General features: G+C 30.5%; 9 protein-coding genes, 1 long non-coding RNA gene and 1 other non-coding gene across 13 annotated transcripts; 7 read left to right on the forward strand and 4 right to left on the reverse strand.

The window, feature by feature from the left end:
• Window positions 1-1,008: 1,008 nt before the first annotated feature.
• On the reverse strand, window positions 1,009-1,080 carry Trnad-guc (transfer RNA aspartic acid (anticodon GUC)). Its single transcript has one exon. It is a non-coding gene; the product is annotated as a tRNA-Asp (tRNA).
• A 6,144-nt stretch (window positions 1,081-7,224) lies between these two features.
• On the forward strand, window positions 7,225-18,023 carry LOC130447505 (putative inorganic phosphate cotransporter). 2 transcript variants are annotated; one of them, XM_056784367.1, is made up of 8 exons: window positions 7,225-7,319; window positions 8,962-9,071; window positions 9,280-9,598; window positions 10,376-10,593; window positions 12,502-12,651; window positions 16,244-16,376; window positions 16,584-16,840; window positions 17,847-18,023. In XM_056784367.1, exons 1-8 carry the CDS (start codon window positions 7,271-7,273, stop codon window positions 17,982-17,984), a joined length of 1,374 nt encoding a protein of 457 aa, XP_056640345.1. In that variant the 5' UTR covers window positions 7,225-7,270; the 3' UTR covers window positions 17,985-18,023. The 2 variants fall into 2 exon arrangements, with proteins under 2 accessions (XP_056640345.1, XP_056640353.1); XM_056784375.1 differs by having other exon boundaries at window positions 7,250-7,319; window positions 9,280-9,544.
• Window positions 18,024-19,475: 1,452 nt separating this feature from the next.
• LOC130447479 (uncharacterized) lies at window positions 19,476-38,100 on the reverse strand. The gene is made up of 15 exons (XM_056784320.1): window positions 37,701-38,100; window positions 37,557-37,641; window positions 37,418-37,494; window positions 36,656-36,804; window positions 35,542-35,729; window positions 34,509-34,630; window positions 34,156-34,382; window positions 33,665-34,040; window positions 32,725-32,870; window positions 31,165-31,268; window positions 29,401-29,620; window positions 27,710-27,925; window positions 25,300-25,508; window positions 22,808-22,994; window positions 19,476-22,741 (listed from the first exon to the last, which is right to left on the reverse strand). The coding sequence occupies exons 1-15, from the start codon at window positions 37,771-37,773 to the stop codon at window positions 19,553-19,555; spliced, it is 5,568 nt and encodes a 1,855-aa protein (XP_056640298.1). The 5' UTR covers window positions 37,774-38,100; the 3' UTR covers window positions 19,476-19,552.
• Window positions 38,101-38,153: 53 nt separating this feature from the next.
• On the forward strand, window positions 38,154-74,486 carry LOC130447518 (uncharacterized). Of its 2 annotated transcripts, none has more exons than XM_056784387.1 (10): window positions 38,154-38,490; window positions 43,066-43,218; window positions 66,285-66,632; window positions 67,101-67,373; window positions 68,636-69,043; window positions 69,837-70,059; window positions 70,117-70,176; window positions 70,338-70,394; window positions 70,635-70,804; window positions 72,954-74,486. In XM_056784387.1, exons 1-10 carry the CDS (start codon window positions 38,350-38,352, stop codon window positions 73,098-73,100), a joined length of 1,980 nt encoding a protein of 659 aa, XP_056640365.1. In that variant the 5' UTR covers window positions 38,154-38,349; the 3' UTR covers window positions 73,101-74,486. The 2 variants fall into 2 exon arrangements, with proteins under 2 accessions (XP_056640365.1, XP_056640373.1); XM_056784395.1 differs by having other exon boundaries at window positions 72,960-74,486.
• On the reverse strand, window positions 45,869-65,637 carry LOC130447533 (leucine-rich repeat-containing protein 70). The gene is made up of 7 exons (XM_056784408.1): window positions 65,570-65,637; window positions 63,759-64,095; window positions 61,592-61,815; window positions 60,898-61,096; window positions 56,901-57,067; window positions 52,210-52,443; window positions 45,869-50,239 (listed from the first exon to the last, which is right to left on the reverse strand). The coding sequence occupies exons 1-7, from the start codon at window positions 65,582-65,584 to the stop codon at window positions 50,036-50,038; spliced, it is 1,380 nt and encodes a 459-aa protein (XP_056640386.1). The 5' UTR covers window positions 65,585-65,637; the 3' UTR covers window positions 45,869-50,035.
• Window positions 74,487-74,649: 163 nt separating the features above from the next.
• On the forward strand, window positions 74,650-81,058 carry LOC130452489 (uncharacterized). Its single transcript, XR_008910973.1, has 2 exons — window positions 74,650-79,693; window positions 79,760-81,058. It is a non-coding gene; the product is annotated as an uncharacterized LOC130452489 (long non-coding RNA).
• Window positions 80,926-83,910, reverse strand: LOC130452488 (putative ATP synthase subunit f, mitochondrial). The gene is made up of 4 exons (XM_056791794.1): window positions 83,725-83,910; window positions 83,454-83,552; window positions 82,737-82,853; window positions 80,926-82,660 (listed from the first exon to the last, which is right to left on the reverse strand). The coding sequence occupies exons 1-4, from the start codon at window positions 83,801-83,803 to the stop codon at window positions 82,632-82,634; spliced, it is 324 nt and encodes a 107-aa protein (XP_056647772.1). The 5' UTR covers window positions 83,804-83,910; the 3' UTR covers window positions 80,926-82,631.
• Window positions 83,911-84,017: 107 nt separating this feature from the next.
• LOC130452487 (uncharacterized) lies at window positions 84,018-87,240 on the forward strand. The gene is made up of 3 exons (XM_056791793.1): window positions 84,018-84,139; window positions 84,976-85,158; window positions 85,218-87,240. The coding sequence occupies exons 2-3, from the start codon at window positions 85,063-85,065 to the stop codon at window positions 86,358-86,360; spliced, it is 1,239 nt and encodes a 412-aa protein (XP_056647771.1). The 5' UTR covers window positions 84,018-84,139; window positions 84,976-85,062; the 3' UTR covers window positions 86,361-87,240.
• A 2,036-nt stretch (window positions 87,241-89,276) lies between these two features.
• Window positions 89,277-96,340, forward strand: LOC130452490 (DCN1-like protein 3). Its single transcript, XM_056791796.1, has 4 exons — window positions 89,277-89,581; window positions 90,035-90,168; window positions 91,091-91,354; window positions 92,312-96,340. Exons 2-4 carry the CDS (start codon window positions 90,090-90,092, stop codon window positions 92,887-92,889), a joined length of 921 nt encoding a protein of 306 aa, XP_056647774.1. The 5' UTR covers window positions 89,277-89,581; window positions 90,035-90,089; the 3' UTR covers window positions 92,890-96,340.
• A 5,054-nt stretch (window positions 96,341-101,394) lies between these two features.
• Window positions 101,395-104,206, forward strand: LOC130447148 (deoxynucleotidyltransferase terminal-interacting protein 1). The gene is made up of 5 exons (XM_056783828.1): window positions 101,395-101,662; window positions 101,721-101,927; window positions 102,009-102,224; window positions 103,175-103,452; window positions 103,517-104,206. The coding sequence occupies exons 1-5, from the start codon at window positions 101,606-101,608 to the stop codon at window positions 104,010-104,012; spliced, it is 1,254 nt and encodes a 417-aa protein (XP_056639806.1). The 5' UTR covers window positions 101,395-101,605; the 3' UTR covers window positions 104,013-104,206.
• Window positions 104,207-109,257: 5,051 nt separating this feature from the next.
• LOC130444444 (putative uncharacterized protein DDB_G0282133) lies at window positions 109,258-111,403 on the forward strand. The gene is made up of 2 exons (XM_056779571.1): window positions 109,258-110,803; window positions 110,882-111,403. Exons 1-2 carry the CDS (start codon window positions 109,321-109,323, stop codon window positions 111,193-111,195), a joined length of 1,797 nt encoding a protein of 598 aa, XP_056635549.1. The 5' UTR covers window positions 109,258-109,320; the 3' UTR covers window positions 111,196-111,403.
• Window positions 111,404-116,605: the final 5,202 nt, after the last annotated feature.

A 116,605-nucleotide genomic window follows, 5' to 3' on the forward strand; every position in this document is an offset into this window, starting at 1 on the left:
TTCATGATACCCAGTTTTATATGTTATAATAAAAGGATAATTTTTACACGAGGTACTAAAGAATTCTGGACTATATTTTTCTTTCCAGGCTCCATATCTCCTCTCAAGGACCAAAGACAGGAAAATATAGTGTAACCACTTTGTTGAGTTTTAAATGGACACAAATTTGCCACTTATGGTTATTGGTTATTGTATTTTGTTTTGTTCAAGACTAATTAAATGTTAGAATATTATTTCTTTAACTTTATACTATGGGCCATAGTGCAGTTTATTTCCATTATGTAATAAAATACATTTTAAACTACGTTTTGAACTGCTAGTGAATAAATGCTGGTCGTTTGGTTTCTATTGCTCCATGGCCATTTTTATCAACAAGTTTTTCAAAACTGAACAAAAGATAATATAGTTATCTTCAAAAAAATAACGCTGCAATTCTTCATCTCTTTTTAGTAAACTTTTCTGTTTTAGTCATGATGTTAACAATTCTGAAGCTAGAAAGATTTAAATCTCTTACAAGATCATCTAACTCATTTTGGGAAAAGCATTTTGGATCATTTGACATACCTTCAAAATCATCATTATTTTATGATGAACTCGGTCTTTATGTCTTGTTCTATGGGCTGAAATATATTTTAGCCACTAATAGTCAGATGAGCGCTGCACTGGACGTTTAATACAACTAGTACTACTGCTTGTTGCTCCAATATTAGTATTTAAACCGTTTTAAATGTTTCCCTACAAAAATAAAAATCTTCAAGATGGCTCCGTTGTTATCGCAAAATTTTTGTTGTTTCAAATTTAATGAAATTTCTTTTACTACTTATCCATAATCTTATATAATCCACACACGATTTATAAACACTACTGGGAACCAAATATTTATCAAAGTTTATCCAGAGTATCCCAAAATACTCAAACTTTCTAACTCTTATGTGATCATTTCAAAAACGTGGATTCAATTATTTTCAGAAAAATATTTTTGATTTTTATTAACTGAAAAAAAATTTCCTCCCCGGCGGGGAATCGAACCCCGGTCTCCCGCGTGACAGGCGGGGATACTGACCACTATACTACCGAGGAATATACTAAGATACTTTCAAAAGTATTATGGCTGATGTAGCAAACAATATTTAATATACTAAATATTTATAAAATAATTTTACGAATCATATGAGTATAATTTGTTTTTATGATAAATAAATGTGTCATCGTATTTTATCATAAATCGAGGGAATTTCATTTGGTGATGTCTTAGAATGGAAATTTCCGTGCATCACGTTTCGCTATGACTCTAGGTTGCGCAGCAAATATTGATTTCAGTTCTTTTGGAGCTGGACACACATCACTCAACATCCTTTGGATGTTTTTGGTATGAAATTTTGAAGGCAAATTAAAAATAGAAAAATTTTTTAATAAATCAAAAAAGTAGTTGCTTGCGTAGAGATGGTATCCAATATCTATGATCATCCAATGTCCATATTTGAAAGCCTATCGGATAGTTATGATTATGTTTGTAGGTTTGGTGTCTAAATCATTTAACTCGAACTAGTAGAAGTCTAGATACTTCTAAGTTAAAAAGATAGACCACCGTGTCTCCGTAGGAAATCACTTTTCAATCCCGATTAGATTTGTTCGAGAATTCTGATATAACTGCAAATTTTTGAAAAATCGTAAGCATAGAATTTGCGGCAAAATTTCAGAATAGTTTCTTTGGGTGGCCAAACATGAAAACACAAAAATTTGGACCGCTGCGATTGAAGGAGTGGATGTTATGGTTATGGTAACTTAAATAATTTTTTTTCTTTTATATATTGCAAGACGAATATCCCTATTCGTTATTTTTTCTGAACTAGGGAACAAGTGACAACAAGGGATTGCTCCCCGGTTATAGTTCCAGATCTAATTTCGAAATAGTTTTATGCTCTACACCTTTTATAATATATGCGTGAAGGAAATGAAATTCAAAAGAGGAAAAACTGTTTTGTCTCTTTTTTCAGTTTCCTCCTGAGTTTAAATTCATTCATCAAGTGACTACTGAGTAGGAACAGTAAAGTCAAAAAATTTATGCGTTGTTGAAAGTCGTTTGTGTATTTTCAAAATCTTTATTATGAGTATAATTATTATTTTAAAAAAAAATGACGGATATTTCTTAAGTTGATTAAATTTCAAGGAACATCATTCAAGTGATTAGATTTTGAATAATATAATCGATCCGATGAAGTATAGTGATAATAGATTTATCTCTTTTATTATGATATGTAATGGACACAAAAAAAGTATAAAACGAATTTTAATAAGACTACAAATACTTCTACGAATGTAGAAGGAGTTTTTGGTTTCAGTGTACTACAAGGTCTGGCTATTAAATAACGAGACTAGTTACGAAAAAGGGTATTATAAAAATATATTCTACATTCGAATGCTCTCCTTCAATATATTCCTCGCCATACACCTTTCCATGTGTTTTTTCCATTGATCGAAGCAGTGGTGGAAGTCTTCTTTGGTCAGCGCCTTTAGTAGCTCTGCCGTTTTTTGCTTTACCGCTTCCATTGACTCAAATCTGGTCTCTTTCAAAGCAGATCTTTTCGGATGCTCATTCGACGATCTGCACGCAAAATTTGGTCGATTTTGGTCACTGTTTCCGGAGTTGCAACAGTCACAGGGCGACTTGTACGCTGGTCATCTTCAGTGCTCTCTCGGCCCTCACTAAAGTGCTTACACCAGTCAAAACACGCGCACGAGATAGAGAATTGTCCGACAATTGTCCCCATAGGCCTCTTGCAGCAATTTGTAGCACTCAGTCGGAGTTTTTTTCAATTTAACGAGAAATTTGAGATTAATACGTTACTCTCGTTGTTCGTCACACATGGTTTTTGGCACGAGAAAAAAACAAGCTCGTTTTAAACCACTACGGCACAAATATTAAAATAGTGATGGAAACATGGACGAATAATAAAAGATGGACCTAGCATCATAACACACAATATGCGGAGAACGATGAAGCCAACTTAGGGACAGATTGTTTATGTTGTCCCGCACACATGACATTATTCGTACATAGGCGTAGCCTGCGAAGTGTATAAAATTAAATTTAAAAAAATAATTTAAACACATGAATGCAATATAGTTAGTTTGAACGAAAATTAAATATTTCGATATGTATTAAGGTAGTTTTAGAAATAATATCCTAGATTAAATGTACACGTAAAGTATCAATGCTAACAATATCTATTTTCTCATGGCAAATGGATAATATTGGATGTCTGACAATAATTTAATTTAAAATGAAAAGTAACAAATATTTGTAGGCCATTGTAATATGGAATAACAATGAACAAAATTGAAATACAAAGTTAGAAAGCAAACGTTACTGGTTTTTGAAGAAAACAGTTTTTTTTAGGTGTTGACGAATTCATGGAATTTTTTCTATTTTTTTATTCGTTTTGTAATGAATTCGCACCTTAAAGTACTTTTTTAAGATAAGCTTAATCAACTTAATTCCGTGATTTTCTATGGGATCTTCATCATATAGATGATCATTAAATTCATTTAAAATGGTACTAGGCAAGTTAGCTAGTGTTTCCGAAATTAAAATCAATTCCAAATTCTTTATATTTTGTTGAAAATATTGGTGGTTTTGTTGAAAAATCGAAAATATTTTTCTGCACACTGACATTCCTTAATTACTAAATATGAAGCATTTATTAAATGGAGAAACTATTTTTGCACTTGCAATGTAGATAAAAGTTTCTCTGATTCTAACAAGGATAAGCAGTGTTTGCAATTAATAATTTGTCTTAAATATTTTACAACAAATCCTGCAATATAACTAACTACATCTAAAACATAATCGGTCAAATTCCATGATTCCGAGTTTAAATACTGAAATTGTTCAATATTATTGTATTCTTACTAGGTCCTTGGCTACTACAATTCAATATGCCAGTAGAATCCAATCTAATAATATTCCCTGAATCTCCTGCTTTTACTTCTTGGTGAATTAGAAGTCTCTTAAAGGTATTTTCAAATTGACGTGCAGTAGGATTATTGTTGAATACACCTCTACTTCTAATAGCACCAAAAAACAGCTCCAAGTGGTCTTGTGAAAATTTATAAGTAAAGCAAATATTTAAAATATTTTGAACATTGGAATACGCAATATGAATTAACAACATTTTCCAAACAGACAATAGATACTTTTCAAATGTTGAATCAAAACACTGCCAAGAAGTGCCCGGTTTAATATCCAAATTTAACATAGCTTTTTGCTTGAGAACAATATTTTTTGAAAATAAGATAATTTTGTTATTAATTACTTAAATTAATACCTTTTACTGGAAGATATCTCATCAACTGTACTGTTATCTGATTGAAAGTATGGTAAAGGTATTACATTCTTTTTCAAAAAAATCTTCTAAGGATTTCCTTTCCATTGAAAATCGTCTGCTTTGAAATGAGAGCAACAAATATAAGCTTCTTTGGGTAAATCTTTTTCCTGTATTTTCAATACAGCTAGCCACTTTTGTCTTTGCTCTACATTCGTACGAAATCTACAATTTTATATTGTAAAAAGTTAATCGATTCATTAACAAATAAGGTTGAGTTACACTTTTTTACAAACAAAACACGATTTACCCATTGTCTTAGCACTAATATATCACTTAAACAATACCTAAGCACTCAAATATATTTCACTTCAACAAATCTACTCAAAATTCTTTCTCAATATTTAGTAAACAAAGGCAGCCATTTTACCGCAAACGAAACATGGTAGGTCCATTCTTTTTATTTATTCGTCCAAGGACGGTAACGTGTTTTGGGAAATGCCTAAATACCCAACGCATTACTCGTTTTTTACCCCACCAGTCTAGAGCGCCCTCAAGGCACGCATTCTCGTTATTTAATAGCCAGACCTCGTATCTGAAAAGTTTGGTAAATGCGCTGGTTAATAGTTGTTATTGTGACAGTTATTTCTTTCTTGTCTGGAAACATTTCCTAAGAATGCCTTTTTATTGTTATTAGATTAGTTTGTTATTAGAATATCCAGGAAATCGAAAGTTCTGGAAAATGATAATATTATATAAAGAGTATCTAGCAGGGGAGTTAGTTAGCAATTTGATGTCGTAGTAGATACATCGGGATAGTGAAAAGTAAACCAAACGATGTATTTAAATAAATGACAGTATAAGTTGTAAATAGTTTAGTGACAAGTGTTTAGTATAGAATGTGAGAGTTATTAATATTATAAACAAATATTATGTATAAATAGAAATATCTAGTAAAAAGCATGGATTTATGGAAATATTAAAAGTGGTACTGGAAAGTGATGGCCTTGACCCGGAAAATTTTGTATTCAAAAACGAGGCTTCCACCTTAACCCGGCCGATTTCTGCCATAGCTGAGAAGATTTCGACAATGAACAGCGATACGACATTTCTAATAAAATGAACGAGAATATTCTGACCATAAAGGCCGATATTTATAGTATGAAAAACTTTTACTAATATGAATGAGAAGATTTCGACCATGGAGGCCGATGTTTTTGGTATGGAGAACGATATTTCTTTCGATATTTTATCATTGGAAATTGACGCTGCCGCTGATGTCGAAAATAAAATTTCATCTCTAAAATGGATCTCGAGAATATAATGAATAAGGTAAGTAGGTTCAATCACTTAGTCATTAGTTTTAATAATGATCAGCATTAATTTAAGAACTGTACAGGAAAAGATGATATATACTTCATATAAATTCATTGAACAGACCCACGACAAACATTCATGAATAAATGAATGTTTACAAATACGTACTGATACTGATTATTTTTTACAAATACATATTTGAATAGTGGTCACTGACAGGATTAACAATATAAAATATTCCATATTAAACTTTTACTTATGCTCTTCCAGTAATTTTTTTTACAATTATTTTAGTTACTTTCTTAACGTGTGAAGATACCAGAATGGCATTTATCCAATAAAAAAAAAGAAAATTACATATTCGTAAATAAAATTTTTCATTTAATTAATAAAATTGCTAAATTATCACAGGGGTGCCAAACATTCGTACAAGAGATCAGAGGGAAGCTCTTTGGGTTGTTTTATTGGAGGAAATAAAGACAATTTCATGCGGAAATGTCTTATTTTGATTCCGAAAAAATTTTTAGGTGGTGTTTATAATGTAGCACTCGTTCACTGTGTGAGTAATATTTTCAAATCGATCAAACAAAATCTTGGCTTTTGTCGTGTTATGAGTAGTCGAGTGAGTATGCGCGGGGGCATGTATAGCTGCGCCTCTATTATTCTCTGTCGTTTGTCATATCACACTGAATTTATCGGTTCTCGTCCAATTACAGCTATCTTTTGCTTTGCTTTTATAAAATTTCTAATGTAAATTATACTGGCCGCATGATCGGATTTTTACAATTTTATACTACATTCACAAGAGTCCACAAACACAATGTGTTTCGTTTGACTTCTGTGAGCTTGTCGCCGATTCCGGCTACTATCGTTTTTTGACACGTACCTGATACGATTCCTATAGATTTTTAACATCCACCATCTTCTCTGCCGAGCTTTTCGCTTCATTTGTCCACATCTTCTATGTATGCCTGCACAATTTATATGTACGAACACATCTACTAATCTGTAAATAGCATCCAAGCGCTTGTAAAAATTTGTTGATTGTAGAGGTTTGCCAAGCTTTGGTAAACATGTAAATTTAGCGTTTAAAAATACGTCAAGTATAAGCCGACCAATCAATGTTCAATTGAAAAAAGAAAAAAATGGCATGAAATATAGTCAAATGGAGTGCAGCTAAGTACAATATTGCTGAGATAATTCAATGTTTAATACACTATTTTACACTCAAATGATAAATTAATTGATGTAAGCAACATAATTTTATGGATATTTTCCATTTGGAATCACAAAAATGTTATTCAATGTTTCTACTATATTTATTCTAAAGCTCCCTAAATACAGATTAATATTTCGAAAGATAAATGCGTTTATTTAAAACCTGATAATGTCAAAATGAAAATAAGGCCTTATTCGAATCTCTTAAGTAAATCAGTGGATTAACAGAGACTCCCTACCCACAGTGTTATTGTATTGATAAATAATTTATTAAACATATTATTTCTCCGCCATTGGATGAAATCACTTCACTTTCATTATCTAACTTAACATAATTATCTGAAGTTCATACTTCGACCTAACTAGTAGATTTTTGATTGAGTACTTATTCGAAAGTGATTACCAAAAAAATGGAAACTGAAGACTTTCCTAAGCAAATGCAATCTTTTCCGAAGCCAGGTAAACTTAGCAATCATTTCCTGTTATAGAAGTTTCACTATTACTTGAATCAGTAAAAAAATAAAGTTAAATAAAAAAAAAATAACAAAGGATTCTGCTGTCTCCAGCGGCGTCACGGTCTTAAAATATTGTGTTATATAATAATAGAATTTTAGATGGATAGATAGTTATAGAAATCATTCTTTTGTGAGTCAGGATATTAAAACAGTATTAAGAATTGAACATTTGTTGTAATACATTTACAATCGAATTATTGGAGCATAATTTTACAACTTATATATCTCTGCTAAAGTTTAAAAAATATAATCAAGTTTAAGGATCTAAGGTTTGAAGGACACTATTAGTAACTGACATGTTGACTAAGAGATTCGTTAAATATATTAAGGACCACTTGTTAAAAAATTTCACTGGTTTCAAAGAGGTTCGATTTACCTATATCATTTCTTCATTATATCCCTCACATTTTTATTCTGAAACTACTTTTTGAGATATTGCTATAGTCCATTTTATTGTCCACCCATAAAAATGATAATTTCACTCGGATTTCTTTTAATGCTTTCAACCGCGTTCTCAGGTTGTTACCAAACTTACTTTAATCATTTCATTCAACGTTCTGGAGACTATGCATTTTCTGTCTCTCTTTCACAGTGAAAAGTCTATTTCTTCCACGAAAAACGGAAAATTCTGGTCTATTACAATATATAGTTTCAAACTCTATCTTTTCCCAGTTATTTCTTAACCCTCATAGTTCATCACCAATTCAAACTTCCAAAGTAACTTTCATCTCTTGAAGAAGTAGACTTCTGTTGTTGATAGGTATCATTTTACCTTACCGACTTAGTATACAAACTTTATTGATTAGATTAGATTAGGTTTCCTGTTTTTCCTTTCGGTGTCTATGGCTTGTTCGTAGAATATGCATCACTAGCTTAATATCGTTGTCGTTTTTGAGGATCTCATGAAGTTTCTCAGACTTCTTAGCTAATATGGTTATGAATCTTCAGCTCAGCTTCAACTCTTTGTTAATGTGACATATTTTGAACCCACAGAAAAGCTCTGGTCCAAAATGTGGAGGTCGCTGCTCCTTTTTGACAAGGCTCCTCATTGCCTGGTAGCCACATTAGAATTTCTTTGTTTCGCTTAGCTACTTGTTTTTTTTTACTTTTTCACGCTACCTTGAACATGCACTCAATAGCTTCCAGAGCCTTCAAGACCGCTTGGCGATGGAATGTGTAACAACTCTATCTGAAAAATGCCCAATCCTCTTTGAGCTATGTTCGAACCATTTGTACTCGTATACCAAATAGACTCATTTGGAACTTGCGGAAGATCTTTATTGATCCTTGATTACAACGATGGGATGTCTGTGTCCATCAAGCTACGCATTTAGTCCGTTGGCAAGGCTTACTAGCTTCATCTATTCTAGAATTATTGGAGAAATTAAAAATCACAGTAGAAAAGAAGCATATCGAACATAATAATACTGAGGATGAAAAATAAATTGATAATATACGGAAACGAATGACTGCTTCAATTTTATACAAAATATTTGGATCAGACTGACAAGAGGGTTGATGAATCGAAAATAATAAGAAAAAACAGAAATTTAGACAACTCACTTAGATATTTCTCTTATTTTCAGCTAGTTTTTTTGGTATTAGGCATCTTCAATATGTTTTAATGTTTACTGGGGCCATAGTAGTCTACGGAATGCGGACTGTTCTGATAGTGGCAATTGTAGCTATGATAGAGGTATTTATGCAAAAATAATAATAATAAAAAGAGATTTCGTGTTCTTTATTTGTTATATAAAAATATACAACCTTCATTTGAATGATTAAGGGTTAATTATGTAGAAGGTATCAAATTGTAAGTGTATGGATATAATTCTAAAAGATATTATTGAATTAATTAAATGAAAATTAATAGGAATTTTTACTTTTTAAATTGTAATTTTTAGACGTATCCGGACTGGAAACCCCAAAAGAACATAATATTATCTTCATTTTCATGGGGTCATGTTTGGTTTCAAATAGGATCAGGTCAACTAGCCAAGAACTATGGACCCAAATATTTTCTTACAGCTGCCATAGCAATTTCTGCAACTTGTATATTAGTTATTCCTTGGTTCTCGTCAGAGTTTGGATATAAAAGTATAATAGCTATAAGAGCTTTAGAAGGAGCTTGTCATGGAGTTTTATTTCCTTCTGTTCATAATCTACTGAGTAAGTGGGCTCCGATTTCGGAGAGAGCGCAGTGGGGAAGTTTTGTATATGCAGGTGATAGTTTCATTTCTATTTCGATTATAAACTCTCTAATTAACAATTTAAAAATTAATTATGTAAATATTTACCAATGCTTTGGAACTTTTTTAACCTATATGTTAGTCAGTCTATTAGTGACCCATTACTTGAAAAAAACAATCAGGTTCAGTTAGAAAGTAACGACGCTTTAATTTTAGCAAAAAACAAGTACAAACCTAACGACTAAAATTCTATTTTTCTACGTAGTGCCCAAACAAATTGGAGCTCTTAAAGCTTTGAAACCCCTTGGTAAGGCATATTCGTTGCTTCTCGCCGATACCAAAGCACTGAGTTGCAAGTCAATGTCCAGAAATATAGTTGCTTTCATTTGATTACATTTACGCTGTTTATAAGCAATCTTGCACAAAATTTGTGGCACTCTAATTTTTATTTGACGGTCTTAAACAACATTCTCTGCGGAAAAGTGAGGTTAGAAATCAATCAATCAATGCTCGATTATTTACTGTTCCCTTCATTGTTTACATTGTTTGACAATTTTTAAACTGAATGGAACATTTTCTGGCGGAACTTTCGTTCATTTAATTACTTTTATTGGTTCTAGTTTCTTTTTAATAAAAACCATAGTATACTCTGATTAGTCCTCATATGCTTTAGGTGAAATATATACAGTATACACCTGATAATTTCAAAAAGATAAAATTTATCATAAATTAGCAATTCCATGAGAAATTTGAAAAATTCACTTTAGTGGACATTTTTGAATGTTGAATTCAATATTTTAACTATTTCCAGGTCAGGTTTTGGGAAATTGCTTAGCGATGCCAATAACTGGTTTTATTTCCGACTCAAAAGCAGGATGGCCCGTGGCGTTTTATTTTTATGGATTTTGTGGGTTACTATGGACTTTCTTGTGGTTTATTTTCGGATCCAACAGTCCCGATGTGGATACTAGAATCTCAGAAGCCGAGAAAATGTGGCTTAAATCTCAAACAATTGAGAAAAAAGTTGAGGTGGGTACGATTACAAGTCTTCGATATAACATATCATGAATCATAAATTACTGCTTGTAGTAATTCCGTCACAAGATAACATAAATGCTCAAAATGTCTTTTTTGTGTATCACAATATTTTTTTTCACAACATAAGCTAACGTTTTGTTACCTCCAAATAAGGGTTTGAATGTATTTTATGCAGCTTCAGAGGTCCTTCTCTATCAACTACTATCAATTATTTATTTAAATCTGCAACTCAAAAAAAAGGTCAAAACAGAAAATTTTTCGACTATTTTCTGGTAAGCTTTCGACAATTTGCTGGTAAGATGGTAAGCCCTCAAGATACGATCTCAATCAATATTTTACCGTTAAATAACTACACTTAACACCTGACAAAATGTATTACATAGTGAAAAAATAATACAGAACTAATTTCCAGAAGATATAATTCAAAAGTACAAATAATGATTATAACAAATTTAGTTAGAACATACATACAACATTCCTACGGTAGTTCTAACCATACGCTGTTTAGCTAATCAGCACATCAGCTGGATGTTTTGAAATGTTGTATAAACAAAAATGAATAAAGATCAATCTGCAATGGCAGTTTTTCTGGCAACGTAGTGGTACTTTTTGTTAACCTCGTGAAAAATAGATAGAAATATTTTCGATAGAAACACAACCAATTTAAAAAATAAGTGGGAATATTTAAATATTTGCTCTAGGAGGAATAACTTTTTTTTCTCGGCGCGTTGACAATATTGCGTTGACAATATGAAGTACATTCATAAAATTTAAAAATGTATTTACATGTACCGACTTTGATCTTGATCTTATACTGAGACTTGTGCGGTGCTACGTTTGGTCAGTGCTTCTTTACGGGATGGACCCTTAAGGTAAAAAAACATCAACATATTAGAGGCATTCGAAATGTGGGTATATCGTAGAATCCTGAAGATACCATGGACTGCCAAAGTGAGGAATGTCGGTAAATGCCATCTATAAAACGTGAAAAACTCGATCACTCTAGTTTAAACTGATGTTTGAGGTTTAAACTTCACTTATAAAATTGGGCCCTAGGGGTAAAAATAATTTCTATTGTTCAAAAAACCATAGACAAATGTAAAAACCGTCAGCTGGTCGTATTTACAGACTGATCTATCGGAAATATCCAGGCAGAATGATAATTAATTTTATAGAAAAATCGCACATGGCTAGCTTCGTTTTTATTCGTACTACCAGAAAATTTCTATTAAATTATTTAAACCCCTCAAAAAAGTATACTTCTGAAAGAATGATGTAGGCTTTTGATTAAATCAACCCGTAAATAGCTTCATTTGAATTTGTACCAGCTAATAATGGCTGGCTAATTTTCTATCTACATACCTCTATAAACTAAGAAAAATTTATTTTTAAAGGCGGATCATCTGCTCCAATAGTCGTATATTCTGCGTATGTATGGTAAAAATTCGTGATTCTAGCACAAAATTAATTCAATTTGAAAAAAAAATCCCACATGATTCGCTTTATTTTCATTTGTACTCCCTTTAAATTATCATTGACTAATTGTACCCTCAGGTAAAGTGGAGGAAACATAAACGTAACGTGCATTCAAAAAAATTATAATCCAGAAAAAATTGGGTTATAATAAATCATTATGCTACCAGAGTCTTTTTGATCAAAGGTAGAAAAGATAATATAATATGATTACGACACTACGAACTCGATCAGTTTTCGAACATTGAGATTATGAGTTAATTTGATCATAGTTTCCGAATAGTCCTTAAATGAAGTTTACAATTTCTGTCTTTTTTGGCGGAAATCATGAGCTGTCTCTTCAGTGACCGGCAGCATAAAAATGTTTTCCTTGTGACTACTTTCGTTGAAAAATATATATGTTTACAATTATATTTTATTTTACAGAGACCTCCAACTCCTTGGAAATCTATTTTTACTTCTGTACCTTTTATCGCTGTAATAATAACTCATTGTGGACAAAATTGGGGATTTTGGACACTATTAACAGAAATTCCAAGTTTCATGAAATCAGTTATGGGCTACAGCATTGCTAAAGTGAGTTAATTTTTCGTTATTTTCCTATCCCTCCAACCGCATATTATTAGTATATAAGGTAGGTATTATCTATAAGGAACAAGGTTGAATAGCTAACTTATTTGAATTTGGTGCCTTTGAACGACAGTATGCCCAATAAAATGAGTGAGCAGTAAAATTTTGTAACAAGATACCACGCAAATTCAAAATCTATATTTTATAACTTCTGATCTGATGATGTGGAAGAAAAGACGGGCAGTAAGGATCTACAAAACAACACTGAATTTATTGTTTGTTGGTACTCTTGGCGTATTTCCTTGGAAAATTAGAACTTTATTTGTATAAATTATGTGTATGGTAAAACCACATCTACGTGATTATGTTGCGAGAAATTGTATACTTGTATGAAACGCTTTTTGCAAAACCTGACAACCTACCATGCGTAATGTACGTACTTTAGGCACACTTCTTTAAAGTACGTAAAACTTCACTTTACGTACTAGTGTTAGTGTATAAGAATCCCATGAGGGAGGTCCCAGATTCAAGTCGCACTCATTACAATTTTCTCTTTCTACTTATATAGTCATAATTTTTAGGTGGTAATTATATAAATTTAATAAAACTAATTCGGTTTGTTAATTTGTTCTAATATTGATTAAAATCAAAATATTAATAAACAATATAATATATTTACAAGGAAAATTACCATGAAACTTCTGTATTTTGATAAAATTCTTGCTAGTAAAAAACATATTGTATGCAATTCGTGTGTAAAGACCTTTACATACTAGTTAAATAAATAACTATTAACTACAGAAAAATTAACACTGAAATCGCGCGGAAGAAATCAGTGTGGACGTGAAATTGAGATTCAGGATCTTCCTCACGTGGATCATCTTCTAATGATTAATGTTTAATTGTTGAAAATGATGAACACAACTCACCATAAAAAGCCTCCATTCTGTTTTTAATTTGTGTTCTACAGTCAAAAATTTTTTAAAAGCGCCAAACTCAATTTGAGAAATTTTTCAAAACAACTCAGGTACCGCACTATGTAGCTCTACTTGTTGCGAAATTATTTATAAATTTCATTTTTTAAGATTAGTGAGTGGGACTAAGATACCACAATGATTAAAATTCACATTTTTAACTCTAATTTATATGTTGTACTCCAATGTGGCATCACACACCGACTTATCCTATACAGGTGGTCCGTTGCAAAAAATTCGGGATTGAGTAGATGACGTGAAAATTATGCTGTGACATAAAAAATTTTCTCATACGACCGACCGTTTCTGAATTGCGAAATCAGAACGTATATTTAAGCATATTTTCAAAAATATATATTCGAACATCATGAATTTTTAATGGAAGATGTAGTATGTTTGATGGAATAAATAATTCTACACCACTGAAGGTCAGGGGTGCCTCTTGCCCAATGGTTAATAATCCGTAACTTTTACCTATACAATCTAACGATTTTTTAACAAAAAGGTACTAGTGCTCAACTCGATAACATTTATGGTTAAGGAGATATATTTTTAGATCGTAGTACATGTCAAGGAAACCGTTCGACATAAAGAGACGTTCTGAAGAAAATTATCATAAATTGCAATTATTCATTGAAAATACTTACTTAGGAGGTATTGAAACACAATCAAATATTTCTAATTGAGCTGCATACTGTCAAATATTATGTTACTTACATAAGTAAAAAATTGAAATGTAGAAAAATTTTGTTGGTTAGCCTTTAAATTATCAAATAAAACCAAAAAAAATATAATAAATATTCTATTGATCAATTCGTTCCTTGTATTTAACGGTATTGCATATCACAATCTTTTAAGATACCCCCAAAAGAATGAATCCATTGTATTTAATTCAGAGAAACGCGGTGGCGATGCAAATGGACCTCACCGACCAATCCACCTATTAAGAAAAATTTTTTTAAGATGATTTTTTACATCATTCACTAAGTGAGGAGGGGCTCCATCGTGCATGTCTCTGCGAATATTTGGAGGTATATTATTATTTTTTGTTAAGCAGCAGGCTAACCAACTAAATTCTTATACATTCCCATTGTTTCCTTATATAAATAACACGATGTTCAACTATACGCAATTCATTTTGAAATGTTTAAGTTTTATCGAATCGAGTAACACAACTAAAGGATGGACCCATTTTTAAAAATTCGTATTTATTAAAGTACAAATGCTAAATGAATAATTGTTATATCAATGAAAAAGGGAAGTTTCATCGTTTTCTTTATGTATTAAAAGTGTAGGCAGGCGGTGATGGTTCCAGAAGCGGCCACTAGAGTTCTCGCGTCAATAAGACGCCAGTCACTGCCAGTTGTGAGTGAGATGGCGACTGTGGAGCACAAGTTGTTATGTGTTATTGAGTTCGCAAGAAGTGAGTCGCAAATTTTAGGGCAGCGGGCATTTCGTACTGAATTTGGTATTAAACCACCAACCAGAAAAAGCATTACTCGTTGGTTTAATAAATTTAAAGAGATTGGAAGTGTGTGTAAAGGACAAAAACGTGCCGACCGCGTGTGTGAGAAGTTGATGTCAGATGGATAGAAGACAGTTTTGTTCGCAGCCCAAGTAAGTCTACCAATAGAGCTAGTAGAGAACTTGGAATACCCCAAACAAATGTATGGAAAGTTCTGAGATGGCGTTTGCTGTACAAGCCCTACCGTTTAGAACTCGTGCAGGCTCTCAACCCTAATGACAAAGAGAAGCGTCTCGAATTTTGCGGTAATGTACTAGAAATGATGGAGGATGACACATTTGTACAGCGTATCATTTTTAGTGATGAAGCAACTTTCGACCTCAGTGGAAATGTCAACAGACACAATGTTCGCATATGGGGTTTGCAAAATCCACATACAACATTGCAAAACGAAGTTGACTCACCAAAGATAAACGTGTTCTGTGCCTTATCACGTACAAAGGTTTATGGACGATTTTTTTGTGGAAAGAACTGTAACTGGAATAACGTACCTAGACATGTTGGAACAATGGCTATTCCCCCAAATTATGGAAGATTCTCAGGACTTCATTTTTCAACAGGATGGAGCTCCACCCCATTGGCACCTCGATGTACGAACGCTGGATTGATCGCAGGGGAAATGAAGACCTAGCTTTCCACTTCTGGCCACCGAGATCTCCTGATCTCACCCCATGTGACTATTTCTTATGGGGTTATGTTAAGCAAACTGTTTTCGTTGCGCCTCTACCAACAACTCTGATTGATCTGAGATACACTTGCTGGTGTGTGGGATGAGTTTGGCTACCGCGTAGATGTTTGCCGTGCAGCAGCTGGAGGCCACATTGAACACTTGTAATAAATTAAAAAAAACTTTGAAATTTCCTCTTTTCATTGGTATTAATTATTCATGTAGCATTTGTACTTTAACAAATACGAATTTTTAAAAAATGGGTCATTTAGAATAATTCTGTATATTGAATTTATTGTTTGATATTTTCCACTGATTGCTTATTGTATTGTTTAAATAGTTTGGAATTAACAATGAAAATATCTTTCTTGGTGTATTATCATTACAAATAAAGTTTACTTATAATGCTTATCGACGAATATCTTGTTTTAGGGCAGTATATTATCGGCTCTTCCTTATTTTATAATGTGGATAATGAATCTTATGATGAGCCCAATTGCCGATTTTATTATAGCTAGAGGCTTTGTTACATTAATCACCAGTAGAAAAATCTTTAATTCCATAGGTATGTAGTTATAATACAACACCAGATCACCTCTAATTTTGCTTCAGTCTTGTCTCTCTAGGAATTCTTCAAATTTCGGAAGTGACACTTATTTCATGTGTTTTGGTTTAAGGTTACTAGGGTAGCATTTTTTGATAATAATTGACATTTCTTCCTGATATCACCGTACAAATTTAAAACCACTTGTAGTAAATATATATTTTTCAGGATTCTTCATACCAGCACTGGCTTTGATATCAATTTCGTTAATCGATAGTGATAACAAAGTACTAATAGAAACAATTCTGATTATCACGGTAGCATTCAATGCGGGGCATTATTGCGGATTCAATATCAATCATATAGATCTGTCGCCAGTGTTTGCAGGAACTCTTATAGGTATAACTAACACAATTTCTGCAATTTTTACCATTATGGCACCTCTAGCAGTTGATGCTGTCAAATCAATATCAGGATATGAAGAGGTATGTACATATTTAACAATCATGAATCAGAAAAAATAAAAAAATTACTTATTAATATTTTTAAAAGGATTTGAAAAAAATATCTTTCCATTTTACATTTTTCTTATTTTTTACCTATAGTTTTTCATTATTTTATTAAGATCCGATGATTGGGTATGGCACCAAAAACTATTCCAACTATACAGATAGTATCCCAGGCATGAAAACGACGTTTTTATTCTTAATGTGCCTTTTTTTATATGGGGATTATCATAGTGGAAGCTTCACGACCTTCTAGCGTTGAAGAAACACTTGAAAAAGACGCGTTTCACAGCCGACGAAAGCTGAAAGATGAGGTTTTAAATTATTACGACTCAGGCATAAACATGGTACATAGTATGTAAAAAAGCATTGATCTAAACGGCGATTGTGCCGAAAACTAGAGGGGGGTCTAAATTTTTCAAACATATATTAATGCCAATAAGTACCTAGTTAATACAATGAGAGTTCTAGAGCAGAAGGACAGTAGCTATCGAGTTATTGGTCTCATCCAGTGAAGAAGTGGTAAAGCTTCTGGAGACTATCACAAAAAGTTGTGTCGTCACAGAAAAATGGTATAATAATCTCTCAACCAATTTATTTTAAAAAAATATCTTCTACATTATTCGGTCATGATACGCCATTTTTCTGTGACAACACAACTTTTTGTGATAGTCTCCAGAAGCTTTACCACTTCTTCACAGGATGAGACCAATAACTCAATAGCTACTATCCATCTGTTCTAGAACTCTCATTGTATTAACTACTCCAATAAACATGTTTTTCATTGTGAAAATTCGTTATTTTATGGACAAACCTCGTACATTAGTATGTAAAAAATCTGTTCCCAATATTATTGGAATAATAATCTTATAGTTGATTTTATATAGAAATGACAAATTTTAATTAATGAGTGTTTTTTTTCTTTAATCTATTCTTTTTACAACATACTCAATGGTAGAGTGAGTTTGATTTTTTTTCGTTTCAGACGGACAAAGAGCTATGGAACATCATATTTTGGATATCTGCAGGATTTTACACTGCTGCTGGATGCGTATTTATTTTCTTTGGTTCTGGTGAAATACAACCTTGGAATAATGTTAATACAGATAATAGCGTACCATAAATTTGATGCAAATAAAAATTGATAAAAGTTTTCAAGTCATTTATAGTATGATATGAGCATAAAAAATATTTGATTACACTTTTGAGTAATAAATGAAGGTATTAGTAAAATCAAAATATATTTCTATGCAATAGGTCAAATAATACAACAGAGAATCGGATATAAGTAACTTGGAATTGATATAATCAGTTATGGAGAGGTAGAACACAAGGTAAGAAGATAAGTAGCAAGAGCAAATAAGCTCGGGATAGTTTGGCGGAAGAAAGACACGATATTACAAAGCAACGATCAGACTTTCAATGGGCCTATACATAAGAAGCAAGGCCAAAGTAACAAAAGCTAAACAGCTCTTGGAAACCGGAATATTACACCGATAAAGAAAACACCAGACAATCATTTCATATAGATAACATTAACGAATTGGTTTCAACATGTAAAAAACAAAGGAACCAACATATAAGTATTATATATAACAGATGATAGATTGCTGTTGGAAGACAGAGAAGAGGTCGATCACGATGATATCGAAAAAGGAACATGCGTTAGACCTATTGTGGAAGAAAGAAGAAGAGTTGCGATTATATAACGAATATTTTTTAAATTCAAATAATCAATATTAAAATTACTGATAAAATTATTATAATAAATATTCGTTGTACTACCATTTAGGGATTTGTAGGGTTGGCCACGATTGGATGCATAATGTTAGTTTCGCGTTTTTTCAATATTTCTCTTCAGTAAATTACAAATTGATCGGAAACCTGGTTATTGAACTGAACTGATTGAAACCTTTTAAAAAGAAAGATTCTACAACGAAAATTTAAGTCTGGTAAATTATGGCGCTGTATATATAATAACTTTGAAATCTCATATAATAAAAAACACATTTTATTCTATTTCTATTCTATGTAAAAGTGTTATGAGGGTTACGGCTTAATAATTTTATTCCGGAACTATGATTTCATATAAAGAAACAGACTTGTTTTTGTATTCTTCATTTAGATCAATAATTACTAAGATTGGAGAGACACTGTCGGTTCTAAGTACTCTAATTCTTGTGCAGTCCCCTTGACCACCTAGAACTTTGAGAGCTCTGGATTTAAATCAACACTGATGTATATCATGATTTCCTCTCTTATTTCAAAGTACCGATAGTCTGGATAAATGACCTATATTGAATCTGTAATAAATAGCATCATATGCCCTGTGTACAGCCCATTAGTTTTAGTTGCACTAATTCCCCCGCCCAGTTTGAAGGGACTCTCTCATCTATAAAGATTTTAGCCTGTCTGCATCCATACCTTGGAGTAAGAGTTTGCAAGTGAAGGTTCGGAATCAGATTTGATTTCGGTGGTCTGAGCGTAATAATGTGGTTATTATCTTATGCAAGGTGAGAGCGTTCACTGTGGTTTCTTCTTTTACTCATTTTACCCTTCTAAGTCCTGATGCCGACCCAAGAAATATCAAACTTTATTGGAAATAATGAAAAGATTTAGAGAATGAGAACCTAAAAATATATTACAATTAAAAATAGAAAAGAAAAATTGTATTTTATTAAACAATTAAATTTATAAATTAAAATCTTCATCTTTTAATTGGTTATTACCAAAAATGTTGAAATTCAAAGTTTTTTCTTCGCGCTTCGAAGTATGGTGGTTCGAAATGTTCAAATATTTATTCATGACAGCATCAATGGTGCTCTTGTTCTGTTTATAATAGCCGTTGGGTGTAAGAGATATGTTAGTATTATTTTGATCATGTAATTGAGTAGAATTTTCAATATAATAATCAAATACATTTTCGTTGGCATTTTTATCAAATGAAAAGGTAAGTTCTTCCGCTTGTTTTGGTGCGTCGAAAGGAAAATTTTGAAAATTAGTTTCTTTAGAATTAATAAATTGTTCGAAAGTTTTAGCGTTCCTGTCACTAAATATCGTCATATTAAAATTGTCGTTCGAACACGTTCCAGTCATTGAATTTTGACTTTTTCTACGTTCACTTGACGAAATTACTTCAAAACCACGCGCTGTTTTTCTCAATGTAGCCAAATGGGTAGCGTTCTGAATCTGCTTCACGGAAGGACGATTAAATTTATCTTCGAAATATTTGGTGAGATCAAATTCGCTTTCCAATAATTTCCTGTCTTGTTCCGCAAATTCTTCTTTTATTTTTTTCGCTGAAAGCTTTCTTAGTGGGAGAAATCTACTGGAGGTAGTACGTCTTACAGTACGTTTACTGTTTTTGTTACATGTATCAACTGAATCACTGATTTTATCACTTGTTATCATTTCTTCATTTTTTATAGAGTTTGAATCGCTATTTGTATAGACTATATCAAGGTTACGGTTTTTTGAAGCGATCGAAACACTCGTTTCTAAAGACACATTCAAATTCTCTTTATCGTTAGAATATGTCGATCTCTTCTTTTTAACAATTCTCTTGAAAATTGGTACAATTTTTGTAGAAGACTTGCTGTACGTTAAATTTGTTTCGTGTTCCAAATTGCTGCTACAATTCAAGTTGGTTTCTATTAAATTATCAATTCTTTTGTTGGTTAAATTCTGTTTACTTTCATCCCCCTCGGCACTAGTTTCTGTTGCTTGATCCAAATTCCTTTTACGGGACGCACTTGATATATTTGACGATGGATAAGGGCTCGGGTATAACTGATTTGTTTTATTTTTGCTTTCTGTACTTGTACTTTCATCCTCTACTTGATCAAGGTTTCGATATTTACTTGCAGCTAATATATCCATTGAAGAATTATCTGGTATTGGAGTTGAATCGTGGCCATTTGCATTCAATAACGAACTTTCTTTTATTTGCTTCTCTGGATGTTTGCTACTTGGAATAACTCTCTTGAAAACAGTATGCCTTACGATTCGTTTAATCTTTTTATCTCTTAAATCAGTTACTTTGTAGTTATTATTTCCAGCGTTAGGATTACCCGATTTGATATTTGTGTTTAGACCAGTTTGCTTTTGTTTCCTAAAAATTGGTACAATTTTTGTAGAAGAGGTAATTTCAGACTGCAAATCTGTTTCTTCATCTTGTGAAGCAATATTTATCGATTCGTCTATTTTCCCGCCGGGTGAATTACTTTTTACGGACATGCTGGATTCACATGGATCATTTTCCTTAATAATTTCAGTTGCTTGATCAAAATTGCTTTTTGGAGATTTGCTCGTTATATTTGATGAAGATTTGTTCTCTCCTGGATACTGATTAAAGTACAAATCGTTAGTTTTACTTTTGTTTTCTAATTTTGCAGTTCCATTGTTTCTATACTCAGGGGCAATTGATAAAGCTATGGAAGAATCATTGAGTATGGGATTGGGGGGATCGGTACTTGCCGCATCTACTATTACATATTTTGTTTCCTCGATTGCGTTGTCATTATCATTATAATTATCATTCAATGCCTTACCAGTGGGAATTGGTGAGTTTATTATATTTTGGACACATTCAGTAACTATTTCTTTGTTAGTTGATTCATTTTTTATGGAATGACAAAGAGACGGGACTTTTTTCTTTCTAGAAAATAAAGGAAGTTTATTCTTACAGTCGATACGTTTGATATTCAATTTTTTTTTTATTTTATTTCTATTTTTTACTGTAGAAAGTAGTTTGGCTTCCTCATTAGCAGCAACTGCACTGCCGTTATTTTTCGTGTTATTGACAACAGAAGTAGATGGAGATAAATTTATACAATTCACATCTTTTAGTCCACCTTCCTTAATTTCTTCATCGGGTATTGTTTTAGTCTCGTCATTTACAATATTTTCATCATTATCAGGAATCAATAGTGATAAGTCTTTGTTACTTTCTTCAACAGTGGTCATGATCCCTGCAATATTGTTGAATGATGAGATATTTTTCTGTGAATTATCAAAACTTTTCGCAATGAAATTTCCATTAACATCATCTGTATTAATATTTTCAATTGATTCATTTTTTTTCTGGATAAGAATATTAGATATAACATTTATTTTATTTGTTTTCGAATTTTCTTTCATGTCTTCACCAGTTCCGTCGTCGTCGAAAGAAGAAGTGTTGTTGAGTCCATCGTTAATGTTGACTATGACGGGTGACATATAATATTTGTAACTGTTTCTTGTAGCCATGACATTATAAGGTGACTCGGATTGTTTGTTGCGGTAATTTAAATTCTCGGTCGGATGTGGTAGTTCAAAATCTTTCTCGAATTCGTCACATATAGATTGGTACTCTTCTGGCGATACAATAGACGATAAGTACGTCGTATTTTGAGAACTACTCATATTTTTTTTCTCATCGATTTCGTTGATGGTAACTACAGGATGAAGAAGTTTTATAAAATCTGAATTTTCAGAATGTTGTCTAGAATTAGAACCATTGTAACATTGAAATTCATTGCGAGGGGAAAAACCAAAAATGTCTGTTTCAGGAAAATTATGGAAGTTGTCAGGGTAAAGCGTATTATCAGGCAAGGGAGTTAATATCTCTTTTATTGCTTGTTCTTCTTGTAAAATGTCTAGTGTACTGTTTATCTGTTCATATTCTTCATTATTCAAAATTTTTTCTTCGGAATCAGTTCGATTGTTTGAGTCATGTACGCTCACATAATAATTTAATTCCTTCAAATCCGCTTGGTATTGAACTAGAAGTTGATTTAATCTCGTTTGCGTCAATAATCCTAATCTTTTCAGATGTTTCAAATCACTTTCCAATTGATACTTTTTAATAAACTTCGGATCCAAAGATGAAAATAAAAATTCCTGGAATGAAGAAAATAAATTACTTTTAGTTTTTCATTAATTATTTTGAAGCAATAGTTTACTTACTCGTTGTTGTTTTTCTAAATTGTCAAGACATCTGTCAATATTTTCCACGATGGAATCAGGCCATAAATTCCGCACAAGATACACCCCGTAACGTGGAACTGACGTTATACCTGGTATTAAATTATACCTGTAATCTAATTGAAATGTTTTCGGGTCATTTCCAATGGGAACTGTCTCCATTTGCCACCTAAATACGAAAACAACATATTAATAACTTTGTAGGGCATTTATCAATTTTCTTCCAATTTCATTAACTAATTTCAAAAACCTTGACAAATGTTTTATTTTAGCAACTCTATACTATGCGAAAATAGAAACAGATGAAGACTTAATAATAAAAAAATAAATCTGAGTAAAACGTGTCAGACAGGCTGACACCATTTCGCCTAAGCTTCCAACTTTGGAAAGTGTGTTCAAAAACCAGCTTGAGTTGGTACTGGATTCAAAATAATGGAATCAAAAACTGCAAGAATGTGCAGGAAGGAAAAATGGTTTCATTAAATAATCTTCGATGATGCCAAGCCAAACATTGATCCAACAGGAGTGTTGGAACCGTGCTACAAATGTTGTGGATTTACATCTGCCCAAATTACGAACATTCATAATGCCATGTCTTGTAAACAGAACATTGACAGCAAATGTTGAACACGTTGAACGCGATATGGTGCAATTATCTTTTAGAATATTCCAAACAGTTCTGTTACTATCATTTACTTTATCATCAATTTTTCTGACACTCGTTGGTGAATAATTTGAAGAATCTGGTTTTTCAATAGTGGAGTTCTCACATTATTGGGTAGTCGAATAACATTCTTTAATTTGACACATGTCCAGTCCCTTGTAAACGAATATGTATCTTAGTAAACGCATCAGAACATGTGGAACGATTAAGTGGATAACGCTGGGCATACATACATACATCTAGCGTTTAAAGCGTTACAATTTGCTAACCATATAAAAGTGCATGTTAGCCATTTCTGTATTAGTAAACGCAGGCATTGTTGTTGTAACTTAACACAAAAAATCCGTAAGATAAAAATTTCTTATTCGCTTTTTGCGTTAGTTCTTAGGTTTGCCACAGTATTTGACAATATTATTTCAAAGACCACTAGGAAATGTTCTTTCCTATTACTTCCAGAAGTGTCACCAGAAAAAAATTAATTTCACTTACAGTCAGAGCTCATTCAACACCCTGTATCGCATTAACGACAATGCTTATCACACATGTTTATAAGAATTTTTTGTCTTAAAATAGAGTGATGAAGCGCACATTACAATATTTTAGATTACTTAGGAAATACCCTGTATATTTTTTCCTAAACATAAAACTGAGTTTCATGTTCATAAAATAATTCCTATTAAATTACCACTGAATTATTGCGATCGAGAAATTATGGAAATAATAAAAAAACATGGCAAAACAATCAAGAGTACTACTTAAAGAAGGGACTATACTGAACACTGAAGCACTCAAAAGAACCAAACCAAACTAGCTAAATATAGAAAAATTATCTCCAGACAGAAAAATAAGTATAAGAAGATTTATGGATAGATGATATTATCGCCGCATCTGGAAAACAATGGATGGAGCTGGAAGAGGTCTATACCTAGCACTGGATGAAGAAAAAATCACTTATATTAACTGCTTCCCATTTAGATCAAAACTCAAATTATTCTCAATTGCATTATCTCAGTTCAAAACACTTTCCTTTTCAGTCTCACAAATGAGACCCAACTGAGTTTTTACCAGCAATCTGCATAAGCTTGAGACCTTGAGCTTTAGTGGTTTTTTGAGCTCAGATTGAGAGTGAGGTTAAGGACATCACGTTGTCATCGTTGGTATCAAAATAAGAATAGGAAGAATTATGTATAGATGATATTATCACCGTATCTGGAAAACAATGTATGGAGCTGGAAGAGGTCTATACCTAGCACTGGATGAAGAAAAAATCACTTATATTAACTGCTTCCCATTTAGATCAAAACTCAGATTATTCTCAATTGCCATAACTCAGTTCAATGCACTTTTCTTTTCACAAGTGAGACCTAACTGAGCTTTTACCAGCAATCTGGACAAGCTTGAGACCTTGCGATTTAGTGGTTTTTTGAAGTCAGATTGAAAATGAGGTTAAGGACATCACAGAATAGGAAGAATTATGGATAGATGGATTATGGAGCTAGCAGAGGTCTATACCTAACACTGGATGAAGAAAAAATCATTTATATTGAAAGTGAGGTTGAGGACATTACGTTGTCCCATCTTGTCATCAAAATAACAAGTAAGTAATAAATGATTGTGAATGATTATGTTGTTCCTTTCGCTGGGAGTAACAGTTAGATTACCAATGGTAATGGTGAATTTTATGTGATTATTGAGAATATTAATCCACATTACGCGTTCCTTTCATTCACTGAGTGTCTCAGTTCACTAAATTGAAAATGGAAAGCGGCTATTTTGTTTAATTACGCATAGTTCCAATATTTATACTCACGTTTTAATGTTTGGATACATCAGGTGTAATTTGGAGAGAGTCATGAAATGAGTCGTTATATAGGTATAGGATGAAAAGCAAGATAAATGTTCCAGAGTTGCAACAGCCAAAGATATTCCTTCCTCTACTGAAGTAGATCGTCCCAGTTCGTCAATTATAATTAGAGAGTCATCGGTCATTGATGACATTATATATTTCATCTCTTTCATCTATAAATATTTAGATTTTTATTTACGGAAAGTACCGGGGTATAGTAAATTCCTACTTTTCCAGCGACGTTCGAGGAGTCGAAGTATTCCTCGTACTACGCTTGGTGAATTTATATCATTTTCAGAAATGTAGTAACAATAAAGTCCCATAAGCTTCACGTTGAGACCAATTACAATTGTAAATTACGATATGCATCACAAATTCGAAATATACTTAATTCTCACAACAAAACAGTATATGGTACCGATGTAGACAGTGAAGATACTGATTTCAGTTGATCACCCTCGAATATTCGAGACGCAGGTAACACGTAGATAATAAGAGTCAGCTGAATATTTGTTATTGAATTTATTAAAAACATTCTAAAAACTTATTCGTTCTAAGTCCACGTCACTGACTATCGGTGAAGGTTAATTTTCAATCTATTGTCAATAGAAAAAACCCTAAACTCGTATTGATTCGGGGTGATTGTACAACTTGAATACTAAGTATTTTACTAACGTCGAAATTAAAAGCAGATTGTGGAAATAATATCCCTCGCAATATAATTCAAGTTAAAAACACATTCCGCGTCTTCTTCTTTATACTTATTCACCTGCTCCGTAGAGTTGATTAGGCCATCTAAGAAAACCGCTGATCTACGTCAAACTTTAGACCGTGGGATAAACAATTGATTTTCTCATATGTACCTGTGTTATTTTTTCTTATTTTTCGTTCCATTAATGAGAGATGTTTTGTATTGTTTCAAGAGGACTCCATAGATACATTTTATTTCAGTGAAACTAAAACAGCTGAAACCGAATATTTTTGCACACAATTTAGGACATTTATACTAATTTATTGCTCAAGAAGTTTTGCTTTTACATTAATTTCCACTGTTGCGTTCTCAAGTTTCTCAAACATAAGTAGGTTTGATGTGACAAGCCAGTGGCAGCTGAAAGGTACTAAGACACACTTAAACTTTAGGTGTAATTTGTAATGTATCTTCGGACTAACCAATGATGGTTAAATTGAAACTACTTTGGAATAAACTATTTATTAAACAATAAAATAATTAATTAAACTTGGTTCCATTAATCCGACGACCATACTCGACGAATGCCAGACTGTTGAAGACCTCATATCTACTTTTAAATATTAAAATCTTATTGTACCAAAGGCTATAAATAATTATATGTATGGTCGTTAGAGTCACATTGATATAAAATAAAGTACGTAATTTGATACGTTAGTGGAACTAGTGTCTAATGAACACTTTGACTCAATTAACTATTATGTGAGTCCCCGTTAGGATCGTGTACCATAAATCTTAATGAAAACAATAATCGTTAAGTTAGGTAGATTAATTTATGAATCTTCACAGTCACATTAATATAAGACAAAAATTTGGTAATCCCAGGCGATACATAAATGGAGAGTAAAATAAGGAACACTTTGTATCGCTCAATCAAATGATTAACAGATCCTAATGGTTCCCATCAGGCGGTGAGTCGATTTACACACAAAAGGTTGTATCTCTGTCTGGGTTGTATTTGTGGAATGTTTTTGAAATTAAATAATTTTAAATAGGAAATTATTATGTCAAAGCAGAATTCACCCCTTTTCGTTAGATGCAAAGAGCTTTAGTCAGAATAATACTCATGTTCCATAAGTTTCTACCAGAATTTCGTATCATATTATGTTTACTACTTATCTACACGCATAGTGGAAAAAAACAATGCCACTTTCCGGGAGGAAATTGTGCACTTCTTTTCGTAGTAAATCTTTAAGAGGCAATTTCGAAATAAAACTGGAAATAATAAGGTTTAAAATCGATAAAATAAATTTACAAACCACAAAAACATACGACAAAAGCATTTGTTTACCCCACGGCGGCATGCGCATCAGCTGATTTTGACAATTCGTTAGATTGCTCAATACTGAAATGAGATTACTTTGGTTGGTCGGTTAGATATTCTTCTTTCCCCTGTTAGTGGACCTTTATATATAATTATGCAGCTCTCGAATATTCTAGAGCTGTTCTGATTATAATATGCGAGAATTGGATGGGATATAAAAGGAGGAAAGTTTAGAGACGGAAGAAAGAAATGTTTCAACGTTTGAATTTTCAAATGAGTGTGAGAAAATCTTAATTCCTTCTTAAATAAACATACCTACAATAAATCAATGAGATATGAAAAAAAAGTCAATTAAAACTTACTTCCAACACAAATGAAGATGCGTTATATTCCATGTTGTCTTCCAAGTAAATTCTAGCGAACATTCGATTGGCCGGCTTAAAAATTGCTGATTCCGCTGGAATGTAACATCCTAATTGTGCCATAATTTGTAGAAGCATAATTTGTCGTATGAAAATACTTTTCCCTGATCCGTTAGGACCATTTATAATGTGAACATTGTACTCATTGGAACAAAACTAAGAAAAAAATTACATAATTTTGAGTTTTCCATTGGTATGAGATTTTTTTTATTTTATCTATATTGATTTGGCGGGAGCCTAAAATCAATATTGAAAATTGATTTATGTTTTAATTAATACACGTTTTCTTGTGTTTCAGTGTTTATTTTATACCTATGATGTCACGCAATATGGTAGCCTTACTGAAATGTTTAAGCTACCTACAAATTTTTCGAATTTTCAATAATTTTTTGCTCAAAGAATAAAAAAATATACAATAAAAGTTGTATATAAATTATCCAAAACTATTTTGTTCTCAAGCCATGGAAGTACCCTATTTACAAAATAATAAATTTCGTAACGTTCTTTGTTATATTTTATTTCATATTTTCGTCTTTTTCAAGGCAAAAGAAAATTGAAGACTTTTTTTAGTAATGTTTGTTCATAAAAAGTCCTATTTTTTTACCAAATATGAAATTTAGAAACGATGTCGAGACTAACAGGAGACTTTTTTTATTTAATAAAACCGAGACTTTCTCTACAATTCATACACTCGTATAATAGATCAAATGTTCAAAAAATTAAGAATATTTTTCTTTTTACCATCAGGATTTGATTTCTTTCACACCCACTTATGAATGTAAATGAACAAAACTTAAAAAAAATAGATAATTACAAGTTTCTATTGGTTTGAGATTTTTTTTTATTTCGTCTACATTAATTTGGCTGCAGCCTATAATCAAAAGTTAATATTGGAAATTAAAGATTGTCTTGATACACGTTTTCTTATATGTATCTCCTTTTTGCAAAAAGATTTAGCGATACCGAGACCAGATACAATCATAACATACTTGTTCTCATAGTCTACTTTTCCTCCATATCAATTTACGAAATAATAGATCTCGTAACGATCTGTGTTATATTTTATTCCATATTTTGTCTTTTTAAAAAATTTTCAAATCAAGATAAAAAAAATATTTTTTTAATAATGTTCATAAAAAGTCTTATTTTTTGACCAAATGTGAAATTTAGAAAATTGGTATAACCAATAATATACATCATATACAATTATGAACGTAAATTTTCTACACTATTTTCTATGCTATTAAATAAAATACAAAAAGTTATTGAACTATGGGTAAATTTTAATAATTACTCAACATCAAACTAATATTATATAATTAATGGAATTTTCAATTAATTTATTTTCTTTAATTGTTTTGTTAGCAAAAAGTTGGATTTTTTGGAACCGTTGATGATATTCACACTGAACACACTGTTTAAACTACCACTACATCAACACTCACAATTACACTGGGTGACGTTTGTTTCGATAACCAAGTTATCATCTTCAGAGATTGAAGGTAAATTGTTTACCTTTAGTATCTGTTGGTGTAGTAGTAGTGTAAACAGTCTGTTCATTATGGTTTGTATGTTTATCAAAAGAATTCTTTTCCCATAGTATCTTACTGATGAAAAAGAAATAAACTCACAATAGAATTTGCTATCGGCTTCGATCGTAACAGGAAATTGAGTAAAGGGTGTTGTCCAAACTTTATTTCGGTGTATTCTCCAAATTTCGGTCGCACATAATTGTTTTCCAAGCTGGTTTGTGCTAGTGACTGATACACATCTAACTGAGCAATTTCTTCGTAAAGTGTGTGAAACAAGTATATGTGCTTTTTTAATTTAACCAGCACACCATGAACAATTCTATGAAAAAACACAACTTTATTATTTGATAATAAAAAAAGGGATTAAATATAATCATCACCAAAAAAAATTCGATACCCTACAAACAAATTACACCAAGTAGTTTTCCATGCATACATAATTAACTTGTTCCTCCTCTTTTCCTGTTCTCTTGTGGGATCCACTCCATTATTTTTTTGCAATCTTTCCCTCCTCAACCGAACAATAATTTAAACGCTCTTTAAAAAATGTTCAAACATCCTACGACGTTTTCTAATGCCTAATTACCAATCTTTCCTGTCGTTTCAGTTCTTATCGTTCAGATTTCGTACACTCATTATTGCATGCATCCATAATAATCTCTCTGTTCTCCTGTGCACGTGCCCGTATCAAATCAACTGCTTTTCCTCAATATATTCTATAATCGTTCCTTTCAGGTTCATTCGCTCTTTTATTGTATCGTTTCTGATTCGATTTAACCCTGATGTTCTATTTGCTCTTCTTAGAGCTTCCATGTCTGTGGATTCTATTTTTTTAGTGGCTTTTCTATCCTATAAGTTTTTGATCCATATATCAATGTACCCTAATCCTAATCATTGCATTGTATCTTCAATTTTCGTTGGTTTCCTATTTCAGTATTCCATTGAGTGATTCAGTTATTGTTGCTCTGTTTACTTTAGATTTGATTTCTGTCATTTGTCCCATTTTTGTCAAAAACAACTCCTATTTATTTATAGTTCTCATATCTCGTTATAATTTCGTTGTTAGTTGTATATTAATTGTATCCTCTCCTATGCAAATTCTTATAGTTCAGTAACATCTGATGTTGTTTCATTGTCTATTATTAAAATATAGGCGCTTTTTTACATATTCGAAAAATTGAAAAAACATTTTTTCTTTAAAGCTAACAAAGTGGCAGCCTTACTGAAATGTTTAAAAATTTTCAAATTTTTTCTCTACAAATATTGATGAAAGGATTAAAAATATATATTATAAAAATTATATATAAAGTATCCAAAACTATTTTTTTTTCTAAAAACCATGCAAGTACCCTATTCCCAATAATGTTTTTTTAAATGCAAATGCTTTTACAAACGTAAGAGATAAAATTTTACACAAAAATCACAAATACTTGTGTATCATATAACATCCTCTAGTTTCTAGTTTTTTAGAATGAAATTTATTAAAACAAGTTTGATTAAATCAAGGTTTCAGCTTTTTATAAAAGTATATTTCTGTCACAATATAAATTTTCAATAAAAGTTGATATCTAAGCTGAAATTTTCGAAACCTTTAGTAATATTCATATTGAGCACACTTTATCTTTGGTCTCTGAAGACGAAACGTATTTCAGACAGTGTTGGTGTAGTATTAGCAGTAGCCATTGTATCCAGTATAAAGGTAGATAGTTTTCACCAACCTTAATTCACATATAATTTACAAAAATAATTTGTAAATAATCACTGGAATGGTCTTTGGAAAAACTATGGCAATAAAAATATTTTTTGTCAAATTTTCCTATAAATTATTGACCCAAAGTTACATATAAACTGAAATTCACTTACACGTTGCTAATTTTTAGTATATCCATCATAATATCGTCAAGACGTGTAGACATATTTATTAGTTCAGGAGTTTTCATTGTAAAATAAGTAGAACATCGATTAATCTAAAAAAAAAATATGACAATAATTGTTTGTGGTAACGCTCTTATAAAATATTTTCTTTTGCAATTGTTCTGTTTACCAATACACCTGTAGAATACAAGTGTAAATATTAACATGTACAGGTACCAAAATAAATATATGGGGATACTGCAGAAGAATCATTTGTTATCAAAACCCGACTAATTAAAATATATTATATTTAGAAACTGTGATTTAATATAACATTATGCAAAAGTTTTATGCTACCAAGATGGCTTTGTACATCAAGTGGGGATACTTTTTAAGAGATTTGTAGCTAAATAAATCTTAACCCAAGATTTTCAATTTTAAAAAATGTATTCCATACCTCTAACAGAATAATTTCCAATTATAAAGCAAGTAAAAACTAGTTATTTTCACTGTGCATGAGAATCATTTGATTGCAATTATGAATCTAGAAGTAATAAATATTAAGAAATTCAATTTTACAATTTATTTCTAAATGTGCAAATTACATTATTAGGAAAATGAACTCAAGATCTTTTCTTTGATGCACTATGCAACCTTATTTGAGGTTACGAAGTGCACGAAGACTTAAAATTTCTAGTTTTTCTCATTTATCACATTCTTCCATAATATTTAATAACAACCGACTACGTCTCATTGTTTTCCTGAGAAGAAACAATACTTATTGTACTAACTTCTCCTCAGGCCGAAATACGATTTAAACTCTCGGAATTCGTTTTTCAAAGTTGAAATGTTCTCATCCATATTTGCCCAAATATCATTTTTCGTATTTGAAATATCGTTCTTCATTTTAGAAATTGATGAGATTAAAGTGGAAGACTCGTCTTTGGATAGATAAGTTTCTGGATCAAATCTGTCACTTACCACCACTGTGAGTTTTTCTATTAATTCGCTCTTCTTACCGGACGGTTCCAATTATAATTACTCACTTACCACTATCACTTAACTAACTTAAATAATTTATTTAAATTCTTCGATTACTTTGCTAATTTGTTCTGTTCACTACGAATATTTATTATAAACTGAAACTGCGCTACAGAAACTTATTTATATACCACAAATAGAATTTTACAAAATTCTATAACATAAAAAAGCAAAACAAATAAATAAATAGACCTTTCTAGAAATGAGTCAAAAGAAACAATGTAAATAAACCGCTCGCTACAAAAAATTATACATAAACAAAAACATCAAACGAATTCCGGGAATTTCACAGGTTGCCGCCTTCGCCGAATTTCATAATACCTGGACAGGGCCGGCTTACTGACCCATTTCGCGAACTTGTTCATAACAATATCTCAACTGTATTAACTAATTAAGAAAAGATAATACTTTCGTTAGATATTCAGATCTCAAAAATCGTAATGTAAATCATACTTATTAACATCTATAGGCGCCAGATTTTGTCTAAATTGACAACATATTCACCCACGATGATGAAGCCAAACTCACCTCAATAAATTCGTCAGGCAAATCACTTTTTTTGATAGACTTCCTTTGGGATTTAGGTATATTCAAAATTATATGATATCCTTTCTTTTGATTATTTCCTGATGTTAGTGGAAGGTTATATTTTTCTGCTAATTCTTCTATATATTCTATAAAAAATATTTCTTCAATATGAGCATACTGAATAATAAAAACTCTTAAAATCGTTCTAGAACTTAAGTAAACTTTAACTTTGTTCGATTTATGAGATTATTAGAGATAACTATTCAAATACTGATTTATCCAGGAAATTCAAGAAGAAATAAAACTTTGTTCAATTTATTCTTGATATAGTAGTCTACAACAGAAGGATTACGATCTCTGACAAAAGATTTTAATTCCAATATAAATGCCTGATAAGGCTGCTGCTTAGTATTCCATAGTCCAGCTCAAAGTAACACAAGTCAACTCAATTTATTCCAGAGTAATTCGAGACTAATCCAGTCTAGTGTAGAAAAACTCGAATCAAACTAGCCTAGTTCAGAGTGATGCAGACTAATCCAATCTAGTCCACAGTAGTGCAGACTAGTCCTGTCCTGAGTGATGCAGACTAATAAATCTAGTCCACAGTAGTGCGGACTAACCAAAGTCCAGAATAATGCAGATTAATCTAGTGTAACCTAGAAAAACTCAAATCAAACTAGCTAGTTCAGAGTGATGAAGACTAATCCAATCTAGTCCACAGAAGTGATGCACATTAATCCGATTTAGTTCACAGTAGTAGGAACTTATTCTGTCCAGTCCAGAGAGAGACCCAAATCAATTGAGTTGAGTGCCCAGTAGTAAAGCAGACTAATCCAGTTCAGAGTAAGTTAAATTTGATCCAGTAAAACAATTGTTTATGCCGTGTTGTATAACAAATGGTTTTGATAAATCAATCATGATAAAACTTGATAATAAATACCTTTCATATCATTCAACCTTTCGGCAAATATTTTTCTCACTACATCCAATAGCCCGTTAACACCTGGCTTAATAGCAAAGCATCTGCTGTGCATGATGTTGTGTCCTTTAGTTGGTTGTACACAATCGCTTATGACTTCTCTGACTAAACTTTTGATTTCTCCAAAAGAAGGATCTCCTAAAGTGGCCCTAAGTTTCATGAAAAAAGATTGTTTGAAGCCAGATAGGATTTCTTCCAGAGGACATATCAAGTCGATAATGGGATTTAAAGTGATGATATAATTTAACTGACGAATTGAACATTTTTGGGGATTGTCAGGAATTAGTGTTGCCAAGTTGAGCAATGCGTTAATGTTGGTGAATTTTTGTAGCATGGCCTGGAAAAATAGTTTTTTAATTATAAATAAATCATAACAGTGTTTTCAAATACATCAATTAGTTTTCCAGATGTTCGTAAATTTTGATTTTTTCAGTATTTACAAATTATCTTACCTGAATCGACCTTAAAGCGTCTCGATTTCTCATAAGTTCTTCAATACAATCGAGTCTTTCTTCAATAAATTGAACTTTCGATAGCGGCTGAAGAATCCAAGAACGCAATTTTCTGGATCCGCTTTTAGTGAGACAATAATTCAATATTCCTAAAAGACTGGAAAATTTATTTGCTAAAGCTGGTTTTGCACTGCAAACTAATTCCAAGCGATCTGCTGTTGATATGTCTGAAAAAAATCTTTGTTCAAATCAAGTAACTAAAGTAAACAGAGTATCAAAATTCTCCAAGGATTGTAAAAGTACATATTGTAATTTGATGTTATATAAAAAATATAATGAAATTATATATTCACCAATATGAGCATATCCTTCACTTTCTTGGTAATCTATTTTTAAAGATTCTCTGGCATAGTAAATATAAAAGTTATCTTGAACATAAGTCAGTAAAGCACTTGCTGCAGCTAGTGCATAGTATCTAGAACAAAATCATCATTTTATAAATATATTATAACTAAAGGCAATTTTGTGATGTGGAGATAAGCAAATAAATAAATAATCTACAGTAAGTACTGGACGAAACGGCCTATTTGGATATGAGAATATAGAACTACTATATAATGCCAAAAAGGTCGAATACGAAGACGTTTATACTTTATTCATACCGAACTCAGTTGGTGTTACCTTTAACTCTGAAACATCGCAGAACTCGACTTTTATGGTGCCAATAACGACTAGAAGAATTAGAAGATGATATGAACTTCGTAAATTTTAATTTTTTTGTTGAGAATGTACGTCACATTGTTGGAATGGGTATGTCATTACTTGCCTCCAATTTATTTGAAGTGTTTATCAGGATCAATCAAATACCTATACATACATTTGAGAAATATGACCTTAGGGCACTTCAAAATTGAACATGTGGGACATAATAAGTTGAATGTTAATAACTTTACAACGTGCTTTAGGACGGATGTAAATTGGTCTCCAAGGTAATCCCTACATTTCAAAAAGGGTCACTACTAATCAAGTAAATTCGTTGTTTTCTTTGTTACCTACCTGTATTTGTAGGAAATGAACAATATATGTCTTCCTTGTAAAGTTTAAAGAATGTAACTTTCGTTTAGTAATAGATGAGTTGTTATTTTTTTTTTAAATTGTTTATAATCAGTAAGAGACCCACAGGACCTAACATATTCCAGAGATATAAAGAAAATAGACACGTTTTGTACCTTATTAGATTTTTGGACCCCCTTCTTTGGTATACCCTTCTAAGAAAATTATTAAGAAACTCTCCTTGGCATAAAAAATTTCATAAAAGTAAAAAGGTCCTAATCTACAATGACCAAATCATCTAAAGTAGTTCTAATGTCGAATTATTTTACTTACCTGTGTTGTAAAACTAATAACACACCATTTAATGAAGGAATACACAATTGGGTCAACATTTCTAATCCGCCAGCTTTATTAAACATGCTTCTGGGTACACCAGTGTATCTTACATTTGGAAATTGTTTTTTTACTTTTGTTATTAATCTATTACCTCCAAAATTTTCAAAAGTACTAGGAAATATAATCTAAAAATTACAAAAAGATTAATTAAAAAATCATCACATATATGGTGAACAGAAGCTGTAGCAAATATTTTCCCCTCTCTGTTCTTCTCTTTTTTCCCTTGTATTTTTTGACAGGATTTTCAAGACTTGTAGTTCGGAGAGATTACAGATAGTAATAACTACTGAGCGTTCCAAAAAACATTTATTCAAATGAAATTTTTTTCCAAGATATACTTGACAGACAAAAAATAATATTGCATATTCTATGAACGTCTGTTATAGTTAATTTTTGTAATCTATGATTAGTTATGTTTCATTACCTATGCACATGACCGCCTTTATGTATAAGCCCAAGAGGACCAGGTCTAGGGCCCCATGCTCTATGGGAGCCCCAAATTTCTTTATAAAATATATAAGGGGGTTCGGCAAAATCAATTATAATATAATTAAAACAAATTTTATCTAAAGCTTCAGGCTCAATGTATCAATAAAAATTTTGATACAGAAACACTGTATAAATTTCTTTTTTATATTAAACTTTATGAATTGAATTTATTTTTCTTTCAAAAGATTAGGTAATCTTGTATACAGATAACCTTTTTATTTAGAAAAGGGCCCCACTCTATGATAGGCCTAGAGCCTGGTCTTAAAAGACAACCCTGTCTATGAATGGTTCCTTGTTATTTTATTATCAAAATAGTTTGATAAACAAAATGTCTGTTGAATATTATCAGAACACGAAAGAGCTCAGCAAAAACTTGGTTCTGTTTGTGTTATTCTTTGAAGGTACACTCTAAATTAAATTCAATTTTAGCAAAAGTAAGAACAGTATACTGAAATATTAATAATTTAACCTTTCAAACCTGCAGTTTTAAATTGGTACATTACTTAAGAATCATTATGTACTGATCATAATTACAGGAAAGATTCTAAAGTTATTCATTTACCTCATTTGGATTAAAAAGATTAATTTTTGTCAAGGTGTTGATATAATTCTGTGAATCAGATATTTGGCAAATAATCAAATGGTGGCGGGATACAGATATTACAGCAATTCCAACCTCACATTGAGCCTGCCCCCTGCCTTCAGTTAGAGCTGAAATGGTAACAAATATATCACATTTCATATTCTTATTAAAACTTTTTGTGTACTCCAACTTATAGATGATAATAACTTCAGTGCCTTTATGTGAGTATTTCAAATGTGTTAATTGACATTACAGCAAATCTGTTATGTCAATACCAAACGCCAAAAAGTACCTTTCAGGTTTTGAAAAATGATTTACACAAAAAAGTAATTAATGTTTTACTAGTATTGATTGTATTAGAACACATTAAAACTCTACAATAAAGGAAATAGTAAAAAGTAATAATTAACATGTGAGAAACATTTATATCATAATAAGTGGTACACCTTTTATATTATTAAAGAAAATATGTTATTAACTTGACCCTGTTATCTATTGGATCCCACGAAACTGTCGAAACGAAAAAAATGGAAAATAAATAATTTATTGTAATTTAATCATTGAAAATCATAAAAACAATAATCAATATTTAAAAATGAGATGGTGCAGTGAAAATTAACAATTAACCCATTGAAGTTTTGTTGTGGTACTCAATTTCTTATTTCAGGTTTAAAAAATATTAAAACTTGTGGTAATAAAACAACTGTCCACATAATTTATATATTAACATAAAATACTCACCAACAATAATTTTTAACTGATTTTCATCAGTTATTTTTGAGCTTGTGGTTTTACGAGTCGACGAAGAATTTAGTACACTAAAAAAATCTCCATACGTTAAAAATATGAGCCGAACTAACATTTTATCCTTTATTTTTACCTTATACATCCACTTCCCCATTTTGTAGCAGAGGAAATCTGATTTGTAAAAGAATGTGAGCCCAAATCATGTTTAAAAGTATCTCCTAAAAAGTTGAGTTTATTCGAATTTATATTGTTACAAATTTATAATTTGGGTATTTACCAGCTTTGGCAGTAATCACGAATGTAGGTTCAGATTTCTTCTTAGGATTAACAATACATTCATTTAAATTCATCTTATACGAATATAATACTAAAACTATATATTATTTAACTACTTTGTACAGTTGAAATCTATTTCAAATTGTAGTTTTTTGGCTGATATTTGGTTAGTTAGGCAATTTTTAGTCTGTCTATCTAGCCTCTGTGCTGTCTATCAACATACTGGTACAATACGTAGGATTAGATATTTTAACCTGTGATTGAATAAGTATGAGAAATGTCTTATCTTCAAACAAAAAGAGAAATATATACATATTTTGCAGTATATTTCTCTCAATTACGATATCCCACAAAAATAATTTCTTAAACACGCTAATAAAACTTGGCAACGATGCCTTCATTATTTCCTAACTTCATTCCTATCTTCCTTACCTTCAAATGGCCATGGCAGTGCCTTAATTTTTTAATGTTGTGTGCTGTGACGGTCTCACAGTTGTGTTGTAGTTTTGACAAACGGAATGACGGATGTACGGTGTGTTATATATCTGAGAAAAAAATTTACTGGAAAACAATAAAATGGGCTGTGAATAAACTATTTTTATGTTAAATGTGTGGTGTAAGCTTTTGTGTTTTGTCCAAATTATTTAAATATGTGTAATGTACCGCCAAAGTTTTATCAGTTGTGTCGGTTGTGTTTATCTCACGATAAGGATAATGCTTTATTTATCTTTGATAAGGCGGCTATGGAAAGAAATATTCTTAAGAAAATCATGACGTGTCTGTCAATTCTGGTAAGGTGATTCATCACTGGGCATGAATCGTTATCTGATAACGAGTTTAAATTGATAGTAACCTAGTTGATTTGCTTTTGTTTTTATTTCCATTCTAATTTTAAATATGATAGCAGAACATTCTTGTATAGATAGAATAAGGGTTATTTTGGGACATTTAACCGTGGATAATGATATGCCGTGATATAAATATTCATTTCTTTTTGTTTGGAAAACATCTGCTTTACGTACGCGTGGGACGAGATGATGCATTGTATATTTGATTACAGCAGACCATGCCACTAATAAACTTCAATAGATTTGTCGTTAACGTCACTATTATCTATTGTATGACATTACTGTTACTGAGTGATTGTAAATAGAAAGTTTGGCAAGGAAGGGGAGATTTGAAATGAGATAAAGATTTGATAACGGAGGTTTTGCGTTTTCTTTGTCTTTAAAATATATACTAATTTAAATTGGAGTTGAAAAAATTGAATTACTCATTAAATTTGTTATTTCTGAATATAATCTTCAAATAATCTTGAAAAATTTCATAATAGATAATTTACTTATTTATTTGATCTAAACATCACTGACGGCGAAGTTTATATGAAGGGTTAGGTATTTCGAATAATCTACCTGACCAGAAATAAATTTAAGATTTTTAGCTTTCTTTTTAGAATTCGATTCTAGCTTTCTGGGAATACATACAAAACTATATTTATTCTAAATAAGGTTATTAATATTCTAAACAGGTAAACTGGTAGTTAATGTACCATTAAATTTAACCAAAAATTTGGCTGATTTCACGTATCTAATGGGATGAATATTTATATGATTGAATCATTGCACACACCTAGATGGATTGATTATTATTAACTTACTTTTTTATTTTTACACCTAATTGGATAATTTACGTACTACACCTCTAGCACTTGATCTTGTAAACATATCTTATATGTGTATAAATTTACATATTTTGCTTTTGGAATAGTTTACTGATATCTCTTGAAATTATCTTATATTTTCTAAATTTTTATCTCCATTCAAATTATCGTGTCTTCTCAATTTCAATATTTCACTTCAATTACTGAAGAAAAATGTTTACATAGTTGTATAATCCAAGGTATATATCTAACAGATTGACTGATAATTAGTAAACAAAAGCAAACAGTTTCCCTTTGGTCTCAATATAGGCTTTCGTAGCGATTACTTTCCTATTTCACAATTTTTTTTCCTGTAGCATGTTTTTCGGGCCTGAAATCAGTCAGAATTCGCTGGAGGCTAAATCAGGACAATATGGTAGATACAAAAATACAAAAGTAATTCCGAAAATTGAATTTGGCCGACGTTTTTCTCGACTTGTAACAATGTGCATTATCTTAATGAAATATGAATATGGGTCGTTTCTTTGTGATTTCTTTTATTCATCCTTTCATAACGACGAAAAAAAATTTTTTTAACACAACCCTAACCAGTGCGCTGACTAATCATTTCGTTGTTTTTGTTTCATAGTAGGGAAAATCAGCATACGTTTGAATTTTTTCATGCTTATATTCGTGATGTTTCATATTTCAAGACTTCTTATTTTCTGGTATAATCACCTCTTTTGGCAGATCATTGAATTTTATCAGTCCTTGTATGGCTTGTATGGAGAATAGTTGCCATAAACGTTCCAAGACAAGCATTTGGCTCAACCATATTTTCTCGATGCCAAATCAAAGATGGATTTTTTTCATTGTTAAAAAATGGAGGGATGCGCTCAACATTCGATAGCTGTCATTTGAAAGATGATAATATTTCAAAGAAAATGTGTGAAATCAAATTTTAACATAAGAAATTATTTTTGAAAAATATAAATTTATAAATTTGGAACAAATTTAAATCACTTGTTGGACTTTGTTTTGATATAAACTAAAAAAGGTGAAAACTCCACATTTTCCCTTTTTAAAGTGAATATTTCAGTTGAGCTATAAACTTGAATTGTTTATTGAATCTCAGTTACTTTAGAGAAAAAAAATGCGAGTTATTCATTTTTTACTTCTTGGTATGACTGGATTATTGTCAACTTTCCTTTTTGCTTTATTTGAATGTTTTGTGTTTTACGTTTTATCGTTATTTTTGTTGTGTTGAATGTTATAATTTTAATATTTATATTTTGTTATTATTACTTTGTTCTGTGTTTATATGTATATATTGATAAAATATAATTTTAATAAAATAATTTCACTTTGCTCTCTCCACCATTGCAATTACAATAGACATTAACTTATTTTTATATGGTTATGTATATATCTCAACTAATTAAAAAAAACTTTCCCAGTCCTTTGTAAATATGTCAAAAAAATTGAAGTAATATGAAATGAGATCTTTTGCAAAATGATTTTTAAAATAGTTTTTAATTATTTTATACCCCCAAATTAAATTCAACATTTTGTTATTATAAATCTTTCAAATGTATGGTAAAATGAACGTACATTGAAAAATCCATGCTTGTTATTGGGAATGTAATTTGAATCTTCATTCTATGGAACTATAATTAGAATTTCAAATGTTGACATTCACTCAGGAGCGGCTCGAAACTTTTCGGCATTGGGCATGAAAAATATTCCAACAATTATTTTGCTAAGATTGTGAAATTGAGAATACAGTTGGATTATTCCTTATGTGATCTTCACACAGACATCTACTTATTGCAGCTACAGTCAGTTTTTGCAATCTTAGATATATGAAAAAGCAACCTTTGCATTTTAAGATTTTTTTTGGGAGTGAAAATCATTAGATCACAAATCAGTTGAACCTACCAATCATTCAAATTTCTGCAAAACCTTGATAAAAAAACAAATGATAGCATCGCCACTCGCTTTATGTGGTATAAATCATAGTTAATTTCATTTTTTATAAAAAATAGGAAGTCATCCATAAGATGAATGCATGAAGTGCACAATAATAAGGTTAAATAACCCATGTAAAGTTATCCACAGATTTCTACCACGAATATTCTATTACAAGATATATTGAACTTTTGCGAAAAATGTCAATAGAGGAGACTTTATAATAGACTACATAATTTTACAACTAAGTGGAGAAAACATTTTTAAACATATTTTTTATGATTCTGAACCGAAGCACCAAAATTTTTTGAAATTCAAAAAGTTAACGTTTGAGCATTGACACATATCATTTGTTTTTATTAAAGGAACTAAAAAATGTATTCCCAATTTTAATTTCTTCTCATATACATATACATATATATATATATATATATATATATATATATATATATATATATATATATATATATATATATATATGTGTGTGTGTGTGTGTGTGTATATGATATAGTTAAATTAATTAAATAGCACATGTTCAACAAATGACAGATATCTCAATTTAAAAGATTTTAATTATCTCATTCATACCTGAAACAGGTATAATCACTGCATATGTGCAAATATCAAAGACGTGACGTGTAATTAAACTTAAATAAAAATACTTAAATCATAATTTTCTGTTAAAAAATTTGAGACAAATTTTGGAGCTTCGATATCAAAATGTACGATGCATGTAAGTGCTCAAACGTAAACTCCATGAGTTTTTGTTGACGTTCTAAAGAATACTTAATCACAATTTTTTGTTAAAAAGTTCCTTATCGAGTGTTATTTGCAGTAGTTTAATAAAATTTGAGAAAATTTTGGGGCTTCGATATAAAAACGAACGATACGCGTCCGCGCTCAAATGTAAACGTTTTGAATTTTTTTGACGTTAGAAAAAATACTTATATCACAATTTTTTCTTAATAGGTTCCTTATTAAAAGTTTTTTGCAACAGTTTGATAAAATTTGAAAAAATTCTGGGGCTTCGATATCAAAACGAACGATGCACGTCAACGCTAAAACGTAAACTTTTTGAATTTTTTATAAAGAATACTCACATCACAATTTTTTGTTCATAGGACATTTTTTCGCAAAAGTTTAATATATTTTGTAATCGAATATTTGTGGTAGAAATTCGTGGATAACCTCACACGGGTGGTTAAATACTTAAGACTCTCACATTTGAAAAAGATCCCTCTAATTTATTTGCTTCTAGAAAATGCTTAAGAAAGAAATGTGATTCTGTGATAATGTTTATAGGACAAGTATTAAGTGGATGAGGATGAAGAACAGATAAATCAACCCTTAAACTCATGTTGGCCTCTTTAGATACCTGTGTAACAAATTGGCTTCATATAAAAGAAGCAGACAGATATTTTTCAATGTTAATTTTGCTGTATACAAAGATTGATACTTAAAAGTTACAAAATATTTTACAATGTATAAATTTGACAGCTTATTAAAATCTGTATATTGTTGAATATAAGACAGTAGGGTTGTTGAAGTTTATCTATTGAAAATTTTAATTTACTTTTAAAATGAACTAAAATATTTTTAAGATACTTAATAATTTAGTTTTGGATTAAATTGAAGTTCTGTATTTCTTTTCTTCACTTGATGTTTGTTTTTTAAATTGACATTTTATGTATTATACAACATCGACAATATATTGTCGGTTTTATTTATTTTCAGTATAACTATCATTTTATGTTTTCAGGTTTATGAAAAAGACGAATTGCCACATGTAATATGTCTTAGCTGTACAGAACAATTAGAATGCTTGTATAAATTCCGTCAATTGGCAAAAAAAACTGAAGACATTCTACATCAATTTCTGGTTTACACCAAAGAACTAAAAGGATCTGAAAAGGTAAAATCAAATTAAACTGAATTTAGCCAATTTCCTATTATTGAATATTATCGATTAGTGCAGTCAGTGAACCTTTTCACCTCAAAATTTTTTTAAATAGTGTAACAATTCACGATTGAAAACTTGGAAAATGTGAAAAAACCACGTTTTCAAATTATTTTTTACGAATAACTCAAAAACTATGCTTTTTATTAAAAAAAGTGTAATAAACAAAATTATAGCATATGAAAAAACACATTTTTCATAAAATGTTCTACTTCAAAATGAAAGCAATATGTAATTAGTGAAAGGAGACTTATTTTGGGGAGACTACTCCAATCGACGGGTTCAACTTCAAATAACGGAAAGGAGGTTAATTTTACATGCATAATGCTAGTAAAGTTTTTTGTAGTACTAAAAAAGACCTTTGAAATGAGCACTTATAAAAGTAAATTGGACCAAAATTGAATTATAGTCAAAAATAAATTGGTCGCTCATATTTTTTAACAAAAATGAGCAATTACAGCTGTACCATTACCAACAGAATTAAAATTAAACTTAGACCTTTTACAATTAGTTTTATTTTAGTGTTATTCATACTATTCTGAAGTTAGACCGGTTTAGAATACGTATTTTTTGAAAAATGTAGGGTAAAAGTAGAACAAGTTGCATAATAACTATGAAAGATACGTAAAAATTATACAAATAAAAAATGTAGCTTTTTTTCTAACTAATATTTTGGTTTTGTTTTTTATTTCTGTAACTTGAAAATAAAGGAGATATTGCTGTTTAAAGTAGTCCTTCAACCCTTTCCCTTCAAAAAATAAATGAAAAAAAGATTTTTCATTTTAATGAGCTCATAGATCTATAAATTTCCTTTAAAATGCTTTTCTATGGAATACTTTAGCTTTAAAATTCATTTCATTTCAATGAGACATTTTTTTTGGAGCAAAATGTTAGGATTTGAGTGTGCGTTAAGGCGCGTCCACACTGTAGCAACATTTTCCAACATAATACAACAAAAACTTGTTATAACATAAAATGTTTATATTTGTTGGAATATGTTGTGTTGCGTTGCATAAAGTTGGTGTTGCGATTCAACATAAGTTGTAGTATGTTGCATAAATCCGTTTTTAGCGGTAAAGATCAAAGGATAATATGAAACATTTGTCAACATTGCTTCGATGTGGAAGGATTGTTGCGAGTTGAGTTTGCAGTTTGTTCAGCTGTAGGGTGCTTATCTCAGGAGGAGGCAAAAAGAAAAATCCGTAACTTGGTGGCTCAGTTTTATAGAGAGCGAAAAAATATCGCAGCCTTTCTACATTTTGTACCAGCTCTTCTAATCTCTGGTGCAATTTTTTGCAGCAAAAATTCCATATCTGAACCACTCATGCATAAAAAATTTTTGAAGCCCTAATATTAGAAAGCGCGCGGTAGCAGTTAATAAGTCTTCCTCCATCATGTCACAAAACTACAGCAGTGTGGACAGAATGTTGTACTCAACTGAATTTGAGATTCAACAAGTGCAAACATTCATTAACATTGTTGCACTAGTGAGGACAGTTCGTTTTATGTCAATGTTCAATGAATTTAAACATTCAGCAACTTGTTGCAACATAAAATTGCTACAAGCTGCCACAGCTCCAGTGTGGACGTACCTTTATACAATAAAATGTTTTTATTTATTAATATTGACGATTTTTTTAGTTCAGGGGTGTTTTTGTAAAGGTGAAAAGTGAAGTCATTTTGTATACGATAAAGGAATATTTATTTCAAATAACAAGCACCATTGAAGCATACCAATCTTTTAGAAAGCATTTTTTTTTCATTTTTCTCAATACAGGGGTGGTTTCTAGGGGTTGAACGAAAAAATTTTTTCTATATTCGCTTTTATTTTAAATAATTCCACGATTTAATTATATCAAATCTTCAAAAAGTGATTTTTTGTAATAATTTTTTGCAAAGGGGTTGTTTTTAAGGATTACATAAGGGGTTGTAAACATCAAAGATACAATAAAATACGTTCGAGAACATGAAAAACTATTTAATCTTTGTGCTTCAACAAGATTTATACCAGTAAAATCATTAAAACTCAATTTTTTTCACTTGGGGTAGTTTTTATTACTAAAAAATAAAAAGCGTCAATCGTACTCATGTCACTTTTGATATTGAGTCTAAAACGAAACTTTATTCTAAATTTTCGTGCAAATCCAACCAGTTTCAAAAAATTCTGAGGTTAATTTTGAATGTATTTTTATATAGTTTTGTAAAAAGAATTATATCTGAGGAACTAACTCAATGCTATGGTATTTTTTCCTTTATTTTTCTTTAGATAACTAATTAAAAAGTGGTCGATGTTTTTGATTAATTGTTTTGATATCACTAATGTTTGCAATAATTTTGATTGCCTCATATAGCTTCAAAAGGAAATTGTCATGTTCCGTATTCTATTGTTGCTGTTCTATATTACAAAAATATCGGTTAAAGAGGTCTTTCATCAGTTTATGCAACTAAATTTTCTAGATTCATAATAATGAAATTAATATTTTTGTATCTTTGAGAACGAAATAAACTCTTATGAAAATAAAAAACGCAATCACTTTTTCTAATACACTAGTTTATTCTACAAGAAAATACAAAACGTACAAGACTTTTCCATAAAAGTGTGTGACATGTTATATGCCTGTCAAGTTAGCGGGCCAACTTATAAAAAAATAAATTCTGAGAAGCTTCAAAACTGCCGTGAAATTCCCCGAATTTACCGTTAATTATTTTTAAAAAAATGGGGCGGCCCTCTAACCTAACCATCCCCTAGAAAATGGCTCTTCTTTTTACATTAACTAAAAATAACTACATAGATAATTGCCGCTTAATTTGCCGTTCAATAAAATATCATTGCCGACATCAGGACACGTCGGCATCCCGGGCAAAACGGAAAAAAATCATTTCTACGATGAAGTCCACAATGATTTAATGGTAAAAAATGGCTTTTCCCCGTTTTACTCCAGACGCCAACTAGCTCTGAGGTCCGCAATGATATTTTCGTGAACGCCAAATCAAGCGGCAATTATCTATTACATATAACTTTTCGTCGGGGGTATTTAATCTATAAAATGAGTAGAATATATTTTGGTCTACCAAGTTTCTGTGTTTCACAACAGAAAGTAGACCTTCCAGCTACATTCCCAATCACTTTCTAAGAGCTAGAGACGCAAAACCTACAGAGGTGGCTGAATTTAAGGAATTTGTCGGATTACTTTATTTGGCTGAGGTACTAAGGAGTGATCGGCAATCCTTGGAAGAACTGAGAGGTTAGGACGAATATTGACTGAAACGGTTTTATTAATTGAAAGAGAATAAAATTTCTTGTGACGGCAATTCGATTTGATAATATTAACATCAAAAAAACTCAAAAATAATTGGCAGTCCACCATTTGTAAATAATTAAATAAAATTTTCCCTATTATTCGGATATGGAAATGACGTAATTAGAAACACTGCCATACAAAGTTGTTCCAAATATCGCTCAGCTATTAATTTCCCATAAAAGAAATATAGACCAATAAATTTCCCTACCCAAATATAATTTTTTCGGAGCGCTGGGTGTGTTTTAATCGAATCCAGTGGGGGTTTTCGCAAGGCCATTAGGGAGAATTTTGTACATTTACTGTACCACGTGAACAGAACGTTTTAAAATCACATCACAATGCCTCATGAATATTTCACAAAATTCCTTTCTTAAGAGTTTTTACTTCTTCAAAAACTTTACTACAAACGACTGACCAATATTTTATTGCGAGGCAATTTCTGTTGCGTTGTCTTCTATAGACAGCAAAATATAAAAATTTGGATCGTCGCTTATTCCTGGTCTCGTTAAATGGAACTTATGCTTCAAGTAACCTACCGTCATTAAAACTTCTATACTCTCTTTTTCGGTTAAGGCAACCATAATAAGAAATGTACTTGATGTCTCAGATGAATTGCGTTCATTCAGATTATGAATCATATTGCGCCTGATATTCAAACTGAAATCATAGATAATTGCCGCTTGATTTGACGTTCACGAAAATATCCTTGTCAACCTCAGGGCATCTGTGGTAAAACGGGGAAAAGCCATTTCATACCATTAAATCATTCCGCACTTGGACTTCATACGTAGAAACTTTTTTCCGTTTTAACCCAGATGCCAACTAGCCCTGAGGTTGACAAGGATATTTTCGTGAACGTCAAATCAAGCGGCAATTATCTATGATTTCAGTTTGAATATCCGTACAAAGGGAAGTAATATTCCAGGGAACGGCCAGCTAACTTAACAATCGATGTAGTGAACCCACCCCCTGAAATATTAGTTCCCTCTAAACAATAAGCGTAACAAAGCACGTAGATAATTGTCGCTTGGTTTGCCGTTCACGAAAATATCATTGCCGACATCGGGACACGTCGGTATCCGGGCCAAAACGGGAAAAAATCATTTTTACATATGAAGTCCGCAATGATTTAATGGTAAAAAATGGTTTTTTTCCGTTTTAGCCCAAATGCCGACGTGCCCTGAGGTAGGAAACATTATCTTGAACTCGGAAAATCAAGCGGCAATTATCTACGTGCTTTGTTACACTTATAATTTAGAGAGAGCTAATATTCCAGGGGGTGGCTCGTTACATTGATAGCTAAGTTAGCTGGCCGTTCCCTGGAATGTTACTTCCCTTTGTACGCATATTCAAACTGAAATCATAGATAATTGCCGCTTGATTTTCGATTATTTGGACTTCATACGTAGAAATTTTTTTTCCGTTTTACCACAGATGCCAATTAGCCCTGAGGTCGGCAATGATATTTTCGTGAACGCCAAATCAAGCGGCAATTATCTACATCTTATCTTATCACATCTTACTTTCCATTGTAAGGATATTCAAACTGAAATTGGTCCACCTCCTGCCCTGTTGCCTTTTTTGTGCGGCCATTTATTTGTGGGGGAATATTGAATGCAAAAACCCTTCTCTTTTAAGATATTGTTCTTTCATAATATTTATTTTAATATGATTTTGGAAGTAAAGTTTTCGAATTTCAAACATCTGTTAAACACGTTTTAACCTTTTCAAAGAATATATTTTGGTATTTCCTAAAATAAAGAAAAAAAGGTTCTCGAGCTACAGGTCATAAAACCAGGTATAGAATGGTTAATAAAATCCACAATGTATTAAGTTTAAGAAATGGGTAACTCAGTTCTCTCCGAACTGAATACCGTATTTACTTTTTTTCATAAATACACCATAATCCCAACAATTGAAATATTCAAAATTTCTGCTCTTCTGGCAATTTACGAAAATATCACGGGCTGGCTTGTAAAATGTCAGTATACTGTGTGAAGTGATTTAATCTGCTTCATAACGTAATACCCACTAAACAGCACTTGTAAGTTTCAGTTTATCATCTAGGTAATTATCTATGCAATTAGATTTAGTTATTGTAAAAAGGGGAGCAATGGGGTGGCCGGCTATGTTTATACTCAAGTTAACGGGTCGCCTCATTTTTTTTAAATAATTAACGACAAAAAGCGATTTGGCGAAATGGCAATTATTCACCTAGTGAAAAATTATTTTCATATTATTTACGGATAGTTGATCGGGGATAGCATTAAAACGGCTGTTTCCTAAAATTCACGTCCTTAGGTTTTTTATTTTCATCTCTTACCTATCGTAAGATGCAATTTTGGAATTTATCATTTGATATTTACTGGTCGCTCGGAAAAGATCATAGATAACTCGATCAACAAAGTTGAAGGCTTTTGGTGTTTGTTATTTCAACACTTACCTGTCCCGCCCAGTAGAGGGTATCTGCCCCGTAATCGGCAAGAACAGCGGGAATCATTCAAATATTGAAAACACACGGCCTCGCGAAGAAAAGCAGCTCTGTAAGAGGTAGCTCACCAAGTTGATAAGCATGTCCTGTGCCTTCAAAATAATCCTGATGCTTTTTACCCGTTTCTCTCTACTTATTTGCGTGCCCCGACATCGGGCTCGTATTTTCTTGAACGGAAATTATCTTTGATATCAGTTTGAATATCGGTGCAAAGGAAAACGCGGAAAAATCATTTCATACCATTAAATCATTCCGGAATTATACGTAAAAATGGTTTTTTCCCGTTTTGCTCAGGATGCCAACGACTACTGAGGCAAATTGCCGCTTGGTATGCCGTACAAGAAAATATCATTGCCGACCTCAGGGTTAGTTGGCATCTGGACTAAAACGGGGAAAAGCCATTTCGTACCATTAAATCAGACTGGACTTCATACGTAGAAATGGTCGGCAATGATATTTTCTTGCGCGGTAATTCAAGCGGCAATTTTCCATGTAGTTAATTTTAGTTATTGTGAACAGGAGAGCCCTTTTCTAGAAGGTGGCCTGCTTTCTTGTTACTCAAGATAGCGAGCTACCCCATTATTTATAAAAATAACGGCAAAATCCGGGAATATCGCGTCAAACGACAGTTTTTAAGCTTGTCAGAAGAATATATTATTCAATTGTTATAAACTAGTTTGGAAGTAAGAAAAATAATTAATTAGAAAAACTACTGTACTATATATACACAATTTGAAAAAATGAAAGATGCACAAGGAATCAGGATAAAACTATGTATGTTTTAGCATATAAAATAAACTTGAAACTTATATTTTTACATAATTGAACATATTACTACATTTAAATTTGAAAACGGACTCCTTAGAAAGATTAATTTCTATTAGCACAGCGCTCTTGTCCATTCCTTCAGGTGCTCTTGTAATCTCAGTGTGCACCTTTATAGTTTTTGAACTCATCTCAAGCAGATGATATGAAATCTTTAAATATGTTGGGTTTGGATGGGATAATAACTGACTTGAGTTGCAAATGGGTAATTTCTAAATGCAATCGTTTTTCTATATCTCAAAAGAAGCAAAATAACAGTAACTATTGTTCCTGATAATAATAAGGAACTTAATACTATCATTGCGATTCGAATTTTGTTAAAATGTTGAATAGCATTCGATATATGAAGTGGATGGTCCTAAAAAAAACATACAATTATCTCACTTTTTCCACTCTTTTATAGCATATAGCTATCATTTTCTATGTTCCTGGTTAAGATGCAGTTTATGTTTAAACGACGTAATAGCCGGAATTCGCAAAAAACTGACAGCATCCCTCTCAGATCTATTCCCACACTTCATCACCGTGCAAAATGTAGTCATCGTAAAGAACTTTTTGATTCATTGATTCAAATGAGAAGGGCAGATTAAACAAAACTAAAATATGTGTGTGGTCCATCAGCTATATTTGTTTTCAAGTGACAGCTATTTAAATAGGCCTATGGGATATATTTTTTACTCGATAATATTTTTTCAAACCGAGATCGGACCGAGAACAGACCGTGAATTGCATTTTAGTGGGAATAGGTCCGAAGCGGTACCGAATGAGTAACTAACTAGACGGAGATTACGATTTTTTTTAAAGTTTTCAAATGTTATTGAGGGGTTTAGATAGAAAAAACAACAATTATATGAATTATGGGTACTTGTTTGGTCCATGGGTATGTTACTGACCTACCCGAAATTTTCTAAATTCTAAATCTAAATACGAGGATGGTCCCAGAAGTACCAGGCCTGACATAGAGATGGCGGTAGTTGCTTGAAAAATAACACTGTATTAGAAAATACACAATCTATACAGCATGTGTTTCAAATTTGAAGACGCCACGTTGTTTAGTATTTGTTTGGCAGCCATCAATAGTGAACGTTTTCAGTGCACAGGAAAAAATTGGTCATCATTATGTGATACAATACTTCTATTTGAAAGGCCTTATTCCAACCAACATAAAAGCTGAACTAGATTCTACTCTGGGGAAGAATGTTCCTTCGTTATCAACAGTAAAATATTGAGTTTAAACGAAGCCGTACGACCTGCGAAGGCCAGCATCGCAGAGGTGGACCAAATGACGTGACGATTCCGGAAATGTTGAAGCAAATCCACAAAGCGGTACTGGATGATCGTGGACCGAAAGTGTGCGAGCTAGCAGACATAGTAGGCATTTCAAAAAGTGCGGTACATCGCATATTAACTGAAAAATCGGACATGAGAAAGCTGTGCGCAAGATGGTTCCCGCTTTGGTCACAATGGAACAAAAAGAGCGTCGTGAATACATTTCCATCGAGTATTGGGGAATGTTTCATAGAAATAAAGCCGTGGGATAATTTTCATTAACTATCTTGAAAGGGGAGAAAATATCAACGGTGAGTGTTATGCGAACTTATTGCAACGTTTAAACGAAGAAATCATGCAGAAACGACCTCATCTGCCTAAGAAGAAAGTGTTGTTTCATCACCAGCTCACACATCCGTTATTGCAATGTCCAAAATTAATGAATTAAAGTTTGAATTGCTACCTCACCCACACCTATTCTCCAGATTTAGCCCCCTTGGATTAGTTTCTGTTATTAGAATCCAAAAAATATCTCTGTGGTCAAAGAGTTTCCAGCAATAAAGATGTGATGTAGGCAGTTAATGGCTATTTTAAGGAGCGTGATGATTCTTTTTATAAAAGGGTATCGATCTTATTGAACATCGCCTGGAAAAAGTATATGGAAATAAATATTACGTTGAAAAATAAATGAATTTTTTCCAAAATTTTTTTGTTTTCTTTGATGCTCCAAGTACTTCTGGGACTATCGTCGTAGTTTATTCATATCGAAAAAAAAAAAAAATTTATACCATTGTGTCTCTGTGAAAACATTTGAGATTGTAAAAGTTTTTACTACTATACAATATAACAGTCTACTTTGGGTGTATTTATAGAAATGCTTTAAAAAAACCACAATTTTAAAATAAGATACTCAGAGGAATTTTCCAGAGGCAGCAAGATTGGTGTCATAAAAGTTATTTTGAACGTTAGTCCTAAATGTATAGAAAAATTCTTTTTCCATAAATATAAAAATTGACTTTAGGGAAGTGAGAATTGATGTGAAAATTGAAAAATATTTACCTGTGAACATATTGTGGACTTCAAAAAAAATACTGGTGTACTATCTCCATTTTCCATATCTGTACACATCGGACTGTCTAATTTACGGGTTATATATTTTGGCAACGATTGGGAAATATTATATAAATCACAAGTACATCTTAATGGGTTGAAATTAATTTTCAAAATCTTCAGTTTCGACCAGTTAATTAACTTAAAATCCAAATTCACTAGAGAATTGTTACTTAGATCCAACTAAAAAAAATATAACATTAATAGTATTCATTATATTCGGCAATTTAATTGAGACATCTATTGATATAAAAACTGAGAAGAACAGTTTTCAATTGAATCACCCCTTCTATTTCTTGTACAGCTGCCCCTAACATAAATATTATTGAAAAAGTATTGGAAATATGTTTGTAGTATAATTTTAAAAATGGGATATGGTTGAATTGACGGTTAAAAATGAAAAAAAAAATGCTTCAACCCCAAATAATTGTGAATAAGGTTATAAGTATATCAATGACTTCTACGATTTCACTTCAATTCTCTGTTAAATATTTTAATTAGATAATGCGATAATTGAGATAAATAAAGATGTATGATATTCACTGATGCTTCCAAATCTTCAGAAGGAGCAGGAGTAGCCATCCTCGCCCCAAAAACCTCCTCAAAATTCAATTTTAAACCGATCACTTCCACATACACTGCAGAATTATATGCAATACTATAAGCATTCATTCATATACTAATTTAGTTTTAGGATAGGAGACAGTAGGAAGGTTTGAGCTACGAGTGAAAAAAAGTTACTTTACTCACGAGCTTCATACAAAATTTCTTCTATGTCCGTAGACTTAAAAAAAATCGACAAAACTTTCATCAATTTTTATTTTGTAATAGTAATATTGAATGTATAACTGTGAGCATTATTAATTTGAAGTGAAGAAGAAGTTACATTACAGTTGCTACTTCAATTCGCAACATTTAACGAGTTCAAAAAAATAGGTAGGATCGTGAACATTTACAATGTTGCTTGAAGTTGAGCTAGTTGTTCCCATTAAAATTTTCACTGAGGAATCCTTTTTGTTTTTAATTACGTAACCCTCCGCAACTGTGTTGGATTTCCACCCACCGTGCTTCTTTAGTTGAATTGTACAGGGTTTGTCCGGAAAGTAATAAGACTGATTTTCTTCCGCCGCGATTGTACTTCAGAGCGTGCGCGCACCGACTGGATTCGGTAGAGGGCGTTCCTAGCTAACAAACGAACGGCTGGTCAGTAGTCTCCGAGCATCTGGAGAGTCAGGACAGGCATTTTCGCGCGACGTGTTTCTGTGAGTTGTGTAAGCCGAAAATGCAGCGTTCGTTAGAGCAGAGGTACGCGATTAAATTCTGTGTGAAACTCGGTAAATCTGCGACAGAGACGTTTGATATGATCAAGCAGGCTTACCCAGATGTTGCTTTAGCAAGAAGTGGTGCGTTTCGGTGGCACCAGGCCTTTTTGGAGGGCCGGGAAGAGGTCGCCGATGAAGACCGTGCTGGAAGACCTTCGACTTCAACAAACACCGACAATGTCACTCGTGTGCGCAAAGTTTTGAACACAGACCGTCGACTAAGTATTCGTTTGATTGCCCAGATGTTAAATTTACCAAAATTTGTAGTTCATGACATTGTGACGGAGCATTTGAACATGCGCAAGGTATGCGCGAAGATGGTCGCAAAAGTGCCTTTCTTGTGAACAGCTACCTGACTAAGGCCGGCATTTCAACGCTTCCGCAGCCGCCCTACAGCCCAGATGTGCCCCCCCCCGGACTTTTTTTGTTTCCTCGCCTGAAAAGGCCGATGAAAGGCAAGCATTTCGAGACTAGCTTGGAAATCGCGCTGGCAGCGCTGCATCGACGCAGAATTTATTGGCTCAATAAATTTTTTTAAATCGACTCAGTCCTATTACTTTCCGGACAAACCCTGTATAACTACTGGAATCCACTAATAGAGAGATCGAAGAAAGTCGAAATGTATGTCAAATGTAGTTTTTTGGATTAGGGAAATTCAAATATGTTGCGATAAGCGAAGGAAATTTTGGAAACGTATTGATACCTACAGCTTAGGTTTTGCATTTTCCATTTCTATACTGATTTGTTTTGACTTTTGTGGGTCGTTAGCTTTTATATTTTTTATAATTGTTTACCAAGTTTAATCGATTGTCAGATATTTCACCAATAATAGTAAGTCGACGTTGAACTTGAGATTTGTATCAGGTACTATGATAATTAAAATATTTCCGGTATTATTTATATCGTTCCACTTCATTTTATATAATTCCTCCCTCCGCAGAGCTCATGCGATTCCGAATATCAAAGAAACCTGATAAATGTTACAAATAAATATCAAAGCTCACATTTTTTTGCTTTCATACCTTATGCATGAGATAATGATGGTCTGGAATTTGCAACAGAAACTTATTTTAATTTCTTCACGGGCAAATGTTTTAGTTTTTTTGTTCTATAGCCAACTGATTTATTTTTCAAATATGCAATGAGTTCCGAGTATTTACTGATGTCTACTACGTCGTTATTTACCATTAGGGTGCCTTTCATTTTTGAATAAATCGACCAAAGTGTTGAAAATTTCCACATTTTGGATTTAGTGTCAAAGTAATCTGGTAACACTTTCTGTGGACCTGTTTATGCCTTTTTTATAGATTATCAAGAAATAAAAGAGTGACAGTTTATCGGGGAAACGACATGAGAAAGAAAGCGTTCACAGACAACTACATTGATAAAACAATTTTGTAATTACATCAAAAATGACACGTTACGGCACTTTTTTTCACGCTTTTTGTCCAATTCAGAAAATACATTCTTTATAAATGCAAATAACTGAAAAAAAAACGTGAATATTATAACTGACGTAGAAAAAAATGGATATGGCTTTATTGTTTTTCAAAATACATATTCTCCAATTAAGATCAATACATTTTTGCACGAGTTTGAAACAATTGTCGAAGCATTTTTCTCATTCCGATTGTGGTACCTCCAAAACATGTGATTTGAATGAATCAACCGCTTCTTCGGATGTAGAAAAACGTTGACCTTGCAATTTATTTTTGATCTGTGGGAATTTTCCTGATTTTTTCGAACAATTCTGGCAAACAAATGCTGATGTACCATTCAGAATTGACCTTTCTACGTCGCTCGAATGAAACAGTGAAGATATGTTCAATTAATCCGAAAAAACAGGCCACCATTTGCTTGAAAGTGCCTCGTGCGCTTACAATTTTTATTGAATTTGGCTCGTCTTTAAAGACTCGAGACAGTCGATTTTCAAATTATATGGTATTCAACGCAAACAAATCTTTTTGACAGCCAACTATTCAGGCAATATTGAATGTATGCGAATAGAACTAATGCCCAAATATGCCTCAATCTCATGGTTTATCATATGATGTTCTTGCCATATCATGTTACGCACAGCATCGATGCTTTCTGGCACGACAGCCGATTTTGGAGGACCTTCACGAAATTCATCCTGTAGAAAAGTGCGGTCACGTTTGAATTCGGAAAATGAGCGAAACTCGATGCATACTTAGTTTAAAGACGGATTCATAAACTTGACTTTCTGTTTGCCGTTGCCATTCGCATGTGACTTTTTCCGTTCGTAACAAATTATACACTTTATTCATAAACTTGACGTTGCAGCCGTTAACCCCTTTTAAACTCTTAATCTGTTAACTAACCTATACATTGTTATATGTTTTTCCATGTAGAATTATGCTTATATTTCCTTTTGTCGTTAATACGCTTAGATAAGTAGTTGAATTTTTGATCATTTCCATACTTTATGAATCGAAATTCGCGGAAATACCTACTTTTAAATATTACACATTTAGCTGCGAGCGAGCATAGACACTACTAAAAATGGTAGTGATTAGGAATTATTAAGTTTGCAAAATCAGCAACTAAAAACAAATATGACGGCTACTTCTAGGTGTAAGTGGAATAAATTATTTCTATCATATGGATAATTATATTAACCTCTTTTCATATTGGTCTATGAAAATAACGAACTTTAACATCAAAAATTGTTTTATCAAAAATAAGAAACGATGTTAATTGTTACCCATTTTTTTATTATGCAATTGAATAATTTTTGAGAAAGCAAAATTTTAAATATCTTGTCAGTAAATTGTACAAGAAGCCCCGAGAAGGGGCATTCATTCCGAATTATCCGTACGGAGTGTCAACAGTATCAGAAATTCTTGGAATATGCCACCCTTCTTTCTCTCCGTACAGTGCCGATTGTAGTTAGAATATTCAGTCCGATGTTTAGCACGTGTTGGACCCCGTGTCGTCGATATTCTCCATACTCTTGTCTCTTCTGATTGTTTTTATTAACCCAAATTGAGGGCTATTATAATTTCTTCAATATCCACGCTATACATTTCATAAAAATCAAAATGTTTTTAATAAAGGAAGTCAATAACCAAACGCATGAAACTTCCACAGCGACAGGATGCCACTCAAACTAACTATTGGCGAGAGACCTCGGAATCGGTAATTTGTGGAGCAATCCCGAAAGTTGAACGGCATAATGATGATAATTATAAAACATCCTTAAAAATTTCTGTAACTCCAAAATGCGGTGCCAATTTCTTGAGTCATTCAATCCATAGTTATTGGAATTATTAGAAATTTGGATGTGCATATACTTACTTCATCTATAATTTGATTATCTCCAAAAGCTTCTTTGTCAATGTAATTTAAGTTTTCGTTATCCCTTAAATATAGCTTCTTCAAATGTTTCAAAGTTGCAAATGTATTTGCTTCTACATAATTCAATCTAGGCAAATTGTTTAAGTGCAGTTCAATCAGATCAAGACCTACAACATTTTTAAAACATTGAGAATAATATCTAATCTATTATTTGAAGAACAATATTCAACCCTCTAGAAACAACTATTCTTATTCATATAAAATTACAAACCTAGGTTTTTACTCTTTAGAAGTATTCATCTTTGAATAACAATATTCAATGATTTGGAAACAGCAGAGTAAAATCAGATAAAATTCCTTTTTATTTATATAAAATTAAAAAAAAAAGTTTTAACTTCTTAGTATCTTTTTGCTAACGGTTGTGTTAACTAATTTCTTGACATAATATTTATTTAACATGTTTTCTAGTAGACTACAGCTTCCAGAAATCTCATTTTTCTACCTCTCTATTGTATGCATTCCAAAATGTTTACTCAACAGCTTTATTTTCAATATATTTTGAAAAATTTCTTTTAACAGCTGTAGCAAATGAATCAGTTGATTATCCTATTGAAAACTGAATCCAAAGAAATTTCATTAAACTGTACAACCTCGTTACATCTAAATAGTTGTACAGTGCGAGTCATAATAACTTTTCATATTTCTACCATATGATGTATGAGTGCTTCAGCCTCGACTTTAATTTTAATTGGTTATACACACTACTTTCAAGCATTCGACGGGCATTAGTTAAACTTATAAATTCCAGGACCGCATTTAGAAGAATCAGTTTAGGGATACGTATTGAATATTGCACCTCGTATAATATTTTTTTAATGCAAGTGATTTTCAAACTACATAAATAATTAATGACATATATGCGACAATGTTGATTGTAAATGATCAAAATTTTATATCAGATGATAATATATTATAACAACTGTACCAAAGGAAATTAACAAGCTACTCTGAAAAGTTTTAAAATCAAGATTGGCGTTGACCGTTTGATATTTTGTACCAATTGTCATCATCATTTATGTGAACAAAAATACATATTTCTTCTGTGTGTATCTACGTTACTTACTATTGTGTTAGCATTGCTAAAGCTTTTGTTTCTTTCGTCCAAAATGCCACAAGAGTTTCCGACCATAGAAAACGCCGACGTAATTTTTGCTTTTGGGTTTTGCAATGATAACTGTACATCACAGAACAGAACCACTTGTGGATGGAACGCAGGTAGATGACATTATTGACGCTGTTACTATTTTTATTGACGTGTCTCCGCCCTAGAGCCGGTCCTGCCTAGCTGTATTAAAACTCTAAAATTCGGCGAAGGCGCGCGGTGCCATTGATTTACTTTTAATAAACCGCGGACCCCTTTTATGTTTTTCTATAGCAAGCGGTTTATTTATATTGTTTCTTTTGGATAAGTCTATTCATTTATTTGTTTAGAAACTACAAAAGAGAGCTGTTAAATGTTTACTCGGATTAAACAGCAGGGCTCACTGCAGAGACTTCTTTAAAACATTAAAAATTTTGACTCTTCCTACCTTATTCATCTTTGAATCCGTTTGCCTAATTCGTAAGGAAGCTTTTCCATTTTCAGAAAGGTCGTTGCACGGCTATCCACTTAAGAACGCGGAGCACGACCTTTATCTACCTACTTCACGTTCAGAATTAATTAAGGGCTCAATATTTCACAATGCAAAAAAATGCACAATAATTTGCCAATTGAAATCAAATCGATATCATCTTTTCCCACATTCCGAAATAATTTGAGGGCATATTTACTGAAAAGTGCCATCTAATCTGTAAAAGACTATTCTAATAATAATATTTAATTCCGGACATGCTGCATACTGATTTAATTTTTGCTATGGACTTATATACTAATTATTACCTATTTCTATTACATATAAAATTGTTAGTAATTGTTTTATCTTTATTTAATTATTCTTATGTTTGTTTTTCAGTTTTTATGAGCTTTTGTCTACAAATTGTAACAATTTTTTGACAATAAATCATTTTTTCACTCTCTCTATTATGTAATACGTCATTATGATTGTTCTATATTTGAAAATCACTTATTGCATTTAAAAAATATTATATAGGGTGCAATATTCAATAAGAATTCCTAAATTGATCCTGGAATTTTCAAGTTTAGCTAATATCAGTCGAATGTTTGATAGTATTGTACTGCGTCATGAAAAAATTTAAGGAATAAAGCCAATTAAAGTTGATTGTCAATTTCAAAAATCACCCAGTAAATTAATAAATTTTTCGTAGCCTGGGAGATTCTACATATGGTAGCAGTATGTAAAGTTTCTCATGACTGACCCTGTATACGTTTTTATGTTTTTGGAGTAAATAAAGTATACTGATTGCTTCTAAGTAGAAGATATTCAAATATTCACTTTGTTTCCATTTATTTAAAACCATTATAGTCATTCTATGCGTATGCGAACTTTAGTGATAAAGATAGTATCATTTTTTACTTAAAAAAACAACTTTCTCATATTTTTTTCTTCCCATAATTAATAAAAATGAGTGAGAATATAAAATAAGAATAAGAAAAATTCCAGTTCATTCCTCAGCAAGCATTTTAAATAATTGTCGCTTGATTTATACAGTCCCTACTTAAGGGACCTTCAGTCTTAAGTTATTGCGTAATTAGCGTAATAGTGACCACATTAATATTAAAAATCTTTTACTACAAGATGTTATTAGATTAGCTAATTACGTGATAACTTATGACATAAGGTCCCTTAAGTAGGGACTGAATAAATCAACCGACTTGGTATTACATAGAACTCATAACTTTTGACGGTAGAAAAACTGAGTTAGGAGATTTGCGTTTTGCGAATTTTGGTTTTGATGGCATCTCATTTCTTTTTGTAGATTGACCTCCTTTTTTCCTTTCCAATACCCTCTACTTCTTAAATACCAATAATAAATTGTCTTAAAGCAAGCGCACTCTTTGTCTTGATGAGCTTTTCATATTTTTATAGATAGTCTTCATCTTCTTCTTTCTTGAGCTTCAGCTACAGCTTTTCTCAAAGCCCTCCCCCCTGTCCGTATGGATTTCTCTCGGAGGCTTTGATGTTACAATTTTTGGCAAGTTTGGACAGTAAATACTTCTTAGTCTTTTGTATTCGCAAATTGAAGATTCCTGCGCTTCAATACTCCTAAAGTCGACATTAATTAGATGCAACCCGCCCAAACTTTTAACTCTCAAAAATGCCACGTAAGCTTGACAGGATGTGAATACTGCAGAACCGATATCCATCAGCGCATCATTGAGACTTAGGTCCCGACTTTTGAGTATAGTTATAGCTTTTGCTTTACATATGGGAAACTGTTTGCGATAGACATGAACTCTATTAATAATTTCAAATTTAGTTTTGACCAGGCCAAGCTTCTAAACAAACTATACCGATAGAACCATTAACATTTAATCATTTATTTTATTATTTTATATATCATATCATTTGGTATTAGGAAGTTATTTATGCAGTTGATGTATTTAGAAAACTGGACTGAAAATGCAAAATATTTTAGTTCTTCCATGATTTATACACTAAACACTAATTGTATTCATAATTTGAAGCTTCTATGTCTAATAGAAGTGCCCTAGAGTTTTGATGATCGGTCAGTCGGTGAGTGACAAAATTAAGAACTTTGACTAGTTGTCATTCTTAAACTACTGCTTCAAATTGAATGAAATTTGAAAAATACAATGCTTGCTTTGTTATTAGAAATACAGACTTCAAATTTATTCCACAACGAAGTTATGGGTGTCGAAAATGGCCTGAACTGCTTCGAGAAAATGATGGTGCGGCTTTTTTGCTTGTCTTGGCGGGGGCACTGCTGTGCCTCCATACCAATAAGATTATTATGATCGTTGTTTCTTCAAAATTCTTGATTAAACAAATAATAAAATAGTGTACTAGAAACTTACCTAAGAAGCTTTGGTCAGTAAGTTTAAATATATAGTTGTCACTAATTTTAAGCACTTTAAGATTGTTACTTATATAACTCAACGTAAGTGGTACAAAGTCGAGATGATTAGATGATAAATCCAATGAATATAAAGTGGGTAAGTTTCTTAAAAGAGATCCCTCTATTTCTGTTAACTCATTATCCGCTAGATTTAACACCTGAAAGAAAGTAATTTGATATGAATTTATTTTCAAATTTACCAGCAGAAGTCAAATTATACTTATCCTGAAGACCGATTGACGTTTGCTGTTTTAAAATTAAAAACATTGATATATGTAAGATCATGCTTGCCGTTTGCCGATCGGTCTGCCGTTGGTGTCTTCTAACGCCTAATACTCCCAATAAAAAAAAGCTCTTCAACATTTTTCATAATTTAGTTCATGAATACCGAAAAAGATAACAATATCACGTAAACATAAAGCAGTAGTACACACGTCAAAAAGAATAACAAAATTTTTAGGTGAACGGCAGCAACGTCAAGTTTATTCATAGGATCAAAACGACAAACGTCACTCGCGAACGGCAACGGCAATCGCAAAGTCAAATTTATGAATCAGCCTTTGAGCTCACTATTTAGAAGTATTCCTGAGAAAATTTATATTAAAATACATTGTTACTTGAAAAAAATAACATTGCGAGACTGTATTTTTTACCTTTATTTTTGTGAGTGATCCTAAAGCAACTTGAGTAGTTGGGTCAAGAACTTTAAAATCGTTTCCTTGTAGATTGAGTTCTTCTAAGTCGGGCATATTTTCAAAAAACTTCACAGGTAAACTGTGAATTTGATTGTAAGCCAAATTTAAATATTTTACCGCTATAGGTCGAAATCTCTTGTCATTATAAGGTCCTCTGAAGTCATCACCTCCTATTTCTTCGGCTAAAATAGATTGTAATTTTTAATTTATTTAGAAATAGAGGAATGTTTTATGTTGTTTTGCTACTTTTTATTCTATCTCTGTATTTTTTCATAAATCCCTTTAGTTTTTTCAAATTATTTTCTCCAAATTACCAATATTGTTAAGGATTGTTGTTATAGTTCTATAATAGACATCTATTAAAAAATATCTCTCATTAAAAATCCAGAATGGAAGAATACCAAATAAAAAAAGTAAAAATAATAAAAAACACATACAAATCAGGAGGAAAAAAGTTATAACAATTCTTAATGAAAAAATACATTCTATAAGGAGACAGCTTGGACCCCGAATTATTTATCATGGATAAGATATGGGTTACAACAATTTAGAACCAGCTAGACTCAATAATTTGGTATATACAGATGACATAGCATGCAAATTCAAGAAATAAGATAAAGAGATTAAAACATGTATATATTTGCATATAATTCTTCAAATTTCTACTTCTTAGACCTTTATATATGTTTTTCGTAATGATTTATATTGACTTAAGGTCACTTTTTTATGAAAATCAATTTAAAATAGCATGAAAAAATTTTATGTTTCTACCTACTTCGGTTTCCATCAAAATATCATTTTACATGAAATTTTAAGTAGGTCGAAATGTTAAATTTTTACACGCTATTTTAAACAGATTTTGATAGAAAAGTGACCTAAAGTCAAGACATATCATCACGAAAATCATATTTACATATACATAGTATTCCAAGACTTCGGGTAGTATACGTGAAAATAGAGCTGTGACATAAAAAAGTTTTCATACGACCACTCGTTTCTTAGGAGAAATGTAGATTTTTAGATCGTTGTACATGCCATAAAGAGACATTATGAAGAAAATTATCATAAATTGTAGTTATTTATTGAGATATTAAAACACAATCTTGGAAAGCTAATGAATAAATAAATAAACATTTGTATAACATACTATGTACTACTACATATTACTGGCATAATAAAAAACTTGAAAGAAATTAATAATTATTTATCATCTAGTAAGTTACTATCAAATAAGCTACTAGGTACGTGATATTCAATTAAAAATTGCAATCGACCTCATTTGTTAATGTCAGTTTGCTGTCAATATTTTCAAAACCTGCCATCAATAATTATTACATCGTATTTAAAGTTTCAATATAGTAAAATTTACCTTTAGTGAATATGCCGATATGCATTTAATGTATGATTTGGCTTCTGGTATCTAGTCAGAAGCCAGAATGTTGTATACTGAACGGTTTCCGGGCAGGATTATACCCGGGTGTACAACTTTTGTTAGGGTTGATCGCAGCTTACGGGGAAAAGGTTTGAATTTCGACAGTATGCAATTTAATTATAAATGTTTAATTGTGTTTTAATACCTCCAGTAAGTATTCTCAATTAAAATTACAATTTATGATAATTTTCTTCAGAATGTCTCTTTAAGGCCAACGATTTCCTAAGCATGTACAACGATCTTAAAATCTACATACCTCCTAAACCATAATTTTTATCAAGTTAATCAAAGAGTACGTTTTTGTTAAAAAATTGATTGAAAAATTCATTTTTGCTAACTTTAAATTGAACAGGTTGTCCCTGTAAAAGTAACGGATTGTTAACCATTGGGCATGAGCCGTCTCTGGTCTTCAGATAGTAGTGTAGAATTATTTATTCCATCAAACATACCACATGGACATACATAATCATCCGTTATGTTCGAATGAAATATACTTGAATATAATTTATGATTTCGCAACTTCAAATGCCTATAACTCAGAGACGTAGGGTCTTTGAACGTGAAAATGTTTTACCAAATGATGTTCCAGATTTTCCCCAACATAAGTTTCCCAAAATACATTTTATTGTTAATGATTGCATGGCAGAAAGCCTTCAAAATGAATTAAGTATCATTGCATTGTGGTAGACTCACTTGTCAATAAATTGTAACTCAGATCGATATACTCAACATTCTTCATATTAGAAAATAATCCACTATCCAAATACTTGATGTTACAGTGATCGAATACTAGTTTAGCTTTTTGCGTTGAGATAGGAAGCTTCTCCAAGGTTGAAATGTTATTATAACTGAAAGTAGCCACTAATGTTTTATTGTGTGGTGGCCAGTTTGCCAAAACATGCTCAAACTGTTGTCTACTGCAATCCATTATAAATTCGTCTTCATCTTCACATAAACACTGATCACAAATGTGGGAAGAATTTTGGTAAACCTCATCACTAGTTGCCGGATATACAAATAACAGTAATATCTGTAACAATTTTCACAATATTTACGTCAATTGAAGATACAAGAATATTTCTGTATATTATCTATTAACATCTTATTTTCATCTGTTTATATAACGAGGTGCAGTTGCCAAAATTAAAAAAACTAAAAAAAAAACGAAGGTAATTTTATACTTTCGCGGTCCCCTCGTTTGTTGGCTCTAGAAAATCGAAAACTCCTCTGATTTTGATGAATTTTTTTTTAAATCCTCGTTTTTACAGCGGATTTACCAAAAAAAATATTATAAAAAAAAACTTATATTGGTTTCTCAGAGCTTTAAATGTTCATGAAAATGCACTCATTCACGTCTAATTGTTCATAACTTTTTTCCAAATAATCAAATGAAGTTATTATATTTTTTTCCATGATATACACAAAAAGCGAACAAATTGAAAAAAAAAATTATACAAAAATGTTGATTTATCATGTTTTTACAATTAAAAATAATAGCAATTTCTCTTAAAATTGACCTTTTCTCACTTATAATCGTTTGTACCTTTTTTATTAAGTAATCATTAAAGTTATATGAACAAAAAAATTCTTAAAATCACTTATTTTAAATAAGTGTACAATATTAAAAGTCAACTTTTAAAAATTGAAAATTTTCACCATTAAACAAATGATATCTTACACTAAGGTTAGGTTGAATGAATAAACAAACATTTTTCAATTTTTTTTCCAAAATGTTCGTATTTTTGTGTATAATAACGAAAAATAATATAAGAAATGCGTTTGATGTTTTGTAAAAAAGTTATAAACGATTATAAGCGAAGAAGTGCGTTTATGATCGCATTAAAAGTCATAAAACTATATGAAATCTCCAGGTGAGATATTTCTCATATTTTTTTTTTTTCACAAATCCGCTGTAAAAACGAAGATTTTAAAACAAAATTCATCGAAATCGGATGACTTTTCGATTTTCTAGAGCCAAAAAACAAGGGAACCGCGAAAGTATAAAATTACCAAAACGAAAATTATTTGGCTAGGGATGATTTGGTTAGGTTAGGTTGATAATGAATTCTTTTTATTATTTTTCACGAGTTTCAGCCACAACCCACATTTGCACACAAAAATTTTCTGTGCAATACTTTTCACTTATTATGTGGAATTAATTTCTTAATTTTATTTATTTTTGTGATACCTTTTACAAATTTACCAGAAGAGAAACCGTTAAAATAATTCTACTTTTGGTCATTTTTAAATTAATAACTAAGATTTCTCATAATTCGTGGATTGATGTGTAAGTAACAAAAATACTGTTTACACCTGCTATGCAATAAAATGATTCATTCCATACCGACATTAATAACACAATTTTTATCTTCAAGTGATATACAAATATAAAAAACAAACAAAAAAGTATAAGTATATACACCAAAGTGTCCTATTTTAGTTAACTTCAAACTATTTATTCCAAATATATAAATCACATGAATGTGAAATTAAAGTTAGCTTACCCATATATAATTCATTTTCTAAATTTTTTCCACTACCTTTATGAATGATTTCAGCATGAATACTGACTGCAAATCTAATTAATTTTTATCTTATCAGCCTTATCTAATTTAATCCATGGAATACTTTTTGATGGTCGGTTTTATAACCTATTTGGAAAAATGATTTAATTAATTTTTAGTATAAGTTTAGAGACGTCAGTTCCAGTAAATACCTTGAATTTTTTTACTTATAGTCGACTGTTTATTACCATAAAGTTAAGACTTCTACTTGTGACAACTCCAAACTGCATATTAAATAAATTGATTTGAAGAATAAAATGCTTACTGAAACATTTTTTTAACTACGGTTGCCAAGTCTTGTGCGTTTATAATATCCTATCATATTTTGGCTGTATAACGCTGATTATCCCACGTTAATTTATCTGAGGTAATTTCTTCGTCACACTATTTCTTTACGTTTAATGAGCATCGTTTCCATATGCAAATTTCAAAAAAATGCTCATACATTCGATACTCATTTATGAAATAACTTCAAGATCAAAAATCATTTCCATAATCTTTTCCACTGTCAGCTGTATATTTCTGTAAAAACCAAATGTTGTAATTTGCAACTACTTAAAACCAAACAGAAGCTTCAATCATCTATTCCCTTAATAACAAAAGGAAATAATATTTCATGTGATAAACTACTGTTAAAAGAGTTATTTTGTTACAGGAAAATAAGCAGCAATCTGAAGAACTTCTTGAAAATCTGACCACTTCCATAAATACTTTACCTCTTGATTTTAAAATAGAAAAACCAGTGATACCTTTACAAAAAAAGGTTCCAATCTCTCCTAGAGAACCAACAGAAGTAGTAGCAACAAAGCCAGTGGAAATTAAAAAGGAACCTGTATATAATGATGAAGAAGACGTACCTCATGAACCTAAGGAATTTGAAAGTAGTAGTGGAAATATTGTTCCCAAAGTTGAAGTAAGTGAGACGCTTCTACCTCCTCAAGATGTTTCTATGGATTTATCCAAAGATAATACTGAAGAACATCTGCGTGAACCGTTAATAAAGGTATTAAAGATTTTTTTATTGTTCTAAGTATCAAATTTGATAAACAAACAATTTTCATGCCTATTCCTCTAGTATACTATTAGTTGATAATTTAATAGACATAAGAGTGAGGAAATGAAAAATCCAAAGAACCAATTTTTTAAATACCTTGTAATAATAATATATTGAAATAAGAAAAATGAATGTTAGCTGAAGTTATGAATAATTCATAAAAATTGAAAGAATGAGTAAGAAAACAATAATAAGGGTTTATATGTAAAAAGAATGACTATTAAATGTTTCATAAACAATATCTACAACTTTTAATCGAAGCAGAACTAATCACTAAATAAAATTGTCAAAACTGCTCTCATAAAATACATTCAGCTCATTTAAATACCTTACTTTCTATGTTAGCATAATTCCAACGTAATTTTATTCATCTCTTTCAACAAAAAAAAAATAAAATTAATGTCCAATTACTTTCAGGTAAAACCCCCCAGTGCTTTACATTACACCCCCGAAAATAGTAATGTGGAGATATCAAATATTCCTAGGATTATAAGTCAAGATTTCAGCCGGTTTGTAGATAATGACAAAAGTGACAATACCAGTTCTATTGAACCCACTGATCTCTCGAATAAGAAAACTGAAAAATTAACATGTGTGCCAGAAATAAGTTACATCAAAGAAGAAGCTGATGCTGTTTCCCTTTCAAGCAATAGCTCCGATCCAGAACGATTAGAGGTGGATATGTCTCAGGTAATAACCATTTTTATTCTGCCTTTAGTACCAGTTACTCCTAAGTACTCCCAAAGAATGATGCACATACTAACTAGAAATGAAATCATTCCGGACCACCAGTTTGAATTTCAACACCAACATTCAACAATCGAGCAAGTAGATAGGCTAACTGAAAAAATTAGGAATGACCTGGACTCCTCTTTTTCCTCGATGTGTCGCAGGTCTTTGATAAAGTATGGGATATTATACAAACTAAAAGCTAATATGCCTCAAAATCTTTACCTAATACTTAAATCTTATTTAACTAACAGGTATTTCTGATTTAATTATCAAGATGATTATTCCACGCTCATATAATAGCCAGAGTGCCACAGGCTAGTATGCTGGGCCCCATGCTCTACCTGATTTACACAGGTGATCTCCCTACAACAGCACACACAACAGTTGTTACATACGTCATGATACTGCGATAGTTTCATCCAATACTAAACCAATCATGGCCTCAATATATAAGTAAAACCAATCCAATATTTGGTAAATAGATGGTGCATAAAGTCAATGAATCTTAAGTCTGTCTTACTTTAAAAAGTCGATTTGGTGCTATAGAATACAGTTACACAGGAAAGATTTCAATCCAAATTATTAAGACAGATTGTTAATGCCCCTTGGTATGTGCCTAACTATGAGATACTTATGGATCTAAAAGTTCTTACAGTCAGAGAAGAGATCATGAGATACAGCGCAACTTATGTAAAATTGCTGGAACTACATCGAAACCATCTGGCGGTTAATCTACTAGACAATAACCAGGAACAATATAGACTAAACTGTGCAAAAACACTAGATAAATGTTGAAATAAATATAAGTAAATATCAAACTGGATAAGAATATTGTAAATATGATGCCAGATCTCTAGCTTATACTAGAATTTTAAAGGAACAGTAATCAATGGATTACTGACTTTCATGTTTGTATTCATATTACTTTGCTTAATGTTAATTGGTATAACAGATTGCAAAACCTAATAGATGTTGGAAAAAACCTCCAGTACCTTCTCTTGCTAGCTACTGATGGTCTTTTAAAGGTTGGTAAAATTGACTTAGAGATCTAATCCGTGGATTTCAGTTTGTTGTAAGACAGACTAGCATATCAAAATGATTATAATTTTTTCCATCAACTTTGAAGCATGCACCTTTATTTTTTGTTGACGAAAAGACCCTAGGCGTATAAAATTCTCAATTACACATACATTTGTAGTAATATTTATTGATTCTTTTAGGTAACCGAGGAGCAAAGCGATTCAACAAATAGCGCAACATCTCCTATTTCTGAGTCAGTGTTAAACCAAAATGAAATTGATCCTTCAGTATGGCAGACGCTTTCTCGAAATGGTTATAATCCTCCTCTAAGTGGGGAAGCAAGCCAGTTACTGAGGAAGCTCATAACCTGTCGAAAGTTAGGTATGACCATAACTCCAGCACAACCACATGTTTTAAACTATACTTTATTTGATGAGAGACAAGCACAAGCAGATAGTATTAATCAAAAAAATGCCTGTAGAAGAAAACAAAGCTATCCTTCAAAAGCAACTGTTCCACCTGAAGGGGCACCGATGGAACAAGATAATGAAGAATATGACTATGGGCCTGATAATTCTCTTATATTATGTAATATGGGAAAGGGAAAGGTGAGCGTTTTTAATAGTAAAGCCACAATACTTTTGATTTTTGTCTTCAAAAATTCTTTATTTCGGTATACCATGTTATTAATTCAATTATCTCAATTAACTTATTACATGGGTTTAATTTCTTAATTTATTTATTTTTTGTGGCACCCTTTACAAATCTACCAGAAGAGAAATCGTTAGAATAATTCTACTTTTGGTCATTGGTTCACATCATAATAACTATATAATATAAGTTCAGAGTCATTCCATTTCTTATGTTGGTATTTATTTCAAGTACAAAATGAATGGATGCCACAACACAAAAATCTGTTGAGTGGCAGTGGTTTTTCTAAATCTAAGACTTTTGAGACTGAAAATAACAAAATTGTAAAAGAAATACAAAAAATATAGTATCAGTAATATCAACTTACTACTGCACAATAGACAGCAGAAACTGTGGGGATTTTTAGATGGTATCCTACCAAAATATTTAGGAATTATAGCTTATAGTGGGTTGTAATTTCACCTTCAACTGATTAAATGTAAAGGAATAATGTCCACGTTGGAGTGGAAAAGGGACACTAGAAAGACAATTCCTAGGAGTAAGCGTCCTTACCACGCGACCATAATAATTGAATTCTGTTCTAATTGCGTTTTACCAAATTCCCTAAGCTGGAACATTCGGGATAGGATCGAAAGCTTTTGATTAAAATGTTCTTTGACAATTATTTCCATCTTTCCTAAAACTATCGATTATCTTATTTTTAGTTGATGTGAATTTGTCTGTTTCTTTATTTGAAATTTTTGTATTTAGAGAATGGAATTGAAACGAATGGTAGCTATATCTTGTACAAATTGTGGTACTCAGACGACGACGATTTGGAGACGTAATCTGAGAGGAGAGATGGTATGTAATGCTTGTGGTCTTTATTTCAAATTACATGGAATTGACAGGCCTGTCACAATGCGAAGAGACACAATTCATACACGACGTAGAAGGCCAAAAGCAGCAGAATCAGAAAAACCTCCTCCCAAAGGTAAAATTTTCAATATTCTTTTCAAACATCATTTATATTGATATATCTATTTCATAGAATATACAGAACACAACCCATTCAGTAATCATCCAGGACAATTCAGAGGAAAAATTGATCGTAAGTTTAATCAATTCAAATACTTCTTGAAATTTGACAGTTATACTTTCTTTTATTGAAACAATATTATAATTTTGCCAATGGTTGGCATTTTTTTATGTATCAAATAAAACATACTTATTTATCATATGTAGCTTTAATGTAATTTTTATTATTTACAGAATTCAGTCCATTTAGTAATCCTCCAGTTCACACATACAAAGGAAAAATTGTTAAAGGTATGTGATTCACATTAATGTTTTAATGCTATCTCTACATTAGGAAAAACTTAAGAAGGAATAATGATGTACAAATATTTTGGAAGTATACTAACAAAAGATGGGAAAATAGACACAGAGGCAATTAAAAGGACAATTAAGTGATTAAAAATTTACTATGTTGTAAATAAAACATAATATAATAAAATTATAAAAAAAGCTAAATATTGATTATACTAATTGATACTATCTTGTTTGTAGGATCTTCCAAAGAAAAAAGCAATACAGAATCATCCGACACGGAAGATATGTTGAGTGCATTGAGGCGTCAACTGCAACCTCATTTGGTGATGGCCTTACAAGGACATCGAAATAATTTTAATTCTAACTCGGACAGTAGTCCGAAGATTCCGTCACGCGCACACATACAGGTAATCTTTCAGGGAAATTAAATGATTAAATGATGTCTCTGGAGATCATTATTTATCTTATTCTAAACCAGATTAGAGGTTTGGCTTTATTGTAGTATTTTTGCACAAATATTGAAAGTACATTAGAAAATATTTAAAATTCCTCAATAATTTTTGACACAGTAATGTTTTTAAGGATGTTTCAACATGTAGAGATGATTTCAGATCGATTTTAATACTATATTTGTCTTGCACACAGTTAGATAAAACATATTATTACATTTCAACATTAGATTTACTATCTGATTGTATTCTGGTCATATACAACTTTTTTCCTGAAGTTAACAACAATAGCTATTTGTTGAACAAGGGAGGAAAAAGCTCTTATCCTCCCAAGTATGAAGTTTATTGCATAAAGCATAGTTTCGGGCAATAATCATTCAAGGGAGCAAAAGTAGCACTCTACTCCAATGTTATACATATGATTTTTCCACCTCTCGCAATAATAATTTATTTATGAAACTAATAAACATAATTTATTAAAAAACTAGAACTAAGAAGTAGGCACAGTGTAACTTACAGAGACGTTATTTTCATATAATTCTAATTTGTAGTAGAATAATTATTTTGTAATTTTAAGCAATTGTTATTCTAATACCACTAGAAGTGAGAGCTAGAACCAACGCATTTTTCGTTTTTTTTCCATTATTATTCAGTTAGTATCCCATGGAAGTACTCGTACTTGGCTGATCATAATCTATTTCATCAACTTCAGTGACTCCCATAAAATGGTTCTAAATTGTTTGCTTTTTGGCAAGAGATTGCTGCATAGATCCTTCAGCGGAATTCGTGGACCTCAGTATTGCTTTGAAACAAGAATGTCTCCTCCAAAATTTGCAAGCAACCTTGTCGAGGTTCTTCTCAAGCTATGCCCGGTATAATTGATGGCATTAGTCAGTTTTAAAAATTTTGCAATGTTTTTAGGAATTTTAGCAATAGTATTTTTTCCAACTAATTAGTTGATCCAGTTTCCTGCTTAATGGCAGACAAATAAACGTGTCTGATCTATTTTAGGACGTAATGATATATATATATATATATATATATATATATATATATATATATATATATATATATATATATATATATATATATATATATATATATATATATATATATATATATATATATATATATATATATATATATATATATATATATTCCATAAATGTTAATGTAATTAGAGCCATTCTTATACTTTGTTACATACTATAAGTTTTGGTATACAGAGGTTAACTGGATATTTATATGGTGTAGGCTTAAGATATTGAATGTCGTTTCAATTACAACTTTGTTTTCATTTATATATTTTAGGGCGCATGTGGTAAAACGATAAAGTCGCTATTCTCGTGCATTATTTTGTGGGTTCTGTCCAATTTTGGTGATGAAAGCTCTCCATTTCCTTCTGTTTTTAGCTATTTCTGTAGCCTCTTTGCATGCTAAGTTTATTTGTCGCAGTTCTTTCTCGATAGGCCTTCTCCATGTTCCCACAGGTGTCTCTCTTTTTCTTTCGCCCGTTGAATTATAATTAAATGCTTGTCTGAATGTTCGTTTCTGGTTTCTGTAGAGTATCTCCATTTTCGGTTCCTAATTGTACAACTATGTTCCAAACTCAACCTGTTTGTCCAAAAAATTTTGCAGATAATTCATAGGAACCTTTTGATGAAGGTTTAAATTTTTTGTTATATGTTCCAAGTTTTCAATTTACCTCTTTCTTCTCAAATTTTCAAATGCTAATTCATTAGATTAAGAAAAAAATAATTTATAAAAAATGATGTTACAAATAAATTTACAATGGTATATTGAAATTGAGCAATTTATCTATTGATATTCCTATGTAACAAAAAAATATTTTTAATACCACATATGTACTTATGTAATTTATGAACAACAAAGTGTAATTTTATTATGTAATTTTGATCGTACATTTATGGAAAACATTTTTCACTCGACTGTATTTTTCACCATTCAAGTCAATTAAACTCAACAATGATGTAAAATATATGTATTTTCTTAATAATAATATAGACGAGTTATTTTTAAAAAAATATCAACAAACAATAATTTGAATAGTGGTTCATATAGTATGGATTATTATAATATCCTCAAGTTTCAGGGTCCACCTTTACCAAATTTCTTGCCATTAGAGAAATCCAGTGGAGTCTCTACAAGGGAAGCCGTTTCCGATGAAGACAGCATAGCAGACCTACCGTTAAACCTTGTTTCAACACATATGACTGAGGGTGAATTAATTTAAAACAGTTTTCATTATTTACAGATAATTAGTTTTTACTAACAGTATCCAGTGATACCAGCTCTACTTAATAGTATTAGATTTTTAATGTAACCGTAACATTGAGTTTTTTTACCAAAATAATATTAAGGAACAGTTGTTAAATGGAAAAATTTGTACATTGAAAATGTGAAACTTTGGGGGAAAAGTTTGCTTATAGCGACGTTGCCCGTCAATGAACATTTCTCCAATTTGTGATAATTACGTATTTATCATTGGTATGACTGGCGGTCTTTGTAAATTGTGTTTGCCAGCTGGAGAATGAATTGATAATTAAATAATTTTGTAACCATGAATTCAAAACCATTAAGCATTGAATTATTACAATTTTAGCAACTGTAAGTTATACAATTCTTCAAAAAGCAAATGTAAACCAGTATCCAAAAGCTAATATTTTAGAGGTACTTAAACTATCAATTCAGAATTCTCCTTTTTTTCTGTTGAAAATTATTTAATTCAAAAATATTGAATTTTAAATGACACGAAAATATGGTGGATAAATTTGAAAAATTCAGGACGCACTATCTTAAGATTTTTAGCACTTTTTTGAAGTTAGTGGTTATACTTTTGAGGAACTTGTCGTTCACGATGAATTAATGAAAAATGTTGTCAGTGAGTTGATATTTCTCTAAATATTAAGTTTTTTATTTTCCACTTGTTTTTGAATAAGAACTTTCAAGTCACTCACCAATTCCACCATTTAAATCACTTTGTAAAAATTCAAGACTATATGTGCCAAACGAACTAAATGAGTAATGAAGAATTGTCCTGAAAAGTCCTGTATGTATATGACTTGATTGGGTGTAGATATAGCTTAGGGAATACATTGTACTGCAACTTAATGGTGTATTGTGCTCCCTATAAAAAGTATTTTAAAGTTGTTAAATATTTAAGAAACATTTTTGTTTAAAATTGGGAGAGTATATAGGAAAGGAAACTTTCTGAAAAATATTGATGGATACATAAGTTTTGATGATTTTTCAGAAAGTAATAGAGATATAGAATTCATATATTATGTAAAAATACTTGTTTCTTATTTTCCAGATGACTAGTTTACTTAGGCCTGAAGAAATTTGGTTCTGAAATTTATTTGCATTCATTATTTAAAATGTAAGTAAATTATTCAATTTTAAGTAGAAGCTATCAGTGTCGGTTACATCACTGACTGAAATTTGTAAATCTATACCAAAAAAGGCAAAATTTATAATAAAATAACCATTTATTTGAAAAAACGAACTAATGGAATTTGACTTTTATAGCCTCTCTGTCGGCACACTCTTTAGTAAGTTTTCAAAAACTGGGATAATCACATTCTGATCAGACAAAAAGATTTTAGATTTTTTTTGGAATGGTCTTGTGTTTATCTGTAGTCGCGGATTTCCGTCCTTCCCGTTCAGGTCTCTTTTTGAAAGATTATGTTATAAAGATATAGATAATGTGCGTTCCATTCTAGTGTTGCCAACATAACGAATGTTTTAGAAATTTTTAGGTAAGTTTACCTCGTTCAAATATGTCACCAGCAGTACCCCTTTATGTATACACTAAAGCCGCTACTGAGTGAGGTGCCATTTCAGAGATATTCTAGAAGAGCTTCTAATCGTACTGTTTTTAAATATCAGGTGTATTATGGTGAATGTTGACAAACAAATACCTTGGTAGATTTTATTAAAATTTTTTTGAGAACAATTGCTTTTTGAAGAAATTAACAACCTACTCTTGATGCCTTGAATTAATTACATAATGAAGTTTTATTACATCTACATTTTAACAACCGTTTCTTATACTATGCTCTCTTGCTTGAATTATTTAACACGTACTTACACGATAATACTCATTTTGTGTTTCTTTTGTATTTGTCATTTATTTTTCTTTCTACGAAGTCCGATTGTGATATTTTCATGAACTTTAATACATAATACATTTTTTACAGACGTCAAGTAGAGACCATAACCAAACTTTCGCTTATGCCAGTAGTACCATTATATTACCTTAGTGTTTATTTTTAATTTCGGGAATATTTTTTATTACTTTATTCCTCTTAACAATACTTTCGTAGTTTAGGTAAATATTGATATTGCGTGAACAGATTTTTGTACTAATACTAAAAATATTTTATTAATTTGATGAGTGGGAAGGTAACCGTCCAAGAATAAGAAAATACTCGTGAATTTGTTTTTATGGTAACAAATAATATTTAGACAATTAAATGAATTTTAGAAGAATGTCCAATGTTACAAAAATTATCTTTTGAAGGATATTAAGCTGTTTTAACACTTTTTTATATTATTTTTATACTAAACTTTTGTAGGGTTTCACTAATTATAAAAATAACTATCTTAACCGTTAAAAATTATTAGTCACGTCATAAGTAGCGACATGTCAACTGCCACCAGTACCATCTGTCACTGATTTTAATAGAATCACTGACACCTTCTCTATCATATATTCTATGATCGCAATTATGATCACGTGCGATACGATCTAACTTGTAAGATGCCATTTTTAAGTAAACTAGGAAGCGTCATCTTGTGTGTCTACTGTCACCTGTACTCCCTGTCACACATCAATGCTTTCAATAGAATCTTTGACATCCATTTAAATTTGTTTATTTGATATCTATATAAACCCGGTTTTTATATTGATAACTATAAAGTATCAATGTTACTTATTTGTTATATATATCTGAAAATTTCTATTTTAGAGCCGGTCTCAAATAGTTTTTTTTTGGTATTGCTTATCAATTTCAAAATTTTCATGTTATAAAGTTGCCTACATCACTTGTATAAAATTGTCTTCCTATTTATTAAAATTAATTTAGTGAGTATCATTGGACATGATTCAAAAAGTATTAAGGCAATAAAATTAACTTTAATGATATTAAAACAGGAATCTCTTCCACTTTTAGTTTTTATAAAATTAAGTGTAGTATTCAATATATTTTTATTAGTTACAACAACTCACAAAAAATGCCACATACTTTTATTTTAAATACAAAAAACAAAATTTTCATCAGTTTTCTTATGTATATATAATAAGTTCCATTCTAAATCTTCTAATAACATAAATAATTTCAACAGTTTCAATATTTTTAAATGGAACTCAAAATTACTAAACTTTGTCATAATTGTGACTTATGTGTGTATTTTTCTGTCTACCAACTAGAAAGTTAGAAGAGTATATTTACATTAGTCAGGAATTGTATATTTACTTTTGATAAAAAATTCTGTTATATATTGATATAATTTTTGTTATCACTAATATGAAAAATAGTTAGAATTGCACAATATTGGTTGATTAATCGAGAAGAACATTAGGTAGTGAAGTGACAGAAAAAATACAAAACAAGTTCAAAATACTCATTTTTATTAACTTCCTTGTCTTTATATATTTTTTAATATAAATAAAACGTTTTTTGAGAGTCGTTCATAACTGGAGTATTAACCACGAGTGATATTTCTTTTTTTATCAGTTTTGTCTTTATTATAAATTTATTATAGATTTTAGGGTATTAAGCTTTATAAATAAATCGGAAACCAGTATTTTACATTTTATTTATAAATTATTTTAGTGAAAGCCTAAAGCGGCAGCTGTGGTGACAGTTAATTGTTTGTAGAGTTTGAAATATCAAAAAAAAAGTTTATTACCATCAAAGCATTTACATTTAAAAATGTCATTATATTGCTGTAATATATTTTTCCATGATGACTTTCTGTTGAAGGAGAGTGTGATAATTAAACTTCAGTGGTAACATTAAGACAATCCAACTATGAGATCTTGAGTAATTTCTGAAATGACTATAAGGAAACTAATATAAACAGAAATGTTTATCACGTTTTTCGCTGATTTCAATAAACAACGAGCCAAGTCGACAAACTCGTACATAAGAAAACCAGAAATTATTAAATAACTAATTAGATAATATTTACTACTAGTGCCAACAGATGGAGATGATTTATATGTAAATAACATCATTATCATTACCACTAGGTTATTTACACAATAATTAGAAAGTCGAAAAAATGGTATAAGTATTTAAAATTACAGCATGGTATTGAAGTGTCTTCCGGAAAGTTTTATTTATATAATTCAAATGTAAATGCGATTGATTGTATTTATTCACAAAACTTTTATTTTTTACTAATAGAAAGGGCAGTACATTTTTAAAGATATTAATAATTTGATATTCGAATTTTGTAACCTCTTTTTATTTCCAGAGCTATTTTTAATATAGGCTAAATAGTCGAACAAACTAATAGATATTTTTTCGCAATTTGTTTATAATATAAAACTTATAACTTTGACATTATTTGAGTATTATTGCAGAATAATTAATTATACATTTTTTACTATATTTTTATCAAACAAGAATGTAATAAAAAGGTCAATAGAACATTTAAATGCCATTAGAACATTTAAATGCCATTAGAACTAATAAACAATGTATTTTTTATATCCACCTCTACAGTATTGCTCCACTGTCAAGTGGGCAAATATATGTTAGAAACTTTTGATCACTATTTCTTTGTTCTTTTTCTTTCACTCATTGATCTGTTTTGTATTTTGTTCGAGTAAAATTTTACTTAAAAAATTACTTGCATTGCATAAACTACTCTGAAGAGCTTCTCATTGATGGTATATCTGCTTACCAGACGTTAAGCCAACCGGGTTCCACACAATTCGTCCAATACTTCCAATGTTAGACGCATCGTGTGTTCATAGTCATTCGACGACTGTTTTACTTCCAACGTTGCCCAACCACACACACTTTTTGTTCTTTTGTGCATGAATGCTGAGTGTGTTTTCTATGAAAAATCAAAGTTGCCAGTATCATCCAGTTTGTTTTGAAAGAATTTATATTTGTTGTATTTGCATCACTTATTTCCAAGTAATTTGGTGAACAATCGAGTTTATGTAAACGCGTCACCAATAACGGCAACTCGCACACTGCATTTTTTTTCACGCATGTCTGCAGCGCTAGGTCCAATGTTCAGCCAACGTTGGAAGGTGAATGTTGGTGCAAACGTTGGTTATATGGTGTAGTTGCAGCACTGAATCCAGCCTTCCTTCCAATATTCAGTCGTACGTTGGAAGGTGAATGTTGGAGCAAACGTTGAATGCATCGTGCAGTACCGGCTTAATCGTTTTGGTGTAAGTCTAGACCAATCTTCTATACGCATTCCATAAATATATAACCAATTATGAATTATAGACGGTGCTACTCATCATTAATTCAAAGTGAATCCTTACTCAATCACTATCTGTTGGATTCTAATGTACATTGTCGTTTTTTATTAGCACTGGAAAAACAGAAACAACACATACAGAACATTGCATACAAATTTTCACTAACACATTCCCGCCATACTCTGGTTGCCTGGTGTGGAATCAAGCGGAGCAATTTATTTTAGTATAATTTATTGCGACGTTCTAGTAGATGAGAAGTTAGTTGGTTAATGATTTCAAATTGAACTTCTTATGTTGTGCAAAATATTTTCCAATACTTTTAAAAAATAAAATACATTACATTAGACTAGACTGTTATTAATGGTAAAAATTACTACTTGGGTACAGATTTTCAAATATTTAAATCTTTGAATATTTTCATTTTTATAAATTTTATTCTTCAATGTTCTATTGATCTTGATATATCTTCAGTTATTATATAACGTTCTATTTTATATATACTTTCTCATCATCTACCAATTTTCTTTGTCTTGTTCAATGGTACAGATAACAGAATATTGCTCATTTTTTATAAAATAAAATGCAATTGTTGTTTACAGTTTAGGTAGGTAAATAATATGTAGTTTATTATTTTAGAGCCTTAGATGATTTTTCTACATATAGAAAGTATTACTGAGAATTATTTGACATTTTGGTTTTTCTTTATATGTTTTTATAAACTTTTTTAAATAATCAGTGTTTCGTTTTCATGTTGTTAATATTTTACATGTTTTTCATTATAAACGTTATACTGAAGCTAGTGGTTGTGATAAATTTTTATAAAAAAGTTTGTAGTGAAGTTTGAATATATTTTATGCAATAAATATATTTGTGGTAGATTGATTACTGTTCTCTACTTTGCAATAACTAATTTTGATCATTTAATTGGTAGTGTAAAAGCATTAATAAAAATACAGTTGTACATAATGCAAGAATTATAAATCGAATTTTATATTCTCTTTATACTCTCTATAAATAAAAAATGAAACTCTGAATTATTAGGAAACTATTGTTAAAAATTTTACATATTTAAAAATACATTGAGACATGATTTTTACATCCAAATCCATCTAAAGTTTTCAAACGTAAATAAATTTTAAGCATATCTATTTAAATTGCGTGAGCTATCAATCAGTGTAAAATTAGTATCTTGACAGTAAAATTTAAAAAGCTATAACAGCAAAATTGAATCGATATTTTTTTATTTTTCTGATAACATCTCACTAACATTTTTCGTTTCATAAATTCTATTTGCACTAGCGTCGTTTTAATATTAATCTTGGTGCTTATTTTTTATTGTAATTGACATTTTATTTTTATTATTCTGTGAAGGTGTAAGTATTATCTCGTATCCCAATAGTTCATACAGAAATATTTATTTTACGATTATTTCATTTTAGCTGCCATTATCATGCTTTGAGTATTATTCATTAAACAGATCTAATGTGTTTTGTTGTTGAATTTGAAATCATAATTCACTTGATATATACCAATGTAAATAGAACACATTTCACATACAAATGTGAGTATGTATGAAACTTTTAGACTTTATTTTCAGTATTATTTCTGTACTTTCTACATATCGATATCTTAGAACATAAATTTGTTGTTTAATAAATAAATCAAAACCAGGTTCCAGAACGAGTGTGATATTTTTACAAAGTTTACTTAATATCAAAAGACATTTAGCTTTCTTCACAAGAATTAAGCATGTATCAAAACTTAACATCGAGTTTTCCAAAAGTAGCCCGAAACAGACATAGTTCATTTGTGTTCTAAGTTATTGATTTGCAAAAATTTGAGTTGATCGTATTTAAATTTAAACAATTAAACCAATTTGTAATCCATCTACCAGATTAATTTAGGAAGCATTTCAATTGGAAATTGTTTTTTATTATTTTCGAAAAAGATATGACACAAAATCAAATAAGATATTGAGGGACTATAAAATTGTTAGAAAATTACATCACACTTTGTACAAAAAGAACCTATCAAATTACTTTATTAGTAAAATATTTAGTTTCCATCATCATCATTCGTAAATCTAGTTCGAAAAAATCAGGTTTATATGGAACACAACTTGAAATAATATCAAGTTTTTTCGTATTAGGAATGTGTCAAAATTGAACAACGCTCATTATCTAACTGACAAAGACATCGTTCCAAATTAGATTTCTTTGTTGATTTGTAGATTGTTTGGAAGTCGTTCTGTGGGTTGCTATGTCTCACTTCCCAAGGTGTTGAACTAATCCTTCGAGCTACCTAATTCTATTGCAGAAATTACGGAAAATTTTTGTTGACTCATTGTTGGATTGTTAATATCTAAATTGACAAAAATCCGTGAATATTTAATTCTTTTTCTAGGAATGTCACACTTCATGTAGTACTGATACTGAGTTATTGAATAAAAGACGAATTAATGAACTTACAGGTATAAAAAATTTGTAAATGTTCCCATTAACAAGGTAATTGTGAGTAAAAAAAATGGTTTCCATATTCAAATGCTGAAAGCTTGTCTTTATATTTTTACTTAAGGTTTGTTTATAATAAAACCAGCAATAATTGATAATCTTTAAGTATAAATTTATTGTAAAAATCTTCGAAATTTTGAGTGTCTTAACTTATTGGTATTGGATATGTTTAACTGGCTCTACAAGTGTAAGGATGTATTTTTTTACAAATAAACATGGCTGCTATTACTTGTTTTATTTTATATTGAATATCTAAAAGAAAAAAAAAACTAAATCTGTACACGCCAAAAACAGATTCTCAGGTTGAGTTTCTTATTTTTATGTTTCAAATCATAAAACCATTTGCTCAACATATTCTTTAAATCTTGTTTTACTTCTATGCCTTCTCTGAGAAATCACTATATATTAAATGGAATTTTTACATTATAATTGATAATTATATTCCAGTTATTAAAATATAAAATTTTATACATCTTGGTAGGTACTTTGGAATTTTTAAAATCATTAACTACCACTACATAAACAGTCAATTACACGTTTCATCAACTATAACTTTACCAAAGGTGTCTACAGATGTTTAAACGAAAATATTTTTTGATATATTTCAATAAATATATAGTTTTTTGAACACTTTTTGTAATCCTTTCTCATTTATTTTAGAACGAGTTATATTTAAAAATAAAATTTTAAATTGGAAATAAGTTGCAACTTTAGTTTGTCGATTAATTTACTGTCCAGAAGTTGGCTGTAATGTATATGAGCAGGTCACTGATACCGTGTATTTACCGATGAAGAATCTAGGATTTATGGTTTTCAAATTCTGTGCAAACAGAATTTTGAGTGATTAATTCAATGCTCACTTAGGCCTTTGCTTAAAATAAATCATCTCCAATTCGAGTATAATTTTGTATTATAATGCTACTAAGGGAGGGTTGATACTACTGAGCAAATGGTTCAACCTTATACCTGCCAAAGACAGCAAAATGGCCGACAAAAAATTTTAATTCCTGTTGGACGTTGCAGCACTGATTTATTACAGAATTTATGTTTCCAATAATCCTGAATGGCAAAATCAAAACAAATTGCAAAAAAGAAAATTTGTTTTTGAACTCTGTGAGCAATTATGATTCCAACAAATATAACGCCAATCTAGAGCTAGACCTTGACATCACCATATAGAAGAATGTGAGACAATTTGTGGGTTTTGCTCCTGTGCCAGATGTTCATCCTGCTGAAAATAACAAAAAATATATTGTAAGATTCCCAATTTCAAAAAAAAATGACAAATCTGTCGCAAAGCCACGATTTGTTTCATTTTTTAAAAATATAGCTTTTACAAAATTTAAAATTATTTTGATCATTTAAAAACGTTAGACATATTTATTTGGCCCTATATATTATTTTATATTAACTATCATCAACATTAAAACCAACCTCTAGAGGTATTAAAAAACGTAATACAGACATGATTTTTTGGTATTCAAGGGTACATATGAACCTTTGTAAATAAAGGGTAAACCAATTTATCAACTTCACAACAGATATATACCCTGGTCACCCATAGATCCAAACCTCAAATTTATTACCCCAAATATACTGATTAACTCTCACTTTTTTTGAAATAGGATTTGTTCTATTCTTGATCCTTTAAAATTAGATACAAATATTTTACATTACTTGAAGGACTTTATTCAAATTTGACATAAATTAGTTTGTTTGACAATTCATATTACATGATACATTGGGAATAACAGTGTATATATATAATGAAAAATACTACGAATAAAGTTGTTCCAAATATTTAATGGTATTTGTAGTTCCTGTGGTGACCTGAAAAAAGAAAAGTATAATTAATGGATTCAAAACTTTTTTCAAGGATATCAAATGAAACTGTATGCAAACTTACTTAATTTAGTATAATTGATTGAGTAGAAGAAGATCATAGATCCAACTACAACATGTAAAAATGGAGCAATTCCAGATCTTTTAGGCTGAACATACTTATGCTGCCATCTCCAGTATGCTAAAATTAATATAATTAATCAGATCATACTTACAATTACAAAATATAAACAGAAAGTTAGTTGCACTTATATAATATTCTAACACCAACTTTGAGGTATAGAATCATACCATGGCATAGCAGTAAGTCATCTAAGAAGATCTTTTACAAATGTCAATTAACTACATATTAATTGCAATGAAAATTATCCAAATCAACATAATACTGACGTGCATACCATTTAAAATTGAAGCTTATAAATAAGTTTGTTGGAAGATCTTATGCAGACATCCAAGAACCATACAATTAATCACATTATCGAGTAAATTTACTTTTAATTATAAAAAATCAGAACTGTTCTGCACACTCACTCAAAGATTTCTGTCATTTATTTAGTGCATTTCATTCATTCTTCTCAAAGCTGTAGAAATTTGATGTATATGGAATTTGTATGCTTAGGTGAAAATTACATCCAACTTAATGGCCATGATTAAGTAGAAGATTTGTTCCTATTGGCTAGTCCAACTCATAAACAGGATTGTTCATTTTTAATATAATCAAACAATAAAATTTTAGTTTCAATTTATTTAAATCACTAAAGTCCACATTCATTGAACCTACCTCTACTAATGGCTCCAGCCAGAGCTGATGGCGATTTATTACGACGAGCTAACCATGCACCAATCTCTCCAACTTTTACTTGACCAAATGGAGTATCAGCTAAAAATGATTATATATTTAAACAAAAAAAAGCATTTTGAATCTAAAAAACTTGAAAATTTGCTAATAAGTAATAAAGATAGATCCCGATTCGCGAAATACCTTTTTTTAATTATCAAAAAAAACTTTGATTCTATTACATAATATTCAGACTAATAATTTTTTAACTTACGCTTTCCATAAAAACGAGCAGGATCGTATGGTCCATGAATTTTTGGATTGTACTCTGCAGGATAATCACCAAAAGCCATTTTAAATATCGGTTACGACAATCAAAAATTATTGAAAAATTTACAGACCTACGTAACCTCAACCTGGATGTAAAAGTCCCCTCACCCCTCAGTATCTAATGGTTGTTTCACTTCTACAAACGTAGCTTTAATAATCCAATTTGATTGGTTATTTTTTACATAAATGTCAAAGTGGATAGATTTGTAGTTTGGGCTTAAGACAGTCTTATATGTGACATATGGCATTCTTTAGAATTATATTGACAGGTTACGGTTAATTTTGAGATGGATAAAATTATAATTGGTCGTATGTTTTACATATGGAGTGTAGAGAAGGAGGAACATCTCTTATGGACGGTACGTTTAAAATATGGTCTGAATTCTGTAGGGATAATACGTGGCGCTGATTGTACTATGGGATTGAGATCTGAAGTTAAACACTTACTGTATAAGAAATTATCAAAGTTGTGACTGACGTTTGATTATATTCATGTGAAAAGCTGTGCAATCCTTAATATCTTATTAGATTTTTATTTTCTATTAAGAACTTGATATATTTCTGTACCTACTTGCATAAGCTAATTACCAATGATATTTTAACAAAACTATAATTATTATATTTGTTGCGGATAGAGTTCAATATTTTATTTCTATGAACCAAAATGTTTTATTTTCAATTATTTTATTATTCTTATTGATATTTTTATATGACTATAACTATTATATTAGTTGCTAATGAAGTTCAATATTTTATTTTAATGAACCGAAATATATTTTTTTATTATTCTATTATTTTTATTGATCTAATTATATCGCTATAATTATTATATTAGTTACGGATAAAATTCAATATTTTATTTTAATCAACCAAAATGTTTCTTTTATACTATTTCATTATTGTTACATGATTCTACTTTTTTTCATATTAGAATATATGTATTATCTAAACCAAATAAATAGCTAAATAATAAAGTTAATTTAACGAGATTCTGTTTTGTTAATCGTTTCATTATTTTAATACTACTAATTTCATTATCACGGTGCATTATTTAAAGCATTACTATACAGTTATTTTCAAATCAGCGCGTAAAATTCAAGCGAATACCCTCTATAATCAGCGCCACCTATTTACCCATCAAAAATCAGCTCACATTTTTTAACCCAGAGACGTTACTCCTCTCTACACTCCATAGTTTTACATTTGATCAGGCTTAAGATCTGTCAAATTTGAAAAACCAGTTTTAAATTTGAAATAACAGAAATATTGAAAAAAATGAAAAATGTTCATTAATATCCTCATATTTTGCTTTGATTTCCATCAAGTAAAAGGATTTGAAAATTATGATATTCAGGAGTCAGGACGAACACAATATCAAGTAAAGTATTGTTAAAAACGTGTATATCAGCTAAATAATTTATATTTTTTTTATTTCAGTTGTTACAAGAAAGAGGAAGATTACCTCATTATGGATCCTGTTGGAAATCTGCCCTCGAATATTTGGAAATTGGATGTAAATATATTACTGAACAAATACAAAGTGAAATTGCACTCCATCTTACAAATTGCTTTTTGGCAATGTCTGGTCAGGATACATATAATTGCCATTCTGATAAAAAATATAACTTGAGAGCGATATGTATAAGCAGTATGAATGATAGGGCTTTCAATGTGTATACAGAATTTTACACACATACCCAAAATATGTGTGGTTTCCTACAAGGACATGTATGGCAGGAAATGATTGCCGAAAACACCATGGTTGTTGGAAGACAATTAGAGAAAAGTGCACAACATCAAAAGGATCTCTTAGATGCTCAAAAAGAAAGCTTTAAGTTACAAGAAAAGATGTTGCATCACGGAAAAGTGTTGGAAAATATTTTAGAAAATTTATTTGCTTCTTTCAAGGAGCATCATGATATATTAAACTTATTATCAAGAACCGTAGCAGATTTAAGAAATTGGATTATTGGTGAAATGTCTTGGTTTGAATCAATACTTTTCTATGCTGCTTCTGTTGTTATGATTTTAATTTTAACATCTTCATATAGAACTAATTCAGCTAGATTAGTAATTTTATTTTTGCTTCTTATAAACTATTTAGTGGAAAGGTTAATATGTTTCATACATGTTTTTCTTTCTGATGAGGGTAGTTCAAAGATATATTCTGAAGTTTACAGCTATATTTGGATTTCTCGATATTGCTTTATGTATTTATCTTCATTTATATTATTATATTTTAGTATTATATACAAAGATAATTCTACAAAGCAATACAAAATTCTTTGTTCAATTCAAGAACAAAATACAGAAATTTTGAAAATACTTCAAACTTCACAAAAAACTTCCAAAGCAATTGATAGAATTGACAAATTATATTTAAACAGAAGTAATGAAAATATAGGAGATAATAGTTTATTAAAATCTGCAAAAAATATTTCTAATAAATTACAAAGAGTAGGTAGCTCAAGTGGTTCTATTAAAAAGAAATCTATAAATACTCTTAGTTCTGTTAATACCAAGGATAAATATAACCTAGAAGTATTAGATCAGAATCTAAAGTTCACGTATGCAAGGTGAGTCATGAGGTACTTTACATATTTCTACCATATGTAGAGTCACTCAGGGAGGATATCCCATGCCAATAAAAAATTTCAACACCTTTATTAATTTAAAGGGTGATTTGTAAAATTAACCATAAGTTTTTATTGGCCATAGTGTACACAACTCATTTGATTTTGTAGAATTTTTCATGATACATTACACTACTATCAAGCATTCGGGGATGATAAAATATTCAGGTTGTAGGCTAATCAATTAAATTTCAATTTTTCCCTTATGTAAGTAGCATGATCTTTGATAGTATGCAGTTCACTTTCACATTTAGTTTCGAGTTTGGTGGAGTTGGAAATTGAATTCAAATTGTCATATTAAAGTTTTATTTGTAAAGATTAAAAATTGATACTACTTAAAAAGAAAATAGAATTTCACATGCAAATTCCAATATTTTCATCCCAATTTCAATTAAGATATTTACTTATGAAATAACTTTTCTGTTTATTTTACTTCGTTTTGGAAACCTCTCAAATTTATTTAAATAAATTGGCAATAGAATTATGTACTAATTAATTATGATTGGGTAGTATATCTTTCATTATCTTGCTTATGTCTTGAATATTGAGTTCTTTTCATATTTATTTATTTATGGATTCAAGTTTTTCTTTGAATGAAATTGTTATTACAAAACGTAAAACTTTATTTAAATATAATTCTTATGCAAATCTAAAAAATGTAAGACTAAATCACATAAAAACTCAACTGCGACCTTTTTACAAACAATACAACCATCAATATTCTCCATATTTAATTTTATATATACTTGAACCCAACACACTGTATTTAAGTTTAAATTTTTTATATAGTACCTACTATGTAATTGGATATTAAATTTTTTTAGTTTGTACTGTTTTATTTCTTATCTCCAAGTGAAAAACTGTAAAAATTTCATCAGTATTCACATAAAAGGACAATAAAAATTCTAAACAATAACGTTAATTTCCATAGATTCGCTCTGATTTATCGTGTACATTTTATAATTTTCGTTCGACTTTTGTTTACCGCTGATATACTATATAAAATCTGAATACTATTTGTCTGATGGTATTCTATTTGTTAGGTCTCAAATTAAGAATTTTTAATTTCAATATATGGTGATGAATTATTAGCAGCAGTATTTATTTCAACTGTTTTTAATTTTTTTCTGAGGCTCTTTTTGAAAATTTACAGTTTAATAATTATTGTTTTCTTCTAATTCCAGAAAACTTTCAACTTTACTATTTTTGTCATCTCAATCATGATTATACAATTCTACTGGATGTAAAATTTTATTTTTGATTTTTTTTTGAAATATCTATTATTATTAATATTGTTACTTCTATAATGTGTGCCATTGAAATTTCTTGTTGCCTTAGACATCGGCTCTGGCTTAGGTTGTTTGTGGCTGGCTTAGATATTTGGTTTAGTCGGAAAACTTGTTTTCTCGAACCAAACACCTGAGCATTGGTTGTATTATTATGACGTTGTTGTGGTGAAAGTTTATATTAATTGGTTGACTCGGAAATTTATCATTATTATTATTTTCATTGTTCCCTGGATAATTAAATTGATTTTTCTGTTATAATTATTATTATTATATTGATAATGATATGGATAATTGTTTGTTGATTTATTATTTTTATATTGACTAATCTGATCATTCCGTGAATTTGAATTTTCTTTAAAATTACTATTATTATTTCGCGACTTCCTAAGGAGTTAGGTTTCTACAAATACATATTATTTCTTATTATGCCTGAACATCCTGCAATAAAGATGTTCAGCGCAGTTTTCTTGCAATGATTTATTTGGTAGTTTTTGTCTATTTCACTTAAATTAAAATCATTTCTTATCCGTTGTATTATTTGACTTTTCAACAATTGTAAATGTAACTTTTGTTCCCAAAAGTTTTCATTTTTAAATGGTATTGTTAATTCTTGAAAAATACAGTCGGGGTCACATCTGTCAACAAAACATTGTATTAACACTTCTTCTATTTTATGCTATGTAATTAATTCCATGCCATATTCTACCGTGTCCTCAGCTTTTCCAGTTAATTTTTCCTGGATACATTCCAAAACATGAGTGTTTATATAATGATCATTGTAGATAAATTTTGATAATTTCTTTATAGTATTACTGCTGTCTCCGTCGCACGGCTTAAAATTTTCTAATTTTAATAATTTCCAATTAAGGGTTTTTGGGTTAGCCGTAGCCATTTTAAATGAATCGGAATCAATAATGATCTTTCATTTATTAAATGTAGTTAGTAAATTTTCTAATTCTTTAATAAAATTAAAAAGTGATAAATTTTCTCTTCCTTACCCCAGTTATAGATAAGGATAGAGTTCAAAAGGAAAAATACAAGAAAATAAGGAACTTAGCACGTACAGGCGTTCTGAGGCCTATTTCTTGTCCCTTGTAGATCGTAGGTCTTTATACTGCTTATAAAAATACGGAGTTGTTTATTGCGACAAATCGTAAAAAATTCACGACAGCACGAATCCTACTGACTGCGCCAATTGAGGATTTTACTCTCGAAAAACTATTTTTAAAAAACTTTATTCACAAAAATTAACAAAATACAATATTGAATGAGTTTCAATAATTCGATCGTTGAAATTAACCTGATTCATTCAACATTTTTTTTTTCGTCTCTCGTTACCATTTGTTTACATTTTTTGCAAAACGGGTAATCTTTTGTTATGTTTATAGCATAGAAGAAATAATTTTGTAAATTACGAAAATCAAAATTCTCATATTGTTTATGTTTTTGATCTATCATATTATATTCCTTGAATACTATTGTTTTATGATTTCAACACAAACCATTATAATTGTAGACATTACATGACAACGGAACATGGATGTACAATGCTGAAGTCAATGGACCCTAAAAACAGTTTATATTTGACACTGACAGTATTAATGACGGATGACGGGTCATTCTGCTCTTCAGGGGACAGTGGTTATAAAATATAAACAAATTTATTATGGCTTTTCATCTAAAATAACAATAATTAAGTATTCACAGCTTTGAAATGTTTGTAAATAGTTATTTTTCAATATACTAAATTAGTTTAGTTTTCTACTAAACTGAATATTAAACAATGAAAAGTACAGTAACTATAGTGCCATATTATATAGATTCAATAATTTGTAGTTGACTGGAGAATTGGTTTCAGTCTGTGAAGGAATTTTTTGAGGTAATATAGTATAATATTCACATAAAATTTAAAAATACCGTTTTCCTGATTAAAATTTGCTAAATTGTTATTATTTATGTTTACTTAAGAAGTACACGTTGACAGTTTTGTTTAAAGAAATAATTGGTAAAGATCAACTACTTTTTTTATTACGTATAGGTTATGGAATTTCTTCTCTGGTTTTTATTAATGGTAAATATGTCTATCAAATACAAAGAACAAATCAGTTTTGTTTGTGATGCTAAAGTGGTATTCAAAAAAAGTTTATTTTACATCATTAATTTAAGGTTTAGAAGCATGATACTTCTTTTTATATTCTATAAAGAATTGAAGCGTTATGTCAGTAGCCACAAAAAATTTACATTAATAAAAGAATATTTGCTGATTGACCAAATATGTATAATTAAAATTAATTAAAAATGTAAATTTTATCATCGATTTGCTATATTTTAGGCAATGCAAAGTAATTCTAAAGCAGGACGGAGGAGGTACAGTTTGGGACCCTCAAATGGGCAATTGCCTAACTTGCTTCAAGGAGCCCATTCAGATGGCCCCAGACGACTCAATCAACCACAAAAATAAAGAAGGTAAGTATGGTTCAATTGAGGCAAATAAAATCACTACCTGTAGCTTTTACATCTTTCCAACATAGATTAGTTTGCATTCAGCCACATTTTATTTGGATAAAATATTAACTTCTTTTTTTTGCTTGTTAGATGCTTTACAAATGGTCTTCTCTTGAGAACATTATTTTCAATTCAAAAGATTATTCATAGAAATACAGATTTATACTCAAATTCCCTTAACTACAATGAATATCTAGAAGAAATTATATTTTATTTATTCAAATTAATAGTTATTTTCAGTAAAGTGGTAATTTCTTGGAATAACTAAATAGTTGTATAATAGGATATCCAATTTCTTCCTGTCTAACATAAATTGTAATTGAGTATGTAGAAGAAAGAGTATCAAAAAAGTGGATATTTTGTTTTTCAAATGCTATATTGACAACTGTTTAGTTGCATGTAGACTTGTTAATAACGCAAAAATGAACAACTAAGAAGGAAGAAGACTATAGGGAAGACCACCTAAATGATGGTGAAAATGCAGGACTTTGTCTTCCGTGGAAGACTTACTGGCAATGAACAGCCAGAAGCCTACTAATATGGTCATCCATGTTACAAAGACAAAGAAGAAGCTGCTTTAAAATCTAACCAATATTCTCAAAGCCAAATTCATAAAAACCAACACTTCAACAAAATCAAAGCCAAAAAATACATACATAGCTCTCTCTTAGACAAATCAATTATCAAAAAAACTAAAATACATTCTATTTAAACACAATTAAATTAAATATGTGTCATAAATTAAAAAAAAAACACATTGTCACTATTGTTCACTAAATTGAAAAACAAAACTAAAAGTATAAAAGTCATATGCTATATATTTCGTCCCATGTTCAAATTGTATAATAAATTACATAGTATTTGAGTTTTAATAATTTTCCAGAAATGACCGAAGCTCAGTTATATCCAGCACCGAGTCATGTACCAGCTCCTACCGCCCCTCCAGAAACAATACTAAGTAATGGCAACCACTTATCTGCACCTCCTGAAGTAACTGCCATTAGCCGTCTTTATCCGTCTAGTCGAAGAACTTATTCTAAATCCGCCCCGATCATGGGTACCTCTGAAAGTAAACCTTCAGAATCAAAGTTAATTAGTCTATTTGAACAATATAAGGATAGTTGTGAAGACTGTATCCTTGCAGAAGGTAAGACATATTATAATTAAGTTACACTTCATTTTCCATTTAGTGTTTTTATTATATTATCATTTTATATTTATTTTTGGTTTATGATGAATACATATATAAATATGTATTCATCTTCAATTTATCTTTTTTGTTTTGACGATCTGCCTAATAAATCTTACCAAACATGATTTAATACAACATGCCTAATCATGATCATGAAAAAATATTAATGAATGGTGGGAGATTATTAAAAAGCATATAGATTGGAAAAAAGACTTTATTTTCTAGCTTGAGTGATTTAATTTTTTACAAAAGTAATGTTCTTTGGCTTTTCGATTTAATGAAGTCCTCTAATAAGGATTTGTAATCAATTTTTGCTGCTAAATGGTTTATGAACATACAAATGAGAAAATTATCAATGACAAAAAAGAACTACTAAGAATACTGTTTTATATATTCTATATTCCAAATATTGTAATAAAGGTCAATGGAACCAAAAAATATTTCAATGTTGTTCATTAAAACATTAAAAATAAAAAAAATTAAGGTAGCTTTAACTTTATTCACTCAAATTAATATGATTCAGTAGTTCTATATTTCTTACAATAATTTGTTTTTCTTCTTTCCCAACCACCTATTAATATTTTTTTTGAGAAAGTTATATTCCATATAGTTATTTCTAATATTTATGTGTCATTCTCTTAGTAAGAATACAAAATTTGAGAAATTAGCTTAAATGCTTAAAATTTTTCAGAAAATTGGTAAAAGGCTATTAGGCTTACAAGAACATAATTAATACTAATAATGATCTTATTTCAAAATGTTTAACAATAATGAAACATATTTTCCTTAATTTGTTCTTAGATACAGCATACAAATATGTCTAAACTTGTTTCCCAGTTGTTTGGTGTCAAAAAAATGTGTGACTTTGTTTTCTCATTATTCATAGAAATAATTTGTTTATTGAACTTACAGGTATAGAACAATTGTGTCAAGACTTATCTATATCTCCTGATGATTTCAAGATACTAGTACTCGCATGGAAACTAAACGCAGAGCAAATGTGCTGTTTCACCCGCTCAGAATTTATAAACGGACTTAAATCAATTCGTGCCGATTCAATAAAGTCAATCCAGATACGTTTACCGGAACTAGTTAGTGAAGTTGAAAATAACTATGAACAGTTCAAAGACTTGTATCGTTTCACTTTCCGTTTTGGACTGGATTCCTTTTCAGGGCAACGAATTTTACCAACGGACATGGCAATTATTTTGTGGAAATTAGTTTTTACAATAAGGGAACCTCCGATTCTTAATAGGTGGCTTAATTTCTTAGAAACCCACCAAATAATTAGAGGCATACCAAAAGACACATGGAATATGTTTCTTAATTTTGCTGATCATGTAGGCAATGATTTGAGCTGCTATGATGATAACGAAGCTTGGCCAAGTTTATTTGACGACTTTGTTGAATATGAAAATGATCAAGCTAATCAGAATATTTCTAAGGACATAGAAAAGGAGTCTGATGGGTTTATCATCACAAAAGATTGATTGTTTCTTTGTAAACTTTATCATGAGCAAACTGCCTAAGTATTTTCAAATTGTGAGGATTATTTTATTTTGCCAAACTATAATTAATTGGTTGAAAAATATTTCATAAGATTATTATTCAAAAAAAAACAAAAAACTAGTTTAACGCATTGACGGAGCTTTTAATTGGTATATAAATAGAAAAATAAGAAGATTTGGTTGTTTGTTGCATCAAATTTCAAGAACCTTACACCTCAGACAATGAGTACTTGAGTAGTACTAAAACATAAGTACTTTTATGAATTCTAGTACTTGGTAGACTACTAATTGAACTACAGAATGTGGTAAACAATAATACGCAGATCTCATTTATTATTAATAAAACTTTTTGTTTAAATTTGCGGATCTCTTGCAAAGTAAACTGAAATCCTCGCACTTTGAATACAGTATTTTGTATATAAATATACAAATGATATGTTGTGATATGATTGTAGCTGTTTTAAATTACTTTTATAATACAAATGTTGAATTGAACACATCGCTTATTAATAAAAATTGTAAATCTATTTAACAAGTGCTATAAGGGTGCTAAACGTTATAATCTGTATTGGAGGTAGTTAATTCTTTTCTTAAGAACTTGGTGACTATTTATGACTGATGGTCAATCACATTTGGTATTGTGAGTAGTCACAAATTCCTTCCTTTTGTGAAATGTATAAGAACTTATCTTTTTACCAAGTTCAAATTTCTCCAATGAATCCAGGCAATCAAATAGTTGTTTACCATTCATAATTAACTAACAAATGAATAATGGATAATATAATGAACATATTTATTAATCAATAGATAACGCAGGTTTTAGTAAATTTATATTAAAATACTGAATTTCTTATGTAACTGTGGTATAACAATTTTAAATATCAGAAAGTTATTAAGAGGACTGTCAATTTTATGCTTACCACTTGAAAACAAGCAGCTAGTGATGTCTTGACTTATAGCTGTCTAATTTGTTATCATAGTAATATTTTGGAAACTTAATTCCACACCAGCACCTCTAGTAACAAATGTGGTAGGCTTTCTAACAATGATTTACAAAGTACATATTAGATTTGTTTTGCTTTTGCTGAGAGTAACGTTTATACCTAAATTGGAATTTTTGAAACCGTTAGTTCATATTCATTCACACTGTTTACACTACCATTATTCCAACACTCACAATTACACTGTCTGACGCGCGTTTCGATAACAAAGTTATCGTCTTCGGAGACTGGAAGAAACATAATACCTATTAAAATGACCTTATTTATTCCAAAATTTCCTATTTTCGCGGAAGAGAGTTGGTTGGTGGGAAAATTTGATATACATAGGTAGGTTGTAAATGTAAAAATAAAAACAAATTAACCTACCTCTAAACAAACACATGTATATTTCATTAATGTTGTAAGTTATAGTAAGACTAGATATTTTGAATTCTACACCTGAATCTAATATTAGTTCTGTATTGATTTTATTAACAAATCACAGAGATGTCTATTTTTTTCTAAAAGATGATTGAATTTATTTCTTTGAAATCTTAACTTTGGTTAGAAGATTTTGCAATTTCGCGACTGTTTTGTATTCATAAATAAAAACAATTTGGCATATCTTTAGATCTGCATATCATTACAGAATAATGTTCAATATGGTCATTTTTCATGCAGAAAAATTAAATTATAGAACAACAAATATTATATCTCATAAAATATTTAGACGATGTGTTTAAAATTCTACTTAAATTACATATATCCATTCAAATAATTTAACTAGGTCATTGAGAGCTCTATTTTCAAATGTAAATTTTAAACATATAATTAACCTTTGCAAGAGAACACTTTAGGTAGATTTATATTTAATACACAGGGTACAGTAGTTTAACTTTCTTAATACTTGATAAAACCCATTGTATTAATTGTCCATTAACTTCTTGGGCTATTAGTCCATCTTCAAAAATAACTATTACTCCTTGATGTTTCAGCAAATTGTGCAGTTGGTATTCGCTGCTCCGATTGATTCTAACTGAAGCAGCAGAGAGACCTAATAGCCCAAAAGAAACATTCAAGTAAATCCCATTGTAGTGATCGAATAAAATTTGGTTTTTTATAATGATGGCATATTTTTATTTTCTTTCAGATTGTTGGTTATCATTGGTCCATTGTCAAAAACAACTATTGCTTCTTGATGTTTGAGAAAATTGTACGGTTGGTATCTGCTGATTCTAACTGAATCAGTCGGAGCACCAGAGAGACCTAATAGCCCAAGAAACATTCAAGCAAAACCCATTGTAGTTTTTTTAGAACAATCATCAATGCCATTGCATCGTCTTGTAACCAACTGTCCCCTAACTCCAACTCAAGTAACCATGTTCCTGAAACATGTTTATATACTGGTCTGAATTGTCTTCACTGAGACATCATTCTCCTTAAAGAACCAAGCACCAATATCTGTGTAAATTGCGGATCCAAGTGTGTCATCAGAAGACTGTAAAGAATTTTGAAGCAATTTTAGGGAATTGGTGTCATCCCAGTAGAGCGTTTTTTGCTGATGGTTCCATATAAATGTAAATGGACTTCACAGATTCAAGTTCGAAGTGGCGTCTCTCAAAAGAAATCACCAAGACATCAACCAAAAAAGTTATGCTATTGCACCCTCTTTCAAATAAAAAATATATGGTCAAATGTATATAGTAAAAGATATAAAGCAGGAGGTATTTATTCTTGAAATTTACAAACACCAACCAGCCTTGAATCTATTATTTTCAATTTTACTATCTTAACGTAGATTTTTAGAAAACAACCATAAGGAAACTTTTATTTGAAATTAGAGTGCTTATAGTACGTTAAGCCTTGAAAATATTGTACCTATTGTTTGGCAACAATATATAAATTTATTATGGTGATCGTTAAAGATTAATTTTTTGCGATGCCTTCTAAGAAGCTTGTTGTTGATGAAAAAACACTGGGAATTTTTTTTTGATTCAAAACACGTACTACTACGCGATCTAAATTAATTTTTGGGTATAATAATTTTTTCTCTGAAAGTATCTTATTAAATTTGAAATAATAATTTCCATCAACAAAAAGTTTTTTAGATGGTGTCGCAAAAAATTTTTAACGACAACCCCAAATTTTATTATACCTTTACATCAAAAACTAAATCACCTGTTTGCTCATATGTTGTAATGATTCTTATTATGTACCTACTTTGTTCTAATCTTGGGTTCGTAGAATTAACTAACTTAATCTAGGTACATAATAAGATGATCTTAAAATTTGGATATATTTCATTGTATAGAAACAATGAAATATATACTTCTATAAATTTTATAGATTAACAGTCAAATCTTTTATATTTTTATTTGAAGAGTGGAAGGAAATACTTATTTATTCATAAAATTAACAATGTTTATGTATGTAAATAAAAATAAATAATTAAATAATTCTGTTTAATTACCCTACCGTTTTCCTATCTTTTAAACAAAATATTTTATTCTGACTTGGCTTTAAAAGCGTGGATGAAGCTGATGGTACTTTGTAAAAAATTCTTGTAATATAGAACAAGTGGGGGTTGCATTTACCACCATTAGATATAGGAAGGATGTGTGAAAAATCAAAAGACTAGCATTTTGGACATCTAATCCAGAATCAATAGCTAAGCAGCTTCCTTATCAAGAAGGCGACGGCAATTAAAGTTAAGGTAAGTATACCAATACCAAGAAACGCTAGAAGTGAAAGAAAAAAATGAATTTCTCAAGTTTATTCAAAATATATCACAAGTACTCAAGAGAGATTAGTTTCCAGACTAAAATTCTGATGTTTATAACATTAAATAGGGTGCTTGCATGGTTTGAGAAAAAAAATAGTTTATATATAATTTTTTTAATTATTTGATCAATATTTATAGAGGAAAAAATTATTGAAAATTCAAAAAAAGTTTTGTAGGTAGTTTAAACATTTCAGTCAAGCCGCCATATTGCGTGACGTCATATTCATACTGAACACACTATTTTCACTATCACTACAAAAACACTGTTTAAGGCGCATTTCGATAACCAAGTTATCGTCTTCAGAGACGGAAGGTAACTTGGTTATCGAAACGCGCGTCAGACAGTGTTGGTGTAGTGATAATGAAAATAGTGTGTTCAGTATGAATATCACCAACAGTTCCAAAAATTCGAACTTGCTAATGGAATGATCCATCCACCAAGTTTTTTTACATAATAATATTTGCTCCTCATTATTCTAGTAAATTAGAGGAGGATCTACAAAGTGGTCCACATATTGCTTTGGTTTTGAGAGTTAGAAAAAAGAAAGCGATAGAAACATTTCCCAAATGTATTTATACCAATGACAGTCCTTTTTTTATTTAAAAAACGACGATATTTGATATCAGAAGGGCGTACGCAAATAGTCCACATATTTCCCAATAAAACAGAAAGAACGGCTGACTTTCGTTGTCATCTTAGGAAGTTGAATATCCAATGATTTAATTGTTATTTCGATATATTCAAATAATAAATTATACAATTCATCAAGCAGATAGGCTCCAAATAATTGCGAGATTAGTTACAACGTTAACCATCAAGTAATTCTCATCTGGTGCCTCGTTTATACACTTTTAAACTTACTTATGTGGAAAGATTTTTTTGGACGACATCCTTCACTTACAATATGCCATTACCTTGGAATATTTACTAACATAATAAGGGCGCTTGACTTGATTATTGAGAATTTACTCCACAAAGTTGATAAGCTCCATATTTTTTATTTTTCCTGTAAGTATGCTAAGGAAACAAGTTCACTGAAGTTCTCTTTTACATTTTCAAATTACACCACTCCAGACCATGAAATTGGTATATGCCAGAGATCGCCAATGTTTTGATTATGAAGAATAAAAAAATACAATTTACAAAATTTCGAATTTTCAAAGATGCTATTTATTGAAAAAATGTAAACATTTTTTATTATTCAAAATACATGACAACATGTGTCTATTTAATATTTACATAAGAAACACATCATATGACCTTAAATTTTCTAGCTCTTCTGAAAAGTTTGTTCTCGTGAGCCCATGATCTTTCAACAATACCTGATTCAATTACATTTTCTACATTAGAGTTCATAATATTTTGTATCTTCTCAATTTTTTAGTATCTTTATTATTTTGCATGCATCCTTCAGATATACCGGTTTCTTTCAAATAAAAGAAGCAGAGGATGGACTGCTGTATTTAGCTGAAAATATTTTTCCTCGTCTGCTGTAAAGCACGTAATAGTTTATTAATAATATGCACTTAACTGAAATAAAGTGCTTGGAGCATACTCACTTTTCCTTCTGTTAAATCTACTCTTTTTATAGCGTCTAGTCATCGTTTTCTACTTTCCTTGGACAGGTGGTTAAGATATTCTTTACGTTTGACAATGTAATAGCCTGCATCCCTTTCAGATCTACTTTTTGATTTAAATGAGATGGGCAGGTTAAACAAAAGTTAGATATGTGAAAAGACCTATTGTGATTGTCACAATCTTTAATAATTTTCTCAATCCCATTACTAACAAGTTTGGCACATAAAGATTCTTGGGTGTGTATTCTTGCACATAATGCTATAAAAGAGTATTTTTCAGTACTCTTTCATGGATATTAACAAAATATAACAAAATAATTTATAATACATATATTTTAAAGTGTACAATATCAAAACTATTTGGAATGCACATTTCTACATGCAGATATAAAATAATGTGGTGATTACAATTGATAATTGTTTAATACAATATATTACATTTTACCAAATTTTTACAAACATATATTATGCTTCTATGGAAAATTTGAAGAAGCACATAGATAAATAAATGTACATATTGAGTTTCTGAATTATAAAAATTCATAAAGAATAACATTTATATTTTTGTAACAGTCTTAATATGTTTGTATTTTCTACATAAAATATGTCAAGCAGCTTGTGAATTTTGCTATATTGTTCCTATACTGTATTGTAGATTATTTCATTTTTATAAGTTTCAAGACAACTGAATCAAATATTAACATTCACGCTTAAAAATTATGCAACAGATTATACAATTGGTATAAAGAAAAACAAATACCACCAAGTAAAATAATCATCTGCATAAATTTCATTTTGGTTAAGTATAGTATAACATTCATTTGGAGATATTTTAATTTAATTCACTTCAAAAATGTGGCAATTTTTTCTTGACTATGTGGAATTTTCTATTAGACAAGCAAATCAAGTAGCAATGATCTTCGTATGTAATTGAGAGTTTCTTAAATCCGTCTTTGGGTGAATTATTCAAATCTATCTGTGAAGAAAGATTTAGTAGTCCCATTATGGAATTTGCGAATTTCTCATCATTTTCCAGCTCTCCAGATGAAAATAATACTGCACCATCTTCATTTAGTACCATATATCCTGTTTGACCAGGTCGATCCATATCATTGGAATCTGTAAGAAATTTATAAGCTTTTTGTTTCATGAAATGTATTAGGAATATTATAAAGTTACTGAGTGTTTAGAAATCAAAAAGTTAATTTACTATGCTAAAACTAGCTTGATTCACTTATAATTTTATTAAAATATTGATTGAAAAATGGGAAATATGACATTATTCTATATATTTTTAAGAATATACATCAAATATTAGAACAAGTAAAAAAGTCGTCGTATTCTCGGCGTGAGAGACTATACGCATTTTTACAGTTAGACTAAGTTTTTAATTAAACAAATTTTACAATTTAATCAGCTTCTAGTGAACTAAAACAAAAAAAGTGTGGTAAAACAGAGTTCTAAATTTCTATTTTGATATTCATGTTGCAGGTGATGTTTTAATTAATATAATTCTCTTGTCAATGTCAAGTAATATTTTGATAAAGACCATAACAGGTAAAAAAACTAATTTTTTCTGAATAATGCCCAAAATTTATTTCATTTTGCACATCTACAGACATACAGGAATTAAACGCAAAAAAAAACCTAGTTTGCTATATGCTTCCTGTCAAGAAATATCACTGCTAGGAACATAGGGATGAACAAAACTCTAATAATAGCTCATTTTTTTTGTAAAAAATGTGCGTTAAAAATGAGTGAAAATAAATTTGGATCAATGTTAAGCATGAGTATATAAATTGGATTAAAGAGAACATCAGATGAGAGACACACAAAGTAGGTTTACAAAATAAATTGCAGACAGCTAGAGAAAATATAATCATTTTTTTCCTACCTTTTAAATGGCTAGACAAATATCAACAAATTATTTTGACATGTATCAATTATGTTGTCAGACCTTGATACTTCTATTGGTTTCACAAAAAAGTGGACAATATAAAGTATATATATTATAGTATGAACAGAAACAATTCTAATCATTGAGGCTGGTAAAACAGCTTTAATTATTAATACTACAGAACCTTATCAAATAAACCCAAAAATAGCATATATTTTAAAATAAAGTCTGGTGATACTGTTTATAAAAGATAATATTAAATTGTGGAAAGCAGGAAATCTGTTCCATAACAGTAGAAAATTTATATAATATATGGTTTCTTATTTCAAAAAAAAATTAGATAGAGCACCCTGTTTAAATGGATATTTATTCTGAGGAGTATTAATAAGTACAATAAGCCAGGTATAAATCTAGTAAGAACATCAAAATAAAAATTGGTCTTTGTTTACTATGTAACTTCAAAATAAATACATAATGATGTGAAAACTAATGTGTTATTTATTGTTTAATGTTATGATTTTTTCATAATGATGTCAGTTTGTAGTTGTCCGTTAAGCAATAGTTTATTAGAAGATCAAATAGAGATAATGTCTATTGAATAATATAAATTTGGTTTTGAAATATATAAATAGTTGTTATTTTGAAAACATGAAGTATAATTTTACGAAGCCTGTATATTTTTGATAGACTTATACTATTACTTACCAAACGCAAAACTAGCGTTTTTTTTTATTTTTAACAGATAACTACAAAAAACTCATAACCACAAATTGACAGAATGTGGATGTTTCCCTATCGATCACATGACAATTTACAATCATCAAAGTGAAATGCCAGTCACAGTTCAACTTTATATACCATCAACATACATTTCTGCACATTATTCTATCATAGGCTTATCGGAAAGTGGTAACTAGGTGTTCGGAAAGTAATCACGTTCACGGCTGTTCGACTAAACGGAGTAATCGGTCACAGCCAATATGTTTGTATTGGTAGATCTCTGATAACTGTTCATAATTATTAAAACAACCAAAATTGAAATCGATGAACACAGAAAAGCTATAAAGTTACAAATTTAGTTCTGGCTAGGATCCACAATTAACTGATAGGTGATCTACTTGTCCAGAGGGACACTAAAGCAAATACTTGGTTGATTGTCCGTAGATTTTTTTTGTATTTAGTAGTAAAAATTTTCGAATTTCATTTTATACCCTGGAGTAGATTTTGATAAGTTTGTATTGTATCGTGTTCAAAATTCTAGTGACAAATGACAGGCAATCTGACAAGAAATATCAAACAAACAAATAAATTATATTCAATAATAAAAATTTTCAAATAGTAAAATCAACATAAATTATAAATAAATATAATTATAAACATTTAAATATTGAAAAGTGTACCATTACGTTATGTTTCAATAGAAGTGTAACTTATTCCAAAAAAATATCGGAACGAGCAAAAATGATACCCCCTGTTGCTCCTGGGCAAACAGAGGAAAAGTTAAACATGGTTGGATGGGTAAATTATAAAGTATATACATTAATTTCAATAAATCTGAATTGATTTATTCCTTTAGAAAAATACATTCAACATGAGACAGATAAGCCTGATGAATCTTGCTGCTAGTCAATTGTCCATGAAAAATGGGTCAAAGTCAACTATCCCATCCTACAGAAGAGCGTACAGTATTACAAGTCCAACTAAATCCTTAGACCTACTACGAAAGAATTTACAAAATGCGATTAATAAGGATATAGATAATGTATTGAAGAAATATGTAGAGGTATATATCATTACAATTAACGTGTCGTTAATTATTCTAGTTAGTTCTATTCAGACTACATTACATCGATTTGTGTTGTAGAAATTTTTTCAACCTGCTATTAATAATATAAGAAACAATTTGGGTAAAGATAGTGTAGGGGAGGAACATATAAAAGATGTTTGTAAACAAATGCTAGAGGAAGCCAAAGTAATGTATACAGCGAGCCCAAATTCCAGAGACAGTTCACCTTATGAATATAGTCACAGTGAAGCAGAATCTGAAGCTAGCCTTACTGATCTTAGACTTGGAAGAACAGTAAGTAATTTTTATGCAAAAGCTCATCTTTTGTACTGATTATTATGTAATCAAATTTGATATTTTTGTTTGTGTACATAAAATACTTTTTTTGTTTGTAAAAAAGTCGTATCAACAATAGTAATTTATTAGACATGGAACAGTAGGTAATTGGTAACTATACCGAATTAAAAACATTGGGGTCATTCCTGACTCCCTCAGAATTTAATGAAATTTGGTTTGAAGGCTGTTCTCATAGAAATTAAGGAAAATGCCAAGTTTTTTTTTCAAAATATCTCGAATGGTTTAAATTACAGCTATGTGTAGTTTCCCAAAATCAACCAAAAAAATGTAAAAAACATTTGGAAATTAAATGAATGCTTGGCTCCTTATTGAGCTAGAGATGAGAGTGGTGTTATTTTGCTCAGTTTTAAATGCTCTTTCTTTTGATATGCATTTATATCATGCTGATTTTACATTACTCAAATGGTTTTGTTTATAGTTTTTCATAATCACCCAAAAGGTATTAAACAGGTATTCTATCTTAAATTAAAATAGGGACAATCAAACTATTTGAGTACTGTGTCTCTTTTTTAAGTAAAGTGTTTAAAATGCATTCCCAAATAGTATTTTCTGGTGGACTGTCATTACCACCCTTGAAACCATTGAAAAAACTACGTATATCCCCATGCACATGTTAAAACTCGTATTTTTATATCATTTATTACTTAAAAAATCAGAAGCTTACCTAGTGGTGGAGTAATATACATTAACTTCACAGTTATTGGATAAAACATCTCAAACCAAAAAAGGTTGAAGTAAAATACATTGTTCATAGTGGATAGGAATTTTGTATAAATGATATATTGATACAATTAAATTTCATAATTCTAGTATAATCTAGTTTTTTTAACTTTTTCTGTAACATCATTAAAACTTGACAAAAAGATAAAAATAATTATTATATATAGAGTCCTGTTGGTCATTACAAGAGAAAAGAAGGAGATATGGAAATTGAAACAGTACCTTCATTTGCTATGATGCCAGCAGTTAAGAGACATAGAAACAAAACTCATCACTCAACAGACTACAGCAGCTGCAAGTTGTCTTTGAAAAGAGACGGCCCTAAATGGAATCCAGATAGGGTTCGGGGGAATACTTTGTTTATAATGGGCGCCAGAGCTAATAAAGTTTTAGGTTACGGCCAAACTAGAGGACGTTTGTATGTTAGACATCCGAATTTGGTGAGGTAAGGTTAATTAAAATTTTTGTTACAAATTATTTATTACTATCCGTATATTTTTATTTTGAAGATATTCTGGTGATCAAGAAGATAAAGAATGGTTGGCTTCAAAGAACTTGATGCCGCCAAGTGGAGGAAAAGCTTATCTGATGCTCTTAGAAGACATAAAAGAATTGACAGAGAGTGAAGAATACAGAAATAGTCCCAATTTGCAATTACATGAGCTGAGAGGTTTTGAAGTTCCTCTATTTTTATTGATAAAAATAAAAAATTTTATTGAATATGTGAGAAATGAGAGAAAATTATTGGCAAATGTTGACAATTTTGATGATCAGAATGATCATACCATTTCTTCTACCCCTCAAAGTATATTAGTCGATTCTGCACCAGCTACACCATCCGATGCTGCATTATTAGTTGAAAGCCAATCTGAATTATCTTTTAAAACAGATTTTTTGAATATGTCATCAGATATGAGCAATAATTTAACCAGTTCCGTCATTTCCAGCATTCTCTCTGGCCATTTATCTAACATGAATGGTGCTGATAATTCACAAGAATTTTAATCTAGTATCTCTTAGTAGATCTTAATATCAGTATTTGCAAAATTCAAATGTTTATATTAATTTATAAGATCATGTAAAAATTGGCTTTGTACATATTAATGTTTTAGAATATCTGTCAATGTGAAAATATGATTTTTATAAATATTTCTTGTGGTAACATGTACAAGAGGAATAAGATCAATTATTTACTGGAAGTATTTCTAAAAATTATGTTCAGATTAAAATAATACCAACCAAGTTGATTTTCCATTAACCTACACAAAATATATAATATTTTATCCTATGAACAACGTTTGTGGTAGATCAGAGGTCAAAATATCAGTATAGCTCGAAATAAAAAGTACTAAAACTAAAACATAGGCGTCTCTATGTGCGCGTTGTCATACCAAAGTTAACTAGTATAAACCTTAAATAACAAGAAACTATTTCGGTGAAAGCTGAAGTGGTGGGAACAGAGATTAAATAAGAAATATTTTTTTTTATATTTGGTAAGCTATCAGATACATTTTTAAGTATATATTCCCATTTGTCAACTGTCATATAATTGAAGCTCATATCAATAAATAGTGAAAAATAAATGTATTGAATGTTTCAGATGATAACTTTTCAATTTCTTGTAACGTCATTTTTGATTCATAATCAAAGTACTAATCAGTTTTTCATTGTTCTAATTCGTTTTATAAATTATCCATAATATTATACACATTCAGTATAGTTACATCAATTCCTTCCAGATTTTATTAGTTTATTAAATATATTCAGCATGTGACTTGTAGAGTGTAGATAAATTTCAACAATTTTCTGATCCTGTCGATCACTTAGCTTTAATAATTCTTGTGTAATTATTGGACAATTATTATCACCTAAAGTTATAAAATAATTACATATTGGTGCCCAATTAAGTGAAAGGGGATCAATAGCTGGAAGTAGAGATAAGCAACTAGTGGCAATATGACGTTTCATGAAATTCACTATCAACTACAGAAACAAATTTTTTCAATTACTCTTTTCTACAAGCTGAAACTGAAAAATGAATATATTTCTAAAGCAATATTTTCAATGTCTCAAATCAAGTAGCATGTTTCATAGTATTATGGACAAAATGTGTACGATAGTTGCCTTTTATTAGATTTTGCACTTTTTCTTTAATATTTGTATATAATGAGTGATGAATGTCAAAATTAGCATTGCAGTTGTCTGCACTGAGACTTCTTACTTGATTGAATGACAGGTTGTATGAATCCATAGACTTTTTAACAGTTTCTAACATGCCATCAGAATATTCGTTAGAATGTTCGTAAAAATATAATAGTTTGTTTTGGATTCCATCATTTATTCAAAAATATTGCACCACAAAAGGAAATAAGTTAATATATTTTTTATTTGATCCATCTGTCTGGAGACAGAAAAATTCTTCATCATTTAAATTATTGATAACACTTTCCCCAGAATATGGACCTAATAGTTCAGTTACTAAAGCTTCCATTTTAGTTCTTACTATGCGTATTTTATTGGCTATTTTGGAATTACATATAAAATTTTGTTCAATTTATTTATGCGATCCAAGATGAATTATGCTTCACAGTGTGAAAAGTCAATGCTAATTCTTCTGCTGTCACATTCTCATCATCACTAGATCCTGAACACTGTGACTTTGTATTTGAAGTAAGGAAATTTTGTAATGCACCAGATGTTCATTTCAGCTTTTTTCTTGTGTTTCTGGGTATTTTGATACTACTTAATCTACAGAAGGAAATAAACATAAACTGAAAACACCACCATCATATTAAACCATCACCATTTTCAAAATATTACTGAATTTCCTATTCTTCAATTGAATGATGAATATTAAAATATTTGGTAATATAATTTTATCCAAATACAATTATGTGAATTAAACGAGAATATAAATATTTTATTTTAATTCAGACAATGAAAAATATATTTTTTCACTATTATAATAACAAGTAACAATATTATTTTTAAAATAACACATTTAATTTGAAACATAGAAACTAATTTCCCATGCTCATGTTGAAAAGATAACATGAAACTAAATTTCAAATATGAAAAACTATATCTTTTTAAAACTATTCAGTACAAATTCCTAGCATACCACCATATACCAACTGGAGACTTTTTTTGTCAAGATGTAATAAAAAATTAATGAATTAGGTTATGTAAGGTTAAAAAATGTAAATCAGATAACTATATGGAAGGAAAAGAAACGTAGCATTAACAATACATGTACACATTACCAAATTTACATACCTAACCAATGCCATTTGAACTGATTGTAAAATTCACGTCGCATTACTTTTATTTTGAAGTTCACTTGTTATCCAGTTGTATTGTTTTTCCCATTCAGGTTTGTACTTTTTTAAGACTGGTCATTTTAGCTTTTTTAGGAGTCATTGGCGTTGGTGTATAACTATCAGGATCACTCGTCATTAATATTTACTTTAAAATTCCTCTATTATAAACAAAAACAGCGGATATTTTTGTACAATTTCGTCGTTTGTAACTTGTAACATATATGACAAATGACAGAATGTCTACTGTCTTGTCACACTCACATCACATATGACATCTAACATTTCGTTCAGTAATTATAAATCTTTTCCATCATCCGTTTTAACTTATGTGTGCCATTAAATAGTTAAGTGTTTTTTACGCATCACAGCAAAGGTTAGAAATGAAGTATTTTCATATACTTTTGTGTGCAAAAGTATAGTTACCAAAAATGAAGTAGGATACATTGTTATAAAGTATTGTTGGCAACCCATCGATTATTCGGCTTTTTAGATGAGAGTTACAGAAATATAAAGATACATTTTTAGATTTTTAATTTGCTTAAATGCTCAATTGATATATAAACGACAATCAAACAATTGAACGAAATCAAATAAAATTTTCAAACAGTACTTTCACAATAAAATTTTCTTTTCAATAAGTAACCTTTGTTTTATTTACTTATCTTTTAAATCAATATTAAATGTTTTAATCCAATATTAATTTTTTGTTGTATTCGTCATTTTGAAAAAGAAGATATTTCTTTTGGAGGATACCTTACCTTAAATATTTATCATATTTAACAGCCAGCACCCCTTATTTGTGACCGGATTCAATTAGGCAACCATATATGACAATAAATAGAAACAAAATTAGCTTTAATTTGATATATAATTTATAAATGTACGTTATGAATGTATAAATTTATCGAAATCTTATTTGTTTACACCGTTCTGCGAAGAGAGGCACAACGGCAACCATGATTTTTTAGAATCTTCATATGGATTGCCGTTATTAAAGCAATATTTTATTTAAAAAACAAGATTTTTTCCCGAAAACTAATTTAATTAAAAATACTAGCTACCAAATTTTTAGAGGCAACTTGGTAGATGTATAAAAATACATAAAAATTTTGTATTTAGTAAAAAAAACGATAAGCGCACTAATAGATTACAGGAGTACTGTCGTCACACACTACCATTGTTAGCGTAGGTCAGGGATTACTTTCCAAACAAAGTTTTAACTGTGTTGACGATAATTTATTTGTTTAGTAATTTGTGATTTTTTGGTATTTTCTTTGATAAATTTTGCAAAAAATACTTTCTGGCACAAAACACATTACCATTTTACACAATAGTAAACTAATTAAACACTTTTTAAATAACCTTAAAGAACACACTCTACCTCACGAACTTTATTTGGAAAGTGCACTATAAAAATATGACGGCCATGACGTTACTCTCAGGTTGTTCATTCTGCAGTCGGATCTTACACTATATATATTATATAAAATACATTTGTATTTAAATAGATGTAATATATATTTTTAAATAAAATAAATAACCGAATGGTTCACGATTTATTTAAATCCTTTGCACTCTTTGCTTGCTTTCTAATTTATTAAGAACTTTGTGTACGAAACTCATGGAACAAACTTCGTTAAGTTTTGTGTCAATTGTTAGATTTGAAAAAATGTCACAAATTATTTATCTATTTATTGCTCTGTATGAAATACAAGATCCTTGATTAATTGAATATACAATACGAATATTATGGAAGCACTCCTTTGAAACTATATATATACACACACCTTCTTAGGCCTTTTTATAGTTTCTTTCATTAAGTAATAATGCATATTCTTAATGTGTCTATAAATCTAATGAAAAATTTTTTTTAACCAATCACAAATTAAATCCAAATGTATTTAAAATAAATGCCCTCATAAGTCAATTCTACAAATTGTTTAAAGCACAATTTTGAAGCTCATTGAACCCAATCATTTATGTGGTGTTTGAGTCACAAGGGCAAAACGCAACTGTGCTCGACTAACAGATCTTAAAAACAACAATATGATACATGAGTTCGAAGCATTGCGTACCCATGGGTTCTCTAATTGTCTAATTGGAAAGCAACTTTGTAATTACTATGTCTATGTTGTAAACCAAACCAACCGGAAATTCATGTACAGAAAATACCAAAATGGTTCTCCTTACCTCTACCCTCCATTCTAATAATTAAATTAAAATTTATTAAAGGCGCGTGATTTAAATTATTTTAAGGTAGTTCATACTGCTACCTTACAACTAATAAAACTTTCAAATTTATGTTTTTGTTTGTAATATTTCAATCAGATACACAATCCCAAAAGATGAAATTATGGAAATTATTATGAAAAAAAAAGATTTGGACACTTATTGGTTGTTATCTTGTTAGGAGAAAAATATTAAAGTTATTGTTAGAGCACTTTTCTCTTTACGCAAGTAAACTGTAGACAAATCAGGTTTTGTGAGTAATATGAAAATCTTTCAATTATAAAGATAATTTTTACATATCGTGTTATTATTTATTAATAAGATGAAAATAAAACTTCAAGAAATTTATATTTTTAAATGAATTAAATATTGTATACAAAAATAACCAATTGAAATGTAACATATTAAGTAATTAAACCTAATTTTGATAAATTTTATCACTTGAACTTAACAAATACCTTGCAGTTGATTTAGTATTGTTTATAGATGGCAACCATCTATTAAAACGTTGAAATCTTTATGAGGCACAAAAACATGAGCACAACACAACGATAATGAATCATCAAGAGAAACTGTACAATGTGTACTAATTAATTATCCATTTTTGTGCTAAATCCGTCAACTTGATATACAGTTATGCTAGTAGATCCATCTAGGAATTTAAACTATAATTACAAAATGATTCAAATTTGGGCCATCTTTGTGAAACGTCTATAAAATAGGTAGTTTGTGGTTTACATTCTAGGTTAGGTGTCAAAATTTGAATGTTTTTAAGAAATACTATTATGAGCAATTCATTTTATACAAATTTCCGGTATTGTTCTTTAACTCAAATATCGAATAATAAGAAATTAAAACGATGTAATATGTCAGTTATTTTTAAAGATATTTCCGACAGAGTTCAATTACATTTGAAAGGAGAATATTTATTAGCAAATTGTGAAATCACCAAATATTTGGAACTAATTGCTAGTTGTACATCAGTTAAATATAAAATTAAATATGGAACAGAAAAACTGAAATCCATTCTAAATATCATATATATACGTAATAAAATATTCGAAAAACATATGACCAAGCTTCCAATGTCTTCAGATCCAAAAGATCCTTTTAAGCACCTTGGAATTTCACAAGATTTACAAATGCTTGGCACTTTTGAAGAAAAATCGAAAACAACCGGTTTGCCAATAAATAATAATAACCAAACCTGTTCTTTTCCCAGTGATATGTTGACTAATCAAAATTTTAAAAGCATAACAGAAGAATTTGATAAATCAACAGACAAATCAGAATTGATTCGTCAATCAAAATGTAGTGCATTGAATCAGTGTACTATTGGTGGAATCGACACAATTGAAGAAAATAGTTGTTTTAAAAAAAATGAATGCATTTATAGTAATCAGCTTATACCTCCGGAAACAGAAATTAATAAATCCTATGAAGTGACTGCAGTTGATTTTAATTTAGCTGAAGAAAATAGAAGCCTGTCGAGATTAAATAATGTTGAATCAGTTTCATTTTGTTCTTACTTGCTGCCAGGTAATTCTAGTGATAATTATAAAAATGATTCTCATCTATTAAATAACAGTCCGAACAATTTGCAATTGTGCTTTAATGTCTGTCCTGGTAATATATCAGTACTTGAAGATACCCACTCAGATATTTCATACAGAGATGCAAATCCTATGCAATATTTATTCAATAATAACAAGGATGTTTCCATGTCTTCTGATTGTTTGGAAAATACTCAAAATAATGATAACCAACTGTCTCCTGAAAAACATTTCAATCACAGTGAAGATATTTTCAGTTATGAAAACTCTGTCGAATTAACACAAATTAATGAGATGGAAATTTTAGATAGAGAACATCAAACTGTTCAAAAAAAGGATGAGACAAAACGCTCTTTGATAATTGAAACTTCACAAAAATTTGATTTGAATAGTTCAAACATAAATAATGTAATGACTTTATCTCAAAATTCAGATAAATCGATACAGAATATCAGAACCTTTTATTTATCAAGTAGCAATAATTGTAATAATGAAAGTAACAGTTTAAATACATTTGTCCCTTTAACAACTCTTCAGGACAGTTGTGATAACCTGTGTGAGATGATGAGCAAGTTTTTGAATATTGTTGATGATCAAGATATCAAAGGAAATGGTGCAAAATGTGTGGACATTCTAAAAAGGATCAAAAATCCAGATAATATGAAGAAAAATGTTGAGGAGATTGGACAATTAGGTACTTTTTTACAGAAGTCATATAATAAGAAAATGAATAATTTGATTTATAATGTAATTACTAATTCAAAGTGGCAAGATTTTTCAGATGACTTCGAAAACATAAATCAATCGAATCAAGAAATTTGTGATTTATTAATGAGAATAATCGACAGTTATGAATTTCTGGTACATAATAAAGAAGCTTTCGGTAGGTTGAAGGCGGAAGTAATTGAATGTTTGGATCCTGCAGATATTGATGATCTAGATCTAAACACTCTCTTTGACTCTAATGCTAAAATGATTCAAGATATATCAAAGAGTTTTCAGAAGCAGCTGGTAATTGACTTCAGACAATCCAACAGCCCTAGAGTTACATACGATTGTTTAGATTGGAGGAAAATACAAATCTGATTAATCTAAATCATACAATATTTAATATTCATTCAAAAAGATAAATAGTTTATTTTAGTTAAATAATTTGTTCCGCTTAAAATATTTCTCCTTATATTTTAAATCAATTTATAAACTTGAAAATGATTTTAATAAAATGTTGAAGTTTTTAAATAATTTCAATATATTTTTTGTTGAATGATTCGTAAATAAATGTATTTGAAACAAAGTATGACCATTATTTAAACACAAATAATACATCTACCCAGATCTGTTGAATCTTTTCATATACCACTTGGTCTAAATTTTACACCTGGAAATTTTAAATAAGGAAAATAATATGACGAAATATAAAATTTTTAGCTTCATTTGATTGAAACAAAAAAGCCCCAAGGATTGAAAGTAATCAAAAATTGACAGAACTATAATATACAAGATGATGCAAGAAATAATGCTGTGAAAAATAAAATTTTCTCATAGGATCCCTCGTTTCTGAGTTATAGGACTTAAAAACTGCGAAATGAGAACTTATATTTAAGTATATTGTTACGAACGCGACTCCTCTCTAGAGCCGGTCCTGCCTAGATGTAATAGAATTATAAAATTTGGCGGAAGTGTTGTACCTTTGATGTACGTTGGAAATACCCGGAACCCGTTTGATGTTTGAAGTTTTTATGGTAGCGGGCGGTTTATTTACATTGTTTCTTTATTTTCTAGAACCTTTGAGAATGCTTTTGGGGTATATATAAGGAGTTTGTATAGCGCAGCTAGTTAGTTTATAATAAATAGTCGGAGTGAACAGATCGAAATAGAAAGTAATCGAAGAATTTAAATAAATTATTTAAGTTAGTTAAGTGTAGTGTAAGGTATTTGAATAAATTGAGAACGTAAGAGACAGGATTTATTAATTCACCCGACGAATAGAAATCTTATAAATAAATAAGAAAAATATTACAATAATTTCTTAATTATACATTCGAACATTATGAATTTTTAATGAATGATTACGTATGTCTATGTAGTATGTTTGACGGAAGAAATAATTATACACTACTATCTGAAATCCAGGGGCGGCTCGTGTCCAATGGTAACTTTTACAGAGACAACCTGTACCATTTAAAGATACCGGAAATGAATTTTCTTATCGATTTTACAACAAAAAGGGACTCTTAGTTTAACTCGTTTAAATTTATGGTTAAGGAGATATATTTTTAGATCGTTGTACATGTCAATGAAACCGTTCGCCATAAAGAGACATCCTGAGGAAAACTATCATAAATTGTAATTATTTATAGCAAATACTGTATTAAAACACAATCAAATATTTCTTGGAGATCTAATGAACGAATAAATAAACATTTGTACTACATACTATCGAAGATCATATTACCAGCATAAGGAAAAACGAGATCAATAATTGAAATATAAAAAATAACAGTGGATTGGTCGGGGAGATCCATTTGTGTGGCCACCACGTTCCCCTGAATTAAATACAATGGATATATATTTTTTGGGATATCTTAAAAGCTTGGTTTGCAACACAAGGAACGAAATGATCGATAGAATAAACTTCCACTGTGATGCTATGAGGCAGAATCTTGAAATGCTTTTCCAAATTTAGAGAAATATCCTCCTTAGACTTCGGAAGTGTGTAGAAATACAAGATGCCCACTCCGAACATTTATTATAGTTTTTTTTCTGGTTTTATTTGATAAGGTGTAGCATAACCAATTAATCTTTTTCACATTTCAATGTTTTTTTTTCAATGAAGTTCAATTACAAATTTTTTGCAATAGCTTCCACTTTTTTCTCAAAGAAATTCTTCATATAAGTTATTCCAATTATCAATTTTCACTATTTCAAAATTAAATGCACAACTTCTAAATAGGTGTTTTAGATAATTTTATTTTTGTTATTCATAGCACATTCCCGCAAAACCCAACACACACATTGTTGGTACGAGCAACTGCTGGTCCACTGTACGAACTGTAGGAACTGCTGGGAAAGTTCCTACGTCTGTAACACTTTGTTGGTTCGTTGATGGACCTAAAGCAAGCAGCTGGTTAGCTTTCTTGTGGCGTTGGTCCAATCTCATTTATCATGCAATTGACCGGCCCGAAATTACAAATGCAGGGTCAATAAAGGCAGAATTTCAGTTTTTCAAATGATTTTTATCAAAATAAATAATGTTCCTTGGGGTCTCCTATCATTATATTACAAAGAGGAAAAAGTTTTTACACACATTTACATACAGTTTCATCAATCACAAGTAAGTATGTATATTATGATAGGTATCAAGACCACTATCATGAGGATTATTGCGGTCAGTTTCATTGTCAAACGTTATTCATCTAGCTATTTTTCTTTGATAAAAATAAATAGAGGTTGTAGCTCATGTGTTGTTATATTTGAAGGTTTTATTTTATTAATTGTAATTTCACCCACCAAGATGTTGATTTCATTCTAAAGTCGTAGGGTGGACGTAGCGCATAAGATCGATAGGGTGGACGAGAGAAGAAAAGGAAAAACAAAAATGATTTATTTTTATTTTTTTCTATTTTTATTAACAAATAACAAATAACTGGAAGGCACAGACATGGGACATACCACTAGCCCAGTTTTGGCATATTTTATCATTAATGGCTATTGAAAGTACGAGGCTGCTACCATTTCCAGTTAATTTCGTGAAAATTTATGTTGCTGATTCCATTTTAGCCATTCCAAAGCAACGAATTGAGACAGTCACACGTATCTTCAACTCGTATCGTCTTAATCTCAAGTTTACCCATCAGGGAGAATTAGATGGTGCTATCCCTTTGATCGACACCGTGGTAATTAGGCGCCCGAATGGTAAATTATTAACAAAATGGTTAGGTCCAAATCTTCTGCATCTACTCAACTTTTATTCGAACCATATTTGGAGACATAAATTAGGGACAATAAAAGGGCTGGTTAATAAAATTATAAATGAGAGTAATCATAACGTAATACAGGTACCTCCAAACGAAATTATAAATTTCCGTGGATTAGAGGAGACACGCACTCGTCAAATAATTGTGAGCTGGTATTTTACCCATTAAAACAAGTTGTCAACTTAATCACACATATCAAGCAAAAAATCACCCAAACTCCAGCATTTTAATGTGATTTATACTCGTAAAATAAATTGTTTAGACAAATAAAAGTTACATTGGTATGACTAAACAGTACTCGAAATCCAGAATATACCAGCATGAATATTGTCGAGAACATAATAAGAACAAAAAAGATAGAGCAACTCTGGTCCAACATAATTTCTCCGATGGTCACAACTTTACTTTTGATGATGTGAAAATTCTGGATAAAGAACATCTTCTTCAAGTACCATATACTTTGCAGCGTGTAGGGGCTCTCTTGTCCAGAACTTCTAATCTATTATCTAAAGGTACCCTTCTTCTACACAACGAAAAATTGTTGCCCAACCCTGATGCCACACCAGTCTCTTATATTCCGTAGCCAGATCTTTCCCGGCAGTATGAGCTTGAGAGTTGAATATCTCGGTCCTCGCAGAATGTGTCCCAACATTTCGTTGTTTAATTAGTTCTACTTCACAACCGCTCTCCTCAGTACTTCTTCATTCGCATTTCCATTGCTTCTATTTTGTTTAAGGATTTCACTTTCAGGGACCACGTCTCCACACCATACAAAAGGATTGGCCAAATATAACATTTTATCACCCTCAATCTAAGGCTTAGGGGGATTATTCGGCGGATTAGGAATTTATTAAACTTTGTAAAAGCTATTTTTGCAATTGCTATCCGAGTTTTAGCTTCGTCGTCGCAATCACATTTTTCATTTAACATACATGCAAGGTATTTTAATTTATTGACTCTCTCTATGTTATTTTCATTGACAAGTGATTGAGCTTCGCCGTGTTGTTGTCTGCTTATTAACCATTAGTTTGGTTTTATGCGTGTTTATTGTGAGTCCGTATTTGGTTCCAATTTCGTTGATAAAATTGATTAGCTCTTGTAGGTCTTATACGTTGTCGGCTAATATCTCAGTATCGTCGGCATACCTAATATTATTTATGAGAGTTCCATTTATTATAATCCCTTTTTGATGGTCTTTTAATGATAAATTCGTTCTACGTATATGTTAAATAGCATGGGTGAGACTATGCATCCCTGACGGACTCCCCTAAGTATCTGAAGGTGTTCCGTAGTTAGAGAGCCGCTAGTTCGCAGTTTCGCTGTTTGATCTGCATACAGCTTTTGTATGATCCTGATGTTTTTACTATCAATATCAACATCCTTTAAGATGTTAAACAGTAAGTCATGCCGAATGGAGTCAAAGAACATAAAGATGCGAAAAGAATGATCAGCGAAATGATATACATAAAATAGAATGATACGGTACGGATGTGGCCAGTCTCGGGTTTCAATATAAACATCTTTTGAATGTTAGAAGTGGACTAGTGCCTAATAGTAATAATTGGAATAATTCCAACAGTTTTTACCGTTCATGCTTTTGTTAATATCGGAAAAGTTTGGTTATTTATTTTCTGATAGATGTATCTCTCTTCGTCTGGAATATGTGACTGACGTCTAATAATGTTGCTTGCACCGTTGCACAGGTTTTCATTCATATGCGTATCTGTTGGTATCTTTAAATAACTTTTCCATTGTTCTTCTGTTTTCTACAACAATGTTCTTGTTTATACATGTTATATAGTTTGTCTTAGACGCAGTGTGTCCTAGTCATTCATATATACATGTACTCGTATAGATATTTATATTGTTAGATTATTTGTTTATTGTTTTTCTTCTAATTTCACAATTTTCGTTCGTCATTTAGTTTCATCCGGGGAAATTCAAGATACTGCTACAAACAAGCTGGCGAAATGGGTCCTTAGGCCGGCCCTGCTACAGATGCAATTTTAAAATTTGGCGGATTCGCGCAGAGTCTCCAAAAATTTTTATAAATGGTGGAAGCGCCTTTGATGTGTCCTTTTAGAAATTTTTATTATAGCGACCGGGTTATTTCTTCTAAATAATTTCTAGGAAAGTCTATTTATTTGCTTATTTTTGTTCTAGAACTTTGTAGAATCCTATTTGTGGTATATAAATGTTTATTAATTCACCCCACGAACAGAAAGAGTGTAAATAAATACGAAAAACGTTACAGTATTAACGTTTTTAACGCTACAAGCGCTCCACTGTGAATAAGGAAGATATTTTGAATTTTTGACTTTTTAATTGATTTATTATCAACTAACTTGAAGTTTTATTTTATTCATCAAAGATGCATAAATGCAGAAGTTTCCATATAATAGCGTAGGTGTCAATTTCTCCACCAGTTTTTAGATATGCGCATTCGCCATATATTCAAAACTTAATTGAGTAATTTTATAAAACAATTTAGAAAAATAAATTGAGGTGTGATAGGTTTT

The sequence above is a fragment of the Diorhabda sublineata genome, chromosome 1, assembly GCF_026230105.1.
Source record: "Diorhabda sublineata isolate icDioSubl1.1 chromosome 1, icDioSubl1.1, whole genome shotgun sequence".
NCBI lineage: Eukaryota > Metazoa > Arthropoda > Insecta > Coleoptera > Chrysomelidae > Diorhabda > Diorhabda sublineata.

Bases quoted from the DNA above. Each gene is read 5' to 3' on its own strand.
- LOC130447148 (XM_056783828.1), top strand. From the start codon at position 101,606: ATGATACCCCCTGTTGCTCCTGGGCAAACAGAGGAAAAGTTAAACATG. The intron at 101,928-102,008 runs GTATATATCATT...TTTGTGTTGTAG, and splicing joins TATTGAAGAAATATGTAGAG to AAATTTTTTCAACCTGCTAT. The intron at 102,225-103,174 runs GTAAGTAATTTT...TATTATATATAG, and splicing joins ATCTTAGACTTGGAAGAACA to AGTCCTGTTGGTCATTACAA.
- LOC130447518 (XM_056784387.1), top strand. From the start codon at position 38,350: ATGTGTAATGTACCGCCAAAGTTTTATCAGTTGTGTCGGTTGTGTTTA. The intron at 66,633-67,100 runs GTATTAAAGATT...AATTACTTTCAG, and splicing joins TGCGTGAACCGTTAATAAAG to GTAAAACCCCCCAGTGCTTT. The intron at 70,177-70,337 runs GTAAGTTTAATC...TATTATTTACAG, and splicing joins ATTCAGAGGAAAAATTGATC to AATTCAGTCCATTTAGTAAT.
- LOC130452487 (XM_056791793.1), top strand. From the start codon at position 85,063: ATGTTCATTAATATCCTCATATTTTGCTTTGATTTCCATCAAGTAAAA. The intron at 85,159-85,217 runs GTAAAGTATTGT...TTTTTATTTCAG, and splicing joins CAGGACGAACACAATATCAA to TTGTTACAAGAAAGAGGAAG.
- LOC130444444 (XM_056779571.1), top strand. From the start codon at position 109,321: ATGTTTTTAAGAAATACTATTATGAGCAATTCATTTTATACAAATTTC. The intron at 110,804-110,881 runs GTACTTTTTTAC...CAAAGTGGCAAG, and splicing joins TGAGGAGATTGGACAATTAG to ATTTTTCAGATGACTTCGAA.
- LOC130447533 (XM_056784408.1), bottom strand. The intron at 52,444-56,900 runs GTAAGTATATGC...TATTTTTTTTAG, and splicing joins ATAATCAAATTATAGATGAA to TTGGATCTAAGTAACAATTC. The intron at 50,240-52,209 runs GTAAATATTTTT...TGTTTTTTTTAG, and splicing joins AGTCCACAATATGTTCACAG to GACCATCCACTTCATATATC.
- LOC130452488 (XM_056791794.1), bottom strand. From the start codon at position 83,803: ATGGCTTTTGGTGATTATCCTGCAGAGTACAATCCAAAAATTCATGGA. The intron at 83,553-83,724 runs GTAAGTTAAAAA...AATCATTTTTAG, and splicing joins TGCTCGTTTTTATGGAAAGC to CTGATACTCCATTTGGTCAA. The intron at 82,854-83,453 runs GTAGGTTCAATG...TATTAATTTTAG, and splicing joins GGCTGGAGCCATTAGTAGAG to CATACTGGAGATGGCAGCAT.
- LOC130447479 (XM_056784320.1), bottom strand. From the start codon at position 37,773: ATGAATTTAAATGAATGTATTGTTAATCCTAAGAAGAAATCTGAACCT. The intron at 37,642-37,700 runs GTAAATACCCAA...TCAACTTTTTAG, and splicing joins CGTGATTACTGCCAAAGCTG to GAGATACTTTTAAACATGAT. The intron at 22,742-22,807 runs GTAAGTAAACTA...TCTTCATTCCAG, and splicing joins ATTTAGAAAAACAACAACGA to GAATTTTTATTTTCATCTTT.
- LOC130447505 (XM_056784367.1), top strand. From the start codon at position 7,271: ATGGAAACTGAAGACTTTCCTAAGCAAATGCAATCTTTTCCGAAGCCA. The intron at 12,652-16,243 runs GTGAGTTAATTT...ATCTTGTTTTAG, and splicing joins TGGGCTACAGCATTGCTAAA to GGCAGTATATTATCGGCTCT. The intron at 16,841-17,846 runs GTATGTACATAT...TTTTCGTTTCAG, and splicing joins CAATATCAGGATATGAAGAG to ACGGACAAAGAGCTATGGAA.
- LOC130452490 (XM_056791796.1), top strand. From the start codon at position 90,090: ATGGGCAATTGCCTAACTTGCTTCAAGGAGCCCATTCAGATGGCCCCA. The intron at 90,169-91,090 runs GTAAGTATGGTT...ATAATTTTCCAG, and splicing joins CAACCACAAAAATAAAGAAG to AAATGACCGAAGCTCAGTTA. The intron at 91,355-92,311 runs GTAAGACATATT...TTGAACTTACAG, and splicing joins AGACTGTATCCTTGCAGAAG to GTATAGAACAATTGTGTCAA.